The 107,702-nt window shown below is 39.4% G+C and overlaps 3 protein-coding genes and 1 non-coding gene across 6 annotated transcripts; 1 reads left to right on the top strand and 3 right to left on the bottom strand.

The window, feature by feature from the left end:
* Positions 1 to 24,988: 24,988 nt before the first annotated feature.
* On the bottom strand, positions 24,989 to 31,490 carry ORC6 (origin recognition complex subunit 6). Of its 2 annotated transcripts, XM_043600796.1 has the most exons (7): positions 31,379 to 31,490; positions 30,029 to 30,158; positions 28,660 to 28,823; positions 28,351 to 28,440; positions 26,701 to 26,813; positions 26,167 to 26,235; positions 24,989 to 25,555 (listed from the first exon to the last, which is right to left on the bottom strand). In XM_043600796.1, exons 1-7 carry the CDS (start codon positions 31,441 to 31,443, stop codon positions 25,428 to 25,430), a joined length of 759 nt encoding a protein of 252 aa, XP_043456731.1. In that variant the 5' UTR covers positions 31,444 to 31,490; the 3' UTR covers positions 24,989 to 25,427. The 2 variants fall into 2 exon arrangements, with proteins under 2 accessions (XP_043456731.1, XP_043456732.1); XM_043600797.1 differs by lacking the exon at positions 28,351 to 28,440.
* A 115-nt stretch (positions 31,491 to 31,605) lies between these two features.
* On the top strand, positions 31,606 to 61,487 carry VPS35 (VPS35 retromer complex component). Of its 2 annotated transcripts, none has more exons than XM_043600795.1 (17): positions 31,606 to 31,809; positions 37,825 to 37,923; positions 39,151 to 39,247; positions 40,330 to 40,453; positions 41,711 to 41,893; positions 43,530 to 43,743; positions 44,931 to 45,014; positions 45,417 to 45,526; positions 48,778 to 48,874; positions 48,973 to 49,121; positions 50,862 to 51,069; positions 51,823 to 51,978; positions 54,592 to 54,714; positions 56,562 to 56,741; positions 57,239 to 57,478; positions 58,600 to 58,743; positions 59,391 to 61,487. In XM_043600795.1, the coding sequence occupies exons 1-17, from the start codon at positions 31,606 to 31,608 to the stop codon at positions 59,568 to 59,570; spliced, it is 2,592 nt and encodes an 863-aa protein (XP_043456730.1). In that variant the 3' UTR covers positions 59,571 to 61,487. The 2 variants fall into 2 exon arrangements, with proteins under 2 accessions (XP_043456730.1, XP_043456729.1); XM_043600794.1 differs by lacking the exon at positions 31,606 to 31,809 and adding an exon at positions 31,819 to 32,014.
* On the bottom strand, positions 42,613 to 42,685 carry TRNAR-CCU. Its single transcript has one exon. It is a non-coding gene; the product is annotated as a tRNA-Arg (tRNA).
* Positions 61,488 to 73,911: 12,424 nt separating the features above from the next.
* On the bottom strand, positions 73,912 to 77,312 carry LOC122494309 (predicted GPI-anchored protein 58). The gene is made up of 2 exons (XM_043599375.1): positions 77,295 to 77,312; positions 73,912 to 74,825 (listed from the first exon to the last, which is right to left on the bottom strand). Exons 1-2 carry the CDS (start codon positions 77,310 to 77,312, stop codon positions 74,034 to 74,036), a joined length of 810 nt encoding a protein of 269 aa, XP_043455310.1. The 3' UTR covers positions 73,912 to 74,033.
* Positions 77,313 to 107,702: the final 30,390 nt, after the last annotated feature.

The following is a 107,702-nucleotide window of genomic DNA, read 5'->3' as shown; positions in this document are numbered from 1 at the left end:
AGCACTATTGCTAATGGCTGAATGAAAACAATCTCATTTGCCTATCAGTATGGATTTAGTTAAATAAATTTTGCCACATCCATATAGGGAAATAACTTGTAGCTGTTAAACATAGATCTAGATGTACTGACAGCCATCTTTCCATTACAGGAAAATTATTATATATATATGTATATATATATATACACACACACACACACACATATATATATACATATATATGTATATATATGTATATATATATATGGCATCATCCTATTTGTGGAGAGACATATGCTTATACATGCATTAAATTTTTTTAAATGTTCATTTATTTTTGAGAGAGAGAAAGTGTAAGTGGGGGAGAGGCAGAGAGAGAGGGAGACACAGAATCTGAAGCAGGCTCCAGGCTCCAAGCTGTAAGCACAGAGTCCAACTCAGGGCTAAATTGCAAAATCATGACCCAAACCTAAGTCAGACGCTTAACTGACTGAGCCACTCAGGTGCCTCTAAAATTTTCTAGGGGGAATTCCACTTTTCACTTCACAACTTTCTGAATAATTTGAATTTTTATTTTTACAATGAGCATGTATTGCTTTTATAATTAAAAATTAGCAATGCAATGTCAAGTGTGGACCTTGCTTTGACACTGATTTGAGCAAACAATAAAAGATATTTCTGAGACATCCAGAGAAATAAAATTCTAAATTGCATATTTAATAATACATAGAATTTCTAATTTCTATTAATTTTGTGAGGTATGATAATGGTAATGTGGCTATAATGTAAGTTAAATGACTTCAGGAAAAAAGTGGATACAGTTAAGTAAGTGTGGTAAAATCTTTGTTAACAATTGGGTCTGAGTGATCTATATGGAGTTTCATTATACTGTTCTCTTTATTCTATACATTCGAAAATTTTCATTATACTATTCTCTTTACTATTCTATACATTTGATATAAAGGTTTTTTTTAATTTTTTTTCAACGTTTTTTATTTATTTTTGGGACAGAGAGAGACAGCGCACGAACGGGGGAGGGGCAGAGAGAGAGGGAGACACAGAATCAGAAACAGGCTCCAGGCTCTGAGCCATCAGCCCAGAGCCGACGTGGGGCTCGAACTCACGGACCGTGAGATCGTGACCTGGCTGAAGTCGGACGCTTAACCAACTGCGCCACCCAGGCGCCCCTGATATAAAGTTTTTAAATCAGTTAAATAAACACCATAAAGAGGTGTTAAAGAACGGAGCTTCAGGGGCTTGGTTAGGATGGCAGAGGAGTAGAATGACCCTAAGCTTGCCTCCTCCCTCGAACACAGCTATATAAATATCAAATCATTCTGAACACACAAGAAATCAATCTGAAGACTGAGACAACAAAGCTCTGCACATCGATGAGCAGAAAAACAACCACCTTGTGGAAGGTAGGAACTGTGAGAGTTCATTTGGGAGTGAAAAGAGCTATGGGCCTTGTCGATGGGAGGGAACCCTGACTGTGGAGAGAAGAGCGAGAGTAAAAGAAAGAAGGAAAGAAAATATGTGCAGGGTATTACACAGGAAAAACTCTTCCTCAAAGCCAAAGACTGGGGGGGGGGGGGGGGGGGGGGGAGGGGATGATTTAAATATTAAGTTAAAAAAAATTTTTTTTTCAACGTTTATTTATTTTTGGGGGGACAGAGAGAGACAGAGCATGAACGGGGGAGGGGCAGAGAGAGAGGGAGACACAGAATCAGAAACAGGCTCCAGGCTCTGAGCCATCAGCCCAGAGCCGACGCGGGGCTCGAACTCACGGACCGCGAGATCCTGACCTGGCTGAAGTCGGACGCTTAACTGACTGCGCCACCCAGGCGCCCCTATTAAGTTTTTTTTTATAAACAGTGGAGCACAGGGGCACCTGGGTTGCTCAGTGGTTGGGCAACCGACTTGGGCTCAGGTCATGATCTCACAATTTGTGAGTTCGAGCCCCGCATGGGGCTCTGTGCTGACAGCTCGGAGCCTGGAGCCTGCTTCAGATTCTGTGTCTCCCTCTCTCTCTCTGCCTCTCCCCCACTCGCACTCTGTCTCTCAAAAATGAATAAACATTAAAAAAAAATTAAAAAATAAAACAAACAGTGGAGCACAGAGTCTGAAGTTTCAGAGGTTAGCGCCATGGCCAGGGTCATTCATACCTGGCAGTGTTCCCGTTGGGGAGCAGGAAGGACAACCAGCCAGCAGCATGGTCTGAAGATCCCCTTGGCTGCACGGGGAGAAAGTTCCCTTGCTTGGAGTGCCTTTTAGGAGAGGTGATACATTACGGCTTCTCCAGTGGCAAAAGATCCTGCAGGGCTTTGAGCTACCCCATTCCTCAGCATAGGAACAAAGACGCAGGCTGAGGGCAGTAAACTCTAGTGCTAGCTTAGTGCTGTGATTATTCCTAACTGCTGCGTGGTCACGCGACCATTTTCTGGGACAAGCCGGCACCAGCCACAGAGCAGTGAGACCCTCCTCCAGAGGATCAGAGCAGGTCTGGGCCATGGGGGTCTTTGAAGTTTAGAGTTTGAAACACAGCCATGTTTGAGATAAAACACAGGAGGGCTGTGCTCCCTGGCAGGCAGACAGCTTGGACACAGGGTGAAGATGGATCTAAGGGAAGTCTGTGACACAGGACGGCTGATTGCTTGTCTGAGAGCTTCCTGAGGGGTGGTGGGTACAAGCTCCCCACTCCAGAAATGAGAGCAAAGACATTTTCACCCCCTGCCCACCAGCACTGACAGACCTCAGTGAGCTAAACAGTGCCACCAAGTGGAGACCAGAGCGGCTAAACCAAGCCGCGCTCCTCTGAGCTCAGCAAGTTCATCCCCACTAGGGCAAGTTGCCCTGAGAATCAGTGCAATAGGCCCTTCACTCAGGAGACCAGCACAAACCTCTAAGGCAAACCAAGTCTACTGATCATAGAGTCCTGCAAAGCTTTACCTTTAGAGGAAATAGGATAGCTTCCTTTTTATTTATTTATTTTTACTTTTAAAGTTATTCTTTGATATATTTTTAAATTTTTAAAATTTTTATTCATTCAAATATATATGTTTTACTGCTATTTTGTTAGCTTCCTTTAACAAGCAGACCAAAATACATATACGATCTTTTTTTTTTTTTTTTCTGGGCAAAAATGACAAGATGGAGGAATTCACCGCAAAAGAATAGGAAGTAGAAATTACAACCAGGGATTTAATCAATACAGATGTATTGAACTAAACATCTTAAACTTAAAACAACAATTATAAGGATACTAGCTGGGCTTGAAAAAAGGCATAGAAGACACTAGAGAATCCATTACTGCAGAGATAAAAGAACTAAAATCTAGTCACACCAAAATTAAAAATCCTATAACCGAGATGCAAACCTAAATAGATGCCAAAACAACAAGGGTGGATGAAGCAGAGGAATAATCAGTGATATAGAAGATAAAATTATGGAAAATAATGAAGCTGAAAATAAAAGGGAAACAATGGTGATGGATCACAAACGTAGACTTAAGGAACTCTGAGACTTTTTTTCATAATTAGTATTACTTTATTATTGTTTTATTTATTGGTTTCAGTAGAATTTAGTGATTCATTACTTTACATATAACACCCAGTGGTCATCACAATAAGTGCCCTACTTAATTCCCATCACCCAGCCTATCCCCCCAACCCCAGCAATTACCTAAAATGTAATAAAATTCATATCATATGAGTCCCAAAAGAGGAAGAGCGGGGAAAAGAGGCAGGTTTATTTGAGCAAATTTTAGCTGAAAATTTCCTTAATCCGGGGGAGGTTACAGACATCTAAATCCAAAAAGCACAGAAAACTCCAGTTAAATTCAACAAAAACTGGCCATCACCTAGACATATCACAATCAAATTCACAAAATACACAGACAAGGAAAAAATCCTGAAAGCAGCAGGGGAAAAAAGTCCTTAACCTACAAGGGAAGACAGACCAGATTTGCAGATCTGTCCATAGAAACTTGACCAGAAGGGAATGGCAGGATATATTCAACATGATCAATGGGAAAAATATGCAGCCAAGAATACTTTACCCAGCAAGGCTTTCATTCGGGATGGAAAGAGAGAGAAAAATGAAAGGAGTTCACTAAACCAGCCTTGCAAGAAATACTAGAGGGGACTTTTTTTTTTTTAATGTTTATTTATTTTTGAGAGAAAGAGAGAGTGGGAGGGGCAGAAAGAGAAGGGGACAGAGAATCTGATATGGGCTCTGTGCTGGCAGCAGAGAGCCTGATGTAGGGCTTGGTATCATGAACTGTGAGATCATAAACTGAGCTAAAGTTGTAAACTTAACTGGGCCACCTGGTTTCCCCAAAGGGGATTATCTGAGTGGGGGCAAAAAGACCAAAAGGAACAAAGACTAGAAAGGAATAGAGAACATCACCAGAAACACAAGCATTACAGAGCCAAACACATGGCACTAAATTCATATCTTTCAATAAATTGCTCTGAATATAAATGGGTTTAATGCTTCAATCAAAAGACATAGGGTATCAGAATGGATAAAAAAATGAAGACCCACATATATACTGCTTACAAGAGACTCTTTATTTTGTTTTAATTTAATTTTTTTATTAATTTATTTTTAAATTTACATCCAACTTAGCATATAGTGCAACAATGACTTCAGGAGATTTCTTAATGATCCTTACCCATTTAGCCCATCCCCACTCCCACAACCCCTCTGGGAACCCTGTGTTCATTCTCCATATTTAAAAAAATTTTTTTAAACGTTTATTTTTTTGAGAGACAGACAGAGACAGTGTGAGCAGAAGAGAGGCAGAGAGAGATGGAGACACAGAATCCGAAGCAGGCTCCAGGCTCTGAGCTGTCAGCACAGAGCCCGATGTGGGGCTCAAACTCATGAACTGTGAGATTATGACCTGAGCCAAAGTCAGATGTTCAACTGACTGGGCCACCTAGGCACCCCTGTTTGTTCTCCATATTTAAGAATCTCTTATGTTTTGTTCTCCTCCCTGTTTTTATATTATTTTTGCTTCCCTTCCCTTATATTCATCCATTTTGTATCTTAAAGTCCTCATATGAGTAAAGTCATAGGATATTTGTCTTTCTCTAATTTCGCTTAGCATGATCCCTCTAGTCCCATCCACTTAGATGCAAATGGCAAGATTTTATTCTTTTTGATTGCCAAGTAATACTCCATTGTATGTATATACGACTTCTTCTTTACCCATTCATCTATCAATGGACATTTGGACTAAAAGAGACTCATTTTAGACCTGAGGACACCTGCAGATTGAAAGTAAGGGGATGGAGAACCATCTATCATGCTAATGGTCATCAAAAGAAAGCTAGAGTAGCTACACTTGTATCAGACAAACTAGATTTTAAAATAAAGACTGTAACAAGAGATGAAGAAAGGCATTATATCATAATTAAGGGATCTATCCATCAAGAAGATCTAGCAATTGTAAATATTTATGCCCCCAACTTGATGGCACACAAATATATAAATCAATTAATCACAAACATAAATAAACTCATTAATAATATAATAATAGTAGGGGACTTGAACACCACGTTTATAGAAATGGACAGATCATGTAAGCAGAAAATCACCAGGAAAACAATGGCTTTGAATGATACCCTGGATCAGATGGACTTAACAGATATATTCAGAACATTTTGTCCAAAAGCAGCAGAATACACATTCTTTTTGAGTGCATATGGAACATTCTCCAGGATAGATGACATACTGGTTCACAAATCAACAATAAGCACAAAAAAACTGAGATCACACCATGCATATTTTCCAATCACAATGCTATCAAACTTGAAGTCAACCACAAGAAAAAATTTGAAAAGGCCACAAATACATGGAACTTAAAGAATATCCTACTAAAGAACGAATGGGTTAACCAGGGAATTAAAGAAGAAACTAAAAAGTATATGGAAACAAATGAAAATGAAAACATGACAGTCCAAAACGTTTGGGATGCAGCAAAGACAGTTCTGCGAGTGAAGAATATTGCGATACAAGCCTAGCTCAAGAAGCAAGAAAAGTCTCAAATACACAACCTGATCTTACATCTAAAGGGGCTAGAAAAGTAATAGCAAATAAAGCATAAGGCCAGAAGAGGGGAAATAATAAAGATACAACAGAAATAACTGATATAGAAACAAACAAACAAACAAACAAACAAAATAGTAGAACAGATCAATGAAACTAAGAGCTCTTTCTTGGAAAGAATTAATAAAATTGATAAACCACTTGCCAGACATGTCAAAAAGAGAAAGGACCCAAATAAATAAAATCATGAATGAAAAAGGAGAGATCAAAACTACTACCACAGAAATACAAATAATCATGAGAATATTTTGAAAAATTATATGCCAACAAACTGGGCAATCTAGAAGAAATGGATAAATTCGTAAAAATAATACACATTACCAAAACTGAAACAGGAAGAAATGTAAAATTTGAACAAACTCATAACCAGCAAAGAAATTGAATCAGTAATAAAAAGTCTCCAACAAACAAGTGCCTCGGGCCAGATGGATTCCCAGAGGAATTCCACCAGACACATAAAGAAGAGTTGATACCTACTCTTCTCAAATTGTTCCAAAAATAGAAATAGAAGGAAAACTTCCAAACTCCTTCTACAAGGCCAACATTATCTTGATTCTAAAACCAAAGACCCACCCCTAAAAAGGAGAATTACAGGCCAATATCCCTAATGAACATTGATGCAAAAATTCTCAACAAGATACTAGGAAATTGAATCCAACGGTACCTTAAAATAATTGGTCACCATCATCAAGTGAGATTTATTCCTGGGCTGCAGGGGTGGTTCAATATTTGCAAATCAATACACCACGTTCATAAAACAAAGGATAAGAACCACACGATCCTCCCAATAGATGCAGAAAAAGCATTTGACAAAATACACATCCATTCTTGATAAAAACACTCAACAAAGTAGGGATAGATGAACATACTTCAATATCATAAAGGACATATATGAAAGACCCACAGCTTTTCCTCTATAGTCAGGAGCAAGACAAGGATGTCCATTCTCACCACTGTTGTTCAACATAGTGTTGACATATGTCAACATAGCCTCAGCAGTCAGACAACAAAAAGAAACAAAAGGCATCCAAGTCAGCAAGAAAGAAGTCAAACTTCCCCTATTTGCAGTTGACATGATACTTTATGTAGAAAACCCAAACGACTCCACCAAAACATTCCTAGAATACATGAATTCAGCGAAGTTGAAGGATATAAAAGCAATGTAAGGAATACAGAAATCTGTTGCATTTCTATACACCGATAATGAAGCAGTAGAAAACGAAATCAAAGAATCGATTCCATTAACAATTGCACCAAAAACATTAGATACCTAACAACAAACCTAACCAAAGAGATTAAAAAACAAAACAAAACAAAAAAAACAAAACTTGTACTCTGAAAACTATAGAACACTTATGAAAGAAATTGAAGGATCCTGGGAAGATGGCGGCGTAGGAGGACGCTGGGCGCACCCTGCATCCTGCTGATCACTTAGATTCCACCTACACCTGCCTAAATAACCCAGAAAACCGCCAGAAGACTAGCAGAATGGAGTCTCCAGAGCCAAGCAAAGAGGAGGGCCCATGGAAGAGGGTAGGAAGGGTGGCTAGGTGGTGCGCGCTACACGGACTGGCGGGAGGGAGCTGGGGCGGAGGGGCGGCCCAGCAGAGCCCCCGAGTTTGGCTTGCAAAAGCGAACCGGCCAGATGGAGTGTGTTCTGACAGCAAGCGGGACTTGACATCTGGAAGGTTATAAACTAACAGCTCTGCATGGAGAACGGGAGGGCTGGAGGACAACGGGAGGGAGAGCTGTTGAGCCCCGGACAACAGAGCCCTGCTTGGGGGGGAAAAGGGGCTCACCAGCGCCATCTCCCTCGCCCATCCCCCAGCCAAAATCCCAAAGGGAACCGGTTCCTGCCAGGGAACTTGCTTGCACTGCACAAACACCCAACACTGTGCTTCTGCGGATCCATCCATCCATCCCTCGGCGGGTCTGACTCCCTCCTGGTGCCACAGGGCCCCTCCCGAAGTGGATCTCCAAAGGAAAAGCGAGCTGAGCCTACCCCTCCCGCCCACGTGCACCTTGCTGATCCACCCCAGCTAATACGCCAGATCCCCAACACCACAAGCCTGGCAGTGTGCAAGTAGCCCAGACGGGCCACGCCACCCCACAGTGAATCCTGCTCCTAGGAGAGGGAAAGAGAAGGCACACACCAGTCTGACTGTGGCCCCAGTGGTGGGTTGGGGGCAGACATCAGGTCTGACTGCGGTCCCGCCCACCGATGCAAATTATTCAAGACAGCACATGGGAAGTGCCACGCAGTTCCACACCACTCCTGGGACTATCCAAAATGACGAAACAGAAGAATTCCCCTCAAAAAAAGTCCAGGAAGTAACAACAGCTAACGAACTGATCAAAAACGATTTAAACAATATAAAAGAAAGTGAATTTAGAATAATAGTCATAAAATTAATCGCTGGGCTTGAAAACAGTATAAAGGACAGCAGAGAATCTCTTGCTACAGAGATCAAGGGACTAAGGAACAGCCAGGAGGAGCTAAAAAATGCTATCAATGAGCTGCAAAATAAAATGGAGACAACCATGGCTCGGATTGAAGAGGCAGAGGAGAGAATAGGGGAACTAGAAGATAAAATTATGGAAAAAGAAGAAGCTGAGAAAAAGAGATAAAAAAAATCCAGGAGTATGAGGGGAAAATTAGAGAACTAAATGATGCACTAAAGAGAAGTAATCTACGCATAATTGGTATTCCAGAGGAGGAAGAGAGAGGGAAAGGTGCTGAAGGGGTACTTGAAGAAATAATAGCTGAGAACTTCCCTGATCTGGGGAAGGAAAAAGCATTGAAATCCAAGAGGCACAGAGAACTCCCTTCAGACGTAACTTGAATCGATCTTCTGCACGACATATCATAGTGAAACTGGCAAAATACAAGGATAAAGAGAAAATTATGAAGGCAGCTAGAGATAAACGTGCTCTAACATATAAAGGGAGACCTATAAGACATGTGACCGATCTCTCTACTGAAACTTGGCAGGCCAAAATGAATGGCAGGAAATCTTCAATGTGATGAATAGAAAAAATATGCAGCCGAGAATCCTTTATACAGCAAGTCTGTCATTTAGAATAGAAGGAGAGACAAAGGTCTTCCCAAACAAACAAAACCTGAAGGAATTCCTCACCACTAAACCAGCCCTACAAGAGATCCTAAGGGGGATCCAGTGAGACAAAGTACCAGAGACATTGCTACAAGCATGAAACCTATGGACATCACAATGACTCTAAACCCATATCTTTCTATAATAACACTGAATGTAAATGGACTAAATGTGCCAACGAAAAGACATAGGGTATCAGAATGGATAAAAAAACAAGACCCATCTATTTGCTGTCTACAAGAGACTCATTTTAGACCTGAGGACACCTTCAGATTGAGAGTGAGGGGATGGAGAACTATTTATCATGCCACTGGAAGTCAAAAGAAAGCTGGAGTAGCCATACTTATATCAGACAAACTAGACTTTAAATTAAAGGCTGTAACAAGAGATGAAGAAGGACATTATATAATAATCACAGGGTCTATCCATCAGGAAGAGCTAACAATTATAAATGTCCATGTGCCGAATACAGGAGCCCCCAAACATATAAGACGATTACTGACAAACATAAGCAACCTTATTGATAAGAATGTGGTAATTGCAGGGACTTTAACACCCCACTTACAAAAATGGATAGATCATCTAGACACACAGTCAATAAAGAAACAAGGGCCCTGAATGAGACATTGGATCAGATGGACTTGACAGATATATTTAGAACTCTGCATCCCAAAACAACAGAATATACTTTCTTCTCGAGTGCACATGGAACATTCTCCAAGATAGATCACATACTGGGTCACAAAACAGCCCTTCATAAGTATACAAGAATTGAAATCATACCTTGCATACTTTCAGACCACAATGCTATGAAGCTTGAAATCAACCACAGGAAAAAGTCTGGAAAACCTCCAAAAGCATGGAGGTTAAAGAACACCCTACTAAAGAACAAATGGGTCAACCAGGCAATTAGAGAAGAAATTAAAAAGTATACAAACGAAAATGAAAATACAAGAATCCAAACGCTTTGGGATGCAGCAAAGGCAGCCCTGAGAGGAAAATACATTGCAATCCAGGCCTATCTCAAGAAACAAGAAAAATCCCAAACACAAAATCTAACAGCACACCTAAAGGAAATAGAAGCAGAACAGCAAAGACAGCCTCAACCCGGCAGAAGAAGAGAAATAATAAAGATCAGAGCAGAAATAAACAATATAGAATCTAAAAAAACTGTAGAGCAGATATATGAAACCAAGAGTTGGTTTTCTGAAAAAATAAACAAAATTGATAAACCTCTAGCCAGGCTTCTCAAAGAGAAAGGGGAGATGACCCAAATAAATAAAATCATGAATGAAAATGGAATTATTACAACCAATCCCTCAGAGATACAAGCAATTATCAGGGAATACTATGAAAAATTATATGCCAACAAACTGGACAACCTGGAAGAAATGGACAAATTCCTAAACACCCACACGCTTCCAAAACTCAATCAGGAGGAAAGAGAAAGCTTGAACAGACCCATAACCAGCGAAGAAATTAAATCAGTCATCAAAAATCTCCCAACAAATAAGAGTCCAGGCCCGATGGCTTCCCAGGGGAGTTCTAACAGAAATTTAAAGCAGAGATAATACCTATCTTTCTCAAGCTATTCCAAAAAATAGAAAGGGAAGGAAAACTTCTAGACTCATTCTATGAAGCCAGTATTACTTTGATTCCTAAACCAGACAGAGACCCAGGAAAAAAAGCTAACTACAGGCCAATATCCCTGATGAATATGGATGCAAAAATTCTCAATAAGATACTAGTAAATCGAATTCAACAGTATATAAAAAGAATTATTCACCATGATCAAGTGGGATTCATTCCTGGGATGCAGGGCTGGTTCAACATTCGCAAATCAATCAATGTGATACATCACATTAATAAAAGAAAAGATAAGAACCATATGATCCTGTCAATCGATGCAGAAAAGCCATTTGACAAAATTCAGCACCTTTTTAAATAAAAACCCTTGAGAAAGTCAGGATAGAAGGAACATACTTACACATCATAAAAGCCATTTATGAACAGCCCACAGCTAACATCATCCTCAATGGGAAAAACTGAGAGCTCTTTCCCTGAGATCAGGAACACAACAGGGATGTCCCCTCTCACCGCTGTTGTTTAACATAGTGTTGGAAGTTCTAGCATCAGCAATCAGACAACAAAAGGAAATCAAAGGCATCAAAATTGGCAAAGATGAAGTCAAGCTTTCACTTTTTGCAGATGACATGATATTATACATGGAAAATCCGATAGACTCCACCAAAAGTCTGCTAGAACTGATACATGAATTCAGCAAAGTTGCAGGATACAATATCAATGTACAGAAATCAGTTGCATTCTTATACACTAATAATGAAGCAATAGAAATACAAATAAAGAAACTGATGCCATTCACAATTGCACCAAGAAGCATAAAATACCTAGGAATAAATCTAACCAAAGATGTAAAAGATCTGTATGCTGAAAACTATAGAAAGCTTATGAAGGAAATTGAAGAAGATATAAAGAAATGGAAAAACATTCCGTGCTCATGGGTTAGAAGAATAAATATTGTCAAAATGTCAATACTACCCAAAGCTATCTACACATTCAATGCAATCCCAATCAAAATTGCACCAGCATTCTTCTTGAAACTAGAACAAGCAATCCTAAAATTCATATGGAACCACAAAAGGCCCCGAAGAGCCAAAGGAATTTTGAAGAAGAAGACCAAAGCAGGAGGCATCACAATCCCAGACTTTAGCCTCTACTACAAAGCTGTCATCATCAAGACAGCATGGTATTGGCACAAAAACAGGCACATAGACCAATGGAATAGAATAGAAACCCCAGAACTAGACCCACAAACGTATGGCCAACTCATCTTTGACAAAGCAGGAAAGAACATCCAATGGAAAAAAGACAGTCTCTTTAACAAATGGTGCTGGGAGAACTGGACAGCAACATGCAGAAGGTTGAAACTAGACGACTTTCTCACACCATTCACAAAAATAAACTCAAAATGGATAAAGGACCTGAATGTGAGACAGGAAACCATCAAAACCCTAGAGGAGAAAGCAGGAAAAGACCTCTCTGACCTCAGCTGTAGCAATTTCTTACTTGACACATCCCCCAAGGCAAGGGAATTAAAAGCAAAAATGAACTACTGGGACCTTATGAAGATAAAAAGCTTCTGCACAGCAAAGGAAACAACCAACAAAACTAAAAGGCAACCAACAGAATGGGAAAAGGTATTTGCAAATGACATATCGGACAAAGGGCTAGTATCCAAAATCTGTAAAGAACTCACCAAACTCCACACCCGAAAAACAAATAACCCAGTGAAGAAATGGGCAGAAAACATGAATAGACACTTCTCTAAAGAAGACATCCGGATGGCCAACAGGCACATGAAAAGATGCTCAACGTCGCTCCTCAGCAGGGAAATACAAATCAAAACCACACTCAGGTATCACCTCACGCCAGTCAGAGTGGCCAAGATGAACAAATCAGGAGACTATAGATGCTGGAGAGGATGTGAAGAAACAGGAACCCTCTTGCACTGTTGGTGGGAATGCAAACTGGTGCAGCCACTCTGGAAAACACTGTGGAGGTTCCTCAAAAAATTAAAAATAGACCTACCCTATGACCCAGCAGTAGCACTGCTAGGAATTTACCCAAGGGATACAGGAGTACTGATGCATAGGGGCACTTGTACCCCAATGTTTATAGCAGCACAATCAACAATAGCCAAATTATGGAAAGAGCCTAAATGTCCATCAACTGATGAATGGATAAAAAAAATGTGGTTTATATACACAATGGAGTACTACGTGGCAATGAGAAAGAATGAAATATGGCCCTTTGTAGCAACGTGGATGGAACTGGAGAGTGTTATGCCAAGTGAAATAAGCCATACAGTGAAAGACAGATACCATATGGTTTCACTCTTATGTGGATCCTGAGAAATTTAACAGAAACCCATGGGTAGGGGAAGGAAAAAAAAAAGAAAACAAAGGAGGTTAGAGTGAGAGAGAGCCAAAGCATAAGAGACTCTTAAAAACTGAGAACAAACTGAGGGTTGATGGGGTGTGTGAGAGAGGGGAGGGTGGGTGATGGGTATTGAGGAGGGCACCTTTGGGATGAGCACTGGGTGTTGTATGGAAACCAATTTGACAATAAACTTCATATATTGAAAAAAAAAAGAAATTGAAGACACAAAGAAGTGGAAAAACATCCCATGCTCATAGACTGGAAGAAAAAACATTGTTAAAATATATAACTACCCAAGTAATCTACATATTTAATGGAATCCCTATCAAAATACCACCAGCATTTTTCACAGAGCTAGAAGAAACCCAAAATTTGTATGGAACCACAAAAGACCCCAAATAGCCAAAGTAATCCTGAAAAAGCAAAGCTAGAGGCATCACGATTCCAGACTTCAAGTTATACTACAAAGCTGTAGTCATCAAGACAGTATGGTACTGTACAAAAAGAGACACATAGATCAATGGAATAGAATAAAAAACCCAGAAATGGACCCACAACTATATGATCAATTCAACTTCAACAAAGCAGGAAAGAATATCCAATGGAAAAAAGACAGTGTCTTTAACAAATGGTGTTAGCAAACCTGGACAGCAACATGCAGAAGAACGAAACTGGACCTCTTTCTTACACCATACACAAAAATAAATTCAAAATGGGTGATAAGACCTAAATTTTGAGACATCAAAATCTTAGAGGAGAACACAGACAGCAACCTCTTTAACTTTAGCCCTAACTTCTTACTAGACACATCGCCAGAATCAAGGGAAACAAAGACAAACATGAACTACTGGGACTTCATCAAAGTAAAAATCTTCTGCACAGCAAAGGAATCAATCAACAAAACTATAAGGCAGCCTATGGAATGGCAGAAGAGATTTTTAAATGACACATCTGATAAAGAGTTATCAAAATAAATATTACAAATATTTAAGAAATAAGCAGAAGAGAGAAATAGTTTTCCAAAGAAGACATCCAGATGGCTAACAGACATGAAAAGATGGTTAATGTCACTCATCATCAAGGAAATACAGATAAAAACCATGATGAGATACCCCCTCACACCTTTCAGAATGGCTAAAATTAGCAACACAAGAAACAACAGGTGTTGGTGTTGATTCAGAGAAAGGGGAACCCTCTTGCACTGTTGGTGGGAATGCAAACTAGTGCAGCCACTCTTAAGAACAGTATGGAGGTTCCTCAAAAAGTTAAAAATTCCTCGAAAAGTTAAAAATTGAACTACCCTACAACCCAGCAATTGCATTATGAGATATTTATCCAAAGGATACAAAAATACAGATTTGAAGGGGTACGTGCTCCCCAGTGTTCACAGCAATATTATCAACAATAGCCAAACTATGGAGAGAGCCCAAATGTCCATAGACTGATGCATGGATAAAGAAGAGGTGGTGGAGGTGCCGGGGTTACTCAGTCGGTTAAGCATCCAACTTTGACTCAGGTCAGGGTCTCACAGTTTGTGGGTTTGGGCCCTGTGTTGGACTTTGTGCTGAGTTTGGAGCCTGGAGCCTGCTTTAGATTCTGTGTCTCCCTCTCTCTCTCTGCCCCTTCCCCACTTGTGTTCTCTTTCTCTCCCAAAAGTAAATAAATATTACAAAAAAAAAAAAGAGATGAAGAGGTAGTGTATACCCCCCACACACACACACAATGGAGTATTAGTCATCAAAAAGAATGAAATCTTGCCATTTGCAATGTGAGTGGAGCTAAGATGTATTATGCTAAGCAAAATTAAGTCAATCAGAGAAAGACATACCATATGATTTCACTTATATATGTAATTTAATAAAGAAAACAGAATAACATATGGGAAGGGGGTAAAAAGAGAATAGAGGGAAACAAACCAAAAGAAACTTAAAAAAAATTTTTTTTAAAAATTTATTTTTGAGACAGTATGAGCATAAGCCAGAGAGGGACAGAGAGAGGCAGTGACAGAGGATCTGAAACTGGCTTTGTGTTTGTTGACAGCACAGAGCCTGATGCGGGACTTGAACTCACGAGCCGTGAGATCATGACCTGAGCCAAAGTCAGCTGCTTAACTGACTGAGCCACCCAGGTATCCCAAGAAACTCTTAATGACAAACATGGGTTGATGGGTAGGAGATGGCCTAGGAGGGTGATGGGTACTAAGGAGGGAACTTGTGATGAGCCCTAGGTGTTGTATGTAAGTGATGAATCACTGAATTCTACTCCTGAAACCAACATTGCACTTGTATGTTAACCAACTAAAATTTAAATTAAAAAAAAAAAAAAAAGGTGTTGTGGGGGAAAGATGTGGTTTATATACATAATGGAATATTACTCAGCAATCAAAAAGAATGAAATTTTGCCATTTGCAATGGCATGGCTGGAGCTAGAGTGGATTATGCTAAGTGAAATAAGTCATTCAGAAAAAGACAAACACCATACGATTTCACTCATATGTGGGATTTAAGAAACAAAACATACAAACACATGAAGAGGGGGTAAAAAAAAGAAAAAAGAGAAGGAAAGAAATCACAAGAGGCTCTTTGACAATAGGGAACAGACTGAGGGTTGATGGAGGGAAAAGGGTGGGGAATGGGGCTAGATGGGTGATGCACATTAAGGAGGGTACTTGTGATGAGCACTGGGGTGTTGTATGTAAGTGATGAATCACTGAATTCTACTTCTGAAACCAATATTGTACTCTATGTTAACTAACTGGAATTTAAATGAAAATATGAAAAGAAAAAATAGAAAATAAAGAATAAAAAGAACTGAGCTTCCATAAAATCTTTACAACAGTTCTGAAAGAGACTCACTAGGTAGTAAGCATCTATCACTGGGAATGTGAATGTGTGGGAAACACGTTGTAGAAAGAATTCGTGACCTAGGAGGGCATTTGGACATATTGCCTTAAGGCAATCCTCACCTCCCCACCCCAATTAATTAAGGAAATAACCAAGTAAGAAATAACTATGTTCCAGATAAGCAAAATAAATTACCATCATCTGCTTTAAGGCATAAAGGGGAAAAATGTCACCAACAGAACTTCTATTTACTTTCATGGAATCAACAGTGAAAAGGCAATCTAAGAAGTGGGAAGAAATATTTGCAAATGATTTATCTGCTAAGAGGTTAATATCTAGACTATGAAAAGAATTCCTAAAACTCAGCAACAAAAAATAACCTGATTCAAAAATGGGCAAAAGACTTGGACAGATGTGTTTCATAGATGATAAACAAATGGCCAGTAGCACATGAAAAATATGCTCATTAATCATTACAGAAATGCAAATAAGGACAATGAGATACCACCTCATACCCATTAGAATAGAAAAACAAAAACAAAAACAACAGAGTAACAAGTGTTCAGAAAATAAGTGTTGGCAAAAGGGTTAAGATGATGGAGCAGCACAGAGACACTGAGCTTGTTTCTTCCCTGAAATGCAGCTAGATCAGCACCAAACCATTTTGAACACCTGGCAAATTAATCTGAGGATTAACACAACAATTTGTATAACTTGAGCCACAGAACTCAGCAGAAAGAGAAAAATTTATTATTATTATTATTTACTTTTTAATTTTTAAAGATTTTTTATTCTATTTCATTTTATTTTATACATTTTATATATATATATATATATATATATATATATAATTATTAAAGTTTTCTTACCTTTTCTTTTCTTTCTCTTTTTTCTCTATCCTATCAAGCTTCTCACAACAAGCAGATCAAAACACAACTATGGTCTGGCTTTCATTATTTGATTTTGTGTTTTGTTTTTAATTGTAACTTTTAATTTTATTATTATTTTTTCTTCCTCCAAAATGACAAAACAAAGGAATGCACCTCAAAAGAAAGAACAGGAAGAAATGACAGCCAGGGGCTTAATCAACACAGATATAAGCAATATGTCTGAACTAGAATTTAGAACCATAATAATATGAATACTAGGTGGGGTTGAAAAAAGCACAGAAGCCCTTCCTGCAGAGATAAAAGAAATAAAATCTAATCAGGACAAAGTTAAAAATGCTTTAACTGAGATGCAATCTCAAATGGATGCCATGATGGCAAGGATGGACAAAACAGAGCAGTAAATCAGTGATACAGAAGATAAAATTATGGAGAATAATGAAGCAGGAAAAAGGAGAGAAACAAAGGCAAAAAAACCACGATACAAGACTTACAGAACTCAGTGATATATTGAAAAGGAATAACATCTGAATCATAGGAGTCTCAGAAGATGAAGAGAGAGAAAAAGGGGCAGAAGATTTATGGTAGCAAATTATAGTGGAAAACTTTCCTAATCTGGGGAAGGACACAGACATCAAAATTCAAGAAGTACAGAGAATTCCCATTAGATTCAACAAAAACCGACCACCACCAAGGCACATCATAGTCAAATTCACAAAATACACAGACAAGAAAAGATTTACAGGAAGGGAAAAAAGTTCTTAACCTATGTAAGACAGATCAGGTTCACAGCAGACATATCCACAGAAACTTGGAGGCCAGAAAGGAGTGACAGGATATAGTCAATGTGATGAATGGGGAAAATAAGCAGCCAAGAATTCTTTGTCCAGCAAGGCTGTCATTCAAAATAGAAAGAGAGATAAAGAGTTTCCCAAACAAAAACTAAAGGAGTTCATGACCACTAAACCAGCCCTGCAAGAAATTTTAAGGGGGGGTTTTGAGTGTAGAAAAGAGAAAACAAAAAAGACCAAAAGCAACAAAGACTAAAAAGGCCCAGAGGACATCACCAGAAATACTAACTCTATTGGCAACACAATTGTACTAAATTCATATCTTTCAGTACTCACTCTAAATGTCAATGGACTAAATGTTCCCATCTAAAGATTCAGGGTATCAGAATGGATTAGAAAAGAAGACCCATCTATATGCTGCTTATAAGACTCATTTTCGACCTAAAGACACCCACAGATTGGAAGTAAGGGGATGGAGAACAATCAATCATGCTAAGTAGCTGGAGTAGCCATACTTATAATAGATGAACTACATTTAAAAATAAAGACTAGGGGCGCCTGGGTGGCGCAGTCGGTTAAGCGTCCGACTTCAGCCAGGTCACGATCTCGCGGTCCCGGAGTTCGAGCCCCGCGTCAGGCTCTGGGCTGATGGCTCGGAGCCTGGAGCCTGTTTCCGATTCTGTGTCTCCCTCTCTCTCTGCCCCTCCCCCGTTCATGCTCTGTCTCTCTCTGTCCCAAAAATAAATAAACGTTGAAAAAAAAAATAAATAAAAATAAAGACTATAACAAGAGATGAAAGGATTATATCATAATTAAGGGGTATATCTACTAAAAGGATCTAACAATTGTAAATATTTATGCCCCCAATGTGGCAGCACCCAAATATATAAATCAATTAACCACAAACATAAAAAAGCTTGTTGATAATAATACCATAATAGTAGGGGATTTGAACACCACACTTACAACAATGGACAGATCATGTAAGCAGAAAATCAACAAGGAAACAATGGCTTTGAATGACACACTGGACCAGATGGACTTAACAGATATATTCAGAACATTTCATCCAAAAGCAGAATACGCGTTCTTTACGAGTGCGCATGTAACATTCTCCAGAAGAGATCACAAATCAGCCCTCAACAAGTACAAAAAGGTTGAGATGATACCTTGCATATTTTCAGACCACAATGCTACAAAACTTGAAATCGACCACAAGAAAAAATTTGGAAAGGTAACAAGTACACTAAAGAACATCCTACTAAAGAATGAATGGGTTAACAAAGAAATTAAAGAGGAAATTTAAAAAGTACATGGAAATCAATGAAAATGAAAACACGACAGCCCAAAACCTCTGGGATGCAGCAAAGGCTGTCATAAGAGGGAAGTATATAGCAACCAGGCCTTCCTAAAGAAGGAAGAAAGGTCTCATATACACCACCTAACCTTACACCTAAAAGAGCTGGAAAAAAGAATAGCAAATAAGGCCCCAAACCAGCAGGTAAATAATAAAGATTAGAGAAGAAATTAATGATATCGAAATCAAACAAACAGAACAGATCAAGGAAACCAGGAGCTGGTTCTTTGAAAGAATTAACAAAGTTGATAAAATCCCTAGCCTTACACCTAACCTTACACCTAAAAGAGCTGGAAAAAAGAATAGCAAATAAGGCCCAAAACCAGCAGGTAAATAATAAAGATTAGAGAAGAAGTTAATGATATCGAAATCAAACAAACAGAACAGATCAAGGAAACCAGGAGCTGGTTCTTTGAAAGAATTAACAAAGTTGATAAAATCCCTAGCCAGGCTGATCACAAAGAAAAAGGAAAGGACCCAAATAAAGGGGAGAGATCACAACCAACACAACAGAAATACAAACAATAATAAGAGAATATTATGAGCATTTACATGTCAACAAATTAGGTAATCTGAAAGAAATGGATAAATTCCAAGAAACATAAACTACCAAAACTGAAACAGGAAAAAACAGAAAATGTGAACAGACCCATAACCAGTAAAGAAATTGAATCAGTAACCAAAAATCTCCCAACAAACAAGAGTCCAGGGCTGGATGACTCTCCAGGGGAATTCTACTAACATTTAAAGAAGAGTTAACACCTATTCTTTTGAAGTTGTTCCAAAAAATAGAAATGGTAGGAAAAACTTCCAAACTTATTCTACAAGGCCAGCATTGCCTTGATTCCCAAAACCATACAAAGACCCCCTGAAAAGAAGACCTCCAGACCAATTTCCCTAATGAAGATGGATGCAAAAATTCTCAGCAAGATACTAGCCAACTGGATCCAACAATACATTAAAAGAACTATTCACCACAATCAAGTGGGATTTATCCCTGGGCTGCATGGCTGGTTCAATATCTGCAAATTGATCAACATGATAAATCAAATTAATAAAAGATAGGATTAATAACTCATAATCCTCTCAATAGACACAGAAAAAGCATCTGACAAAATACAGCATCCTTTCTTAAAACCCTCAAGAAAGTAGGGACAGAAGGATCATACCTCAAGATCATAAAGGCCATATATGAAAGACCCACTGCTAAATAAGAAAGACCCATTCTTAATGGGGAAAAACTGAGAGCTTTCCCCCTAAGTTCAGGAACACAAGGATGTCCACTCTCACCACTGCTGTTCAACACAGTATTGGAAGTCTGGGACTCAGCAATCAGACAATACAAAGAAATAAAAGGTATGCAAATTGGCAAGAAGGAAGTCAAACTTTCACTTTGCAGATGACATTATACTCTATGTGGAAAACCCAAAAAACTCCACCAAAAAACTGCTAGAACTGATCTATGAATTCAGCAGTCACAGGATATAAAATCAATGTACAGACATCAGTTGCATTTTTATACATCAATAATGAAGTAGTAGAAAGAGAAATCAAGGAATCCTATTTACAATTGCACCAAAAACCATAAAATACCTAGGAATAAATCTAACCAAAGAGGTGAAAAATCTACATACTGAAAACTATAGAAAGCTTATGAAAGAAATTGAAGACCCATACAAAAAAAAGGAAAAACATTCCATGCTTACGGGTTGGAAGAACAAATATTGGGGCGCTCGGGTGGTCTCAGTCAGTTAAAGCGTCCGACTTCAGCTCAGGTCATGATCTCACAGTTCATGGGTCTGAGCCATGTGTCAGGCTGCGCTGATAGCTCAGAGCCTGGAGCCTGCTTCGGATTCTGTGTCTCCTTCTCTATCTGCCCCTCCCCACTCTCACTCTCCCTCTCTCCAAAAATGAATATTAAAAAAAAAATTAATTAAAAAAAGAACAAATATTGTTAAAATGTCAGTACTACCCAAAGCAATCTATGTATTCAATGCAATACCTATCAAAATAACACCAGCATTCTTTACAGAGCTAGGATAAACAATCCTAAAATTTGTATGGAACCAGAAAAGACCGTGAATAGCCAAAGCTAGGAATTGAGCCTAATCCTCAAAAAGAAAACCAAAGCTGGAGGCGTCACAATTCTGGACTTCCAGATGTATTACAAAACTATAATCAAGACAGTTTGGTACTGGCACAAAAAACAGACACATACATCAATGGAACAGAATAGAGAACCCAGAAATAGACTCACAAACGTATGGCCAACCAATCTTTAACAAGGCAGGAAAGAAAATCCAGTGGAAAAAAGATGGTGTCTTCAGCAAATGGTGTTGGGAAAACTGGACAGGGACATGCAGAAGGATGAACCTGGACCACTTCTTACACCGTACACAAAAAAACTCAACATGGATGAAAGACCTAAACGTAAGACAGGAAGCCATCAAAATCCTGGAAGAGAAAACAGGCAACAACCTCTTTGACCATGGCTGCAGCAACTTCTTACTTGATATGTCTCTAGAGGCAAGGGAAACAAAGGCAAAAATGAACTATTGGGACCCATCAAGATAAAAATCTCCTGCACAGCAAAGGAAACAATCAGCAAAACTAAAAGGCAACCGACAGAATGGGAGAAGATATTTGAAAATGACATTATCAGATAAAGCATTAGTATCCAAAATCTATAAAGAACTTAACAAACTCAACACCCAAAAAACAAATAATCCAGTGAAGAAATGGGCAAAAATCATGAACAGTTTTCCAAAGAAGACACCCAGATGGCTAATAACCACATGAAAAGATGCTCAACATCACTCATCATCAGGGAAATACAAATCAAAACCACAATGAGATACCACCTCATGCCTGTCAGAATGGCTAAAATTAACAACCCAGGCAACAACAGATGTTGGTCAGGATGTGGAGAAAGAGGAATCCTTTTGCACTAGTAGTGGGAATGCAAATTGGTGCAGCCACTCTGGAAAACAGCACAGAGATTCCTCAAAAAATTAAAAATAGAATTACCCTATGACCCAGCAATTGTACTGTTAGGTACTTGTCCAAAGGATTACAGGAGTGCTGTTTTGAAGGGGCACATGCACCCCAATGTTTATAGCAGCACTATTGACAATAGCCAAAGTATGGAAAGAGCTCAAATAAATGTCCATATCCATATATAGCAAATAAATGTCCATCAACTGGTGAATGGATAAAGAAGATGTGGTATTTATATGTAATGGAATATTACTCAGTAATCAAAAAGAATGAAATATTGCCATTTGCAACAACATGGATGGAACTAGACTGTATTATGCTAAGCGAAATAAGTCAATCAGAGAAAAATACATTTCCCTTACATATGGAATTTAAGAAACAACATAAGATGAATATAAGGGAAGTAAAAATAATATAAAATCAGAGAGGGAGACAAACCATAAAAGACTATTAAATACAATGAACAAAAATTGAGGGTCGCTAGCTGGTTGTTAGGTGGGGGAATGGGCTAAATGGGAGAGGGGCATTAAGGACACTTGTTGGGATGAGCACTGGGTGTTACATGTAAGTGATGAATCACTAAATCTATTCCTGAAATCATTATTACACTATATATTAACTAACTTGGATTTAAATTTTTAAAAAGTGAAAAAAAAAAGTGTTGGCAAGGATGTAGAGTAATTGAACCCTTGTGTACTGTTGGTGGGAACATCATATAGTGCAGCTACTAAACAGTTCCTCAAAAATTTAAAAATAGCATTCACATGATCTAGCAATCCCATTTCTGTGTATATATCCAAAAAGAACTGAAAGCAGGGTCTCAAAGAGATGTTGTACCCCTATGTTCATAGCAGCATTATATACAACAGCCAAAAGGTGGAAGCAACCTAAGTGTCCATTTATAGATGAATGGATCAACAAAATGTGGTATATCTATACCATGGACTACTATAATACCTTAAAATGGAAAGAAATTCTGACACATGCCATGAGAATGAACCTCAAGGACATAATTTTTTTTTAATTTTTTTAATGTTTATTTATTTCTGAGACAGAGAGAAGAGACAGAGCATGAGTGAGGGAGGGACAGAGAGAGAGGGAGACACAGAATCAGAAGCAGGCTCCAGACTCTGAGCTGCCAGCACAGAGCCCGACGCAGGGCTCGAACTCAGAAACTATGAGATCATGACCCGAGCCGAAGTCAGTCTCTCAACCGACTGAGCCACCCAGGCGCCCCTCAAGGACATAATTTTAAGTGAAATAAGCCACTCACAAAAAGACACTCTTGTACCGACCTAGAGTAGCCAAATTCAGATATAAACATATGGTAATTGCCAGGGAGGCAATTAGGAGAGGGACAAATAAGTTGCTTAATGGGTGTAATCAGCTACACAAGATGAAAAGAGCTCTGGAGATTGGTTGCTAACAGTGTGAATGTAACACTACTGAACTATGTATTTAAAAAATGATTAAGAAGCTATGTTTTATGCTAGGTACATTTTACAATTAAAAAAAAAAGTGAATATGCTTAATTTTACTTGGTGATGAATAGACTGCTTTTCACTCAAAGCCAGAAATCTAAATCTTGGCATCAAATAAAAACAAATTATATACTTTCTTAAAATAAACTAGGAAAAGACTAACTTATTCATTTTAGATGAAAGCAATGAGCTACTATTTAAGGAATGCCTTCTAAGTACTATGCACTTTATAGAAATATTACCTTCAGTTCTCACAAGGCAGAGAATATCTCTACTTTATAAATGAGGAAACTGAAGCTCTTTTAAGGTTCTGAAATTTCCTTATGGTGGAAGTGGCAGAGTCACAATTTAAATACCAATGTATGTGCTTCCAAAGGCTCATGTTCATTTCCCTCTATCACAGGGCTTGCTAGACATTATGCCTGAGTTAGGATCATTTGACCATGGCTTTTCTTTTAGATTTCCAGATCTTGGAAGGATCTGGAATTAAAAAGGGCAGGGGAAGAAATTACTCTTTTAAATGTTAGTCTGCTTTTTTTTTTCTTCTTTAATGTTTATGTATTTATTTTGACAGAGAGAGAGAGAGACAGACAGACAGACACACAGACAGAAAGGAGAGAGCACGTGCATGCTAGTTGGGGAGGAGCAGAGGGAGAGACAGAGAATCCCAAGCAGGCTCCGCACTGTTAGCGCAGAGCTGGAGGCTGGGCTCAATCTTATGAACCAGGAGATCATGACCTGAGCTGAAACCAAGAGGCAGTCAGACATTTAACTGACTGAGCCACCCAGGCATCCCAAGAAATCCCTCTTTTAGCACTCCAGGTCTATACAGCAGGTATTACATCTTACTTATAGCAAATAAAATACAATCCCTATTGATACTATTCTGAATAGATTTTAAAATTTGGATATTCTTCATGGCTATACTTGATTTAATTAAAATCATACCTGGCACAATGCCTCTGAGCCCCTAGCAATGTATCTTCCATAAAGGTCCTTTCTTATAGTTATAAAATAAGGAGTATTTTTAGTAAGGTTACATTCTTCACTATGTGGGTGTGAAAGAAAATAGCCCTCAGTCCATCTGACTTTTTAATATGCTGTTAATGTGTAATTCATTACATGAGACCTTTATATGTGAAGTTCTCTCTATATTCTAACATTTGCTAAATACTTACTTATACCAGGTACTGTGCTAAATGTTTTATATGTATCTCAGATACACCTCCAAATTATTCTATGAAGTAGACACCATTTTTAGTCCTACTTATAGATGAGGCAAGAAGAAGTTAATTAATTTTCTCAAGGTTCCATAGGTAGTTAAGTGGCTGTAAACTCAGGGAGTCTGATTCAGTTTGTTGTCTAGTGAGCATCATTATGGTTCAGCATATGGCCTTTTTCTTCTAGAGTAGACAGTTTTTAGCATAGCAATGACTCCCCCAAACTGATGACAAGGGCAACCTGAATGCATATAAAAAGAAATATTTATTAACTCAGGCTGTACCATATACTGATTTAATCAAACAAGAAATTTACACAAAAACCTAAGTAAAATCCATAGTACTCCATTCAGACCTGAATTTTATATTGATAGGACAGGAGAATGTCTTTTGCTTAAAACAAAAGAGCAAAATGGCTCCAATTCCATTTTGTAGGAATGCAGACCTGTGGAGAGCCAAAGCCATGCCAACCAGGCACTGTGCCTGACCTAATGAATTTGTCGCCCATGTCACCGGCCAGTTTGCTTCCAAGAACTCAGCCCCAGCACTGACTTCTTTGCTTTTAAGGCAATAGTCTTCGGATCCTTGTTATAAGAGTTCAAATAAAATTCCAAAGCCCTCACATCTTCATTGACGTGGCAGATGTACTATTAGTTTGCAGCCAATGGCAGTCTGGAAGCTGAAATCACTCTGCTATAACCTTTTGTGCTTTGGCAGCATTTTCCAAAATTTTCCTTTTCCATTCTTCATAATCCTGTGTCAGATCTTCATCTTTCTGCAGTTTATGTGGTCTGTCTACTACCTTCTCTGTTTCTATGAGAGAAAATTTTCAAAAGTGTTTCAAAATTCTTACAAGTAAAAAAAAAGTAACCTTGTTTCAAATATCTTATTAATTAAAAAATATGGAATATAATGCTGAAAACTGGAAACAGTAGCTAACACATTAGTTTTTTGCTCTTTTACTCCATGCACCTCACAACATCCTTAAAATAGTTAACATTTATCAAGCACCTATCTTGTGCTTCAAGACACTGAACCAAGAACTTCAATGGCATTATCTCATTCAACCCTCACCATAATTCTATGAAGTGGGTGCTAATATTAACCGCAAAAGATTAGAAAATTCAGGCTTACAGAAATAAGTGACTTTCCTAAAGTTCTAGAGTCAGTGGGTATTAAAGCAGGATGTGAACCTAAGCCGTTTGGCTTCAGATAGGTTCTTACATAATATTTCTATTAACTTCTTTAAATGACTACTTGGAAAAGTGGTCTTATCAAATAAATGATTGTTAGAATTTATTTAAAACCTGACTCTTATCAGGCAAGCAGCTAAAGCAGCACAGGACTATTCACTGCATTAAACTCACTGTACACTAATCCCACTGCACTAATTTCAAAGCTTGTCCAGTGTTAATACAACTTACCTTTTGCTGGAGGTTCAACCATTGTCTTCTTTTTCTTCTGTGGTGGAGTAGCTGAATCTCCAGCTTCTCCTTTAAGGGAAAAAACGTGTTACCTACTAACTAAATTTTCTCCTATTCTTAATTTTACTCGTTGGGCACATTTTGGATTACAAATAAAAATTAGATACTTTGACCAAATACTAGGATAAGGAGAAGGCAAATGATCTTGCCCTTCTCTTTTCTTTAGTTTCTCTTGTCAGACTTGAGAATCTTTTCTATTCTAGCTTATGTATATGGAGGCTAGCATTTAACATTGGAGCATGTTAACAGAAAATCTATTTTTCAGGCATGGAGTCATATAATCACAGGTGTTTTAAAGGTCATTATGCTACTTTATTTGAAAAACCAAATAATTTCTCACTAAAAACTTAGCTGGTCCACATTAAATACAGAATTCAGAAAGCAGCCATTTTGCAAGTTTGAAAATATTAGGCTTTTACCAGTAAGTTTACATTTTCAAATAACACATTCTTGAAATATAGAATGAATACTCACTGTCAGCCTGCCGCCCAATCTTCTCTAATTGTTTACACAGTCGATCAAATATGGCTTTTTTCACACCAGATGTGGCTACCATTTTATTTTTATCCACCTTTAGCTTTAACACCCTATAAAAGAGTTTAATAAATTACTATTTTTAAGACCAGTATAGCTATCTCTGGCCAACCATATTATCAACTTATTTCCTTTCCACTCATGCTTTATGTTTAGTTTTCCTTTTATTCCAAACATACATTATTAGCTATAATCATGTAAATTTGCCTTTTAAAACTACTTATTTAGCTGTTTGTTGGACTGACAGTTAAAATATAATGGGATCTGTTATGTAACAAAAGGGGCACACAGGGGCACCTGGGTGGCTCAGTTGGTTGGGCATACGACTTTGGCTCAGGTCATGATCTCACAGCTCATGGGTTCAAGCCCTGCATCAGGCTCTGTACTGACAGGTCAGAGCCTGGAACCTTCTTCGGATTCTGTCACAGTTTCTCTCTGCCCCTCCCCCGTCTCTCTCTCAACAATAAAAAAAATTAAAAAAAGGGGGCACACAGAAGACATCTGTATAGTGCTTCATGCCTTGAAGAACTCTCAGTGAATCTCAGATGTTACTAATTTGCTGAATGACAATCATAGCATTTTTAAGTGTTCAACTCACTTTAACCCACGATACTTATGTTTATACTATAGGAAGATAAATCACTTTCACCTCCCCAATTACCAATCACCTTCCTAATTACCAGTCCACAACAACTACTAATGAAATATACAAGAGACTTCTTGTTTAGGATAAATCTAGTCACACCTTTGTTTGCTCAGTGTCATTTGGTTTCAAAAGTAGGGTTAGTTGTTAATATTGTTTTTTGTAACAGCCGCCATACTCTTTCTCCACATACACATATCTTTGTTGAAATAAAAGGACATTTTCTATGAATGCCAATTAATCGTTCTAGGTGTGTAGCTAATAGAACTAAACAACCAAATTAGAGGCTGGGTAGTAAGAAACCGTCTTTACAGGACAACTATATTTTGTTTTATAAGGAGTTTCCCAGCAAGATAAAATAAGACAACTTTAGACAAAGATAACAGGAGTATTTCCAAGGTACCATTTCAGTATGCACAAAAATAACCCCAAATTTTAAAATTCAGATGTAAAAATTCATCACTGGTGTTTTCTAAATTATTTGAAAAACAGCTGCAATTGGTACTTAAAAAAGACAGGACTGGAATAATCATCAACCAGTTTTAATGACAGATTTCATTACTCTTAAAGGTAGACCCTGGGGGTGCCTGGCTGGCTAAGTCAGAAGAACATATGACTCTTGATCTTGGGGTTGTGAGTTTCAGCCCCACGTCAGGTGTACAGATTACAAAAGAAAATAAAAAACTTAAAAAAAAAAACCCTTAAAAAATAAAAAGAAAATAAATAAAACATGGACCCTTGGCAAGCAGACTACTGGCAATAGTGATCCAAATTGTCAGATATATTGTAGGCTAAACAGAATCTGGTCACTTGGCCACTATTCCTAATATTATTTATATGGGAAAATATGCTCTGGGTTGAAATAAACTGAATTAGAAGTCTTCTTTGGGAATGAGAAATCTCTTTGTGAACTGTGGACTTTTCTCAATATTAAAAGGCACACTTACTTGCATGCTGAAAGTAGTGCAGCAGTGGTGAAAAGTGGCCTGGATAAGTCGAGATCCAACTGCTGTGTTTGTGGAAGACTGGACTCATAGCTAAGGGAAAGCAGTGTTTGCAGAATTATTTGTTAAAAAGTACTATTTCAAAGGGACTGAAAATGCATATGAGAACTTACTAAGCCATTTAAATGCATGAGCTCTACATCATGTCACCTTACCATATTAGTTATTTTTTAAGACTGAAAATAGGACATTAGATAATTCTGCCTTTTGTATCAGTATAAATTTTCAGTTAAGACTCTTTATGCTTCTTACCTTTGCAATATCTTTGAAGCCATGTTCACTGCTTCTGTACAGCTAAATTGTACAGCTAGGTCTCTTATTCCAATATTTGAATTCAGGCCCAGTAAACACTCAAAAGATTTAAGACGGCTCTGATACATCTTCTTGTTCAAACCAGAAAGTTTAATTAAATAAACCTTTAAAAGAAAAAAAATGCATGAATCATAAAAATTGTAATCATAATCATTCTATATTGGTGCCCTTAAACGTTTGTTTAGTAGGTCACCTTTTCAAAATTAATTAATTCTGTGACAACTGACTCTATCTAAACATTTAGCTTCATTTAGTCAAAAGTCAGTAATCATGTCAGGCAGAATTGAGTACTGCTTTCAAGGAGCTCACACTTTAGAAAGACAGTCATGCATAAGCACAGGTAATTTTTAAAAACAACATAGTGTTACTACAGCCATGCTGTGAATAAAAAAACAAAGGAGACACCCGTTTTTCAACAAAAGTCACAATGTGCAACTTAGTGGGAAAAGGATGGAGGGAAGTAGTGGGAGTGGGGGTGGGAAGGATGATTGTGTGGAGGAGGGAGAGGAGAGGCTAACTGGGAAACAGGAGGATCAACAACTGAGGGAAACCAACTACACCTGGGAAAGTCAAGGAAAGTTTCATGAAGGATGTAACAGCAAGGCGGGGTCATGGAAGACCTTGCCAGAAAAGAAATGCATGTTAAAAAAAAAAAAAAAGGTTGTTGCTTTACAAAGATGTAAGTCATTAAAGTGCATAGTCTGTTAAGTAAATAGTGTAGCTTGAGGTTAGTATTTAAGACAGGCTGGAGAGTTTGACAGTAATGGGGAGCCAATGTCACCATTTGATGAGTATATCATTATGTGATATATACTGTGTTAAGTGTGTTACATACAGTATATGGTTTAATCCTCACAATAATCCAGCGAAATGGATATTCTTATCCCCACTTCATGAATGAGGAAACTGCAAGCTCACAGAGCTAGTAACTGGTGGTACTGAGATTTGGTCTCAACATCTAACTCTTCCTGACTCCTAGCTTGTGCTCTCAACCACTGTGATACTGGAAGAAAAATACACATGGGTTTTAAAGCATGCGCTTTAGGAGGATGCTAGCAACTGCATGAAAGATGGTCTTGAGTAAAGAAAGAGGCAGCCAAGGAAACTAGATGGTAAAGAGTAAAGGGAATTTTCTTCAACTTGACAAAAATGGTCTTGAAGTTTATCTAGAATAATCTTATCTAATAGCCAGGAAAATTCTAAAAAACAAGAGTTTAGTTAGAGTCTACTCTTTCCAATCAGAAATTAAAACATGATTAAGTTTCAGTGTTGCAGAGGATTATTTAGACATTCAGTGGGACCTACTTACCCTGTCCAAGGGGCACTTCATACAGGAAGCTGCAAGATCCAGGCACATGACTGCATTGCTGGTTTCTGTGGTATGTGCAGACAGGCCATTACAGTTCACCTGGGACAGTCGCAAGTACTCCTCTGCTTTCCTGGTTATAAAGGCAACATGCTCACTAAGACTCTTTTCCAGAAGTTTGTCCAACACTTTGGTAAACAATAAATACAGCCTGGTGGACTTCGTTCTGGGCCTAACTCCTGTGCAAGTTTATGTGGGGGTGGGAGACAAGGTTCTGTAAGACAGAATCAGCCCTGACCTCAGACACCACTGTGCTTAAGTACTTCTAAGCAAAAGTAAGTTCTTCAATTTCTTAAAAACAAACAAACAAACAAACAAACAGACAAACATACAAAAAACCCCAACTTCTTTCATCCTTCCATTACTGGGACAAACATGAACTATTGCAGAGGCTGGCAGTTATACCAGGGTTCCTTCTTTTTACCCCTTCCTCTAAATCAGTGATTCTCAAATTTTAATGTACAAGACAATCACCTTGAGCTTGTGAAAACAGATTGCTGGGTCCCATCCTCGGGGTTTCTGATCAGTAGGCCTGAAATGGGACCCGAGAATTTGCATTTCTAAGGAGTGCCAAGATGATACTGATGTTGCTGGTCCAGGAACCACACTTTGAGAATGGCTGTTCTAAACGATTACTGAATTCAAGAGGTCTTACTTCAACTCTTAAGAAGTGCTTTCCTTTCTCTCCCTCAATTGAGCGCCAAAGCATCGGGCCTTCTCTTGCTCTCCACGCTTCAGCCACAACAGCTTTATTTCTAACCCTGGATTATGCAAAGTGATTTTTTTGTGCCGCTCTTCCCACATCTTCCGATAGCTGGCACCTTCTATCAATCTGGTCTCAGCAAAAGTGGCAGCCCCTCCAAGGCCTTTCTAGGATTTGTTTTTTTAATGAAAAGCAAACGCCAGGGCGCGCTCTGTGCTCCTCCCTCCCCCGCTTCCGGCACATCACCCAGTTTAGTTTTCTCCCTAGTTCTGTCATAGACAGTAACCTCAATGGAGGTCTGTGTGGCTCACCACTGTAAAGAGACCCTCAATAAGCATCTGTGGAACGACCTAAGTTCTCCGGCTTTTCCCTTCCCACCGATACAGCTGTTCCTAAAGACATCTGCAATCGTCCCTTCTCGCCGGCTCATAAAAGCCCACTCTGCTGGCAAGTTTTTCCTGAGACAGGGCCTAATCCCACCCACTTCCGGCGTTCCCCCCTCACTCCAGCACTGCCTGACGCGCGGGAATGACTCCGACCTCGCCTGAGGGAAGTCTAAGGCCCGCTGAGGCGTGCACCGCCAAACCCACCTTAGCACAACTGGCTCGGCGATACCCAAGCGCGGTGCTAAACGCCGGATCAGCCCCGATTCCATGGCGCGAACTAATCTCGCGAACAGCTGCTACACGATGAAACCCGCGCGCAAACGCCGCGCCAGCCAGTGACGGCCAAGCCCCACCCCTCTAACTGCATCTGGATTGGCTGGGACAAGAAGTTGAGACCGTTCCACAAATCAAGCCTAGTCTTCCTTTTGCGCATGCGCAACGGGACTGCACGACCCTGGACAGGTGAACTTGGACCAGCAGCTCCCACTTCTTCCATTCCTTCCGTCTTGACAAACTACTCAAACGACACCTTTACTTCCTGCTGTCTCGGCGGCAGGAGCCGCCGAGAGATTCCCCGCTACAGTGCACCTCCCCGCCCTCTCTCACACACTGTGGAGGGACAGGCTAGAACCCAGGTCCGTCAGTCCCTGGATAAGTGGCAGGAGCCAATAAACACGCGAGACTTGAGTTCCTAGAAGCGGGCCAATCGAGGAGCCGCCTGCAGGGTCCGGGGGCGGGGCTAAGGAGGGCGGGGTTTGGAGAGGCCGCAGCGTCACCTGACCGCAGGAGGCTTCGCGCGGGGTGGGTGCTGCTTGCTGCAGGCTTTGGGGAGTCGCCATGGTAAGTGTTGAGGGGCGGCGGGCCCCGGGCGGACCCTTCTTTCAACCTCTGTGCTCTCCCACCGCCCTGGAGCCTTGCGGGCGGAGTTGGGGCTCTGCAGCCTGATCGGGGCTAAGACCAGCCCGGCTTGGCCTGCGGGATGAGGACAGGCCGGGGAAGGCCGCAGGCGGGCAGATCCGAGATCGGGGTGGGCGGCGGCTCCTGGTCGCGACGGTTGCTCTGGAATGGGGTAGCCTTTTCGAGGGGGTGTCTCGGTCTGTAGGCTCTGAGGTCCATGAAGGCCTGCTGCCACCTCTTGAGTGGAGTCGGCCACCGCCGCGCCTTGAGGGGAATACCGGGTCTAAGCGTCAGGCTGAGTCGGGGGCGTGCAGTGGGCCTGAGACTCCGAGGTGGCGTAGGGATCCGCCCAGAGATTGCTCTGTCGCTGGCGTGCGTTTCCACCTTTGTGCCTGGTAGTGCTCTGTTGTCCCCACGCCCTTTTCTTGTACAAGAAATACCTACCGGAGGGGCCAAGTGGTGTCTTGGCCTTTTTCGGCCTCATAGCCCCCTTCCACTGCTGTGTTTGTCAGCGATTTCTAGGGACTCATGTGAATTTCCTGGAAGGACTCTTGCTATCTGATATCCATTAAGTAGGACAGAAAGGAGACTTCTTGTTTCCTTTAATGTTTGTTTATCCGGTACCTTGGCTATATTACATGTCTTCTCATTGATGAAATCTAAGTATTTTATTTGCTGGAAGTAGGCATTCATTCTTGTTAGCTCCTCTTCGTGGTGGCAGCAAATCGTGATGTGGCTGTTGGCCTGTAAACTTGAACTTCCTCAAAATGTAAATCCATGTGCCTAGTTTCCACAAAGGCAAGTTGTCACTTGCATTTTATTAGCTTTTGACATAATCTGCAGTGTATAAACCATGTTTTGGGGGTGTTGGTGTATTCTATGTAATTTTAGTGATCTCATTATTCAGTTCACGTAGACAGGCTTTTATAAACCTCTAAGCCTGGAAACAGACTTCACTTTAAATGTGTTAATGCCAGAAAGCAGGATTAAATGTTTGACATACTACTTTCATATAATATATTGCCGTACAAGATGATTTTGTTTATTTATCAGAATTTTTACAATAGAGAACTGATGTAAGAACGATACAAAAATTTAGCGAGGATGTGTCAGTTTCTCAACATTTATGGATTGATATGTACAGTGTTTTGTAATGGAAAGCACTTAATTAAGGATCTGCTGTACACCTCAGTTCTGTACTGGGTGAACCAGTTTGAAGCAGTGAGCTGGACACACGGTCCTGTCCTCATGGACATTTTTGGGAAAGGAAACTTGGCTGTTAGTCTTGTCACAGTCAGTGTTTCTATGAATTGGGCGAGTCATTCATTCTTCTTTGAGTCTCACTGAAAACAACTGTTGGCTTCTTTGGCTCTTCCCCGTCCTAAAATTCTGGGATACAATTCAATTCAAGCATATTGTATGCCTGCTAATGTCAGTGCTAGGCACTGGAAACAAACATGGTCCTTACCGTCCAAGAGCTTAAGAGTGTCTAACAGGGAAGATATGCTTATGGAACTTAATGTAATATAGTCTTTACAGTCTTTATTAGCACTGTCAACTCAGTGTTGTGGGGTCATAGAGGGAGAGAGTTCTGCTTCAGGAGCCTGAAAAAGACTATAGAAAGTGACATGTGAACTGAGACAGTGAGTAAGGTAAGCAGAAATTCTCCAGGTGGAGGAGAAAGAGCATTGCCAATAGGTGAAGCTGAGAGAAGTGAATGCTCATGGTGTGTACCAACATAGAATTCCTGGAGAAATTTATTGGTAAATGAAGTTGGAGCCAGTTTAGTGTTCAAATTGTATTTTGAAGTTCCCAAGCCCTCATCATCCTTAATGCTCTGTACTTCAGTTGTAATGTTGTGAAAGGAAAAGAAAGGGAAGGGAAGGAAAGAAAGCAAAGGAAAACAAAAGAAAATACAAAATTTCTGATTTTGAGAAAAATCAAATAGTGCTTTCACTAAATATGATGAAATTCTGTATCTTTGTGAGAGTGGTTATTTTCACTTTACAGTTGATTTGCATTGTGTTAGGATTACATCTACAGCATATCAGTGAAAAAATGGACCAGTAAATAAGTGGCTAGGATGGGTGGAGATAATTGCTTGTATCTGATGGGGGTATAATAATAACAACACTTAAAAAGTGCTTATTACTAAGTGCTAGGCATGTTCTGAGCTCTGTGTCATTTCATTTATTCCTCATAATAGTATAAGTACTCTTACTGTTCCTGTTTGATAGAAGAGGAAATGAATGCACATTGTTTGAATGGAGAGTAATTTTATAAGTGATCCGTTCATAATGGATCACTTTCTCTGCCTTTCTCTGAACCGTGTAATTGTATAGACTTAGGAGGACTGTTTGGCCTGGGTCTCAAGCTAAAGTGAGCCTAGTCACAAATGTTAATTTGATCTTAATTCTTTAGTGTTTCCATTTTTCTCTGACCCATGTAACTGCTAAGTATAGAGTCATTTGTAAATGAGGAACCACTTCTGTAAGTGAGGAGACATTGATTACCTGGCTCATGTTTAATGAGAGCATGTTCGTAACAGTTCTTACTGTTCTTGCTGTATGTGACACTTCCCAGGGAGGGCATCAAGACACTCCCTTAGAATAGCCATATTATGGCTACATTTGTATAATAACTACATTGTCCTGGGAGTAATATCTAAAATACATTTCTTTATTATAGCTTTAGTTTTTCATTTGTAGCCTACTTTGTAATAAGGGTGTAATTTTCTACATTTTGTATTTATGTTTCTATTTTAAACCCAGTTGATACAAAATAGAAGAATTTTGCTAAAGTTTTATTTATAAATCACTGAATCTATTTAGTTCTATACAAATATTTCTACAATTGTAGTCTCTTTGTAACCAGTTATATTTGCTATATTAAAGTAATTTTATACAGAATAGCCAAAAGGTGGAAGCAACCCAAGTGTCCCATCAATAGAATGAATAGATAAACAAAATGTGGTATATACATATGATGGAATATTATTCAGCCTTGAAAGGAAAGGAAATTCTGACACATGCTACAACATGGTTGAACCTTGAAAACATGCTAAGTTGAAATGGCCAGATACAAAAGTGTATGATTCTACTTATATGAGGTGCCTAGAGAAGTCAGACTCAAGAGAAAGTAAAATGGTGGTTTCCTGGCATGGAGTGGAGAATGGGGGATAATTTTATGGGTAGAGAGTTTCCCTTGGGAAAGATAAAAGGCTGTTGGAGATGGGTGGTTGGTGATGACTGTGCAACAGTGTGAATGTACTTAATGCCACTGAACTGTACAGTTAAAAATGGTTAACATGGCAAATTTTGTATTTTACCACAATAAAAAATAATTATAAAAATTTCTTGATGTATAAATATTTATCTCTAAGTTGATCATCTGAATGTAATGAAATCTGTTGATTCTAATAATTGTTAAATCTATTCCATCTAGAGATAAAGAGCCAAAAAAAAAAAAAATCCAAACTATAGTTTGATGTCACTGAAGTTCTCAGAGGACTAGCCCAGGATGAATAGCGAATTTCATTAAGTCAGAATCCTCAGATGCTGGTGTTGTCTTTGCCTCTGAGACCAACATTTAACACTAATAGTTCTGCTGTGTAAATTAATGTTCCCTTTAAGTTTAGTTTAAAAGACATAACTTTTTCTTTGAAATTTGTGTATGCTTGTGAAGAAGTGTGGTCATAGGGAAGCACAGGTTACTAGAGTTTGCCATGGGAAAAAGATAGAGACACTTAGCATTTCTTGTTATTAGCTTTCCCCTCTTTACAAAATTAGACCAAGAGAAAACTTTCCACTTTTATAAGTGATTATAATTCAGAAATGGGTTTTATGTGGTTTTTGTTACTCTCAAATTCATTGTTGTTTCGATTGTCAGATATTGGAACAAACCAGATTAAACTTTCACGTTTATGTGTAAGTCTTTGCTGCCTTCCTTTCCATCTTATTGTGTAAGAGGGATTTTATCTTTGGTTATTTTTTTTTTATTAAGGTGAAATTTATATAACATAAGATTAGCCATTTTAAAGTGAACAAGTTAGTGACATTTAGTACATTTGCAGTATTGTGCAACTATTTCTGTCCAGTTCCAAAACATTTTTATCACTCCCAAAGGAAACCCTATACTCATTAAGCAGTTATTCCCTGAGTCTCTCTTCTGGTAACCACCAGTGTACTTTTTTTTTTTTTTTTAATGTTTATTTTTTTACCAGTGAGCAGAGATGCACATGTGTGTGCGCCTGAGTGGGAGAGGGACAGAGGGAGGCAGACAGAGGCTCGGAAGTGGTGCAGGGAGCCCTACGCAGGGCTTGAACTCACGAACCATTAAATAATGACCTGAGCCAAAGTTGGAAGCTTAACCAACTGAGCCTCCCAGGCGCCCCTCTACTTTCCGTTTCTATGGATGATTTGCCTATTCTGGATATTTTATATGAATGGACTCATACAATATGTGGTCTCTTTTTTGTCTGGCTTCTTTCACTTAGCAAGATGTTTTTTAGTTTCATTCGTGTCACATATATCACTACTTTGTTCTTTTTCATGACTGAATAATATTCCAGTTTACATGTTTATGTATATGTGTATACCAGAACTTAACTATTCATCTATTGATTCTTTAGTCATTTTTTTAATTAAACACGTAACCTGAACATTCTAAAACCAACTCATTCTTTCCTACAGTGAACATTTGTGAATATCACATAACCTAAAAAAAAAATGACCATCATTTATAATTGCAGTACAGTGCATTTATAGAGTGTAGAGGTGTAAACACGTTTACACAGCATAAAGGAGGGTGTAGTTAATTCTGCTTGACAGGTAAATCTAATTAATTTTGCAAATAAGGTTTTGCTGGTAACAAACTGAAGAGTACATAATATTTTGTCCATTATAACTATAGATTTTTCTATTTGAAATGGTAAGGTAGGTACTTGAGAGTACTCCTATGGTCTTCTACATCAGTCACTAATATTAGTTTCAGTTATTTTATTTCTAAGCTTTTTAGTTCCTTGTTCTATATTGCCTGAAAAGGTCAGTGTTCCATAAACTGGCTTCTTGATCTAAGAATAGACTAAAATGCAGATGAAAAGTAGTATGGAGAAAAAAAGAGGCTTTTAGAGATTTGGGTTACACTATACCTATCACAAAGACTAGATTGATTGGATGGCTGTGTTCGGGTTGGATTTAAACTAACACCACATGTTTTTTGAGGCCAACCTGCTAACAAGTATGTTGAATCAGTTTCTGAGAGAAAAGAAATTCTGTATACATTACTGTTCCCCTTTGGCATTATTTTGCTGTTAACTTAGATGACTGGGTTCAATAGTTGTCAAAAATAGATAAATGGGCTTGAGATCTAGAACTGGAATGAGCTTATATGAAAGCTTTGGAAAAGGGCTATGGCTAGAGCTATGGAAATAACAGATTTTTATTTTTTTATTTTAATTTTGTTTATTTTTAAAAGTTTAGAGAGAGGGAGAGAAGTGCGCAAGCACATGGGTGTGGGGGGGAGGAGGAGGAGGGGAGGGTGGGGGGGGAGAGAGAGAGAGAGAGAATGAATATGAATCCTATGCAGGCTCCACCCATGTAGGGCTGGATCCCATGAACTGCAAGATCATGACCTGAGTGAAAATCAAGTGTCGGACGCTTAACCCACTGAGCCACCCAGGCACCCCAGAAATAACAGATTTTTTAGAGGAGAGTGCTAATGGGACATTAATGGAAATATTTTTTATTTTTCAGCCTACAACACAGCAGTCACCTCAGGATGAGCAGGAAAAGCTCTTGGATGAAGCCATCCAGGCTGTGAAGGTCCAGTCATTCCAGATGAAGAGATGCCTGGTAAGAATGTCAATATGAAAGCAGAATTTCAATCTGGGTTTTCTTAAGTCCTATAGCATCACTTCTTCTGTCTTTATCCCACGTCCCTCAAGCACTGTGTGGAGCAATTCCAACAGAGAGCCCTGTTTACTTGCATTTGCATTTATGATTTGGAATTGTCTCTTCTCTACCAGAATGTAAGCTCCAGGAGGACAAGAAACCCTATCATCTATTTACACATAGTGTTGATCTACATACCAATATCTGACCTTAGTTACTAGCCTCATTGATTCTATATCTCAAATCTGAGGAGTACTTGACATATAATGGGTGCTTAATAAATATTTGTTGAGCAAATATATTTAAAAGCTTTCAGTTTGGATTATTCAGCTTTTTTTCTATCTTGAAGACTTTTTGTTTCTATCCTGAATAGATACGTATTTTTTGCAGCAACCAACTTGAAAATTATCCTTACACCAGTTTCTGTGTTTTCATATTCTAAAAGACAGGGTAGGAGGTAATCTGTATAGAAACTATGGATTCTCTGCATTAAAATTTATGAAATGGAACCAAAGAGGCCGGTACTTCAAGTTATAAGTTGCTCTGATGATGATGATGATGATAATACTTTATCTTTGTAAAGTGTCTTATAGTTTCTAAAGCTTAGCAATATGCCATTTTAACCAATTATACCTACTGTATTTTTTTCTTACAAAAAAGTGTGTTGGAATGGAGAAGACAGGTGGGTATGGAACTTGGTATTGCTTGCTTCTGTTTTTTCTGAGTCTGAATATTGCTTTCTGTATCTGCAGGCATTTTTTGTATTTATGTGTTCAGTGGACACATGGGCATTGTGAGGAGGAAAACATACTTAAAAGGATAGTCATTTCATACATATCTGAAGAGTCTTGTGGCAAAGCCATTATCAGGATAATATCTTGCTTTAAAAGAATTAGTATGCCAGCCCTCTTGATTGTAGGAAATGTGAATTAATGGAGCTAGTTTCATAGTCACTAGGGGTTGAAAAGATTAGAGTTATGCCAGGAAGTTTGCAGTCCTAGTTACAGATGACTTGCTAATAAGCTTTGCAGTCCTGATGAACCATGAATCTTTTTCTTTCAGTAGAGAGAATGTAAAGTGAAACTAACCTGATTTGCATGTGATTAAAATAATTTAAGTACTACATACTGTATAACAAATCCAAGTTAAATGAAAGCTTTCTCATTAGTTCTCTTGGTATTTCTGTAGGACAAAAACAAGCTTATGGATGCTCTGAAACATGCTTCTAATATGCTTGGTGAACTCCGGACTTCTATGTTATCACCAAAGAGCTACTATGAACTTTGTATCTTTTGAATGTTGAAGATTGAACATTTTCATCATACTTTTTTTCTTGATAAGGCCATATTTTGTTTGTTCCTTATTATGTTTTTCTGGTTTTACATTATTTTTCATTGTCTTAACCAAATAGTACTCCATGGAAATTTTGTGAGAAAAAGAAAAACTGAATATCAGAAACCCTTTTTCTATGCCTAAACTTCTTTAAATAGGTTGTTGCAGTTTCCAGTCCTTTCATGAAGGATATTGAAGCTATTAGGCAGTTGGTTCTTTAATGCTTAGATTTTGTTATGCAGTATTCAGAAGTGGAAAGGAATTCAATGCTTTGCCATTTTAAAACCCTCTAGTAGTATGTTAGGCAATCCTTGTTTATACCCCTTTGCTTTACCAGACTATCTTTAAAAACCCTTATTTTATTTTTTTTCTTTAACATTTTACACATTTATTTTTTAAGTTTTTAATCACCTGGTGCTCATTGTGACAAGTGCCCTCCTTAATCCTCATCACCTGTTTCACCCATCCTCCAACTCCTGTCCCCTCTGGTAACCATCAGTTTGTTCTCTGTAGTTAAGGGTCTCTTTATTGGTTTGTCTCTCTTTTTTTTCTCTTTGTTCATTTGTTTTGTTTCTTAAATTCCACATATGAGTAAACAGAAACTTTATTAAAAAATTTTTTTAAATGTGTCTTTATTTTTGAGAAAGGCAGAGACGGACCACGAGCAGGGGAGGGACAGAGAGAAAGGGAGACACAGGCTCTGAGCTCTTAGCACAGAGCCTGATGTGGGCTCGAACTCATGAACTGTGAGGTCATGACCTGAGCTGAAGTTGGATGCTTAACCAACTGAGCCACCCAGGCACCCCATAAAACCTTTATTTTAAAATAAGGAAAGCGCACTGAAATTGTCTTCACTTAAACACATACTTTTTTGAAGGACTAATGTTTAAAATATCTGCCCAGTAGTTTAATGACTCCAACAAGTTCCATTGTATTGCTTAGGCTGGCATCGTTTCTCGGCCTTTTGGCTAAGATCAAGTGTTGTATTGCTTAAGCTGGCTTAGCTTTATTTGAGTCCTTAATTGTAATGAAAAGATATGGCTATTTCTGATGAACTACACTATTTGGAGGTCTACCTGACAGATGAATTTGCTAAAGGAAGAAAAGTGGCAGATCTCTATGAACTTGTACAGTATGCTGGAAACATTATCCCAAGACTGTAAGTAATTGAGAATTTGAGGGCTTTTATAACTGCATTTTCCACTTTATGTTATAGCCTTTAAACTTTGATTTTTAAAAATAATTTTTAAGGTTACTTAATTTCTTAACAAATTGAGATTAGCATTTTGGTAGAAAGTCTAGGTTTTCTTTTTTCTTTTTTTTGTTTTTAATGTTTTTACTTATTTTTAAGTACAGAATTACAGGATACGAGTTGGGGATGTGCAGAGAGGGAGGGAGACATAGAATCCAAAGCAGGCTCCAGGCTCTGAGCTGTCAGCACAGAGCCTGACGCGGGGCTCGAACTCACAGACTGCAAGATCATGACTTTAGCTGAAGTCGGATGCTTACCCAACTGAGCCACCCAGGTGTCCCCCCCCCTTTTATTTTTTTAATATTTATTTTTGAGAGAGAGAGCACACACACATGCACACACACAAATGTGGGCAAGGGCAGAGAGAGAGGGAGACAGAGTCTGAAGCAGGCTCTGATCTGTCAGCGCAGAGCCTGATGTGGGGCTCGAGCTCATGAACTGTGAGATCATGACCTGAGTCAAAGTTGGACACTTAAGCAACTGAGATACTCAGGCACCCCAATACTCTGTGTTTTCTTTTAAGGTTTTAGGGTATGATTAATTTTACTTTTTATATAGATAGTTGAGGAATTTTTGAAATAGAAAAGTGGACTTACTGTTTTGTTTAATGTCGTGACTACTAGAAAAATTAATGATGTTTATTCTCTGTCTAATGTGTAAAGGTGATTATGATACTCGTGTGTGTGTATATATATATATATATATATATGTATGTAAATATACATAACCTGTATGTAAATATATATGTAAGTTGGGGGGAGGGTCAATGAGTGGTTTTCTCTCTTTATAAGTTCTCTCTTTTTAAGTTTATTTTTGAGACAGCATTCAAGTGAGTGGGGAAGGGGTAGAGAGAGGGAGACAGAGGATCTGAAGTGGGCTCTGTGCTGACAGCAGAAAGTCCGATGCGGGGCTTGAACCCACAAACCACGAGATCATTACCTGAGCTGAAGTCAGATGTTTAACTGACTGACCCACTCAGGCACTGTGGTTATATTATAAATTAGATATTTTTTCATTGTGCAGAAGAAAAACATGGTTCCTGTCTTAATAGGTTTGTAGTCAGTATGTTTGGACATAATCAAATTCTTGACTTGAATATTTTACTTATTTATTTATTTTTGAATATTTTATTTTTAATCAAATATTTTCTCATAATTCCCCTAGTTATCTATTGATCACAGTTGGAGTTGTATACGTCAAATCGTTTCCTCAGTCCAGGAAAGATATTTTGAAAGATTTGGTAGAAATGTGTCGTGGTGTGCAACATCCCTTGAGAGGTTTATTTCTTCGGAACTATCTTCTTCAGTGTACCAGAAATATCTTACCTGATGAGGGAGAGCCAACAGAGTAAGTGATTTTCTTTCTTGATTTAGTTGTAAGATTTTTTTGTTGTAGAATATGCAAGAAGTATAGAAAAGTGTTTGTAAGAAAATAAATCTCAGTAATTCTCCTCCCCACACCCAACTAGCGACTTGTAGCATTTCATGTATGTATTTCCCTTGTGATACAGAACTCTTGAGCATGTGTGGTGTGATGTAAAATGTACTATTATGAAATTTATGTCTGTGGATTATTAGAACCTGCTTTTTTCATTTAACACAATTGGGAGCATTTTTCCATTATGTTAAGTATTCTTTGAAACTGTGACCTTTTAAATTACATTTATGATGAATTCATGAGGTATGATTAACTTTTTCCACAAGTGAGGCTAATTTTCATATTGTTTCTTGAGTATCTTATCAGTTTTATAATTTATGGACTGGATAACCTGGATATAAGAGACTTAAGTTATCTGTGTACACAAATTACATATTAACTCCAAAACTGAAAAAACAAAAGCCTTTCAGTGAGAGCCCCATCTCTTGTGTGACCAGTATTCTAGTACCCACATCCATTGCACTTTTATTCTACAGGTGTAGATAGTCAGCCAGCTGTGGTCTTCAACCAACTAGATGAACTATTTATGTGAAGATTCTGTAGATTGAGGAACTTAATTTCTTTTTGTTTAATTTTATTTATTCATTTTTATTATTTTATTATTATTATTATTTTTTAGGTAATCTCTACACCCAACATGGGGCTTGAACCCGTGACCCTGAGATCAGGAGTCACATGCTGTACCAACTGAGCCAGCCAGGCACCCCTTATTTATTTATTCATTTATTTCTAAGGTGCACAATTCGATAGTTTTTAGTATATCTACATCAGTTCCTTTTTAAGGGAAAAAGAATATAATAAAAATTTACCATGCATGTGACAAAGTTAAACAGTATAGAAGAGATAAAAACTTAACAGTGCTGAGGAGATGGCGAGGTTATTTGTTTTATTATGATTTGACTGTCACTTTTGAGCATTTATTTTTTATTTTTTTAAAATGTATTTATGTATTTTTTGAGTGAGAGAATCCCAAGAAAATAGATGTAGGGCTTGAACTCATGAACTGTGAGGTCATGATCTCAGCCATAGTCAAGAATTGGACGCTTAAGTGATTGAGCCACCCAGGCACCCCAGTTTTGAGCATTTAATTAGGCAGTCATTAAAAAATTTTGAAAACTGTGTTTCCTATCCTAGAAGATGAAAAATAAGCAGGAAATAACATAGTCTCTTCCCTCTCAAAGCTTATATTCCAATTGGAACCATGAAAAGTTCGATAAAATGATGTAGTTAGTATGTTATTAGTATCAAGTTTTTTAGGCTTTTTGAATTAATGGAGTTGCTGTAAGGACAAGTTGGCCCCAGATAGAGAGTGGGGGAAAGTTTTTTGTCCCTTTGTACTTGTACTGTGTTCTCTCCCTGGTATTTTTTTTCTCTTGAGTCTGTTTTCCTTGAAATTGAACACTAAGCCAATGAAGTTAAAATTTCTAATAGAAAACGTTGACATATTAATGCAATAAGGAAATGCACAAAGGAGAGGGATAACAGTAAAGCTGGTCCTATGGCATAAATAGTGTATATAAAGAATTTTTCAACTGTCTCTTTGCAGTGAAGAAACAACTGGTGATATCAGTGATTCCATGGATTTTGTACTACTCAACTTTGCAGAGATGAACAAGCTCTGGGTGCGAATGCAACATCAAGGACATAGCCGAGATAGGGAAAAAAGAGAACGAGAAAGACAAGAACTCAGAATTTTAGTGGGAACAAATTTGGTGCGCCTCAGTCAGTTGGAAGGTGTAAATGTGGAACGTTACAAACAGGTTTATATCCTTTTACTTGTCACTTTTTCTTACGTCATGAGGTATATAAATTGAGGTCTAATTTTTACAAATATTTTTATTAAATAATACTACATTGAAAACCATTTTAAAACTAAAGCAGATTTAAGTAAATTGATTTTCAGTTTGTGTTTGTGGATTGGAAGACTCAATATTAAGATACCAATTTTTCTGAAATTGAGATTAACTACATATTACTGTAGATTTACTCTAAAACTCCAGTAAGATAATGTGATATTGGTGGAAGGGATAAACACATAAATCAGTGGGAGGAATAAAGCAGAGATTGACAAGCTTTTTCTAGAAAGGAAAAATAGTAATATATTTTTTATTTTATAAGCCATGTTGTCTACAACACTAAACTCTGCAGGTATAGTGAAAAACAACCACAGACAATATAGAAGTAATGTACAAAAACAGATAATTGAGCTAGATTTGCTGAGCCCTGGAAAAGAGAATCCAGAATGGGCCCTGTCATATATGATAAATTACTTTTGATAAAAGTACCATTACTTTTCAACAAGTGGTTCTGGAACAATTGGACATCTGTGTGCAGACAAAACCCTTGAACTGTGACCCATTCTCATACCATGTAGAAAAAGTAAAAAATGGATCAGGGGTGTAAATATAAAACCTAAAACCATAAAACTTTCAAGTTTTTTTTTTTTTTTTTTAATGTTTATTTTTGAGAGAGAGCATGTGAGAGAGTGGGGGAGGGGCAGAGACAGCAGAAACATAGAAGCAGGCTCCAGGCTCTGAGCTGTCAGCTCAGAGCCCAACATGGGGCTCAAACTCACAAACCGCCAGATCATAACCTGAGCCAAAGTCAAACACTTAACCGGCTGAGCACTCAGGCACCTATAAAACTTTTAGAAGAAAACACAAAGGAAATCTTTATAATATTGAATTAGACAAAGATTTCTTAGGGCACAAAAGGCACAAATTATAAAAGAAAAAATTGATAAAATAAACTTCGTCCTAAATGACTTACTAAATAGAAGCCCAGAATTTTTTACTTAAATTTTTATTTAAAAATTCTTCTGTAAAATGTTAAAGTTTAAAAATGAAATAGGGGTAAGAAAAATCTAAAGTAAGATTTTCAAATTAATAGTTTATGTTATTAGAGGAGTGGTTTAGGATTTAAAAATAATTTTTTTAAACTCTTTTAGATTGTTTTGACTGGGATATTGGAACAAGTTGTGAATTGTAGGGATGCTTTGGCTCAAGAATATCTCATGGAGTGTATTATTCAGGTAAGTGAGAACATTTCACTTTTTAAAAGGACTCATTTTGTCTTTCATTAATTTTCATTGTTTTGAAAAAAATCTTGATAGAATATCAGCTGGCCTCAGTAAAGGATTTTCTCTTAATGATAACTTCATCTTTGTATTGATGTGTTTTTTCTCCCCAAAATGTAGGGAAGAGTAGTTTTCATGTTTTCTAGTTCTCATTTGTTTTAGTTTAATTGTAGATGTACTTTGGTTATTGGAATATTTCTGTCTGGCCTTATGTTTAAAGAGGCTCAAAAGTAATGTATTTGAATTTAGTTGTATAAGATTAAACGATTGTTTCCACAAATATGACCTTTGCCGTAAATCCAGAATATAATGTGAAATACTTTTACTTGTATCACTCAATTATTATTTGATTTTCAGGTTTTCCCTGATGAATTCCACCTTCAAACTTTGAATCCTTTTCTCCGGGCCTGTGCTGAGTTACACCAAAATGTAAATGTGAAAAACATAATCATTGCTTTAATTGATAGGTAAGCATTTCCAACACTGCAGGGCAGTGTTTTGACTTGGAACTAATGAACTTAAAACATTTCTGTGAATTACTTATTTCTGTTACATCTTTATTAATGATTTTAATGTAATTACATTATGAACATTTAGTTCTGTAAGTATGAGTACCTACCAGGTGCTTGCCTAGCTTAGGCATGAGAAGAGGCTTAGCAGCAGGCATGGAGATAATGAATACTCTTGTTCTTTTGTTTTGTTTTAAAAATTTTTTTTAAATGTTTTTTGTTTTGGGAAAGAGAGCATGTGTGCAAGCACGGGAGGGGCAGGCAGAGAGAGAGTGAGACACAGAATCCAAAGCAGGCTTCAGGCTCTCAGCTGTCAGCACAGAGCCCAATGTGGGGCTTGAACTCATGACCCAAGACCACTGGCTAAAGTAAAATTTAAACCTAAAAGGAATTTACTAAACATATTTAATATTTCAAAATTCTTCTTTAAAAAAATGTGATAGAGTGATTACCTAAACATTCTTAATCATCTCAAAGTATAAAAGTATAAAACTTTGCCTTTGATATGCTGAGTGCCAGGATATAATAGGTGTCCTGCTTGTGAGCTTACACATCATTGACGTAATGAAACCAGAAACCCAAGTGAAGATTTATTTCTGCAAATACATTTTGTTATATTTTAAATACCTAAGTTATTAAAGTCTGAGAATTTATATACCAAATTCTCCAAATTATCTCTTCAAACCTGGGCAGCAAGAATTACGTGCAAATTGGGCATACTCTTAAGGGAAGCTGATAATGGAATTTATCTTTTATTTTATTTTATTTTTTATTTTATTTTTTATTTTTTAAAATTAACATCCAAATTAGTTAGCATACAGTGCAACAATGATTTCAGGAGTAGATTCCTTAGTGCCTCTTACCCATTTCGCCCCTCCCCCCTCCCACAAGCCCTCCAGTAACCCTCAGTTTGTTCTCCATATTTATGAGTCTCTTCTGTTTTGTCCCTTTCCCTGTTTTTATATTATTTTTGTTTCCTTTCCCTTATGTTCATCTGTTTTGTCTCTTAAAGTCTTCATATGAGTGAAGTCATGATTTTTGTCTTTCTCTGACTGACCAATTTCACTTAGCATAATAACCTCCAGTTCCATCCACATACTTGCAAATGGCAAGATTTCATTCTTTTTGATTGCCGAGTAATACTCCATTGTATATATATACCACATCTTCTTTATCCATTCATCCATCGATGGACATTTGGGCTCTTTCCATACTTTGTCAATTTTGATAGTGCTGCTATAAACATGGGGGTGCATGTGTCCCTTTGAAACAGCATACCTGTATCCCTTGGATAAATGCCTAGTAGTACAATTGCTGGGTTGTAGGGTAGCTCTATTTTTAGTTTTTTGAGGAACCTTCATACTGTTTTCCAGAGTGGCTGCACCAGGTTGCATTCCCATGGAATTTATCTTTTAAAGATTGCTCTTTAAAATCATGGTTGTTGAATACATTTGTCACTTTAATGCATTTTTATCCATATCTATTTGATTAGACTTCAAAGCATATGGCAAAATTGGCCTATTGAAGATCTATGTATAGTATAAAATATGTATATATAGTAAGAATTCAGTGAAATGAGACATCATTGACAAAACTGTTCAGTTAAAAATGAATTGACCACTTTCTTACTACAGAAAAATAAACTCAAAATGCATTCAAGACCTAAATGTGAGACTGGAAGCCATAAAAATCCTACAAGAGAGTACAGGCAATAATTTCTCTGATATTGGCCATAGGAACATTTTTTTAGATACGTCTCCTGAGGCAAGGGAAATAAAAGCAAAAATAAACTATTGGGACTATATCAAAATAAAAAGTTTCTGGGGCACCTGGATGGCTCAGTTGGTTACTTGTCTGACTCTTGATTTCAGCTCCTGTCATGATCTCAAAGTTCATAGGATTGAGCCCCATGTCAGGCTTGGTGCTAGTGCAGAGCCTGCTTGGTATTCTCTCTCCCTCTTTCTTTGTCCCTTCCCTGCTTGCTTACTCTCTTTCTCAAAATAAATAAATTAAAAAAAAAAGTTTCTGCATAGTGAAGGAAACAGTTAACAAAACTAAAAGGTAGCCTACTGAATGGGAAAAGGTATTTGCAGATGACGTATCCAATAAAGGGTTAGTTTCCAAAATATATAAGGAACTGATAAAACTGAACATCCAGAAAAAAATCCAATTAAAAAAATGGGCCAAAGACATGAACAGACATTTCTCCAAAGACCTACAGATGGCCGACAGGCATGTGAAAAGGTGCTCAATATCACTCATCATCAGGGAAATACAAATCAAAACTACAATGAGATGATTGATACCTCACACCTCTCAGAATGGCTAAAATCAAAAATCTAAGAAACAATAGTGTTGGTGAGGATATGGAGAGAAAAGAACCCTCTTGCACTGTTGATTGGAAGTCAGACTGGAATAGCTACTGTGGAAGACAGTATGGAGGTTCCTCAAAAACTTAAAAACAAACCTACCCTACAATCCAATACTCGCACTACTGCGTATCTACCGCAAAAATACAAAACCACTAATTCAAAGGGATACATACACCCCTGTGTTTAGCGCATTATTTGCAATAGCCAAATTATGTAAGCAGCCCAAGTGCCCATGCCCATGGATAGATGAATGGATAAAGAAGATGTGTTATATATATACATATGTTTAGTCATAAAAAAAGAATGAAATCTTGCCATTTGCAATGACAATGTATTTGCTAGAGAGTGTTATGCTAACTGAAATAAGTCAGAGAAAGACAAATACCATACGATTTCACTCATGTAGAATTTAAGAAACGAAACAAATGAGCAAAGGAAAGAAAAGACACATCCCAAGAAACAGATTCTTAACTGTAAAGAATAAACTGGTGGTTACCAGAGAGGAGGTGGGGGGTGGGGAATAGGTGAAATAGGTGATGGGGATTAAGGAGGGCACTCACTCGTCATGAGGATGGGGTGATGTATGGAATAATTTAATCACTATACTGTACACTGAAACTGATAGAATGCTGTTATACTAGAATTAAAATAAAAACTTAATTAAAAAATGAATGGAGGGAATGGCTCAATTCCACGTTCTTTTTTAAAATCTTTTTTAATGTTCTAGGAGAAATACCTTGTAGAAAATACAGTAAGGTATAAAGAATAAAATGTCACCCATGATCCCACCACTCAAATCCCTGTATTTGTTAAAATAAAGATTGTTTTTTTTTTCAGATTAGCTTTATTTGCTCACCGTGAAGATGGACCTGGAATCCCAGCAGATATTAAACTTTTTGACATATTTTCACAGCAGGTGGCTACAGTAATACAGGTTTGAATGGCTTTTCTAAATTCTCAAAACTTGGAAACTTCTCAGCTGGTATATCCTTTTGTGATTGTTTAAATTCTGTGGTTTTCTAAACATTTCAGTCTAGACAAGACATGCCTTCTGAGGACGTTGTGTCTTTACAAGTCTCTCTCATTAATCTTGCTATGAAGTGTTACCCTGATCGTGTGGACTATGTTGATAAAGTTCTAGAAACTACAGTGGAGATATTTAATAAGCTCAACCTTGAACAGTAAGTCAAAGTTACATTTTTGTAAAAACCCTCATAAAACACTTTTTTAATCCCAGATTTGTTATTCTTAATTGCTTTTGGAAATGTTAGCATTTGTCTGAAGCGTTTGTTAGATTGACTTGCTTGGTGTTACAGGGCAGAAAGTGCCAACCAATTCCTTGATTATGTACATTGATAAAGTAGTGGCCCTCATGGAGTATAAGCAGTCTTTCCATTTCAGAATATGAATGAGTTTTCAAACTGGTAAGAAAATTAACAGTTCATCTTTGAACAATGTTGGGATTAGGAGCACTGACCTTGTGTACAATTGAAAAATTGCTTAGAACTTTTTACTCCCCCAAAACTTAACTACTGATAGCCTCCTGTTGACCCAAAGCCTTAACAACAAAAAACAGCTATGAACACGTATTTTCTACGTTCTATGTATTATATACTGTATTCTTACAATCAAGTAAGCCAGAGAAAAGAGAAAATTATAAGAATATTACAGGAAGAGAAAATAACATTTCATAGTACTGTACTGTATTTGTAGAAAAACATCATGTATAAGTGGGCCTGCACAATTCAAATCTGTGTGGTTCATGGGTCAACTGTTTATGTTAAGCAGTGTTTCCATAAGAAGTGATTTCCTACAGATGAATAAGTTTTGAAAAATTAGAAACATATATATTTAAGGTGTGAAAATTAAATTGGTGTGAAATGTTTTTCTATTTTGAGCTTTGATTTTGATACCATCAAGGAAAGTTGATTTTGTTACCTACTTGGGAGCTTCCTCAACTATGCTGTCCTAGTCTGTGGCATCCTCTAGTGGCCACTGTGGGCAATTCTGGTCCCTTTACCTTTTCACTAGCAGTCCTCCTACTGTCCCATCCTGCATTGCATCTGAACATGGGGTCAATTATTTTTTAATAATTAAAAAGTATATTTTTAATAATAAAATTATTCATAATTTTACTTCATACCATCTTTTTCCTTTCCATCTCCTTTCTGGTGGTTTAGCTACATCAGGAAGATTTCTCATTTTCCTTTTACCTCCTTTTATTTGGCACTCCACCCCCCTTTTTTTGGTTATTTCCATTTTTTTTTTTTTGAACTGAAAAACATTCCAGATCTTGAATGTTAAATATGAGAGAAAATTAAATTATGTGTCTACATTCCCCCACCAAGTAAGTTTTAAAGTAAAATTAGACAAAATAAGGAATTAGAAATCCCAACCTCTGAAGGTCTTATAAATGCCCGGATATGCCTCATCTCAACAGAATGCTGCTATGAGCTACTACCTTGAATTTAGCCTGCTTTTCCTTAATCACCAACATCTGATGCAGAAGAAACTGTTTTGTAGAGGTGCTGGTTTTGCATGGGTTTTTCTTACTACTGATTTTCATCATGAATATACAGTATTTATTGGCTACCCAGGAACTTAACTACCACTTAAAATACTTTTCTTAGAAATGTCAAATTCTAGATAGTTATTTTACCTCAAGCTGTACAACCTGGTCGTTGAGTTGGAGAGTGTTACATCTTATTTGTATTAATGGAAAATTAAGAGGTGAATACGTGTTTGTGTTTAGATAGACATCTCTATCTTCTTGAAGAAGGTCATTGGAGTATTTTGAGATGGGATGATTCACTTGACCTATTTCCTTTAATGTATAAATGAAAAATTTTTATGCAATGAGTTTTTCTATATATAGAAAGCTAATTTTATTCATTAAAGGGCTGTTGTTTTTCTTTTTGTAGTATTGCTACCAGTAGTGCAGTTTCAAAGGAGCTCACCAGACTTTTGAAGATACCTGTTGACACTTACAACAATATTTTAACAGTCTTGAAATTAAAACATTTTCACCCACTTTTTGAGTATTTTGACTATGAGTCCAGAAAGAGTATGAGTTGTTATGTGCTTAGTAATGTTCTGGATTATAACACAGAAATTGTCTCTCAAGACCAGGTAAGAGAATACCAACATGCTATATTAGGAAAACAGACAATGTAGTTAGGATTTTAGATCTTGAGAAAGACACATGAAATGGGAGGAGAGAGTAATGCTAAAAAAGGTTATAATTAGCTACTCATTATATAAATCAGAAATTAGAAAAAAATATATATATGTATAAAGAAGAAATTATAATCTCACCAGTAAGAGAATAATACTGTTAATTAATATTTGGTGCATCTTTTGGATGGAACTAAATGGTATTATGCTAAGTGAAATTAGTCAGAAAAAGACAAATATCATATGATATCACTCATATGAGGACTTTAAGACACAGAACAGGTGAACATAAGGGAAGGGAAGCAAAAATAATATAAAAACACAGGGGGGACAAAACATAACAGACCCTTAAGTATGGAGAACAAACAGAGGGTTGCTGGAGGGGTTGTGGGAGGGGGATGGGCTAAATGGGTAAGGGGTATTAAGGAATCTACTCCTGAAATGATTGTTATACTATATGCTAACTAACTTGGATGTAAATTAAAAAATAAACTATTAAAAAAATAAAATAAAATGCCAAAAAAAAATTTGGTGCATCTCTTCCAGACTCTTGTCTATATCTGTATCAACATATGTAAACTTTCTTATAACAAAAGGAATTATATTGTTAATACTATTTGATAACTTTATACAACTAGAAACACTTTTGACTGATTTTATATGCTGATAGTTTCACTTCAATGGGTTTCTGTGTCTCTTGTGTTATAGGTGGATTCCATAATGAATTTGGTATCCACATTGATTCAGGATCAGCCAGATCAGCCCATAGAAGACCCTGATCCAGAAGACTTTGCTGATGAGCAGAGCCTTGTGGGCAGATTCATTCATCTTCTACGGTCTGAGGACCCTGACCAGCAGTACTTGGTATGAGTTAACTCAGTTACACAGCTTCATCAGCTCTTAGTGAAATCACATGTAGATGTGACTTGAATGGTCTGATGCAGCTGTGGCCTTAGAAAGTTTAAAAAAAATTGCAACCGAATAAGATTAAGTGACATCCATGGACTTTCACTTTATATATAAATGCATAATTGTGAACTTATTGGGAATAAGTTGGTTGCTCTAGTTTCATTGAAGACTTCTTAAGAATTGCAGAAAGCCCATCCTCCTTTAGTTGGGTGTTCAGTACTCATTCCATGTTCATTTTCTTTTTCAACTGTGCTGTTTTTAGAATTGTCCACTGTTTATTATAATAAAATTTAAAGTATAAACAGCAGTCCTCATATTCAGTTGTATTTATGTTTCGAAGGTTTGAAAATATAAGTTGTATGTGTTTGCCACATTGAAAATTTATGAAAACACTTTAGAATTAAAATTGTCTTTTTTTTCTTAACCTCTTTTTCTTGGTAAAGAACGATCAGTTGAGGTTCTCCCTTTGTTTATCATTAGTCCTCAGTAAATCTTTGTGAAATGAATAACATGTTGCCTGAGTAGGAATATTGGTGACTGATACCAGATGATTTGTTTTAATGAAAGGTAGCACAGATGGCTGTTTAATTATTGTTTGGGCAAGGTGGAGTTTAACTGTTGTTAGATACATGAAGCTCTATAGTTAGACTGCTAAAATGAGGAACATTTTTATTTGAGGTTGAGTCCTGACTTTCTCCTTCTATTGATTTCTTTTGTTATAGTTGACACTCTTGTACTCCTTCATAAGCAGTGTGAAAAAGAAGCTGATTTCTATTGGCAAGATGATAGTCTTTGACTTGGCTTAATGATAAACATTCTGGGCACTCCAGTGTCACATTCTGTGCACTGTGTGTGATCTGTGTACGATGACTGGCTGATTGTTCAGATATTTTAAGTGATCCCCTTATGCTACGTTGGTTTTCACTTTTTGTTGCATACCAAATGTAGTGGTAGGAAGTATGTCTTCCACATCTAGCCAATTGATTTTGCCTATGTACTGAGAATTAAGACAAGAATTATTAGCTCTGACTCCCCAAGGGGGAATGCATTCTCTTATCTGTCTATTATATCAGAGGATATTTTGTGAATACAGAATCTGAATATGTCACACAGTGTGTCACACATATTAAAAAATATTTCATGAATATTTGTGTTTTTTATGAAAAACCTGATGTTTCACAATGGCTCTTTTTAAAGTATATTGTCATTTCTTTTGACTTTAATGGTATTTTTTTTTTTTTTTCTGAATTAGGAGGTATGACATACCAGCAATGTGCATATAACTGTTTTTGCATCCTACTAATAGCCAACATTTTCTAAGCACTTGCCTTGTGTCAGGAACTGGTAACACTTCACATGTATTACTTGATTTCCCAACAACCCTAGGAGAAATATACTACCCCATTTTTCAAATGAAACTTTTATAGCTAAGAGAAGGTAAATACTTTACTCAGGGTCACTCAGATAGTAAGTGTTAGAAACTACTTTTATTTTTTTATTTTTTATTAAAATTTTTTTTTAATGTTTATTTTTGAGAGAAAGAGGGGCAGAGTATAAGCAAGGGAGGGGCAGAGAGAGAGGAGACACAGAACCCGAAGCAGGTTCCAGGCTCTGAGCTCTCAGTACAGAGCCTGATGTGGGGCTCGGACCCACGAACTGCAAGATCGTGACCTGAGCTGAAGTCAGATGCTTAACTGACTGAGCCACCCAGGTACCCCTAGAAACTACTTTTAAATGTAAGTCTGTGTTCAGAGCCTGCAGTCTTTTTATATTTTTTAATTTATTTTTTAATTATTTATTAAAAAATTTTTTTTTAATGTTTATTTTTGAGAGAGAGAGAGAAAGAGAGCAGGAGCAGAGGAGGGGCAGAGAGAGGGAGACACAGAATCCAAAACAGGTTCTAGGCTCTGAGCTGTGAGCAGTGAATACATGACTGAACTGAAATTGGACACTTAACCGACTGAGCCACCCAGGTGCCCCTAATTTTAGTCTTATTTATTTTTTTAGTTTATTTATTTATCTTGAAAGAGAGAGGCAGAGTGCGTGCGCCAGCGGGGGAGGAGTGTTGGGGGGGTTGTGGTGGTGGAGAGAATCCCAAGCAGGCTCTCCACTGTCAGCGCAGAGCCCTATGTGGGGCTTGAACCCGTGAACTGTGAGATTATGACCTGAGCCGAAGTCAAGAGTTGGACGCTTAATCGACTGAGCCACCCAGGTTCCCCCAGAGCCTGCAGTTTTTATAAACACAGTATACTATGTACATATGTATATGAAAATATGTGTACATCTGTCATTGTCTCTGCTTGTATAACCTTGGGCAGATTACCTTTGAACCTCGGGTTTCTTCATTTGTGAAATGGGGTTACTATCTGTCTTTGTTGCGATGTTGATTGTATTGACCCAGTGAGATAAGAAATGTAAAGCATCTACTGTAAAGCCTGCTGCATATTAGATACAGTCAAAAATGGTAGCAGTGACAATGATTAGAGCCCTCATTTAATTTTATAAATGATTAATCATAGTTCAGGAAAGATTAATGTTTTGGGTTTTGTTTTTTTTGGGGGGGGTCAGATTTTAAACACGGCACGAAAACATTTTGGAGCTGGTGGAAATCAACGGATTCGCTTCACACTGCCACCTTTGGTATTTGCAGCTTACCAGCTGGCGTTTCGCTACAAAGAGAATTCTAAAGTGGTGGGTTGACTTTTAAGTATGTCATTACTTTTTTTTCTTTTTTTCTTCATCTGTATGTGTTATTTATTATAGAAATTGAGACATATAAAAAAATAGACAATGGTATAATAAAATTCCTGTTTCAATAAGTTAATTCATTATGCATCCTGTATTAAGTGTTCCTAACAGTGGTGTTGGTAGATTGCATAGTAGCTGAGGGATCACATAAAAACACTTAGAAATGAAAGATTAAAACAGTATAAATTTATGCTAGGAGTTTTTCCTGTATTTAAAGATTACTTGTGAGACATTGATAAGTTTATTAGAGAATTGGCTCAGAGTGCTTTAGTTTAGGAATGATTTTACTTTCTTAGGGTCTTTACCAATTCTAAAGTGATACAGTAGTCTCATGTAGAGGTTGCAAGTATGTAACAGGTAAGGTCTGATTCAAGGTAGCTTTGCCTAATGAAAGGGCCTGACATTGCATAATAACCTCTCTCCAAAAGCCTAAAATTGAATTATTTTATGAATTGTGTACATTTTTTTACGCACTTATTCCTTAAGTAGAATCATGACTTAAGTCTTCGATAATACAGTTTTATAGAAAATACTTAAATACAGCATACTTGATAGTTGGACAGTCAGTTAGTGTTAAGGAGTAAGCCTCGGTAAACTTACTTTTCTAATAGTGGAGAAGCAGATTTATTTAGTGGATATGCCAGCATGACATAACAGCTTTTGGCCAGTTTTTATCATGCCAGCCACTCATTTAGACCCTTTTCCAGCATTCTATGTATAGATTTTGGCGAAAGTAACAATGGAAATAGCAGCCAGCATTTACTACGTGCCGTATACTATGCCGAGGACTGTGTATAATACTTGGATTATTGCATTTAATCCTTGACTATTATCTGATTTTAAAAATGAAAAGAATTGATTGCTTTAATAAGAAATTTTGATGGTTAAACATGGATAAAATATCTAACCTCACTAGTAATTACAACAATGAACCTCTGTTTTAGAAATTAAACTGGTAAAAAGGAAAGAAAAATAAGGTTCAGCAGTGGCAATGGTGTGATGATAATTCTCATCTGGTAATGGTGGGTATGTGAAATAGTACAGTCTTTCTAGAAAACTCTGGCATTATGTAAGTAGAGCCTTAAAAGAGCTAATAAAGTCCACTTCTAAGAATTTATACTAAGGAAATAAGGATTCAATAAATCTTTATGTATACAGAGCATTCATTGTCATATTGCAGATTATTTCCAAAGGGAGTAGTTAAGTAAGTTATCCTACATCCAGTTTGTGAAAAGTTTCTAGTCATTAAAATGATTTCCAGTAACTTCGTATCATGAGGAAAAGTTATGACAAAATAAGTGAAGGGTGCAAGTATATGCAGCACGAACCCAGTTTTACTCTTCTGGTGAGTTAAAGTAGAAAACAAAACCAGAACAGAGATCCTAGTTAGTTATGATTTGCATAGACAAAAAAGAAGACCTTAACATCAGAATGTTATTACTGATTATTGCTGGATGGTAGATTTAGGGATGATTTCAATTTTTAAAATTCTTTGGTTTATTTTCTTAATTCTGTCCAATTGGGGTATGTGTTGATTTTCTGATGAGAAAAAACAAATGCCAAATATACAAAAATGGTCAAGTCAGTAACTACAAATTGATGTTTTGAGAAGACATTGTGCTTGATTCATTTGTGTGCTTTATAAATGAAACAGAAGAAGGATACCAGGAGAACCTTGAGCTCAGCTTTCCTGCTTTCCCTGTTCTAAAGACGTTTCACATAAAATGAATATTCTTGAGCAAGTTAATCTTGAAAGTAAGGTAATTTAAACTATTTTTTTTTCCCTTTAGGATGACAAATGGGAAAAAAAATGCCAGAAGATTTTTTCATTTGCTCACCAGACTATCAGTGCTTTGATCAAAGCAGAGCTGGCAGAATTACCCTTAAGACTTTTTCTTCAAGGGGCTCTAGCTGCTGGAGAAATTGGTTTTGAAAATCACGAAACAGTAGCATATGAATTTATGTCCCAGGTGATGGTCTGTTCTCCTTTCTGTGTTTAATGTTACAATTTTGCTGTGTTCAGCCACCTGTCTGTAGTTATGGCAGTTAGTGCACATGGATTGTCTCTTAACTGAATTTGTAATTATCCCTTTCCCACCATCTTGGAACTCCTTAATACTGTAGTCATATTGATTGATTTGGAACAGGAAAATGGATCAGTTACTGGGTGCTAATGAGATTTAAGATTTCTAGGTAAGCCTAGGTAAAAGTGTTTCATGGGGTAAAAAGTACCTTTATTCAGCTTGGGAACTCTGGGTTAAACAGTAGTTAAAACAAGTTTCTTTGTTGGAAGTTGTCAGTATCTTTCCATATCAGCTGTGCCTTGTGCTTCTCCAAGGGAGGGGTCAGCATCTTGTGATCTGAAGGGGCTACAGAGTGTCTCACACGATGGGGGTTTGTTGGGAAGTACTTTAGAAAATGCTTGAGTAGATAGTAGTAAAGGTCTCTTCTGCTTCTTGTTCACCAGGCATTTTCTCTGTATGAAGATGAAATCAGTGATTCCAAAGCACAGCTTGCTGCCATCACCTTGATCATTGGTACTTTTGAGAGGATGAAGTGCTTCAGTGAAGAGAATCATGAACCTTTGAGGACTCAGTGTGCACTTGCTGCATCCAAACTTCTGAAGAAACCAGATCAGGGCCGAGCTGTGAGCACCTGTGCACATCTCTTCTGGTCTGGCAGAAACACAGACAAAAATGGGGAAGAGGTAAGGAGGGAGGTCATTCCTGGTCATAGAAGAGGGGATTGTTTGCTGGAAGTAGCTGCCGGTGTGCTGGAAGTGAAGCATTTGGAGTGCTTGGAAACTTGACAAAGAAAATTGCCTTGTTTATTAAAATAAATGAAATGGATGGTAAAGTATACTGTACAGAGTTAACATACTGTGGTGAAGACCCACTTTAAGGATATTGTAACACAGCAAGTATATACTACTACCTTTAAAAAGTATACATAACAGGGATGCCTGGGTGGCTCAGTTGGTTAAGCGTCCTACTCCTGATTTCATCTCAGGTCATGATCTCATGGTTGTGAGATCAAGCCCTATGTCAGGCTCCACATGGGGCATGGAGCCTGCTTAAGATTCTCTCTGCTGGGGCGCCTGGGTGGCTCAATTGGCTAAGTGTCCGACTTCAGCTCAAGTCATGATCTCTGCAATTCGTGAGTTTGAGCCCCACGTTGGGGTCTGTGCTGACAGCTCAGAGCCTGGAGCCTGCTTCAGATTTTGTGTCCCCCTCTGTCTGCCCCTCCCCTGCTTGTAGTCTCTCTCTCTCTCTCTCTCTCTCTCTCTCTCTCTCTCTCTCTCTCAAAAATAAACAAACATTAAAAAAGAAAATTATCTGCCTCTCTCCTGCTCACATTTTCTCTAAAAAAAAAAAAAAGAAAAAAGGTATACATAATAAATATAAAACATTTAAGATACAAATATGTAAAACAGGGACATCTGGGTGACTCAGTTGGTTAAGCATCCCACTGTTGATTACGGCTCAGGTCATGGTCTCATTGTGAGTTTGAGCCCCACTTCAAGCTTTGCACTGACAGTGTGAAGCCTGCTTGGGATTCTCTCTCTCCTTTATTTTCTCTCTCAAATTAAATAAACATTTAAAGAAATAGATACTCTTTAAAAAAGTGAATATGTAAAACAAATACATGTTTTAAAATATAGCTGTGTCTTTAAAAAAAATGAAGAGGTTTTAAATTTGTTGTGTACCTTAAAAAAGAGCCAGTGTAGGGTAGGGTTCTGTTTATTTCTTTGTGTGAAATGGGACATTTGTGATTCATTAATCTCTTTAATACTCTCCCTTGCCCCCAATCCCCTCACTTTTATTCTAGCTTCATGGAGGCAAGAGGGTAATGGAATGCTTAAAGAAAGCTCTGAAAATAGCAAATCAGTGCATGGACCCCTCTTTACAAGTGCAACTTTTTATAGAAATTCTGAACAGATATATCTATTTTTATGAAAAGGAAAATGATGCGGTAAGTAAACTATGATAAAATATTGTTAGTGAATTAATACTTCCCTTCCTGCTCTTCAGAGATCTGATACATATTAAAGTTTATGATCTTGATAACTTTTTTTTTGTTTAAGAGGGTCAGAGTTTAGAGAATTCACCTAGTAGTCTCTTTTATTCTCTAGTATCCTTTTCTGTCTATAGATGAATCTCTCTAACAGAAGAACTCATCATGTACAAGAAATTCTCATCTCTTTTGTTATGAATATTTTATAAAAAAGTCCCTGTCTGTTTGAAAAACACAAAATAATTTACAAATATAGTATACTGATTGGTCATCACATACAAGTTTAGAATAATTCCTAAATGAATTATCCTTTTAGCAGTACAGTGTTGAAGATTTGTAGGTTAAGTAAAATTTTGCTATTCTTTTATTGGTTTGTGATGCTCTAATTTTTATTGATTTTTTTTCATTTTGTTTTGTTGGTTGTTTTGGTGAATTGCCAATAGTTGTTGCTCAAAGCAGGGATCATGTTTTCATATGTCTTTTTTTATGATTGATTACTCTGGTGATTGGTGCGAGTAAGACAATCTTTAAAACGTTTTTATTGAATTATCTTTTCTTTTTTATCGTACATGCTTGGTTATGAAACTGTGCGTGTTCTTTTGTAGGTCACAATTCAGGTTTTGAACCAGCTTATCCAAAAGATACGAGAAGACCTCCCAAATCTTGAGTCCAGTGAAGAAACAGAGCAGATTAACAAACATTTTCATAACACACTGGAGCATTTGCGTTTGAGGCGGGAGTCACCAGAATCTGAGGGGCCAATTTATGAAGGTCTCATCCTTTAAAAAGGAAACTGGCTCACCATACTTCTTTCCATGTACATCCAGTAAGGGTTTTATTATACTAGGTTTCCCCTCCATAGATTGTGCCTTTCAGAAATGCTGAGGTAGGTTTCCCGTTTCTTACCTGTGATGTGTTTTACCCAGCACCTCCGGACACTCACCTTCAGGACCTTAATAAAACTATTCACTTCATAAGTGCTCAATCTGTCTGATCACCCCAGGTAGCACGATTGATCTGCTATTTAAAACTCCTGTGATCTGTAAACAAAACAAAACAAAAAAACAAAACCCACCAACAACAAAAAAAACAGCAAACCACCACTTATCTCAGCTACTAATGAAGCCCTTCTTCCTTTATTTCGTTTTGTTGGTTGTGTAATTTCTTTCGTTACTTGGGAGTACTAACCTGAAAGTGTCTGTCTCTTTGTTCTCTAGTCCAATTTGAGATTAATTTAGAGGAAAGGGATACTGTATGTGAAATTCAGCTTGGGTTTTTCCCTAAATGCAAGATAAGGCCATGTGTAATATTTTCCCTAAAACTAGAATATATTAATGCATGTTTGAGAATTTTAAAGCACCATGGTCAAAACCAAAAGCTATATTTTGCATATTTGGACTCCGTCATTCATTAAGAACCTATGTTTTACTCTGGGCATATTTATCAAAATAATTTTGTTCTAAGTAGCATAAAGTAGAAAATTCGTGATCAGTATAATTTATGTATAACCTTCATTGTAAATTTAAGGGGAAATGCATCGTACAATTACCATGATTTTTTTTTTTTTTTTCACCAGTGAAACAATAAAGTTGCTATTAACAATTTTGGACTTTTTACCCTTTCATGCTAGATTTATAGAAGGAGCTAGTAGAATGCCTGTGGTTAATAGACAATCTTATGTACAACACTTGCTTGTTCATTTTAAGCTTTCATTTTAAGCACTTCTTGAGCAAGGCACCATCTATTCTTCTGTTTATACTCATTTGCTTTCCTTGGCCTTATTCTCTTCTCCTTAGGCATGGTACTTCCACATTAATTCCCAGAAGGCTCACCACCTTTATTTGTCATGTAACAAATTATTCCAAAACTTAGTGTGTTGAAACAACAGACATTTATCTCATGGTGTTCTGGCTTAGGAATTTGGGAGCAGCTTAGCCAGTGGTTCTGGCTTAGGGTGTCTCAAGATTTTGCCTGGAGCTGCAACCATCTAAAGGTTTGGTTGGGACTGGCTTCCAAGCTTATTCACATGACCATTATCTAAAGGCCTCTATTCCTTTCTTTGTGGGCCTTTACAAGGGCAGCTAGAAAGTCTTCATGACAGCAGCTGGCTTTTCCAAAGTGACCCATGTGAGAGAGGGCAAAGAGGAAACCACATGCCTTTTTATGACCTGACCTTAGAAGTGACATACTGTTGTTTTTGCCTTCTTCTGTTTGTTAGAAAGGAGTCACTAAGACTAACTCATACTCAAGAGTAAGAGGAATTACATTAAGCTCCACCTCTTGAAGGGAGACTTTGCAAATGTATGGACATTTTCAAATGATCACCTCACTTAATACCTTACCATCTGCCCCTTCACCCACATTGATAGATGTCTAGCACTTCTTAGGTGCTATGGTCTGAATGTTTGTATCCCCCTCTCCCCACCACCCCTGCAATTTATATGTTGAAATCCTAGCCTCCAAAGATGTTGAGTGGTGGGGCCTTTGGAATGTGCTTAGGTCGTGAGGGTGGAGTCTCACGAATGGCATTAGTGCCTTTATAAAAGAGGCCCAGAGAGCTTGCTTGCTCCTTTCCACTTTGTGAAAACACAGGTTGGCAGTATGCAACCTGGAGAAGGGCCCTCACTCAGCCATGCTGGTGCCTTGATCTTGGACTTAACACCTTCCAGAACTATGAGAAATAAACTTCTGTTTATAAGTTACCCAGCCTATGGTATTTTGTTATAGCAGCATGAATGGACTAAGACATCAGGTTTTAAAGAATAAAGTTATAGAATTGGTACCATTAAAATCTACCAAGTAGATAAGAGTCAAGATGGTGGCATAGGAGGACGCTGGGCTCACCGTGCATCGTGCTGATCACTTAGATTCCACCTACACCTGCCTAAATAACCCAGAAAACCACCAGAGGATTAGCAGGACGGAGTCGCCGGAGCCAAGCGCAGACGAGAGGCCCACGGAAGAGGGTAGGAAGAGCGGCGAGGCGGTGCGCGCTCCACGGACTGGTGGGAGGGAGCCGGGGCAGAGGGTCGGCTCCCCGGCCAAGCAGAGCCCCCGAGTCTGGCTTGCAAAAGTGGAGGGGCCGGGCGGACTGTGTTCCAACAGCAAACGCGACTTAGCATCTGGGAGGACATAAGTTAGCAGCTCTGCTCGGAAAGCGGGAAGGCTGGAGGACAAAGGGAGGGAGAGCTGCTGAGCCCCCGGACGACAGAGCTCAGTTTGGTGGGGAACAAAGGCGCTTGCCAGCGCCATCTCCCCCGCCCATCCCCCAGCCAAAAATCCCAAAGGTAACCAGTTCCTGCCAGGGAACTTGCTCTGCGCAAACACCCAACTCTGTGCTTCTGCGGAGCCAAACCTCTGGTAGCAGATCTGACTCCCTCCTGCTGCCACAGGGCCCCTCCTGAAGTGGATCACCTAAGGAGAAGCGAGCTAAGCCTGCCCCTCCTGCCCCCGTGCACCTTGCCTACCCACCCCAGCTAATACGCCAGATCCCCAGCATCATAAGCCTGGCAGTGTGCAAGTAGCCCAGACAGGCCACGCCACCCCACAGTGAATCCCGCCCCTAGGAGAGGGGAAGAGAAGGCACACACCAGTCTGACTGTGGCCCCAGCGGTGGGCTGGGGGCAGACATCAGGTCTGACTGCGGCCCCGCCCACCAACTCCAGTTATACACCACAGCACAGGGGAAGTGCCCTGCAGGTCATCACCACGCCAGGGATATCCAAAATGACCAAGCAGAAGAATTCCCCTCAGAAGAATCTCCAGGAAATAACAACAGCTAATGAGCTGATCAAAAAGGACTTAAATAATATAACAGAAAGTGAATTTAGAATAATACTCATAAAATTAATCGCTGGGCTTGAAAACAGTATAGAGGACAGCAGAGAATCTCTTGCTACAGAGATCAAGGGACTAAGGACCAGTCACGAGGAGCTGAAAAACGCTTTAAATGAAATGCAAAACAAAATGGAAACCACCACGGCTCGAATTGAAGAGGCAGAGGAGAGAATAGGTGAACTAGAAGATAAAGTTATGGAAAAAGAGGAAGCTGAGAAAAAGATAAAAAAATCCAGGAGTATGAGGGGAAAATTAGAGAACTAAGTGATACACTAAAAAGAAATACGCATAATTGGTATCCCAGAGGAGGAAGAGAGAGGGAAAGGTGCTGAAGGGGTACTTGAAGAAATAATAGCTGAGAACTTCCCTGAACTGGGGAAGGAAAAAGGCATAGAAATCCAAGAGGCACAGAGAACTCCCTTCAGACGTAACTTGAATCGATCTGCACGACATATCATAGTGAAACTGGCAAAATACAAGGATAAAGAGAAAATTCTGAAAGCAGCAAGGGGTAAATGTGCCCTCACATATAAAGGGAGGCCTATAAGACTCGTGACTGATCTCTCTTTTGAAACTTGGCAGGCCAGAAAGAATTGGCACGAGATTTTCAGGGTGCTAGACAGAAAAAATATGCAGCCGAGAATCCTTTATCCAGCAAGTCTGTCATTTAGAATAGAAGGAGAGATAAAGGTCTTCCCAAACAAACAAAAACTGAAGGAATTTGTCACCACTAAACCAGCCCTACAAGAGATCCTAAGGGGGACCCTGTGAGACAAAGTACCAGAGGCATCATTACAAGCATAAAACATACAGACATCACAATGACTCTAAACCCGTATCTTTCTATAATAACACTGAATGTAAATGGATTAAATGCGCCAACTAAAAGACATAGGGTATCAGAATGGATAAAAAAACAAGACCCATCTATTTGCTGTCTACAAGAGACTCATTTTAGACCTGAGGACACCTTTAGATTGAGAGTGAGGGGATGGAGAACTATTTATCATGCGACTGGAAGCCAAAAGAAAGCTAGAGTAGCCATACTTATATCAGACAAACTAGACTTTAAATTAAAGGCGGTAACAAGAGATGAAGAAGGACATTATATAATAGTTACAGGGTCTATCCATCAGGAAGAGGTAACAATTATAAATGTCTATGCGCCGAATATGGGAGCCCCCAAATATATAAAACCATTACTCACAAACATAAGCAACCTTATTGATAAGAATGTGGTAATTGCAGGGGACTTTAACACCCCACTTACAAAAATGGATAGATCATATAGACACACGGTCAATAAAGAAACAAGGGCCCTGAATGAGACATTGGATCAGATGGACTTGACAGATATATTTAGAACTCTGCATCCCAAAGCAACAGAATATACTTTCTTCTCGAGTGCACATGGAACATTCTCCAAGATAGATCATATACTGGGTCACAAAACAGCCCTTCATAAGTTTACAAGAATTGTAATTATACCATGCATACTTTCAGACCACAATGCTATGAAGCTTGAAATCAACCACAGAAAAAAGACTGGAAAACCTCCAAAAGCATGGAGGTTAAAGAACACCCTACTAACGAATGAGTGGGTCAACCAGGCAATTAGAGAAGAAATTAAAAAATATATGGAAACAAACGAAAATGAAAATACAACACCCAAACGCTTTGGGATGCAGCAAAGGCAGTCCTGAGAGGAAAATACGTTCCAATCCAGGCCTATCTCAAGAAACAAGAAAAATCCCAAATACAAAATCTAACAGCACACCTAAAGGAAATAGAAGCAGAACAGCAAAGGCAGCCTAAACCCAGCAGAAGAAGAGAAATAATAAAGATCAGAGCAGAAATAAACAATATAGAATCTAAAAAAACTGTAGAGCAGATCAACGAAACCAAGAGTTGGTTTTTTGAAAAAATAAACAAAATTGACAAACCTCTAGCCAGGCTTCTCAAAAAGAAAAGGGAGATGACCCAAATAGATAAAATCATGAATGAAAATGTAATTATTACAACCAATCCCTCAGAGACACAAACAATTATCAGGGAATACTATGAAAAATTATATGCCAACAAATTGGACAACCTGGAAGAAATGGACAAATTCCTGAACACCCACACACTTCCAAAACTCAATCAGGAGGAAATAGAAAGCTTGAACAGACCCATAACCAGTGAAGAAATTGAATCGGTTATCAAAAATCTCCCAACAAATAAGAGTCCAGGACCAGATGGCTTCCCAGGGGGGTTCTACCAGACGTTTAAAGCAGAGATAATACCTATCCTTCTCAAGCTATTCCAAGAAATAGAAAGGGAAGGAAAACTTCCAGACTCATTCTATGAAGCCAGTATTACTTTGATTCCTAAACCAGACAGAGACCCAGTAAAAAAAGAGAACTACAGGCCAATATCCCTGATGAATATGGATGCAAAAATTCTCAACAAGATACTAGCAAATCGAATTCAACAGCATATAAAAAGAATTATTCACCATGATCAAGTGGGATTCATTCCTGGGATGCAGGGCTGGTTCAACATTTGCAAATCAATCAACGTGATACATCACATTAACAAAAAAAAAAGAGAAGAACCATATGATCCTGTCAATCGATGCAGAAAAGGCCTTTGACAAAATCCAGCACCCTTTCTTAATAAAAACCCTTGAGAAAGTCGGGATAGAAGGAACATACTTAAAGATCATAAAAGCCATTTATGAAAAGCCCACAGCTAACATCATCCTCAACGGGAAAAACTGAGAGCTTTTTCCCTGAGATCAGGAACACGACAGGGATGCCCACTCTCACCGCTGTTGTTTAACATAGTGTTGGAAGTTCTAGCATCAGCAATCAGACAACAAAAGGAAATCAAAGGCATCAAAATTGGCAAAGATGAAGTCAAGCTTTCGCTTTTTGCAGATGACATGATATTATACATGGAAAATCCGATAGACTCCACCAAAAGTCTGCTAGAACTGATACATGAATTCAGCAGAGTTGCAGGATACAAAATCAATGTACAGAAATCAGTTGCATTCTTATACACTAACAATGAAGCAACAGAAAGACAAATAAAGAAACTGATCCCATTCACAATTGCACCAAGAAGCATAAAATACCTATGAATAAATCTAACCAAAGATGTAAAGGATCTGTATGCTGAAAACTATAGAAAGCTTATGAAGGTAATTGAAGAAGATTTAAAGAAATGGAAAGACATTCCCTGCTCATGGATTGGAAAAATAAATATTGTCAAAATGTCAATACTACCCAAAGCTATCTACACATTCAATGCAATCTCAATCAAAATTGCACCAGCATTCTTCTCGAAACTAGAACAAGCAATCCTAAAATTTGTATGGAACCACAAAAGGCCCCGAATAGCCAAAGGAATTTTGAAGAAGAAGACCAAAGCAGGAGGCATCACAATCCCAGACTTTAGCCTCTACTACAAAGCTGTCATCATCAAGACAGCATGGTATTGGCACAAAAACAGACACATAGACCAATGGAATAGAATAGAAACTCCAGAACTAGACCCACAAACGTATGGCCAACTCATCTTTGACAAAGCAGGAAAGAACATCCAATGGAAAAAAGACAGTCTCTTTAACAAATGGTGCTGGGAGAACTGGACAGCAACATGCAGAAGGTTGAAACTAGACCACTTTCTCACACCATTCACAAAAATAAACTCAAAATGGATAAAGGACCTAACTGTGAGACAGGAAACCATCTAAACCTTAGAGGAGAAAGCAGGAAAAGACCTCTCTCACCTCAGCCGTAGCAATCTCTTACTCGACACATCCCCAAAGGCAAGGGAATTAAAAGTAAAAGTGAATTACTGGGACCTTATGAAGATAAAAAGCTTCTGCACAGCAAAGGAAACAACCAACAAAACTAAAAGGCAACCAACGGAATGGGAAAAGATATTCGCAAATGACATATCGGACAAAGGGCTAGTATCCAAAATCTATAAAGAGCTCACCAAACTCCACACCCGAAAAACAAATAACCCAGTGAAGAAATGGGCAGAAAACATGAATAGACACTTCTCTAAAGAAGACATCCGGATGGCCAACAGGCACATGAAAAGATGTTCAGCATTGCTCCTTATCAGGGAAATACAAATCCAAACTACACTCAGGTATCACCTCACGCCAGTCAGAGTGGCCAAAATGAACAAATCAGGAGACTATAGATGCTGGCGAGGATGTGGAGAAACGGGAACCCTCTTGCACTGTTGGTGGGAATGCAAATTGGTGCAGCCGCTCTGGAAAGCAGTGTGGAGGTTCCTCAGAAAAGTAAAAATAGACCTACCCTATGACCCAGCAATAGCACTGCTAGGAATTTATCCAAGGGATACAGGAGTACTGATGCATAGGGGCACTTGTACCTCAATGTTCATAGCAGCACTCTCAACAATAGCCAAATTATGGAAAGAGCCTAAATGTCCATCAACTGATGAATGGATAAAGAAATTGTGGTTTATATACACAATGGAATTCTACATGGCAATGAGAAAAAGTGAAATATGGCCTTTTGTAGCAACGTGGATGGAACTGGAGAGTGTGATGCTAAGTGAAATAAGCCATACAGAGAAAGACAGATACCATATGGTTTCACTCTTATGTGGATCCTGAGAAACTTAACAGGAACCCATGGGGGAGGGGAAGGAAAAAAAAAAAAAAAGAGGCTAGAGTGCGAGAGAGCCAAAGCATAAGAGACTGTTAAAAACTGAGAACAAACTGAGGGTTGATGGGGGGTTGGAGGGAGGAGAGGGTGGGTGATGGGTATTGAGGAGGGCACCTTTTGGGATGAGCACTGGGTGTTGTATGGAAACCAATTTGTCAATAAATTTCATAAAAAAAAAAAATCTACCAAGTATCCTAAGCTTCTCTGTAGACCCTTTTAGTCTAGCAAATCCTTTCTGTACTTTGCAGGTGCCACTTTACTCAGTATAAACTTGTGGAATAGAAGTCAACATGTTCATTCTATTCACATATTTTGTGAAATACAGCTGGAGAAATAAAGACGTGACTCAAGGAGAATACTTGAATTTGAGCTCAGGAAGGTTCAGAGGTAAAATGTCAGTACAGGGTATAAAGTATTTCCCATTGTTTTGGTGAGGTGAAGAGAACAGATTTAGGAAATAAACCAAAGCTCTGCTAATCTTAATTCACACATTCCTTTACTGAACAAAAATTGGGTACCTACTATATGCCAAGTACAGGCACTGGGTATAAAGGTGAACAAGATAGGGTCCCTAGCTTTGAGAATTTTCATCTGGTGTGAAGACCAACAGTAATGTGATAAGGGTATGCCCAGGAGAGCATAGAAGTGGGGGCTGAAGGTGTTGGGGTAAAGCCTGGAGGAGGTTTTATGAATCCTCATGTGACTTCAAGTCTGTCTTTTTAGCCTTGTGAGGCTAATGCTTGACCTGCAGTCCCATATTTTATAGATGGAGCCAGGCTATCCAAGAGTGATCCATGGACTGAAGCAAGTTAAACTCTTACCTGTCTATAATGAGAAATTTTAAAAAAGTTAAAAAAGAAAAAAGGACTAAGAATCGCCAGTTTGGCGATTTTATGTCTGTTGAATCTAATGAATTAGGGCTTGTGCTTTGTATGCCTGCTTCCCTGGCCTCCTTTTTTCTAGTAATTTTTATTGTGTCTTACAAAAAAAGTACTGGTTCTTGATAGACCAGGGGGAAAAAAACCCTTCATAGGTGGAGAGAAGCACTGAGCCTAGGTCAGGCCTAATGTTGCATGGAGAATTCCAAGACTAGGGGACAGTTAGTTAGGAGGACATATCTAAGAGGTGATATGAATGGATGACCCTTTGTCATTCTGAGATGCTGTTTTAGAACATTTCTGCCCTCCCTTTCCTATCTCCACTTGTCTGAAGTGATTCTTGGAGTCCAGGTGATTGCTTTTTCACCTAGAAACTCATGCTTCTGACTGGTCCTTTAGCCATGACATTGGGAGCCATCAGATAAAGGAGCTCTGATATTACCTTGTCCACTAGGGGTCCCGGTTAGTTTGCAGGCTGTTTTATCTGTTAGTGTAGCTTAAAAGAGGGAGGTGTTGGACTTGGTCAGGCATCATAGAGTGCTTTGAAGAAAAGGAAGAATGGTTGTAGTACAGTTCATGTACATCTCTCAGAGCCATTGAGAAATAGGACAGACCACAAGGAATAAGTATACCACCATAGACACTGAGAGGGGATTTAAATACAAAGTCTAGATTTCAGAGGGCTCTTCCATTACATTGCTTTCATAAGAATTCAAAGAAAAAAGTTCAAGCGAATGGAATTGAAAGGATTTCTCAATGGCATTGTCTTTGATGATGGGAATTCCAGACTACATACTATAAATGAAAAGTGATGGGGTGAGGAAATCTCTCAAGGAGCCTTCCTGTTTGCTATGATTGGGGGTGTCCTGGAGTTGGACAGCAGACACTGAGTCAGCTAGCCAATATCTACTCATTTGTTGTATACTTGAGTGACCTGCCCTAGGTTTGATTAAAGACTTAGGTTTTCTGGCTTGTGGTAATTCAAAATAAGTCAGTTGGGAATGGGTAGGGAAGGACCTCATACTGCTGTTCACTCCTCTACATCACACTGCAGTGTGCCAACAAAACTAGGTCCAAGCCTCCAAAACCTCTGGAGATGTACTGTATATTTTAACCACTCATCACAGTGATTAGCCTTAGGTTAGAAATGTCTTCCTAAGACAAAGTAAAATCTTAAGCTGTGACTTTAATCTATTTTTACAAGGCAGAGCTAAGTGTAAATACAAATGGCTTCATGACCATTAGATATAATGTTAGAAAGGAGCACATTTGGGGGTGCCTGGGTGGCTCAGTTGGTAAAGCATTCTATTCTTGATTTTGGCTCAGGTCATGACCTCATGGTTGTTGAGATCGAGCCCTGCATTTCACCAAGTGAGCCACCCATGTGCCCCTGGGTTCTACCATTTTTTATCAAGCTTACTGTCTATATACAACGGCAATGGAGTACTCAAAACTCCAATCAAAAGGGTTAATATTGGGGCATCTGGCTGGCTCAGCTGGTAGAGCACGCAACTCTTGATCTCAGGGTTGTGAGTTCAAACTCCATGTTGGGTATGGAGCCTACTAAAAGAAAAGTTAAAATCTAAACTGGTGATCCTTATCAAAGAATAAAATGGGTTGACAGGATAGTGTGCAGATTCAATAAAATTAATATAAATTTGAACCACAATGATTTTAAGCCTTAAATAGGATGTCTCTCAGGATATGGGCTATCACAAAACCATGCCTGTCAACTACTTTTATCCTTTTACACATCCCTTGGACCAGATTCTCAAGCTTTATTAAACATACAAATCACCTGGGATCTTGTTAAAATTCAGATTCTGGAATTCAGCAGGTCTGTGGTAGGGCCAAAGATTCCATGTTTCTAATATGCCCCCATATAATGCTGTTGGTCCAGGGACCATACTTTTGAGTAAGAAGCCCTAGATAACAATTCCATAGACACATTTTTAATAGTACTTGCAGTAAATTGTTTCACTTGTTTCTTATAATGTAAGATGGTTCTTACATTTCCTTGTGGTAAAGACTAAGGAGAAATGTGTGGCAGTGGCCTAGGGAAGTGTTTGTAAACATCTTTCCTTTGGACAGTATAAGGGGTTTAGGCAATCTGCTCCAGGAAGCATTTCTGTCCTATGTACATATGAGGGTGGATCTTGGCTTTTCCAGGGCATAGCAGTTTGATGAAACTCTTCTGAAACTCATGTGGCATAAAGCGTACAGAACAGGGTTGATAGCTGAATTCAGCCAGAGGAGCCAGAAAGACATCTCATGGAGGGAGTGCTGGATGCATATCCCATGGCAGGCAGCTTGGATGATCATGAGCAATGTGTAGGGTCCCCAGCACAGGCCAAACACACATGATGATGGCTAGCCACCTGGCCACTTGCTTAATCTGGAAGAGCTGCAGGCGGCTGGCCAGTGAGCTGGCGAGGTCTGGCTGTCTCTGGGCAATGCAGACACTCTTGCTGGCCCTGTAGTTGTTCTGTTGCCAGTGTGCTGCTTTGGCTTGGATGTCTACCTGCAGAGGTGGTAAATCTTGAGTCCCAGGGACATCCAAGGAAAGACCCTTGTGTCTGGGGGAGAGTACCTGGTCTCTCTTCTTCCTGCTCCTCGTCTCAACTAGTTTAACAAAAAGTATAATGTGTTTTTTCTCCCCTGGAAGTTCATCTCCGAATTGTCTTGGCTCTGGACAATGTTGTTCCTCCTCAGGGAGGTGCGCTTCTGAATGTTGATGTAGATGCTCAAGTTGAAGTAAGTGACGCTGATAACATAAAGGGAGTAAAGAATTCGATGATGGAGGTCGTCATCAGGAACTACCAGTTGTAGAAGAACTCAGCATAGCACTCCCCCCGAGGCAGGATGCTCCTTTTGGCCACATATGCCCAACCGATGATGGCAGGTCCATAGACGAGGAATGCCACCACCCACCAACTCGAAAACAATATTCCTGGTCATGCCCTTCTGAGCTCTGTAAGTCACCTAAAAGGAAACAGCAGAGGCCGGTAAGAGGGGAAGTTGAGGCACCTTCACTCACTCAGCCTGGTACAGCATGGTGCCAATGGTGAGGTCGGATATTAGTTGTTGAGCTAGCCAGTGTCTGGGGGCTGGGAGAGGTTCTACTTCCCTATCAGCCAACTCTTCCCTAGCTCTACTCTGCCACTCCAAGGGGCCTCCGTGCAATGGGTGAAAAGCCTCCCTCTTGTGGACACAACTCAAAGTCTGCCCATTTTGATGTTAGTGGTATTCCTCCATGTATGAAAGCATACATTTTCAACACCTCTGAGAACATATATACATTATATACATAATTCGCTCAACATCCACAAATGGAATAGCACTGTGTTGCACCGTGCTTCTTCTTCCAACTTTAAGTACATCCTGCTGTTAACTTTATGTGCTCACTCTGTATTTTTATTTTTGATCAGTCCAGTCCCACCTACTGTTCCTGTAGGTGGCACAAGGTCTCAGTGACCAAGAGTAGAGGCTCTGGAGTCAGGTGGCTTGAATTTAAATGCCCACTATCACTTGGCTAGCTGTTTGTCCTAGGCAACTTAGTTAACCTCTGTGTGCCTCAGTTTCTTCATGTATAAGATGGGACACCTTTACCTGGACCACAGGGTTGTCATGACCCTATGTATATCAGCTCTTGGATATACTCCATATAAAGTTCTTTAAATAGTATCTGACTTAAAATAGGCCATCAAATATTACGTATCATTCTTACTGAGCATAACAATATCTGTAAGGGCAGAAGCATGAAATAAATGTTCTTGGCTTTTTCTCCCCTGTATCTTTGGTGTGCAGAAAAAGTTCTGAGATGGTGAGAGATAAATGTGAAAATGAAAGGTTCTTTGAAGATTGGAGAGATGGGCATTTTCCCCCAACTGGGCTGCCATATTGAAGACCCTTTGGGAATGTGTGTCACTGAAGCAGAAGACCCAGTCCTCTACATGGTTCAATGCAGAACATTTAATACTGCTAATTAGGCCATCTTACTCTGTATGCCCTCAGTGTACCCCAAAGCCTTTCATTCATAGCAAAGGAAACCTAATCGCCAATGGATTACAGGAGAGTGAGCCCAAGTAATGTTTACTTTGGGCTCATTTAGAAAATGCCACTTTAAATGATGTTGGTACTTAGGAAATTATTTTGGTCAAATACAGTGAAAATGTAATAAACAGTAACAGAGATGAGAGACAGGGATGAGCTGGTCTAGAGCAGTGACGAAAGGCAATGAGTCTCATTCATGGTTGTACCTTCTAATACCTTATAATCACCTGATGGCCTTTTTAAAAATGCCAAGCTTGCCCCCCACCTCTAAGCCCATTAAGTCTAAATATGTAATAATAATAATAAAAAAAAGTGCTTCCCAAATGGGTTGGAAATTGCAGCTGGAAAAAGCAAATTGCCTGAGTGCCACAGAGTGGACTTAGCAATGGATGGCTCTATCTGCCAAAGCTTCTAATTTTCCTATAGTGAACATAGATTACTTGAACAAAAGATAAAAGGAATTTTCATAAAAGCCCCAAAGGAAAATGCTTTAAATGCAGTAAAAATGCTTTTTTCCCCCCTCTTCTGTCTCATTTAAGGTTCAGTTTTGCCCCAGATGATTAATTTCTTTGGGTCTTATCATCCCTGTGTGCAAAATAGGGATAAAAATCTTTAGTTTCTACCTTACAGGGAGGTGAGGACCAAAAGAATTAGCCATCATAGAGGTTAGAGCCAAAGGGCTTTTAACCCCTCACTTTCCTAATGGCATACAAGTACACAGAGGTGCTGTGATGTGCCAAAGGCACACAATGTGTTGTGTCTTAAATCAAGAGTGGACCCTAGGTCTCCTGACTCCTGGACCAGCCTAAAAAGCACCACTGTGAGTGCAACGTACTTGTGATTGCTCATGCAAACCCTTCCCTTTGCTATCTGCTCTGGAAATACTGAAGTATTTTCCCTTCCCACCCAGCACTGTTCTTGGGGAGGCAGCCATGAATACTTACCAGGGAGGACAAAAAGCCACTTGGCACCCATATTACCTTTACACCAGACCTTGAATGTGGACTTTGGATCACGCCTCCAGATGAGGTTATGCTTTCATTAAATCAGTACCTATGCCTAGCACTGTTACAAGCAAGCACTGGGAAAACATCAAGTAGCAAGACCCCCTGCCCCCTTAGAGCTTGGGTTCTAGTGAAGAAGACAGACCTCGAATACAGTGTCCAGCCGTGATAAGCATGAGTATAGCAGGGGAGGAGAACTGGAGAAGGTGAGGGCTGTTATTTGACACAGATGACCAAGGAAGTCTCTGAGGAGGTGACAGTTGAGCAGAGGCGTGGACTCAGGGTGAGAACAATGGATGGAAAGAGAAAGATGCCTTAATAGGACTTTACGTTTGCATCCTTCCTGACCATACTCATGACCATAACACCTAGGGTACACTTCATAAGGATAAAAATAAATCATGTGAAAGGCACAGTTTATATTGCATTTTAACTCTTTAATTTGTTAAATGTATTTAAAACGGATACCAGTATTTGTAACCTAGTTTTAGCATCTCCTTTTCTTTTCCCTTTGAATATCTGGGGTTCTGAAAATATATGGAAATCGTATGGTGGTTTCTCTCTGCCACTAGCCCAGCAACTCCAAACCCGACTGTGTCCCTGGCAGTCCTCCACGCCAGCGGGTTTGTGTAGAACCTCTGGCTTTCTTTCCGCCCTGGTGACAGAGGTGAACCTGTCATAGCTGATGAGGACAATATTGAAGGCCGAGGAGGTGCTCACCAGGTAATCCATCACTAGTCACAATTTACACAGCTCCTTCCCGAACTTCCACTTCCCGGTCAGGACGTAGGGGATGTACAGTGGGATGCAGAAGCCGCCTGCGGACACAGGGGAGCGGTGGCCCGGCCGCCGGGCTGCCAGCTCCAGCCTGGCCTGGGGTGCCCCAAGGCGCCCCAACTCTTGAAGGAGACTTTCGAGCGCAGGGTTCTCCTCTGCAGGGCTACTTGTGTGCCGCCGGTCCCTAGACGGCACTCACCCACCAGGAGGTCGGCGACAGCCAAATTGAGGAGGAAGTTGTCGCTGGAGCGCAGGCTGCGGTCCACGGCAAAGACCACCACGATCAGTGAGTTGCCCAGCACCGTGGCCAGCGCCAGCAGCGCCCTGAGCGCCGCCAGCAGCGCGGCCACCGGCGCCGAGAAGTGGCCGGCGTGCCGTCCGGAGTGTAGCCCTGACTGGAGCCCCAGCCCGGTAACGCACGCGTTGCCCGATGCGTTCGGCTCCATGCTGTAGGTGGCAGGGATGCCGGGGGCTGGCGAAGGGAGCCCGTGGGCAGGGGGCGCGCGGCTGGAGCCGGCGCCTGGCCGGTGGGGATCTAGGGGGCGCAGCGGGAGGAAGTGGGGCGGAGAGACGGCTGCCTGCAGCCAGGACAGGGCTGGGACGCTGGGGACCGGGCCCCTGGCCTGTAGGGTAGGGACCACCAGTGGGTTGGGTCCGGAACACCTGGGGCGGGGCCGGAGTCGGGGTGCTTGGTTGGGGACAGCCGGCTGTCTGGGGAGCAGCTGAGAGCGGGGAGTTGCCAGGGGAATGGGGTGGGAGGAGTCGGGGACCGCTGGCGGTGGGGGCAGGGGACCCTGCGGGGCGGGGGGCGGGGGGAGGTGGAGGGTTCACGCTGCGCCGCGGTCTAGCTCCCCTCGGCGAATGCAGGGAGGTTGAGTCTTCCAAGCAAGTTGCTACTACTATTTTCCCGAACAGGAATAGTTTTGTTTCATTATGTTTTATCGTAAAAGTAGTATGTGCACTTATAAAACAAGCAATACAGAAGGGCATCAAGTGGAAGCAAAATTTCTACCGTTATCTCCTCCCTGAGATACCCACTTTGAACATTTGGGTTTAAATCCTTCCAGGCTTCATGCCCCCCCCCTTTTTTACCCCCCAACTCTTCCCTCCTCCACAGAACTAGACAGACAAAACAAACATGCAAAAAACCCAAAACGCATAGATTTGGGGTGGGGGGTGGAATGGGGTTTGGCTATTTTGATTTATAATCTGCTTTTTCTCCCCATGAAATAATAAATCTGGACATTTCCCCACATCCATACGGAATACAGGTAACCATTATTATCTTTAATGATATCATTTTTCCATTATATGGATGAGCATATTTCCCCAATTTGTTGATAGACAACTATCAATTGTTTCTGTTTTGTTTGATTTTGCTTGTGTATCTTTGTTCACTTATCTACATAATTTCCTCAGGGGAAATTAATGGAAACAGAATTGCTGGGACAAAAGGAATGCAATAGTATAAAATACTATTTTACAACATGTTGCCAGGTTGCCAGGTTGGTAGAAAAGTTGTTCTAATTTACCATTGAAAAAGCCATTTAAAATTTTTTTTCACAGTGGTGTGACACTGAATACAGGAAACTTCAATTACAATAGAGGCAGGAGGACAAGGGACACCTATTAAGCATCTTGATTTCAGCTCAGGTTTGTGTGAGCCCCACATCAGGCTTTGTGCTGACAGTGTGGTACCTGCTTGGGATTCTCTCTCCCTCTCTCTCTCCCCCTCCCTTGCTCACTCTCTGTCTCTCTCTCAATTAATTAAGTAATTAATTAATTAAAAAATAAAATAGAGGCAGGAGGCCAGAAGGGGAGATCTCACCCCTTATCAACTCTAGGACAATTGCAGGTCCCAACAGAAAGATCCATGCCTTGCATTTTCCAACAGGAAGAAATCTACTTTATTACCCCAGCAAGCAGGAGGAAGATTTTTCTCCTTGCTCAACAGCAGACTAGCCAATGAGAAACTGCCACAACTTAGCCAATGAGAAACTGTAATCACCCTTCTCAGTTTCCTCTAATGGACTTTTATCCAAAGCTGCCCCTCCCAACTTCCCTTTCCCCTATAATGTTCCTTTCCTTTGTTCTCTGGACTAGCCTATGATTTTGCTTTGGCTTGCATGTCCAAATTGCAATTCCTCTGCCATTTCTGAATAAACCCATTTTGCTGGTAAAGTAACTGGTTGTTTTTATTTTCAAGGTTGACAGTAGGTAGTGATTGTGTGGGGTCTTAGTTTGGCTTCCTAGAGCTCCCTCTCACCTTAGCCCCTTTGTTTCTCCAGCGTAGACAGTCCTTCCCTGTGGCGAATTGGCTCAGAGTGGACTACCTGTCAGGACTACTAGGACTGGGAGTAATGGCCTCTTAGAGAGGGGGAAGAGGTTGGAAGACTGTACCTTAACACTTTTATCACCGGGGTTGGGGCAGAATCTGTCAGGAAGCTCCTCCCTGTGGTTTGGGGTGTGTGGGCATGGGGAGAGGTATGTGTAAAGAGGGGATGTGTATAAATTATGCAGATGGAAGCTGCTTTATCTGTCCTGTTATTTGCCTCTTGCAGACCAGTTTGTTCTGGTGGTGGGAAAAGTGACCCAGTGTCATGGATACAAATTCTTGGGCCACAGAGCAGGGATGGGCCCTTGGGGATTATTTGTGCAATGACTCTCAAGCTTTTTGAACCACAAACCACCTAGAATATACTGTTTACATTATAACCCAATGTGTACACATACTGTACACATGTGCATGTACACACATATTGGTGAGGAAAAAGTAAAACAAAAACAGTGACTGCCCTTAGTATGATGCATTCTGATATTTTTGGTTCTACTCTATGTTTTATTATTAGTTTTTAAATGCTGGTCTTGACCCACTACATTTATTTTGTGATCCTCAACTGGCTGTCAGCCTGCATTTGAGAAACAGTCATCTAGTTAATCTAGTTGAATCCACTCATTTTACACATGGGAAAAAGGGGCAGAATGGGAAGATACTCAGTTGGGGACATCCAGGGAGTTATGGTTGAGCAGAGCTGGTTCCAGACTGATGTTGACAGACATGGCCAGCAGAGAGATGACTGTCCCTCTCGTGGCAGCAATGATGTTTGAGGCAGGAAACAACTCTGATGATTGAGGAAGAAAGAAACAAGCCAGCATTTATCTCCTTTCTTGTCTACTAATTGCCTCTTCATTTGCTGAAAAGATACTTTGGGCCTGGTGGAAATGACACTTGGAGCAGATTGATGGGCCCCTCTCCCACCAACCAGGGGCTGAGAATCCATCTAGGCCAGTTTAAATAGGAAAAGTGATGGCAGGTCATGTAGAAGATGCAGGTAGTACTACTCCCGTTGTCTGTCTGTAAGAGGACAGGAGAATGGGGTCTAGCAGGCATATACTTCTCCCTCCCCTTCAGGTATTGGGTAGCTAGGGGACCATGCTAAAGAGTGAATCCCTGTTTGTTGTGTATGTGTGCTACATTTGTTTCAGAGGGCCAGGCTATACCTTCACAGTGCCTCAGGGGCTGGGACTCATGCAAAGAGCCTTAGGGTTGACACTGCTGCCCCACTGGTCCTGGAAGGTAGGGTATCCAGGCAGAGAATTGTTCTTGAGCCTTGGATTCATCAGTTTGGTCTGCTGAAACAGAATACCATAGACTGGGTGGCTTCAACAACAAATATTTCTGACAGTTCCAGAGGCTGGAAAGAACAACATCAAGCTGCTGGCCGATCTGGTGAGGACATACTTCCTGGTTTGCAGATGACCATCTTCTCATATCTTCAAGTAGAAAGATATTGTGTCTCTTCCTCTTTTATAAGGGCATTAATTCTTTAAGACCTAATATAACCATAGTTCCCTCCCAAACGCCCCACTTCTAAATGCTATTACACTGGGAATTAGTGTTTTAACATATACACTTTGGCATGAGGGTTGGAGGACACATGAACATTCAGTCCATAGCAAGCATTAAGATCCAACGGAATTTGCCTTGCTAGGCTCTGGTCTTGCTTGGAATCTGTCACCCCTTTCTTTCTGATGTCTCCCTTTTGGAATAGGAAAGTCAATTCTATGCCTGTCTCACCATGGTAATTTGGAAGCACACAGCTTGTCTGGTTCCACAGGCTTACAACTGGACCGGAGTTTTGTCTCAGGATGAATCACACCCCGAGAAGGTGTAACTAAGAAACCAAATCTGGCACAAAAAAGAAAAGGAAATCATTTGCTCTTTTTTGAAGTGGAAGTAAAATGATTTTTATTATTGCTATTGTTATTTTGGTGTCTGGGCTTTGCAATGTGAAAGGAGCTGACTGTACTTGTCTGCCAGGCTGTGTGGGGCTGTTGCATGTAGAATCAGAGCAGAGGAGGAAACCTGACATGGGGGCAGAGCTGTCTTCATTCCCTGGGCTCCCGCACAGCTCTGTCCACCATCTCAGCCTTCAAACCAGTTCCTACTTACATGTGCTTTCTTGGGAGTGGAGTGAAATCATGGCTTTAGTAACCAGACTTGAGTTTAAATCATGGCTCTACCACTTACTTGTTAGAAGACCCCAAGCAAAGTTTAGAACCCCTAAGTCTCATTTGATCAGCTGTCAAATGGCAATAATAGTAACTGGTAGCATTGTTATAAAGATTATTGGACAATGGGCACATATTGCATGGCACACAGCAAGTATGACATAAATGGTAGCTCTTATAGCCAAGATGTTAGCTGAGGTCTCTAGGCCTCTTGAGTTAGAGATAAGATTTCTTGAATCCTAGCACACCTGGAGGAATCTAAAACTTCCCCAATGTTCCTGCAAATCCACAGAAGGCTTTTGTTCCAAGGGTCACTCATATCTGGCTTGGAACTCACCTTTTTCTTGATGAGGTTGTCTCACATCTGTGCCATCTCTCTTATGAGTCATATCAACTCAAAATGAAACTCAACTCCTGTCTTGATTTCCCCAATGCCCCATCCCTCAAGATTTGGGGAGGAGATCCAGGAGGAGTTTATGTCTCATAAATATAATCTTAGCAGCTTCAAATGGAACATTAGGCCTTCCTGTTCTGAAAATGTCTGTCAGCTACCTCCACCAGGATGTTTTTGGACTTCTTTGCTCCCACAGTGTCCCAACATCACACTATTTCCCTGGCTCCCCTCTCTATACTCCCTTTTCTGAGAGCAAAATATATTTTCCCTTTTCTCATGATTATCAGACTAGCTATCTCTTTCCACTTTCTAGGTGTCTGCCAATACTTCTTGCTCAAAAAGATTATCAAGCCATATATGGATCAAAAACCATCCCTACCCCAGTGGCAACTGAAATTTATACTCCCCTCTCCTGCATTATTACTGTTTGTTATTTAAATTTTATTACAAGATAAAACACAAAATTCTTTTTGTAGACCCAGAAAATCCAAGTGATTCATTTAAAAATCTATTAATAGTAATATGAGCTCAGTAGAGTGGATAGATTCAACTATATGAATGGAAATCAACAGCTCTGTTATACACTAGCAATAACCATTTAGAATTTTGTTGCAAAAAAAAATCCCATTTGCCATGGCAACACAAGCCACAAATACTTATGAATAAACCTAACAAGCAATTGTGCAATAGTGTGAAGAAAAATGTTAACTTTATTGAAAGACTTAGAAAAACCACCAAATAAAGGTAGAGACAAATGTTTCTTCCTTTTTAAGACCCAACAGTGTAAATATATATTCTTCAATTAATCTATAAATTTATTTCAATCCCAACTAAGTCCCAACAAGTTAGTTGAGCAAAGTTTACATGGGAAGAAAAATGCACAAAAATAGCCAAGACATTTTTAAAAAAAGATAGAAGAAAATTGTCCTAGTGCATATTAAAATATTATAACCCTATAGTGATTAAGATGGTTCAGGAATCATGGGGCACCTTGGTGCCTCAGTCAGTTAAGCGACTGACCTGATTTTGGCTCAGGTCATGATTTCACAGTTCGAGGGTTTGAGCCCCCTGTAGGGCTCTGCGCTGACAGTGCGGAGCCTGCTTGGGATTCTCTCTCTCCCTTTCTCTCTCTGCTCCTACCCACCCCCCCCCCCAAATAAATAAATAAACTTTAAGAAAAAAGAAAAGATGGTTCAAGAATAAAAAAATATAATGCAAAAATGCAGAATTCAGAAGCATGTATATATGGAATGTAGTTTATGATCAAGATGACACTTCTTAGTGAAAAAAGATCATACAACACATTTGTTTTAAACAAAGGGATGAAATTTAGGAAAAATAATGTGAAATCCTGAATCTTATACAAGGGAGAAAAATATTCCAGATGAATTAAGAAACTAAATGTAAAAATGAACAAAACTTTAAAATACTTAAAAAAAATCATCTTGAGATGGGGAAGACCTATCCAGAAGCTATAAAGAAACAAACGGACAAATTTGACCTTAGTCAAAACTGTATAGTTCAAAACTTCTATAAAATGACAGATGCTAATCGCAGTCATAAAAATATTTTTCAAAGAATTAATATCTAGAATATATAGAGCACTTTTACAAATCAATAAGAAACAAACACAAATGTCCAAAGAATATGAGTAAGTTATTTAAAGGAGACCTACACATGACTTATAAACATAGAAAATGATGTCACCATTACTAGCAATCAAATTAAATGCAAATGAGAACAAGACAGCTTTTATAGCCCATGATGATTGGAATCATTTAAAATGGTTGATAATAGCTGTGATTGACAAATATGCACGAAAATGGGCACTCACTTATGGGTGGCAGTATAAATTAGTGTCAAAGGGTAAAATTCTTGTACTTTTTAACCCAAGAATTTCACTTCTAGAATCTATCAAAAATAATCACACATGTATAAAGATGTATGCAAAAAGATGTCTGTTGCAACACTTCTTGTAATGATCAAGTGTTGGAAGAGACCTAAATGTCCATCGATATAGAAATGAATAAATAGGGGTGCCTGGTGGCTCAGCCAGTTAAGTATCCGACTTTGGCTCAAGTCATGATCTCACCATTTGTGAGTTTGACCCCCGTGTTGGGCTTTGTGCTGACAGTTTGGAGCCTGGAGCCTGGAGCCTGCTTTGTCTCCCTCTCTCTCTGCTCCTCCCCTGCTCGTATTCTCTCTCTCTCTCTCTCTCTCTCTCTCTCTCAAAAATAAATAAACATAAAAAAATTTTTAAAAAGAAGTGAATAAATAATACATCTATGCCCTTAAATGTTGCCAATGGCCCTGACAAAAGAGGGAATCTATTTCTCCATTCTTTGAATCTAGTTTAGCAATGTAACTTCTCTTGGCTAATGGGACTGTACACATGACGCACTCAGAGGCTTGATAGGTGCTTGTATATTGGAGCTTGTTCTCTTGCTGCACTTGGGACCCTGACACTGCTGTGTGAATGAACCTGAGCCAGCCTTCTGGTGGGTGAGAGGCCATGTGGAGAACCCAGGCACACTGGCTGCCTCCCTCCAGAATATGGATGAGGCCATCCTAGACCATCCAGCCTGTAAAAGATCTGCCTGCTAACCACAGATGCATGAGAAAACTCATCAGAAATAAAACTGGATCAAGCCAGAAGAATTGTGCAGCTGGTCTTTTTAAACTACTAGGTTTTGGGGTGGTTTGTTTTGTAGCAATAGATACTGATACTAATCCATACAATGAAATACCATGGAGCAATCTGAAAGAATGAGGTGAATATATGTATCATAGTGTACTGACATGGAAAGCTTGCTGAGACAAATTATTAAGAAAAAACCAAAGACCTTGTAATTCTACAAGCTATCCTATAGTCTCCCAATAAATTCCCTTTTTTTTCCCCCTCAAGTTAGCCATTGTTTATTTCTATTGTTTGTAGCCAGATAGTTTTATTCATAGATGTTCCTGGTAAAATAAGTTTGGAAAACGCTATGTGAAATATTTTTCTTACTTCAGGATTTGTCAGTAAATCCTTTCAAAAGAGGTTGTGAATGCAGCTGTCTCATTGTTTTTTGATATCAAAACCCTTCCCACCTTGCCCTAATATCCCAAGAGATTAATGGTCTGTATAATACACTCTGAGAAACTGTCCTATTTGTTCTTGTGACAAATGAATATGGCTCTAAGGATTCTACCATTTCCATCTGTCATTTTTCTGGAAGCCTTTCTCATTTGTATGTGGTGCTGTGTCAGCTGTCCCAGTTTCTACAAATTTGTTGCCAGGAACCCATTATATTAAAAGTAAATAAAGAGTGGTCTCTGCTTTAAAAAAACATTCCTCTAGTTTTCCCCATTAATATTATTCATTATGGGGGTACATAATTACCCATTTATCCAATGTGCCACATATCAGGGCAAGGTGATCTGTTTTAGAAAAGAGACCCAATTCACATACTTCCCTAGACAAACTTGGTGAAAGAATTGGATTTGGGGGTAAGTCACTTCTTGGCTAGCATGGCATTGGTAGAGAAGTTATTATCAGAGAGGTACAAGGACTTGGAGCACTGGGCTGGGAGTTATACCAGTCACTGGACCAGGCTGTGCCTCAGGCTGTTTAGTTTGTCCATAAAATGAGGGTGGTAATAGTGTCCCTATCACAGGGGCATTCTAGTGCTCAGATATATTAATGGAGGTGAAAGTGTATTGTGAAGGACAGAGCACTGCATCTGTAGGTATCAGCCTAGGCCCTCTCACTTCCAGGAGGCAGAAACCCACCCTGACACAGCTAAAGCAAAACAGGAATTTGTGTATTTGCATAAGTGAAATATCCATAAATATCCATGGGGATTTTAGGTCTAGGCAGGGATGGATCCAGGGGTTCCAACACACTATCAAGATCTACTTCTTTCCATCTTCCATACATTTTCTGCTTTGACTCTTATCAGAAGAAGGGATATGAATTAATAAATATTCTCACTAAACTGAGTGAGAATTTCCACAGTCGTCACCACTTATGCAGGCCTTTGCTGACTGATGATATTTGCCAGGGACTTAGGCCTGTGAGTTTGAGATCCATAATTAGATTTAGAGTCAGGAAGAAAGGGGCTGTCAGTCCAACCTCTGCCTTGTTCCCTGAACACTAGTTTCTAGCCAATTCCTTTCCTTCTCTCACCAGGAAATGAGGGTTCTGGGAATACGAAAGATAACTTCTTATTTTGGGAGGTGGATAGAAGACACACATTAGGGCCATACTTAGTAAATACAGATGGAACTGAATTGGATGCCTTCATCTAGCCACTGGCTAAAGTTGGTAGGGTTCATGAATTCTTATCTGTAAAGGAAGGACTTTCGGCTTTCCATTTGATGGAAAAGACAATCCTACTGATGGATAAAGGAAAGAAGGGAGGGAGGGAAGGAAGAAAGGAAGGAAGGAAACAAGGAAGGAAGATCAGAAGAAAGAAGGGAAGAGAGAAAGGAAAAGTAAGGGAAGGGAGAGAAGGAGATGTGGAAGGGAGAGAGGGAGGGAGATGAGCAAGAAGCAAGGGCAGGGGAGTGGGGAGGGGCTGATGGTGCCTGCAGAGCCTTAAGCGGGCCAGGCTGGAGGAAAGGCAGAGGGCTTTTCCTGAACAATTCCTTTTTCTTCATGCCTTCCCAGCTCCTCTAGGTTTCTGTGGGCATCAGTTTCCAGTGTTTAAACTTATTTTTATGACTATAAAAGTTAAATATGCTTATTATAAGTAAGAGAAAGCACAGAAAACTATAAAGAAGCTGAAAAGCCCTTCATGATTCCACTGATTGTGACCCAAAGTTTGAAAGCTAGGCCTTAAAGAACGTGCATGACCCTGGGCCTGCCTACCTCTGACCTCCTCTTTCTATGCCTTGTGCTCACTGCTCTCCTGCTCAACTTGCACAACTGCTGTCCTGCTCCCTGGAGTCCTGTCCTGCCCTGCCCCATCAGTTCATGGTTGGCTCTTCAAATCTTTTAGGTCTTAAGTCAAATGTTGAAGGCCCAACTCTTTCTCTGTCACCTAGTCACTTTCTAACATCACAGAACTTATTTTTTATAGTCTTTATAACTACCTGGATATACATTCTTTTCTCTTTTTTTTTTTTTTGATTTTTAGTAGGGTATTTGAAAATTTTAATTCCAATATAGTTATACAGTGTTATATTAGTTTCAGGTATACAATATAGTGATTCAATAATTTCATACATCACTTGGTGCTCATCATGACAAGTGCCTTCCTTAATCCTCATCATCTCTTTCACTCACCCGCCTCCCCAACCTGCTCCTGGTAACCAGCAGTTTGTTCTCTATAATTAAGGATCTCTTTCTTGATTTCTCTCTTTTTTTCCCCTTTGCTAGTTTGTTTTGTTTCTTAAATTCCACATGAGTGAAATCATATGGTATTTGCCGGTCTCTGACTGACTTATTTCACTTAACATTATACTCTCTAGCTCCATCCATGTTGTTGCAAATGGCAAGAATTTATTCCTTTTTATGGCTAAGTAATTTCCCATATATATATGGGAAATTATATATATATATATATGGGAAATTATATATACAAATTATATATACATCTATACATCTCACATCTTCTTTATTCACCTGTTGATGGATGCTTGGGCTCATTTGATAATTTGGCTAGTGTAGATAATGCTGCTATAAACATCAGGGTGTGTATACCCCTTTGAATTGGTGTTTTTGTATTCTTTGGGTAAATACCCACTAGTGTGATTAATGGATCATAGGGTAGTTCTATTTTAAATTTTTTGAGGAACCTCCATCCTGTTTTCCACAGTGGCTGCACCAGTTTGCATTCCCACTAACGGTGCAAGAGGGTTCTTTTTTTTCCACATCCCAACACTTGTTTCTTGTTTTTTTTTTTTTTTTTTATTTTAGCCATTCTGACAGGTGTGAGGTGACATCTCATTGTAGTTTTGATTTGCATTTCTTTGAATGCAAATGATGAATTATGTTGAACATCTTTTCATGTGTCTGTTGGCCATGTGGGTGTCTTCTTTGGAAAAGTGTCTCTTCATGTCTTCTGCCCATTTTTAAATGGATTACTTGTTTTCTGGGTGTTGAGTTGTATAATTTCTTTGTAATTTTGGATATTAACCATTTATTGGATATATAATTTGCAAATATCTTCCCAGATGTACATTCTTTATTGGTTCAGTTGTTTAATTGTGGTTTTCCCCACCTAAAATGAGAGCTCCATCAGAACAAGGACATTCATCACTGTGTTGTACCTGGCACATAATAGGTACTTAATATTTGTTGAATGACTGATCAATACTTTTTGCTTCACAAAGCTTTTACATATACATGAATTTGTATAATCTCAGTAAAATAAGGGAATGGATTATGAAATTCATTTTCTAAGTGAAGGAATGGAGGCTTAGAGAGGTGGAGGAATCTGCTTGAAGTTACAGAATCGATCCCTAGTGGATGTGGACCCGGAACTCATATGTCATCATATCCAGTTCACTGTGGTCATTTTGCCTCCTTGATGCTATGCTTTAAGGTGAAGGTGAGGATTTTTTTCTATGTGCGTGTTAAGGAAAAACTGATGACTGGTTGGTCCTTTACATAAGGAGGCTTAGTCATCTTTTTGCGCAGTCTTGGGCAGACTGCTTTTAACGAACTTGACATAAACAGCCCCATGAACAGCAGGAGGGCTAGAGGAGGATGAAAATCTTGGACAGATGTCTGGTTGCTCATGGGGTGAGTCAACCCACAAGGTCAAGGCTGTCTTCAACTCACTGATCTTTGGGAAAGTCCTTGTCAGGGGATAATCAGTTCTTTCTAGCAAATTTCTGAATCCAGGCATGACGTAGCAGTGAGATTGTTCTTGCTTTAGTCCAGTGGTGCAGAACTTGTCAGTTGATTATCCAAAGAGCCCACTCCCCATTCTTTTTTACTCACTGGAGCTCACTTCCACTATTATAGATGGAAACATCCAGAGACTGCTTTCTAGATATCCTTTGCAACATGGGTATGTGACCTGATATGGGCAATGACTTCCTAAGGGAAGTTTCCTGGGGAGAATGGATGCTCCTAGGAAAGAACTTAATCCAATCCAAGATAATAGAGGTGTAAGGGAGGAGAAATTCTCTGTGTGGTGATGTGATTCCTTGAAGATATTTTTGGCTGTCTTTGCAACCATGAGGGGGAACATCATCATCTTGGTGAGGACAGCAGGATGAAAAGATGAAGAGAGCCTGGACCATTAAGGTCCTGACCTAGTTGAGCCATTGAACCAACTCTTGAACTTCTTCCAGATTTTTCGGAAAATGGGTGAATAAATGTCCTTTTTTGTTTCAGGCATTTGTAGTTGAGCGTTCCTTGCCAAACCTGAAATAGCCAAAAGTATCTTAAAAGACATTTCCAATTTTGTCTCAGAGTCCTGCATATTCTCTTTATGAGAGTCCTGCATACAAGTTGCTGTTATTAAAATGGAAACTGGGTTTTCCTAGGCCTTACTCAACTGTGGACTGGGAGAGGTCCTACGAATGGTAATAACTATTAGTTTTTCACCATTTCTTGTCCCTACCAGCATGGGGCAGCACCTTCTGTAGTCACCCTCCCCCTTTTATCCACCACAAAGTCTCATCCAGCTATTTCTCACAGTCTACGGGGCTGTCTCAAGTGAGTTCAAGAGCCAGTCCCATGTTTTTCTGCTTCATCTCCTTTGTTGTATGCAATTCTTGTGAAGCCTCTTGATGGTATATCTTCTCATTGTTGTGCTTCCTTGTTGATATGAGAAGATCACTGAAGTGGGAGCAGAGAGATTTGCTTCCTATTTGGGCTCTGCCATTGACAAAATGACCTTGGATGAGCCTGTGCTTCCTGCTGGGCTCCAAATACTATCTGACCATGATGAGGTAGGTGGATGATATCATCTCTGAGGTAGTGTCTCAACAGTGAGATGTGGGGATTTTAAACTCCTGTTCTCAGAGCTTGGGTCTGCAGTGTGTGCCAGCTGGGAGCACAATCCCTGTGTCACCTCCCTAGGCTGATACATGGGCGTAGGCTCTGCCCTCATCTGCTATGCCAAGGGTCAGAGCCACGGCCTGCCAGGAGCCCCCTGGAGGTGGGTATTTGCACTGAGGAGTTTTGCTTCTGCATGGGGGGTATCTGAGAGGTGGCGGGGAGGGAAGTGTGTGGGCAGGTGGCTCCTTATCTGCAGTGAAATCAAGAGTAAGGCCATCTGTCTTTGTTAGGAATGCATATGCTAGGAATTTTACCTTGTCAAAGTTTTATTCTAGTCCAGACCTACAGATGGAGCAGGCATTTACTGGAGCTGAAGGGAGAGGACAGGGAAAGTAGCACATCAGGCAGAGGGAATAGCATGCACAGTGGCTCTGAGATGGGGGAGAGTGTGATGTTTGAGCACCTGAAACAAGTGAGTGGAAATAGGCTGGAGGAGGCAGGAAGTAGCATGCACAGGGTCTGGCTGGCCATGGTGAGGATGCTGAACCTGCTTGTGAGACCTAACTCTGAAAGGCTTAGAGCAGAGGGAATATGACTAGACCTGTAGTTTGGCTGCCACAAGGAAAAAGGATAGAGCAGAGCCCAAGTGGATGTGTGGTTCTGAATAGGAGGTTAACACAGTCATTAGCTATAGGTGACAGTACAGAGACTAGACTGGTGGGGCAGGGATGGAGAGAGGTGGATGGGCTTGAAATATACATAGGAGGAAAAGCCATTTGGCACTGATTTGGCTACAGAGGGTGAGGGAAAAGGAGGTATCAGAAGTAACTCCTTGATTCTGGATTCTGTAGCTATGTGAAAGGTGGTGATCTTGGTAAGATGAGGAACTCTGGAGAGGTCAGGCCTATAAAGATGCTCAAGTTCAACATGATATAATGAGCTTGAAGTCCATTTGAGACATCTAAGTGGGGTTTTGTTAGTGGGTTTAGTGGATCAATCTAAGTTTGCAAGCTTTGCTGGCTATGGTGAGGCAATTGTACCTGATTTTAAGAGCAATGAGAAGACTTTAAAAGGGTTTGGGAAGATGGGGCCATGCTTTTGGCTTCATTGTGAGAATAGATTGGAAGAGAGCCAGAAAGAAAGTATGGGAACCTCTGGAGGTGAAGGTACATGGCAGTTGCAGCAGGGATGCTAATGGGATCACTGAGAAGAGAGAAGCAAGAGTGGGCCACTGGCTCCTATCTCTCCCATGAAATGTGGGCAGCTTTCCCCTCTCTAGACCTGGGCCTCCCCATTGGAAAGGAGCACTTTGGTCTGTATAGTCAGGCCACCTCAGGCTCTCGTACCCCAGTTTGGGATCACTGCATCTGCTTTCTCGGGAACAGATCAGTATTTCTATGGCAAGGGAGGCTGGAGAAGAGTCTCTGCAGGACCAAGAAGAGGCCCCTTTGCTCACTTGCATCTGGGAAAGAGGGTTGCAATTTGCATGAAAGAGGCAGGCAGCAGTACACAGATGGCAGCTCTGTAATTGCATTTCTGTGCCTCACAGCTCCTGGAGCACTGCATCTGGGACTGCTGGGTTCCTTCAAACTCAGTTCCAGGGAGACCAGGACCGAGAAGAACTGGCTTGCTGAAGGTCCCTCCTGCACCTACGTGGAAGGCCCGGGAGGTCAACTACTGCCCAGGGATGCAGCCTGGGGTAAGGTTTACCCAGGGTCCCACATTGATGGTTTCTGTCAGTGTCTGTCAGATGTTACTGGTCCGAGAAGAGATAAGCATAGAACTTAAGTTAACCTTCAGAAACATTATAAATTTGACATAGCAATTTTATTTCTGTTAAGTCTGATAATAAAAAAATGGGTTTGTACTTTGTAGGTTTTTGCACTGTTATTTCATTTTTATAGAAATTCATTTTTTGTGTGTATTACAAAAGTATCAGTCTGCAACAGATTGGAAATAAAAATGAACCATGGTACTTCTGCCTATGTAGTGGGAGAAGCACTGGTCTAGGTGATCTTGGGCAACCACTTTCCTTTTCCAGATCTCAGTTTCTCCACATGTGGATAAATGGTGAGCATGTTTGGAGGTTTTGGGGAACTTTTGGCTCTGAATCCTTATTTGTTTATTATTTCACTCAAACACTATTTATTGGGCATCTACTTTGTGCCAGACACAGTAGGAAAAGTTTAGAATACAATGGTGAGAAATATCAGAAGTGGCCCCTGCACCTTTGCAGTTTACGGTGAGAGAATAAACAGGGACATATATCAGATTATATGACACATACAGGGACACATATGAAATTATAGTTATAGGAAGTGCAATTAAGGAAAAGATTGGATCAACAGTGGAACTTGTCCTGCCCAAGGGTCCAGGCAAGAATTCCTGAAGAAGTGTTATATAACCTGGAGTCAGAGAGATTTGTAGGAGATGATTAGGTAAGGTATTTGCCCCTCAGGATCCACTTTCTATCTTTGTCCATCCTGCTCTGTGCTCAGGTGGATGACCTCCAGGGATTGCCTCACCAGGCTCTTGCTTCCAGCAGGTTTGGGCCAGAGGAAGAGATGAGTGGGAAGAAGCAGAGTGAGGTCATGGTTTTTATTTCTCTGGCTCCCTCCCTGCCTGGGATGGCATTCCTCTACTTGTGGCTTCTGTGGCAACCACAAGACAGATATATGCAGAATGCATAATTAACTGCGGGCTCTAATTTCTATGCTGTGAAACCCACTCCCTCATTGCACCAAGACCATGTTTTGCATGGGCTGCTCCCAGTCTGTGGCTGTGCAGTGGGGTACTAAAGCATTCCTGGGAGATACAGGACTTCTCTGCTGGCTGATTTTGTTTTGAGGGCTCCCTGATAATGTTTACAGAACTCCTTTAGTCTGCACAGTTTAGGATGCTCCTACCCATCCGTCTTTCCCTCTATTCTTCATTTGGGGTCAGATTTATATCATGTCTGATGGCTCTCCCAGCCTTTCTGGGTTCCCTACCCATTTTCTCTCATAAAAATTTTCCCTAATAAAATCTTTGCATGCTTAATCTCAACTTGGCATCTGCTTTCTGGACATCTTGCTTTTGTTGAGAGGCCCTTTGCCTGTAACCTCAAGCTCACTGGTTCCCAGGAGCTACTCTTTCTACTTTAGGCCTGGCTGTGATTCTCACTGTTGCTAGTCTCTGTGTGGTATTTCCCCTAGTCCTGCCTGCAACTTTTCAAAAACCCCACCATTAAACTCTATGAAGTTACTGCTATAGACTGAATGTTTGTTTCCCACCAAAATTCATATGTTGAAACCTAATCCTCAATGTGATGGTACCTGGAGAAGGAGCCTTTGGGGTGATTAGGTTATGATGGCAGAGCCCTCAAAAATGCAGTTTGTGCCTTTGTAAAAGAGACTCCAGAGAAATGATCCCTCACCCTTCTTGCCAAATAAGATAATAGAGAAAAGACAGCAGTCTATGAACAAGGAGACAGGGCCTGACTGGACACAGAATCTGCCAGTGCCTTGATCTTGGACTTTCCAGCCTCTAGAACTGTGAGAAATGCATTTATCTTACCTCTAGGACACCCAGTCTCTGGCTCTGTTATAGCAGCCTGAACTGACGTAGACAGTTTACCCCTTTTGAACTTGTTTCCACCAGAACTCTGACTGATACCGTACTCTAGGCACAGAGGATAGTATAGTCTGTGCATTGGCCTGATGTGTGAGGGACAGGTTGGTGGAGGAGGACCAAGGGAGAGAAATACAAAATGACTTGAGTTTGTATCTGAAAAGCATCATAAAAAATTTTTTTTTGAAGAATTTTAGGCAGAGGTAATAATATCACACTTGCACATTATAAAGATGATATGGCTGTATTGTGAAGAATAGATTTGGGGTGGGTGTGGAGTGGATGTAGGGAGACTAGTTATAAGGCTATTGGTATAGTCCAGGTGAGAAATGGCAGCAGCTTGGACCAGGAAGGTGACAGTGATAGTGGAGATTAGGAGGTGGATTGGATACTGGGGTTTAGGAAAAGGGAGATGAAAAGAATGACTCCTCGACTTTGGCTTATATCCTTGAATGGAGGATGTAGGTGCTGTTTAATGAGACACTGTACACTGAAAGACAATTAACTTTCTGGGTGGGGAGATCATGAGTTTGATCTTGGACATGCTGAATTTTGAGGTGCCATTGAGATTGCCAAGTAGGGAGATAAGTAAGCAACTGAGCCCAGGTCTAAGCAATCAACAGAGGAGACGACTAGGGTGGAGATAGACATTTTAGTGCCATTTGTACATATAGAGGCATGAATGAGATTTCTTGGGGCAAGGGAAGAAAATTAGAGAAAACAAGGTTTTAGGATCCTTATGACCTTAGATGTGGCAATGGATTCTTATATATGATATCAAGAACATGAGCAACAGAAGAAAAAATAGATAAAATGGAATTCATCAAAATTAAAACTTGTGTATCAAAAGGCATTATCAAAGTAAAAAGACAACCTACAAGATGGGAGAAAATTTTTGGTAACCATATATTTGATAAAGGTTAAATATCCAGAAGATATAAAGAACTCCTATAATTCAACAACAAAAAAGAACAACTGAGTTTCAAAAAAGGGCAAAGGACTTCAATAGACATTTCTCTAAAGAAGAAATACAAATGGACAATAAGCACACGAAAAGGTGTTCAACATCATTAGTCATTATGGAAATGCAGATCAAAACCGCAATGAGATACTACTTCATACCTATTGGTATAGCTATAATGAAAAACATGGAACATAGGTGTTGGTGAGGATGTGGAGAAGTTGGAACTCTTGTGCATTGCTAGTGGGAATATAAAATGGTGCAGCCCCTGTGGAAAACAGTATGGCAGTTCCTCAAAAAGCTAAACATAAACTTAGTGTATGACACAATTCTGCTCTTAGATAAACTATACGCTTGGGGCACCTGGGTGGCTCAGTCAGTTAAGGGTTTGACTTTGGGTCAGCTCATGATCTTGTGGTTCGTGGGTTGGAGCCACGCATTGGGCTCTGTGCTGACAGCTAACAACCAGCTCAGAAACAGGCTCCAGCCTGCTTTGGATTCTGTGTCTCCCTCTCTCTCTGTCCCTCCCATACTCATGCTCTATCTCTCAGTCTCTCAAAAATAAATAAACGTTAAAAAATTAAAAAAAAAAGATAAGCTGTATGCTCAAAGGAATTGAAAGTAGGGACTCCAACAGATATTTGTATGCCAAAGTTCATTGCAGCACTATTTACAATAGCTGAAAGGTGAAAACAACTCAAGTTTCCATCAAGAGATTGAGTGGATAAACCAAATGTGGCATACATATACAATGGATATTTTTCAGTTATAAAAAGGAAAGATGCTCCAATACATGTTACAACATGAATGAACCTTGAAAACATTATGCTAAGTGAAATAAGGCATGCACAAAAGGACAAATTTTGTATAATTCCACTTATCTGAGGTAAAATAGGCAATTTCATAGAGACAGAAAAGAGAGAAGTTACCAGAGGCTGGAGGGAGGAGGAAATGGGGAGGTGTTGTTTAATGGTTACAGAGTTCCTGTTTGGAGTGATGAAAAGGCTTTGGAAATAGATTGTGGTGATGGTGGTAAAACAATGTGAATGTAATTAATGCTATTGAATCATATACTAAAAAATGTAAAATTTTGTTTCATGGATTTTATATGTCTTAATAAATTTGTTTTTTTTTAATTTTACTTATTTATTTTGAGAGAGAGAGAATCCCAAGTAGGCTCTGCACTGTCAGCACAGAGCCTAACATGGGGCTCAAACCCACAAACTGTGAGATCACAACCTAAGCCGAAATCAAGAGTCGGACACTTAATCAATTGAGCCACCCAGATGCCCCTAAATTTGTGTTTTAAGAAAGATTTTAGGACTGAGTCTTGAGGAATTCCATCATTTAATGGTCCAGTAGAGAACAGTAGGTTTACCAGCATACTGAGCATGAGACATCAAGTTGAGAGAAGGAAGTCTGGGGAGCAAGGTGTCATGGGAGTCTGTGAAGAGGGTCCTCTAAGTGTATGGGAGGGGGCAAAAGGTCAAATGCTGCTGCTGTGAAAGGTTGGGCTGGGGCCAACCTTCCTTTCAGATTTCATGGCCACTACCAATTCTAGTCCAGTGTACTTTGCCTGAAAACTGGCAACATGCCTCCTAGTGCTTTATTTTGGAGAATCATCAGGGGACACTCATTTTACGACAGAGGATGGTTGAGAAACAAAATGAAGAGTGAATAGGAATCTGCAAAAGGTAGCAGAAAGGGATCTGGAATGAGATTTAGCTTTGTTTTGGCAACGAGCTCTGTGTGGCCCAGGCCAGGGCACCAAGAAGGGAGAAGGTTAAGTAGGAGAGCCTGCTCTTCATGGTGCTGACCCACATTGCCCACTGGAGGCTGAAGCAGGCTTTTGTCTCTTGGATACTGGGAAGCATGTGATCCTCACACTTTGTGCCTCTCTGCTGCCTTTTGCAGTTCTCTTTTTATTGGCCTTAGGTCTAACTGGATGATTTTTATACTGAACATCTCTTTTTTTTCTGTGCCAAACATCCAGTCCTCTTCTGATAATCACACTTTGACTTTTATTTTGGGAACTACATTTTCCTCACCCTCAGTTCATGTAGTTGGGGTGAATATGTCTCCTAGGATAATTGAGTAAGTGATAAAAATGTGATTTGTTGGGTCAGTAAAAGTCAATCTTGGATATTTGTGGAAACTATTGGCAAAGGGGAGCTCCTTTTCCTTCGGGATTATTATATTGGGAGAACTTTCTAGAGCCATCCCTTGAAAGGAATACAAAAGCTGATATAGGAGGAAAGCTAAATTCAGAGAAAAAGAGATAATGAGATGGAGAAAGTACTGAGCCCCTGGATGCAACTCTGCCTGAAAACAACATGCCCCTGAACTTTTCAGTTATATGAGACGATTGGTACTGTTTTTTTTTTTTTTGACTACACCATTTTGAGTTGTATTTTTGTCATTTGAAACAATGAGAATTCTAATACTTCCAGTAAGAGCATTTCTAGTTCTGTTGTTTTAGGAATTTACGGGTCCTTCACACCAGAAACATTGCATTTAATATGTGCTGATACAGGGGTTAGAAGGCAGCTATTCCTCTAATGCCTTCTCAGAAATGGAAGATGGGATTTAAAAAACAGCTATTGATGTATAATTTATATACCATAAAAGTAACCCATTTTAAGTGTACAATTCAAAGATTTTTAGCACATTTAGAGTTGTAAAATCTACTATTAGAACATTTCCATTAAACCAAAAATATTTCTTGTGTTCATTTGCAATCAATCCCTGTCTCAGCCCTAGGCAACCATTAATCTACTATTTATCTATAGATCTGCTTTTTCTGGGCATTTAATATAAATTGAATAACACAGTATGTGGTCTTTTGTCTGTGGCTTCTTTCACTTAACTTAATGTTTTTGAATTTCATCCATGTTGTAGTATTTTCACAAGTTATTTACATGGATTGCTTTCATTTTTTTGGTTGTTATGAATAAAGCTTCTAAGTACATTTAGATACAGGTCTTTGTGTAACCATATGTTTTCATTTCTTTTATGTAAATACTTAGAAGGAGAATTTCTGAGCTGTATGGTAAGTTTTATATTTAACTTTTTAAGAAACTGCCAAACTATTTTCCAAAGTGGCTGCACCAACATTACATGAGGATTCTATTTTCTCCACATTCTCCCCAACACTTGTTACCTTCTGTATTTTTGATTGTGGACATTCTAGTGGGTGTGATGTGCTATCTCACTATAGTTCCAATTTGCATTTTTCTAATGACTAATGATATTGAGTAGTTTGTCAGGTGCTTATTAGTTATTGTACACTTTCTCTGGTGAAATTTATATTCAAATCTTTTGCCCATTTAAAAATTTGTATTGTTTTATTAAGTAGCAAGTATTCTTTCTATATTCTGGATTTCAGTCTTTCAGGCAGATATATGATTTGTAAATATTTGGGAGATGGGATTTTACATCTAGAAGCTAATGGTTCCTACCTATTTCTTCAGGCCCAGTGTGGACCTTGGCATATCCTGGAGACTGTTACAATCTGCCTTCAAACCTTCTTACTTCACAGGTATATATCCTACTTCCAAACTGTCTTACCCTCTACCCCAGAACTAGGTCCTTACTTTAGTTTTCTTGTCTGCAAGCAACATAAACCAAATATAGATGAACTAAATGAAAGGTAATTTGTTGGTAGGACTTCTGGACCTGTTGACCAAGCCATGCATAAGCCACATGTCTACCCCCTAGCTATGCCAGGAGAGAGGGGGAAAGATCTGGCCTCCCTCAGTGGAGGGTAGGACCCTTGATTTACTCTTTCACCAAGACTCCTCATAATGGAGGAGAGATCATTTCCATATAGGAAATCAGGGCACTGTTAAAATGGGGAAAATAGATGCTGCACAGCCAAAAATTAAGTGTTCACTCTGTAGGATCTTCATTAGGAATGTCACGACCTACTAGCAATAACTCCAATTTGGCCATGCCTTGTAAAGAGTGATGGCTCTTTGTAGGATTAAGGTGAGGTATCATTTTCTAGAACACATGTCTCTGGTGCCGGAGATTCTGGAAATAATAAACATTTGTGTAATTTGAAGAAAATTCAATAAATAGGACTGATGAGCAGAGATTAGTGGGGAGAAAATTTCCACTGAATATAAGAATAGGATTTCTGATAGGGTTTTCCAGTGATGGAATGGGCTTCCCTAGAGGCAGCAATGTCTCCAATAGAAGTGTGTGTAAGCCAAGGCTGGATAAAGATATGTCTTCTTATGGTTAACTTTATGTTTCAACTTGTCTGGGCCACAGGGTCCCCAGATATTTGGTTAAACATCATCCTGGGTGTGTCTGTGAAGGTGTTTCTGGAGCAGATTAACAGTTGGACTCCTAGACTGCTTAAAACAGATTTCCCTCCTCTATGTGGGTGGGTCTCATCCAATCTGTTGGAGGTATGAATAGAACAAAGGTGTAGATAAGAGAGAATTCTCTCTCTACTTGACTGAGGTGGCACATGTGTCTTCTCTTACCTTCAGACTCAGACTTGGACCGTATCTCACACCATCTGCCCTCCTGGTTCTCAGGCCTCTTGCTTGCTGACTAAATATTTTGGGACATTTCAGCCTCCATAACCATGTGAGCTGATTCTTTATAATAAATAAATAAATAAATACATAAATAATTATCCTATTGATTCTGTTTCTCTGGAGAACCCTAATACAATGTCACAGGCAAAATGGCAAGATGAACTCAGAAGTCTTGTCTATCCCAAGAATCTCTCATGCTACCCTGTAGAAGCTCTGAAGAAGTTCCACTTGGTGGCTACTGTGTGGGTTTAGAAAGCTTAGCTCTGGATCTTCTACCAGCTGTGGGCCCTTAGCCACAGTGAGTCTTAGTTTCTTCTTCTATAAAGAAGGATAATAATAGACCAATGGTTCCCATATTTGGCTGCACAATGAATCATCTAGGGGTCTTAAAAAATACTGATTCTCATCCCCAGACATTCTGATTTAATTGGCATGAAGTATGAGTTTGTAAATCTCCCCAGGTGATTCTGGCATGCAGTAAAGTTTGGGAATCACTGTAATAGAGTTTGGCTGTGGGGATTATATGTGACAACTCATGCAAAGCAGCTAGCATGGCATGGCAGCTCCAGCAAAGGCAGCTGTTAGGAATAAAGAGATGAAGTCATGTTTGACCTAAAGATTCCCAAAGGGAGTGATCAACAGTTTTCCTCGCCCTGACTTTTTACATTGCGCTATGCTGCTTTTCTTCTGCTTCTCAATCAAGCCATTGGCCTGAGCATTTCCAAGGAAGAAGGCGGGGTTATCTTTTTAGAGAGGACTTGGGAGGGTGAGGGGGAGGGACAGATTTCTCTCTGTCTCTTCACTCCCAAATATGTTTTCTAGACAGTGCCAGATTTATTTACAAAGGAACTATAGCTGTATGTGTGTGTGTGTCCTAAATGTCCCCTGCAGCCCCCTGTCCCTGGAGAGCAGCTCAGCTCTGCTGGGCTCCATAAACAACAGTATCTGGAAGCCCAAGAACCCTCTGTCCAATTTCTGTGTGTGTCCTTATGTCCTTCCTGCTTTCATGCCTGGATCCCCAGGGCTGCCTCTGCTTCACATAACAGCTGGATACAAAATGAAACTTTCCATCAACTTTCAGGATAAACTCATCTCCACCAGGCACTTTATGAATTTAATATATTCTACTGAAGATTTGAAGATCACAAGGTAGGGACACATCATGGAACCTATTACAAAGATTCTTCCATTGACCAAATCCACTCAGGCTTCCCTTAACTCTTTCCTCAACCAGGCCTGAAGTTTGGATTTCTATAGTCATCTCTGCATTGTCCAATTTTAGCAAGAGCCCTGCTAAGTTAGTTTAACCAGAAACCCACCTCCCCCACCATCCTTAATGTCTGATCACCCTCCAAATCTGGTTCCTCACCCCCACCATCCCTGATCAGGTGTGATCACCTTGCTCTGTCTTCAGCAAGTACCCTGTTAGGTGGGGTTAAGGCCAAACACTTGGTTCTTAGACCTGTTTTGAAAGTATAAGCTGTGTTATAGTTTTATCATTAATCTAGCCTCATGTTCTGTTCTTTACTTAATTAGGTTTCCTTAAGTTCTGTGCATGGTTAATTATTAGCTTTGCCCTTTTCACTCTACCTCTTGTTTGCACATTGATTATAAGAATGTGATGGAAAACAGAAGGTGACATTTGTCTTAAAAAGATCCCAGGTGCCAGATGGTGTCTCACTGTACAGAAGAATGCATATCTTCAAATGGTTTCAAGACTTCCCACTAAATTTTCAAGAATCCCATAAACCCTGACCAATCATGTATAAACTGCCCCTAGGATGAACAAGGCAAGGTAAATTTAGGAACAATCCTCTGTCTTCTTGTTGGCTGCCCTTTTGAAAATAAAGCTTTCTTTGCTTCAAAACCTGTGTGCCAGCCACTGGCTTACTTCACATCAGGTTCATGGGCAAGTTTGACTTTGGTAACAGGTTTAACCAGAATCCCCCCAACCCCTGATATTTCCTTTTTCTGTCCACTGACTTCCACCTGCTCCTTGGATATAAATTCCCATAGAGACCAACCTCTCTTTACTGCTGCAAACTCCCACCTCAGTGGTCTCTACACCTAACATGATAGTCCATCCCACCTTGAATGAAGTCTTCCTTACTGTGCTTTAACAGATGTCATTGAATAATTTTTTCTTTACCACTTAGAATGAATTCTTTTTTCCTTTGACACCTGCCACCTTCCTTGGTCTCACAGGAAACTTCTCTCCCTTTTCTCAGCCACAAAATCCTCACCTCAACAAAACAAATTTCTCTCTTGGTCTTCTACAAAAAGGTATGGAGAAATACACACTCTTCTATGTTCCTGGTGCTAGTATGGATTGGTAAAATATCTTTGGGGATAATTTTGCAATATTTATTTAAATTTAAAATGGACTCACCCTTTGACCCAAGAATTACATCACTAAGAATTTTCCTCCGTATATACTTGCACGCATATGAAATGAAAACTGGACAAGATTATTCAAAAGATTAAAAACCACCCAAATGTTCAGTAGTATGTACATGTTTAAATAAACTATGGTACTTCCATGTAATGGAAGCCATCACGTATATTTCCATATAGCCATGGAAAGAATAAGGAAGTTCTCTATGAACTAATGTGGAATGGTTTCTAAGAGATTTCAGGTGCAGGTTACACACACATATATCTGCTTGCACATGTATAGTAAATCTCTGGGAGCATGCATAATTAGTTGTTTATGGGGAGGGAAACTGAGTGAGAACAGTGGGAGCAGGGATATTTTTGCTAAAAATGCACCACACTTCCAAATTTTGGAAACTTCAAGTTTATTGTTTATTCAAAAATTAAATTATAAATAATAACAAAAAAGACAGCACAGTGTCTGGCACACAGTATGAATTCAATAAATGGTAACTTATTATTATTGTTGCTGTTTTTGTTGGATTGAAAAGACCTAGTACAATTTAGAGTCAGATATGTAAATCAAAGGCAGTTATGATATGAGAACATTGTTGAGGGAAACATTCTTGGCGGTTTTTTAAAATTTTATTATTATTTTTAAAATTTACATCCAAGTTAGTTAGCACATGGTGCAACAATGATTTCAGGAGTAGATTCCTTAATGCCCCTTACCCATTTAGTCCATCCCCCTCCCACAACCCCTCCAGCAACCCTCTGTTCTCCAATTTTAGCAGTCACTTATGTTTTGTCCCCCTCCCTGTTTTTATATTATTTTTGCTTCCCTTCCCTTATGTTCATCTGTTCTGTGTCTTAAAGTCCTCATATGGGTGAAGTCATATGATATTTGTCTTTCTCTGACTGACAAATTTCGCTTGGCAAAATACCCTCTAGTTCCATCCACGTAGTTGCAAATGGCAAGATTTCATTCTTATTGACTGCCGAGTAATATTCCATTGTATATATATACCACATCTTCTTTATCTGTTCTTCCATCAATGGACATTTGGGCTCTTTTCATACTTTGGCTATTGTTGATAGTGTGGCTATAAGCATTGGGGTGCATATGCCCCTTTGAAACAGCATACCCTGTATCCCTTGGATAAATACCTAGTAGTGCAATTGCTGGGTCATAGGGTAGTTCTATTTTTAATTTTTTGAGGAACCTCCATACTGTTTTCCAGAGTGGCTGCACCAGTTTTCATTCCCACCAGCAGTGCAAAAGACATCCTCTTCCTCCTCATCCTCACCAACATCTGTTGTTGCCTGAGTTGTTAATGTTAGCCATTCTGACAGGTGTGAGGTGGTATCTCATTGTGGTTTTGGTTTGGATTTCCCTGATAATGAGTGATGTGGAGCATTTTTTCATGTGTTGGTTGGCCATCTGGAGGTCTTCTTTGGAGAAGTGTCTATTCATGTCTTTTGCCCATTTCTTCACTGGATTATTTGTTTTTTGGGTGTTGAGTTTGATAAGTTCTTTATAGATCTTGGATACTAACCCTTTATCTGATATGTCGCTTGCAAATATCTTCTCCCATTCCATCGGTTGTCTTTTAGTTTTGTTGATTGTTTCCTTCACTGTGCAGAAGTTTTTATTTTGATGGGGTCCCAGTAGTTCCCTTTTGCTTTTGATTACCTTGCCTCCAGAGTCTCTCTCTCCCTTTCTCTCTACTCCTCTCCTGCTCGTACTCTCCCTCTCAAAATAAACAAATAAACTTAAAAAAATAACACTGAAATGTTCTGATATTACCCATACCCACAGTCTCAGATCTACACAGAGTTGACAATCTATTTTTTAAAAAAACTTGAAAGTATAGAAAAGCAGACATAGGAACACCCAGGTGGCTCAGTCAACTAACTTTCCAACTTCAGCTTAGGTCATGATCTCACGTTTTGTGAGTTCAAGCCCCACATCAGCCTCTCTGCTATCAGCACAGAGGCCCCTTCAGAGCCTCTGTCTCCGCCTCATTCTGCTCTTCCTCCACTAACTCTCTCTCTCTAAAAAAATAAACATGTTTTTAAAAAATAGAGAAAGCAGGCAGTAGAATATTTTAAAAGCCATAATGTTCTCCCTTTCTTTTTTGTTTGCAAAGATATAAAAATCACATAACATTGTTGGAATTATAAAATATACAAGTTTTGTGGCCTGAATTTCTCACATTTTCCTGTCACAAAATTGTTCATAAACATAATTTTAGTGTCAATAAAATACTGCACTTTATAATGACATTATAATTCATTTAATTGTGAGTGGTTAACATCTTCGAGTGTCTATTCAGAAAGACCTGGGTTGAAATCCCAGGTATGCCATTTACTTAGTGACCCAGGCATATTGCTCATCCTACAGGGATGTCAGTTTCATCTGTAACATGGAGATAATAAATAACAGCTCCCTCCTGGTTTGTCAGGAGGATTAAATAGGACACAGGTAAAGCTCTTGGCACAGGGATATCCAGGTAAGCATTTTCACTGGTATTATTAGTTTTTTCATGGTATTATTAGGGGATTTTTCTCCCCTTAAATTTTTGCAAATTTAAATAGCTCTACAATGAAAATCTCAGCACAGATTCCCAGAATTCGAATTCCTGGGAATGCACTTTTTCTAGGTTCTCAGTACAGTTTGCCAGACTGCCCTCTGAGAAGGTCAGCCAACACCCAGCCGACTTTCAATTATTGGCAACAAGGTCTGAGTTTGTCTCTCTGTGTCTCTTTGTGTGCCTCTCTCCTCTCTTTGTCTCTTTCTCTCTCTGTCCTTGTCTCCCTCTCCATCTTTCTCTCTCTTTCCCACAATGTTATCCAGAATCCTGTTTTGATGGTGCCCTGACCCTAGCCCTCAGGATGAGGCTCACTCATCCAAAATCCCAGAGGAAACCAGCACTTGGGGCCTGGTCATAGAAGAAGAGCCCCAGAGTCAAATACCATTATTCCTTTGCAGTTTGGAGGCCGTTTCAATCAGCCTGCATAAAGTGCCTGCATTGTACCCCGCTTGTTATCTTCATGCTTTCCTCATTTATCCATCCAGCTGGAGCACTTTCAGGAGCATTCCTTGTCATTTTGTGCATCATTTTAATTTAGTCCTTTTTTTTTTTTTTTTAATGTATGCCTGCCGGGCCCCAGCGGTATATTTTTCAGAAAGGTGGTTTTGTTTCTATGGCAACTGAGGGGTCTATTGTAATCAAATATTGAGCCCCATTCAATTGCAATCTTCTCATCCTCCCACAGTCTGCTCTGATTTTTATGCTGTATATTGTGCTGCTTTTCTTCTGCATCCTCAATCAGGCAGTCACATTCATTTCACTGTATTGTGCAGAAGCTGCTCAGAATGCTACTCTAAATGGCCTAAGAATAGGCACTAAAAACTTGATGTCCATCTCAAATGCTGAAGTCAAAATGCACGTGCCCAATTTCCTTTTTAAAGAACAAAAACCTGGCACAAAAACAGACACTCAGATCAATGGAACAGAATAGAAAACCCAGAAATGGACCCACAAACGTATGGCCAACTAATCTTTGACAAAGCAGGAAGGAATATCCAATGGAATAAAGACAGTCTCTTTAGCAAGTGGTGCTGGGAAAACTGGACAGCGACAGGCAGAAAAATGAACCTGGAACACTTGCTTACACCATACACAAAAACTCAAAATGGATGAAAGATCTAAATGTAAGACAGAAAGCCATCAAAATCCTTGAGGAGAAAGCAGGCAAAAACCTCTTTGATCTTGGCTGCAGAAACTTCTTACTCAACACATCTCCGGAGGTAAGGTAATCAAAAGCAAAAGGGAACTACTGGGACCCCATCAAAATAAAAACTTCTGCACAGTGAAGGAAACAATCAACAAAACTAAAAGACAACCGATGGAATGGGAGAAGATATTTGCAAGCGACATATCAGATAAAGGGTTAGTATCCAAGATCTATAAAGAACTTATCAAACTCAACACCCAAAAAACAAATAATCCAGTGAAGAAATGGGCAAAAGACATGAATAGACACTTCTCCAAAGAAGACCTCCAGATGGCCAACCAACACGTGAAAAAATGCTCCACATCACTCATTATCAGGGAAATCCAAACCAAAACCACAATGAGATACCACCTCACACCTGTCAGAATGGCTAACATTAACAACTCAGGCAACAACAGATGTTGGTGAGGATGAGGAGGAAGAGGATGTCTTTTGCACTGCTGGTGGGAATGAAAACTGGTGCAGCCACTCTGGAAAACAGTATGGAGGTTCCTCAAAAAATTAAAAATAGAACTACCCTATGACCCAGCAATTGCACTACTAGGTATTTATCCAAGGGATACAGGGTATGCTGTTTCAAAGGGGCATATGCACCCCAATGCTTATAGCCACACTATCAACAATAGCCAAAGTATGAAAAGAGCCCAAATGTCCATTGATGGAAGAACAGATAAAGAAGATGTGGTATATATATACAATGGAATATTACTCGGCAGTCAATAAGAATGAAATCTTGCCATTTGCAACTACGTGGATGGAACTAGAGGGTATTTTGCCAAGCGAAATTTGTCAGTCAGAGAAAGACAAATATCATATGACTTCACCCATATGAGGACTTTAAGACACAGAACAGATGAACATAAGGGAAGGGAAGCAAAAATAATATAAAAACAGGGAGGGGGACAAAACATAAGTGACTGCTAAAATTGGAGAACAGAGGGTTGCTGGAGGGGTTGTGGGAGGGGGATGGACTAAATGGGTAAGGGGCATTAAGGAATCTACTCCTGAAATCATTGTTGCACCATGTGCTAACTTGAATGTAAATTAAAAAATTAAAATTAAAAAAAAAAAGAAAGAAAAGGAGAGATAGAATCCCAAGAGGGCTTTGCGCTGATGTGGAGCTGGATCTCATGGACCGGTGAGACCATGACCTGAGCAGAATCAAGAGTCAGAAGCTTAACGGACTAAGCCACCATGCCACCTCTGCAGGGTTATTTTCTTAAGACCAGAAAAAACCCATGGAAAGCCAGAAAAATGTCCAGTAACAAAAAGGTCCTGTAGCCTTGTTTCCAGATTTAGGAAAATGTTGCAGTTTGGTTGATAACATTGCCCAGTGAGTAGCTTTGTTCTGTAATCTGTCCTCCTGTCTTTTTATCTGAAAACTTGAGTCAGGGCCATATTAAGAGGTAAACTGGCAAGGCAGTTGTCAGTCTGGGGAGAAGTTGTATCATCACCAGGGAAATGAAGGGTCAATTAGGTTAGGTCTCCCCAGGAGTGACCTTACAGAACTGGTGGGAAGCTAATGAGTCTGCTCTACTGAGGGCAACATTGCCCTCTGGGGATCATTAAAACACCCTCCCTTTTTCTTTTCAGTATTTTTGAGACACACACATAAAAGATGAAATTTCAATTCTGACTAATGTATGCAATAATGACATTTACCTTGAATACATGATTCCTTTCATTATCTGTTAAACCCATTATGTGATTCTATGTGGTTTTCTGGTTTGGAAAACAATGAAAGAAAACAGGCCAACTACAGCTAAGTGGGCAGTGTTTTATTGATTTTTTTCAGAGCCTTAACAACAAAGTGACTTATAAAAAGAATAATGTAGAATTGTAGAAACTAAGATGGGCTATCTTCAAGATATATTGTTCAAATAACAAGTTAAAAAATAAGTTTTCAAAATTATATTTATTTCATAAAACTAAAAGAACTCACACAAAGGAATATTATCCATATATATAAATGCCTGGAAGGGTAAAACTCTTCCAAACTAATAAGTTACCTCTGGGGGTAGGAGGAAGGGAACTGGATTTAGGAGAGGTAGCCAAGGGAACTTACCCTTGTTGGTTGGATATCTTACAATAGAAATGTATTCATTATGTTTCTGATTAAATTATAGTAAAAATAAAATTTAAAAGGCAAATAAAAATATAACTGCTCTGGTTGAGGAGGAACAGGGAGGGTTCAGGGCTGTGTACCCCTTGCCCACTCTTGAAACTGCTCTGATATTTTGGAGCTGAGTTTAGTTTAAACTCTTCATTTTTCATTTGGAGAAATTGAGCTCCAGGAATTCACCAGAATGATTTGTCTCAGGCTTGCAGTGTTATTTTTTTGAGATTAGACAAAACTCACTGAAAGCCAGAGAAAGGTCCAGAACCTCCCTCCCTTTCCTTGTACCACTCTCACCCTCAAACCTTCCCAGAAGGGGATGGAGATTCCCAAGGAGACAGATCTGTTTGAATTAAACATGAGCTTGTTATCAGAGTGAAGGTTAATGACCTAATGATTAACAGCAGAGACTGAATTACCAGGAGAGGGATTGTCCTAATTGTATCTGTGAACTCAATGTCTCTGGAATGGAGAGATTAATATGAGGAAGATGCACTGGTCCTACTTCCAGCTTGGAAGAGTGTGGTTCCCTTGCCTGTCACCACCAACCTGCAGCTAAGAGACTCTCAGCAGACAATGTAAATAGGGACCCAAGGGCAGTGTGGTTGCATGAGGGAGTCAAGATGCTGACATCAGCCCTGGCAATAACACTAAGTGTTGTAAGGTTGGGGCAAATTGATTCTTTCTGGGCTTCATTAACCCTTTTGGTAAAATAGGTGGAGGAATCTATGTTGCATTCACTCTATAGTGATGGTGTGAGGACCACATGGACTACAAAGGAGCTTCCAAAAGGATGGAGCATGGCATGAATCAGGACAGACCCCTATGTTTGCAAGTGGCAGAAAGCCAATTCAATTAATTTAAACAATATAGAAAAATGGAACTCACTGACTCATAAAGTTAGAAAGATCACTGTGTGCTTGTGCATGTGTTGTGTGAATCCGGCTTAGGCACAGGTGGACCCAGAAAATGAATTATTGTTCCCAGGAATCTTCCTTTTTTCCGTAGTTCTTCTCTGGTTTCTTCTGTGACATATTATTCAGGCAGACTCTTCCATGGGCAGGCAAAGATGACTCTGGCAGTATTAAGGTTACATTATCCTCATAGCTGGTAGTCCTACTGAAAGGTGGAACTCCTCTTTCTGGTTCTAGCAAAAATCCTGGGGAGAATTCTGACTGGTCAGCTTTGGTCATGCACCCATCCCTGAGCCAACCACTATGGCCAGGGGAATGGGGTTTCCTGACTTGCCTGGCCTGTTTGATATGCCTATCCCTATCCCTAAAGTGGATGAACTGAGCGAGTGTGAGAGGTGGTTCCCTTAAGAGATGCTATGCAGAGAAAGAACATACAGCCACTATATAACTGATATCATGTTCAGCAAGAACTCCTGCCCTTCCTCCCTCTCTGATCCATCCTAAACCTGAGATTCCTCTCCTAGGGACCCAAGTCAACATTATTGTCTCCAGTGCTGAGGCAGTTGTTTGGCCGGCACAATTTGGTTAGACACCTCTACTTGCTACTGTGATTAGTAGGGTTTTCTGTTGCAGTGAGTGGTAATACTTGTGGCCCCAAGGAAACATAGAGCCCCAGCAAACCATAAGAGACTCTTAAATACAGAGAACAAATTTAGGATTGCAGGAGTGGGGGATGGGTGGGAAGATGGGTTAAATGGGTGATGGCCACAAGAGGGCACTTTTCAGGATGATCACTGAGTGTCATATGTAAGAGATGAATCACTGGGTTCTACTCCTGCAGCCAATATTACACTGTATATTGACTAACTTAAATTTAAATTAAAAAAAAAAACACACAGAACCCCAGTGCTGAGCAAGTTGAATGGACAAGGATATGGTATTTACCCTGTGACAGCAGTTACTTGGCTACCAGTCAAGAAAAAACATGTTGAAGACATGATAGGGCATACCATGTTGTTGTGTAGCTTTTTAAATTACAAAATCAAATATGATCTATTCTACTTTCAAGGTCTCTTCTGACCACCACCCCTAATTCCATGACTCACTCCTGACTTATTGAATAATACCTTTTTTTATTATTATTAAAAAATATATCAATTATGCACGCACGCACACACACACACACACACACGGGCTAGGCTCTCCTCTGGTAACAGATAATTCCTAAATTTCAGTGGCTTAACACACACTTATTTCTCACTCCAGCACATGCTTGGCAAGTATCTATAATGGGGATCTATTTATTGGCATCACTGATGGAATCAGGCTGATGGAAGCCAAGAGAAGAAGGAAAAAGTGGCAAATTTTGCACTGTCTCTTCTTAAAGCTTCCACCAAGAAGCAAGTCTTGTAGCAGCCTCTCTCAGCCCATCATGTAGTCCAATAAGCAGCAGTGATGGCCCTGGTGGCCCTGGTGTCATTGTTAAGTACAGATAGAACTATTTGGTCTTGGTGGGGGGCCCAAGCTGGCTAAGCCCAAAGTTTTCTTTTCATCTGACAACTCCTATTCCCAGTCCCTGACAAGTGCTAGAGCCTCCATCTGCCATAAAGAAGACTCTTGGCTGGTCTGATTAGCACGGGGCCTTCTTGGAAGTACTCTCCAGTGGGCAGGTAGGAGGGGAAGGTACTTTCTCCAGAGCCACCTGATGGCTGCTCCTCTAGCTGCTCTAGGACCCAGGCCTCCCTCAGTTGGGCGATAGGAGAGTCAGAAGTATGAAAGCATAAGCAGAAATTCTTAACCTTTTCTGTGCCGTGATCCTACTGAGGGAAGCTTCCGGACTTCTTTACAGAATATTTTTAGGTGCAAAAATAAAATATATAGGATTACAAAGGAAACCAAGTATAATGAAAGGTAGTTATGAAATTGTTATAATTTTTTTTAACGTTTATTTATTTTTGAGACAGAGAGAGACAGAGCATGAACGGGAGAGGGTCAGAGAGAGAGAGGGAGACACAGAATCTGAAACAGGCTCCAGGCCGATGCGGGGCTTGAGCTCACGAACCGCGAGATCATGACCTGAGCTGAAGTCGGACGCTTAACAGACTGAGCCACCCAGGCGCCCCTAAAAATATTTTTGATGTAGCAATATATGTGCTATTTTCTCAACACATCGAATAATGAGATTTAGAAGTAGGATTAATGACTAGAAAAAGTTCAGAGGAAATCAAGCAAAGAAGTCTCCCTGGAGGATGTGGGCTCACCCTGTGCCTTAAAGTTGGATAAGATTTGCAAAGACATGGAGAATAGCTCATAAATACCAAGTGGAAGAAATAGGGCTGGTGTCAGAGAGAAGGTGACCCTGAGCTCTGCAGAATGGGACACAGAAATCTGGATTATGTGAATCACTTTAATTGGGGCCATGGGTCAATTATAACATTTAATTACTTTCTTTATTTTACTATCAATACCCCTTAGTTACAAGCATTTGAAGTAATGAAGAGA

Source organism: Prionailurus bengalensis, chromosome E2 (genome assembly GCF_016509475.1).
Source record: "Prionailurus bengalensis isolate Pbe53 chromosome E2, Fcat_Pben_1.1_paternal_pri, whole genome shotgun sequence".
NCBI lineage: Eukaryota > Metazoa > Chordata > Mammalia > Carnivora > Felidae > Prionailurus > Prionailurus bengalensis.
The sequence above is the reverse complement of the archived record's forward strand: the minus strand, read 5'-3'. Positions and strand labels throughout refer to the sequence as shown.

Bases quoted from the DNA above. Each gene is read 5' to 3' on its own strand.
- ORC6 (XM_043600796.1), bottom strand. From the start codon at position 31,443: ATGGAATCGGGGCTGATCCGGCGTTTAGCACCGCGCTTGGGTATCGCC. The intron at 28,441-28,659 runs GTAAGAAGCATA...GCTTTCCCTTAG, and splicing joins GCTTCAAAGATATTGCAAAG to CTATGAGTCCAGTCTTCCAC. The intron at 25,556-26,166 runs GTAAGTTGTATT...TTTCTCTCATAG, and splicing joins GGTTGAACCTCCAGCAAAAG to AAACAGAGAAGGTAGTAGAC.
- VPS35 (XM_043600795.1), top strand. From the start codon at position 31,606: ATGCGCAACGGGACTGCACGACCCTGGACAGGTGAACTTGGACCAGCA. The intron at 51,979-54,591 runs GTATGAGTTAAC...GGGGGGGGTCAG, and splicing joins ACCCTGACCAGCAGTACTTG to ATTTTAAACACGGCACGAAA. The intron at 57,479-58,599 runs GTAAGGAGGGAG...CTTTTATTCTAG, and splicing joins CAGACAAAAATGGGGAAGAG to CTTCATGGAGGCAAGAGGGT.